This window comes from Carcharodon carcharias, chromosome 9 (genome assembly GCF_017639515.1).
Source record: "Carcharodon carcharias isolate sCarCar2 chromosome 9, sCarCar2.pri, whole genome shotgun sequence".
Classification (NCBI taxonomy): Eukaryota; Metazoa; Chordata; class Chondrichthyes; order Lamniformes; family Lamnidae; genus Carcharodon; species Carcharodon carcharias.
This window is the reverse complement of record NC_054475.1, coordinates 143,624,285-143,763,627: the sequence shown is the minus strand read 5'-3', so window position 1 is coordinate 143,763,627 and position 139,343 is coordinate 143,624,285. Positions and strand designations below refer to the sequence as shown.

Here is a 139,343-nt window from a genome sequence, read left to right as displayed (position 1 = left end):
CACTATGCAGAGCTTCAAGTTCAGTTCAAGGAATAGGCTTCTAGGGGTGACAATAACTGACTATGTGGCCATTTTAAAGGCATTAACTGAACATTGCGCATTTGGACCGTCCATTAGTGATATTTGAGGGACCAACTGATATGCGGGAATGGAGATGATGCTATTCAAAGGCATTTGTTAGGCGGAGCTAATCTAGACTTTGATAAGGCATTAGAATTATCCACAGCCATGGAGAGTGCCATTAGAAATTCGAAAACTATAAGAGATACACAAAGTGGTGCCATCCGTCTGGTAGGGTGGGGCAGACTGGCAACAAGAGGTGCAAAAATATCGGATCCCACAGAAAGGTGGTAAACACCCACTATGTACAGGTCAGTAAAAAAAAGAGCAATACTAAAGTGAAAACCCACAAACTGAATGAGAGAAATGCATCCAGGTATCCAGTGGGTGATAGACAATTCATGCATGCCGAATGCTTTTTATGCCACCGTAATGGTCACATAATGCGGCATTGCAGAGATAGGCTGAGACATTTTAAAGACAAAGGAAGAAATCATCAAATGCATCTCATGGAAGAACCAGAAGAAATAGAATCAGACATCCATTCATTATATAACCTGAAGGTGCATAGAACCAAGCCAATAAGTAGTCATTATAGTCAATGGACAACCCATTAAGATGCAAGTTGATACTGGAGCATCAATGTCCGTCATTGGAGAACATACATTCAGATACTTGAATAAAGGAACCCATCCTTTAATATTAGAAGCTTTCGACACCACAAAGTTCAATCAGGTCCCAATTTGTGCTACTGAAAAGGTAAGAAAAGGAAGAGTTAAACCTGTCTCTGGCCAAGTCAAGGAACAAATTAGCTGAGAAGGGGCAACGATATGAAATTTTCCAGGAAACTATTAATGAGAATAGGAAACTGCAGCTGTGTATGAGCCCTGAATTTTTAAAACTAGAAGGCCATGAGTTCTCAGAAGAGCTGTCGGAAAACCTAATTATTTTTACATTCTGCCTGAGTCTAGTCCAGCCAATATCAAAATTAAAGAAAAGACCAAGATATGGATCAGTGCTACCAAGAAAAGGGCACGCAGGAAAAAAAAAGAGGAATTATTGGCAATCCTTGAAAAGAAAACCATTTTTTTTCCCCTTTTCCTCTTTCTTCCTCCTTCACACCTCATGCAGCTCATCACTGTGTTGCTTTGTGCTTGTTGCCCTTTATCTGTTTCAGCTTGGATTGGAGGGGCAGGGGTGAACATGACTGCACCTGGAAGATGGTGAAATCATCCACCGAAGAACTGAATGGACAACCGTCCCCTGAAAAGGAGGTTGCGGAAAAACCAGCTGAGGTTGTTGAACTGGGACGCTTAACTCATCCAAGAAAGCCTGAGAGACCTGATTTGTAAATAGTTATTAGAGTAAATAGTTCACGTTATTAAGTTTGTCAACTGTATTTTTTAAGCAAAGGGGGAGGGGTGTGGTAAAATAGAGTACCATGTACCTTTAAGAGAATGAAAATGGACTAACCATGTGACGACTGTACAGCTCAGGCTACTGGTTAAGTCTAGAGCTGGAGGTAGTTGTGGGAGCCTTCTGTTGCAATAAACAATCACAGTTTGCTCTTATGTTGGTCTCTCTCCATTACTGACAGTGAGTATCAACTAATAAGTGGAAATGAAGGCGTGCAATTCAAGTTTACTTGACTAGTGAACTCATAGACTCAAATCAAAAAACTCAGGATGATCCAAGTTGATCAATTTAATGCGTAATACCCTTCATGAATCTCTTCATATTGTATGGTAAATACATCAACATGTTTATCCTCTCATTTGGAAAACTATTAAACATTTGAAATTCCTTAATATTGTATGTTAACAAGCTGGTATTTTAAAGTGACAATTTTAAGTGTTGAGCTTTGAAACTGATAATTGGGACAATTGTTTATAATGTACTGAAACTACATGTTCAGAACAGAATTCCATTTGAATAAGCTATTAGTTTAGTTTGTATTTTCAGGTATTGTGAAACAATGTTTACTTTCTTTAAAAAAAATAACTTTGGGAAGTGACAATCATACTTCAACATCCAAGGGTTATTGCGGAACAGATTCTGCCTGACTCTTTCCCAAATCGCGCTGCTCAGATTAATCAGGATAAAAGCGTTTGCCTCGGCAGCAAATCCAACATCTGCACAATGAGACAGGTCAGCAGCGGAAGAGATTTATTGCTGGGAGCTCAGCCTTCTCTACATCAAGATCATGTTTCAAATTTAATGCGATAGAAACAGGGAGAGCCTTAGGCCACTCCATCACCTAGAAAATAAATCTCATTAAAATGTGACCAAAAGGCTTGTCTAAACTGACTTAAATTATATGGCAGCGTGTGTATAATTTCAAGGGAATCAATATTAAGAGCCCTCCCCCCTACTCTACAGCAGACAAGAGAAAGCCTAGGGAGACTTTAAGACTTATACACGGCGCCCATAGTACGTACTGCCTTTTGTTTCCAGCAGTGGATATCGTGTTGTCTGTGGTGGGGCAGGGACACTTAATTAATATTCAAATGACGTTCCCAAAGTGCAATTGCGAGCACAGTTTAAAATTCAAGCTGCAGCTGTACATGTTTTCCTGGAGACTGAAACCTGGCAAAATAAGGGTTAAGTGCCTTTTCCAGCACTCCCCTTGTGGACGCCTTCCTGTCGATTGCAGCCCCTCTCTCACCCCCGCCAAGATGGTCAACGTTCCCTGCCCACCCTGATTCTCAAGGATTGTCCTCAATGGCGGCCTCCTGCTGCTGATTCCTTCTCGCTGCCACTGGCCTGGTGATCAATCTGGCCGGCTGCCAGGTTGAAAACACATCCAAAACAAAAATTGATCATTTTGCCAGGTCCTACAGCTGTTCTCAGCCTCCCTGTAAATATCGTCAAGATCTTTCTCACTTTAATATAAAGATTTTGTTTTTAAATTAAGCATGCAGGGAAGTTTAGAGGGTTCCTTCTGAACTATGCAACCCAGAAAAAAATCCAGGTTGGATCATCCATTCATGGTGATTTTTGCTGGGGCTGCAATGTAAGAGTAGGCCACAGCAGCCTTTTCCTAGGGAAGGTGTGGAGGGAAAAAAAACATTCAACATGGTCCAGATTTTTTGGGAGTGGGTCATCACACGGCATGTCCTGTTCATTAGACTTGTTCCTCACCCATCAGTTCAAAAGTTTTCGACCCTGCACGCTATCCAAAGTGCACGTTAACTACAGCGCAGGGGCACCTGGAATCTTGGGGAACAGTGGGACAAATAGTCCATCTCCTTAACCAATTATATTTAAGGATTGAGAAAGAAACAGGAACAATAGAGGAGGTGGTTTAATAACGGTCATATCAGATACAAAGAGATCGAGAGAGCGAAAGAAATTTTGGATAAGGAGAGAAAGAATAAAAAAAGAGAGAAAGATAAGCTGGAGAAGCTGAGTGGCGTTAAAAAGGTTCAGCAATTTCAGGTAGCACATGAAGCTCGAGGGTAAGCTGCCACTTACAGAAGGCTAATGTGGGAGTGGTTCAAATCATTCTGTGATGTGTGGAGATTCGCAACACAGCATATTTCTTTCTTGTCCCAAGTTGCTGGACAACTGGCCCATTAATAATTGTGAGCACTATTAAACCTACCATGGCTTTGACAGCAAAGTCTATGCCTTTGTTTCTGCTCATGATCTTTCTCCAGTGACATCGCCTCCACCGGATACCCTCAACAGTTTAATAGCCTGTTGGCATTCATCACGTAGGTGCATAGGTAAAGAATGAGCATTTGTATTGGACGGTAGCCCTCACCTCTAATACGACTGCGATGGAGTAACCTAATGTCTTCAGGAGAAGACGGCTGATGTTTTAAAAAAAAACACCTGTACATGTTGAACTAAAATGGCCTTATACATTACAAAACCCTACAGGGAAGAGATTACATTTTTTGATCCCCCCCAGTAACTTGGCACAATCAGGTATGAAGAGTTGGGGATGTGAAAATAGGGCCAGATTTGTTGTGCAATTGTTGTTGTTAGGCAGAAATGTAGTCCATGGGCTTGTATTAGTTGAGCCAAGTTGTTCTAGTAGTTTGGCAATAGTAGCCATTAAGAAATTCTGCTTTCATTTGAGGGGCTGGAGTCTTAACACATTCTAAAATAATTTTGGAGACAGGGTTTTGAGGAAGGACAAGATTCTTAATAGGTTCTTCCCTCAACAATTGCTTCTATGCTACTTTCAGCACTGGTGTGTCTAATGTCAATTTTTTTGGGTATAAATTCAGATGGGAGTTCTCTTGGAATGAATAACATTGTTGATGGTATAAACAGATTTTTTCAATTTATCATGCCTGCCACTCCCATCAGTTAGGAAGGGTTTGGCAAAAGTGACAGATATTCATAAAACTTAATTTGAAAGTGATTAACCTAAAAGACTTGCCAACAAGTTTTGAAACTTACTGCAGAGCAAACAAATCGATAACATTTCCTGGAATTTTCACAAGGTTAAGTTAGTACTGCACACACAAGTGCCAAGGTTAACCCACTGTTTAATACTGCACTGGAATCATTGTCTCTTAATTACCAATGGTAATGAAGAACAGGCAAACAAAAACTGCCCTTATATTGGGTTTAATTGGTTACCAGGGCTGCAGGCTCCTAATGTCAGTTTTACACAGCCAATGATAACATGCCAGATCCACTAAGACCAATAGCCAGAAAGATTGTACTTTTTTTAAAAACTGAACAATGGGAGCCAAATGGTCTTGACACTCCAATAAACCCAATATAAAAACAGCTTGCACCTTCTAGTATATTCCAAGATCTTAGCATGTTGTTATGCTGCCCTCACAGCTGTCCTCTCTGTTGGGGAGGTGTAAATAAAGTTAGTTCAGTAATGGCTGCCTGCTGTGAGTCCACATGTTAATCTTTTCTCAATGCTATGCAGAACAAAAAGATGAAGACGATGACAGGGTAGAATTCTTTTTCACATTTCATTTGAGAAATTAAGGACTGAAGAACATTGTGACAGAGAGGGGGAGAGAGAAAGAGACACACACACACACAGAGACAGTCAATCTAATGGAATTGGAAGGAGATACCTGGACAGGAGAAAAAAGCCAGATGGGTTAGCTGAAGGTACGAAGAGAAGAAAAAGAAATCATTTGTTTTTTCTGTTACTTTTTGGCAAATGGTATTTTTGTTAAAACATATTCCGATGCTAAGCAAAAACTTCTTCTTAAAACATGTAAATTACTCTGGAAGTAGTGGTCATGTGTGTTTTGGCTCCAATTCCAGTAGAAACAAATAAAGCAAATAAAACAAACAAAACAACCAGTTAAATTTTCAGGCATTGGTGATGTTGATTTATTCATATTGTATTCAGGGAAATTATTTATGTGTACCATTTTATATTTTAGTGGACAAGTTTTTTTTAAAGTGGCGAGAGTGTAGTATGAGCATTTTGTTACATTTGCCTCTATGCTGCCCTCTCTGTTGAGGAGGTGTAAATGAAGTTAGTTTAATAATAGCTGCCTGCTGTGACTACATGTTAATCTTTTCTTGGTGCAATACACAACACACTTCATCTCTTACTATTCTGCATTCATACTGATTCTATAAAGAGTAAGACTAATTAGATTGCTCTTTCAGAGAGCACGATGGGCCAAAAGGCCTCCTTCTGTGCTCTAAGATTCTATGATATTGTAGCACTTCCTAATTGACAGTTCTGCAATACCAGCTGCCGATACTAAAGATATTGCAATATTTATATGGCAGCTTGTTTCTAGCCAATGTCCAAAGTTTTCAATCAGCATCTATTTTCACTACCCAGATAATTAGGGTATTTTTGAACCATTCCTTATTCATCCAGAAATTACCTTGCATTCATTTAGTTAGGATTTCAGAGCTGTTAATTGTTGAGAATTATTGGAGGAGATGGCTCATGTTTGAAATGGAATCAACCTAAGTAGAGATGCTAATTTAATTATATTATTTAGGTGTGTTTTCTTTTAATTCATTTTTATGTGTTGTGGGCATTGCTGGCTAGGCCAGCATTTATTGCCCATCCCTAATTGCCCTTGAGAAAGTGGTGGTGAGGTGCCTTCTTGAACTGCTGCAGTCCCTATGATATAGGTATTAGGGAGGGAGTTTCAGGATTTTGACACAGCGACAGTGAAGGAATGACAATATATTTCCAAGTCATGATGGTGAGTAGCTTGAAGGGGAACTTGTAGGTGGTGGTGTTCCCATGTGTCTGCTGCACTTGCCTCCTAGATGGCAGCATGGTGGGTTCGGAATGTGCTAAGGAACCAGTTGCTGCAGTGCATCTTGTAGATGGTACACACTGCTACCAAAGTGCATCAGTGGTGAAGGGAGTGAATGTTTGTGGATGTGCTGCCAGTCAAGCAGGTTGCTTTGTCTTGATGGTGTCAAGCTTCTTCAGTGTTGTGGAAATTGCGCTCAACCATAATGGTGAGGCAAATTTTACATAGGAAACTCAGTTCTTTAATGACTAATTACTAATAATTCTTAATGAAATGGGAGAAAGAGAAGTAATGGGACCATAGACAAGTTGAGCTCAGGTTACTCTAATCAGATAAGTAGCAGGAGCAATATTTACAGTATTTTCAAATAGAAGCTACAGTTTGCAACAGTTTTATTCCTACTAGCAGTGGTGTTATCCATGGTACATCAAAGGTTGTTTGAGAGTGCAACTTCCAAAGTGCAACAGCAAAAATGTGATGGGGAGCTATGTCTAACACGTACAGGAAATGTATGCTATACGCAACATATTTAATATAAGTTAAGCTCAACAATATACCTGCATGGTAAAGAAATAAAATTAAAGCTTCCTTCTTAGTATTACCCCTTGAGTTCTGTGGTTGAGACAAATTAGGAAATCCCACAAAATTCCACCACAACAAAAATGCAAATAATCTTTTAAGATTTTTTTGCCGCCCAGCATGAGACAGTTTTGCAAGATCATTAGCACCCTCTGCTGGTTAAACAGTAGTTTTGTTGAACTCTATCAACAGTATGTATATAAAGCAAACAGTGAATCCTAATAATATTAAGCTTCCTTTTCCAGTTAATTTTTTAAAATGGCATTACAATAACTTCTGTAATAAAGATTTGGTGCTGGATATTGAAGACTGAAAAAAACAATCCAAACTCCTATAGCTCACTGGGTAATTACAACATATGGCTTGGGACTGAGCTACACAAACCAGGAAGGTCCCAGGTTCAAGATCATTGAAGCCTCGCTACTGATTGCTATTGACTGAATCCTGTTGGAAAGCCTGCATGTGCAGGCAAATAGACTGCAGCCACTGCCTAGGGACATATATGAAAAACAGACATGCTGCTGGAAATGTAATCGTGCACATGGAATGCACTACAAATGGGAATCAATAAAAGCAGGAAGCAATTACAAGATTCCAAATTAAGAGAGTGGTTTACAAATCTCAGGAGCAAGGCTTTAACCGCATAAAGCCTTGGTGCTCATTTGAAGTGAACACAGCAAAATAGTGCTCTATCCGAGTTACGCAGTCTTCACTTAACAACACCAAATTCCAATCTGCATAGTGGCCTCTCCAAATATCTAAAGTAGATGTCACCTGAACAAATCTGCTTTTAATGACTATCATTCTGTTTAGGGGTATAGTGCAGGGAAGGTACCTACTACAGGTAACCTGTAATTAAGGTAACAGTAGGAGATGGTGGTGTAGTGGTAATGTCACTGGAGTAGTAATCCAGAGGCCCAGCCTCATGCTTTGGGTCATGGGTTCAAATCTCACCATATTGCTTGGTGGAATTTAAATTCAATTAATAAACCTTGAATTGAAAGCATCCATTTTTTGTCATAAAAATCTTGTTCACTAATGTCCTTACCTGGTCTGGCTTACATTTGACACCAGCAACGTGGGACTCTTAACTGCCCTCTGAAATGGCCGAGCAAGCCACTTAGTTCAAGAGCAATTATGGATGAGGAACAAATGCTGACCTTGCCAGCAATGCCCACATCCCAAGAAAGGAAAACAGTATAAGCACTAACTTGGGGCGGTTCATTACCACATCACTTTAGCCAGCTTTGTTAATTGATCGACAGTTCACTGCTGTGCTCAGTGCTCAATGTCAGTTCTTTCAGTAATGCCATCAGCAATAACTGGCAAGCAAAACAAACACAAGAGAAAAACTAAAATATTAAGTCAGTCATGATTCTTTGTCAATATTCTTGGAATCTGCTACCTCATTTCCTTAATCATGTATCAACAGGCCTTTAAAAAAATCAATTACAAAGGCATATCCTAAAATATTGCCATTTTGTTCCCAAGAAAATACAGCATTATTCTATTTAAGGAGTACAAAGTTCCAAAGCACAGAATTTCCCCAGTACCTAAAAATTTCTGTGCATATTGTCAAAAACCAGATCGATTCAATCAGTTGGCCACATTGGAGGGACACCGCTCCATCAGAGATTGCATATTCACATCAATGAAAGCATCTACTCAGCTCATCTCACTGAAAGGATAAAACAGTAACCTATGACGTTTAACAATCAATTTTAACTTTCTTTCAAAATTTTCTTTCACAGGCAGAAAAGAAAATCCCATTATGGAATGCATTATAATACACTTACAATTCTGGCACTTCAATTAGTTTCATAAGAACATAAGAAACAGGAACAGGAATAGACCATTCAGCCTGCTCTGCTATTCAATAAGATCATGGCTGATCTTGTGTTTCGATTTCCACGTTCCCATCTAACCCCGATAGCCTTTGACTCCCTTGCTTAACAAGAATCTATTTACCTCTGCCTTTAAAATATTCAACGATCCTGCCTCCACCAAGTTCTGAGGCAGAGAATCCCAAAGTTGCACAACCCTCAGAAAAAGTTTCTCCTCATCTGTCCTAAAAGGGCGATCCCTAATTTTAAAACAGTGTCCATTAATTCTTGACTCCTGGACAAGAGGAAACATCCTTTCAACGTCTACCTTGTCAAGGCTGTTCAGGATCTTGTATACTTCAATAAAATCACCCCTCACTCTTCTAAACTACTCCAGTGGAAACTACTCCAGTATGTCCAACCTTTCCTCATAAGACAACCCACTCATTCCAGGTATCAATCTAGTAAACTGCCTCCAATTCAGATTCCATATTCCAGCAAAGATCATACAGACCTGGTAGTTTATTTTGTAAGTAAATAAATACACACACTATTTCAAAAATTAAAATGCAAGTGTAATTTAATGATTGATATAATAGAGGAATGCTTTATAAATGTCAAATTTTCTCATTTCCTGTCCTATATGCACAGTTGGTAGCAGCACCAAGCCTTTAACCCAAGTGGGAATACTTTATCACTTAATCCAGGGAGTAAGGACCAGCATTATAGCTAAATCCAATCCTATTTAACTTGATAAAAGCACATGTGCTTTCAAGCAGTATGAATCCTGGAAAGAAGATCCCCCAAGGAAACCTAGGTCCCAACTACTACTCCAGAAACTTCAGAGAGCTGAACACAGGCTAGTTGTCGAACCAAGACCTCCTATTTATGTACATATTACAACAAGTGGAGCTTTCACGCACTAGGCCATTAATAAACCTTATGGGAAGTTCAAATAGTGAGTATTAGAAAGCATAAGATATACAAATTATATGACACACAGAAGTGGAGTGTACTTGATACTAATTGGTGAATTCAGTATTCAGTCTTATGAACTTTACTCAACCAATTGAATATACCATCAGCCACTTCAAATGTGATATGGGTTAGTAATGCCATTAAAAACATTGTGAAATCAGATCACATCCCAGAACTGTATCAAGTGCACTGCAGCACTGATTTCTTCTCTAATAGTATTTTACAAATTAACTACATTTTTTCATCCAAACATACTTCTCTCTCCTTAATGCATTCCCCAGGATAGAAATCCAGAAGTTAACCCACTCTCAGACCACTCCTCGTGAAAAAGGTACCCCAGAATCACTATAAGTGATGCAAATTTATAAACGAGAATGAAATTTTCTGGTGCTGTAGAGATTTTATTCTGGCTTTCCCCCAATGCAAACATAATAGGCCTAGGTTAACATACTGTGTTGTAGCATTCTTCCAGTGCACACAAACATGGGCTTACAAGCAAGATGAAGATGCATGTTATAAAAAACAGTATAGTTTGAGTGGCTGTGTGGTAATTTTGAAAGTAATTTTGGGGGAATTGGAAACCAAATTAGCTCAAGAAAAAGTTAAATGGGAGTTGGTGCTGTACTTGACAGAGGCAGCTGTCTGAAATTTACGGAGGGTGAAGGATGGAGGCTGGCCAAGGAAGCATCGGAATAAACGGGGGACGGAATGAGGGTTCCAGCATCAGATAAGCCAAAGTGGGAGAAGAAACAGGCAATGTTACAGGTGAAGTAGTGGAATAAAGGATAAGATTCAAATGTTTCTTTACAATTCGTTTGAAAATCAGAGAGGTGGCAAGAATGCCTTTCACCAAAATGTATTTATAATTTTGTAATTCTATCTACTGAATGCACTGCAACAACTCGCCAAGGCTGCTATGGCAACACCTCCAAAACCTGCCACCTGGAAAGCTAAGGGCAGTAGGTGATTAGGAACAACATCACCTCCAAGTTATACACCATTCTCACTTGGACACACACTACTGTTCCTTCATTATTAGCTGAAAATCATGGAGCAGATTGCAGATAGATATACCATAAACATATTTTAAAAAATTTATTTAGCGCACGTTCCCAATCATTTTCTGTCTGTACTGTTTAAATTAAACCCGTTCTTTGTCACTAGGTGTCTGGCCAGTAGAGGTGCAATTCCTTGCAAAAAAATTTTAATAGCACTTCTAAATCCACGTTCTAATAAGTATTTTCCCCTTTTTTAAAAAAATAAACTGTTATTGAAATATATCGCATACCTTTCCGTACAATGCTCTGTTTCACTTCCATTCTCAAACGCAGGTGAGAAAACAAACCTCCACTAGTTGCTTTCACCTGATGCAGACCTTCTCCGATTGTCACTACGCCAGCGTTAGAGGCCCCGGTGCAGCTCGGGAGTTGTAGTCATTTGGTTACAGGATTTCCCCTTGTTGTCTGCCCAGGTCCGGCCCGGCTGGACTACAACTTCCAACAGGCTTCCCGCGGCACCTGTAGAGGGTGCTTTTTCGGCGGCTGAAGGAGCGAAGCACACAGGTGACATTGAGGAACAATCAAAGGGCTTTACCCACCCTGAAAAATACGTTGAGACTGTAAAATGTACTTGTATGGTCAATCAACGCATACGAATTATCCCTTAGATTTGATCCAAAAAAATGCAGGTAAGGAGATTACCTTCCACCTGTGAATCTTTTGGATTTCTTCAATCCAGTTGAAAAGGCAGTTGACGTTTTAAAAGTTTTATTCTCATGGTGTCACCACCTAGGCCAACATTTATTGTCCATCTCTGGTTGCCTGGGAAAGATGATAGTGGGACTTCTGTATAACTGCTGCACACCCCGTGTGGTGAAGGTGTTTCCCACTCTGCGATTAGCGTTCCATGATTTTAATCAAATAATGAAGGAACAGCAGTGTATGTCCAAATGAAGATGGTAACTTGGAGGGGAACTTTAGAGATGATGTTGTTCCTATTCGCCTGCTGCCCTTGTCTTTCTAGGTGGCAGAGGTTTTGGATGTGTTGCCAAAGCAGCCTTGGTGAGTTGTGGCAGTGCATTCTGTAGATAGTACATACTGTAGCCAGTATTTGCCAATGATGAAGATGGATGATTAGGCTGGAGGATGATGTTCTGAACAAATGGACTGATCTGTGCTTCATAGTGAGTCAATAGAATTTATTATAGTTACACCAATCCAGGCAATTGGAGAGCCTGACTTGTGCCTGGTAGAAGTATTATGGCATGAAGATGTGAGCCAATCGCTGCAGAATACTCAGTCCCACCCATTTCAAAACAGTTATGTGGCTGGTCTGGTTGAGTTTCTGGGCAATGATGACCGACACAAAGTTGATAGTGGGGTACTCAGTGATGGTAATACTATTGAATAATACCATTGAATGTCAAAGAGTTGATTAGGCTCTCTCGTTGGAAATGGCCATTGGCTGGCACCTGAGGTACAAATGTTACTTGTCACTTATGTGCTCAAGCTCATGTTATCTGAGGAACTGTAAGAGGAGCTGAATACTGTGCAACCATCAGTGAACTTCACCTAGAACAGTACAGCACAGGTCATTCAGTCCACTGACTATGCACCAGCATCTTACCAAATCCCTTACAATATTTCTCCTTCAAGTATTTATCCAATTCCCTTTTGGAAAGCTTTTATTGAATCTACATCCATGGGCTCAACGAGTCAAATGACATACTCCTGCTCCTAATTCATATGTTCTTAAGTCCATCACCCAATTGGACCATACATTCCAAACCTTAACCACTCATTGCATAAAATAGTTTTTCACATTGCCACTCGTTTTTTGCTAAGCATCTTAAATCTGTGCCCTATGGTGATCAACCGTTCAGCTGTTGGAAAATAATTTCTATTTATTTTATCTATCAAAATTCTTTATTATTCCAAACACCTCTATTAAATCTTCTCTTCGCTTTCTCTGCTACAAGGAAAACAACGCCAGCTTCTCCAGTCTCTCCACATGAACTGTAATCCCTCATCCCTAGAACCATTCTAGTAAATCTCTTCCATACTCTCAAAAATGTTCACGTCCTTCCTAAATTGTGCTGCCCAGAATTGCAAACAATGCTCCAACTGGGACCCTCAGAGTGTTTTATATAGGTTTGGCTCAATTTTCTGGCTTTTATACTCTGCCTCTAATTATAAAGCCCAGGATCACATATGCTTTATTGACTGCTTTGTTAACCTGTTGTGCCACCTTCAAAGCTTTGTGCACAGATACCGTCAAGTCTTTATCTTCTTGTATCCTCTTAAAATACCATTTATCTTGTAATATCTTTACTCCTTCATCCAGCTAACATGCGTCATCTCACCATTTTGTGTTGAAATTCAACCCCATGTCACTACATTACACCAACCTGTCTGACCTCTTGAAGTCTAAAATATTACTTTCTTACTCATTTTTTCTACACTTCAAAGTATTGTCATCTGCAAATTTTAGCCTGAAATTGTACCTCAAGTCCAAGTCATTTCACTTCTGCATTAGCTACTATTAACACCATTCTGATGTTATGATTAGCAGATAGTAAATGATGACATTAACTGGAGCCAGGATACTGCGTTGAAGGAATCTTGTAGCAATGTCCTGGGCTAAGCTAACTGGCCTTCAACAACCAACAAGCTGTAGCCTGCAGGAAGGTACCAATGGACTGGTTAGGCAGGCAGAAAAATGGTCAATAGAATTCAGTCTGGAGAACCGTGAAGGGGAGAACAAACAAGAGAATGCACAATTATTTGTAGGATTCTTGAGAAGTGTAGAGGAAGGGAGGGACCTTGGAGTGTACGTTCACAGATCCTTGAAGGTAACAGAACAGGTGGATAAGATATCACATGGGATACTTTCCTTAATTGGCCCTGGCATAGCACAGCAGAAAGATCATACTAGAACTATTGAGAACACTACCACAATACAGGAAGGATGTGATTACTTTTAGAGAAGGTCCTGAGGAGCTTTATAAGGATGTTGAAAGGACCGGAGAATTATGGCCCATGAGAAAAGATTGGATAGGCTGGAAAAAGCAAAATGCTGCAGCTGCTGGAAATCAAATAAAAATAGAAAATACTGGAAATGCTCAACGGTCAGGCAATATTTGTAGAAACAGAACTAATATTTCAGATCGATAGTGCTTCATCAGAACTGAAGATAGAAATGAAATAGGTTTTGAACAAGTGAGAGGGGGAGGAAGAACAAAAGGGAAGGTCTGCAATAGGATGGAGAACAGGAAACGGACACCTCATCTGGATACATCTATTGTTTCTTTACTTAACCCATTGCCACTCCCTTTGGCTTTTATACCACAAAACCTTTAGTCATTTAATTTCTCCTGCTGTATATCTGCGTATCTAACCAGAACCATCTTCCTTCGTGCCAAATATAATTCCAGTCACTGGGGTTCCCTGATCACTGATTGGTTTTACTAGGGGTTTATTAGTACTACACTCCCTCAGATGCTGGCTTGACGTTGGGGCATTCACAATCACCCCACCTGGAATTCAGTTCTTGTTCCAATGTTATAGAACTAAGTGGTTCTGGCACAACTCAAACTGAGCATCAGCAGGTTATTGGCAAGTACTACTCCATAGCACTATTGACAATTCCATTACTGATGATTTGGAGTGAGCTAATGGGGCCATAATTGGCCAGATTAGATTTGTCCTGCTTTTATTGGAGAAGATATAACTGTGAAATTGTATACTCAATTTGTTAGCTTAGTTAAGGTTGTGGCTCATTCTGTATGCAAATCTTTAGCACTAATCCAGGATGTTGCCTGGGCCTGAAGTGTTTACTGTGTTCAATGCACTCAGCCATTTCTTGCTATCACATGGAGTGAACTTATTCAGTTTAAGATGAACATTGGCGATAGTGGGGGCCTTAGGAACAAGCCAAGAAAGATCATCCACCTTGCCCTTCTGGCTGAAAATGGTTGCAAACACTTCAGTTTTTGCATTGACGTAGGCTTAAATATGAAGCATGGCCAATAGGCAATCAACTTATCAAACCGTACTCCAGAATCAAGATTTGTTCAAGAGCTGGGGCTGCAGAGGATACATGATGACTACAAGCATGTCACCAAGTTTAGCCTCATCACTACCAAATGACATTTAAGTTACAAAAGTGCAGTGCTATGCATGTGGACAGACCAAGCGCTGAACACACTTGCACCCTTCACACTAGAAAAACTAGTTAGGGGTGAAAACTAAATGAGCATTTTAAGACATCAATTGCTAAAGGATCATGACCAATGCAGAGATGCTATACCTAAAGTGAATAAGGTGCTAGGGTGCATTTACAGGGCAATTCACTGGAAAACAAAGCACATCCCTACTGTTGTTGTGCAATATGTTGACTTAACCTCAGTTAACATAGAGTTTTGGTTTCCTCACATGATGGGTGATAGAGGCTTTAGAACAGTGCAGTTTAAAAACATATCCAGATATGTTTGAAGAGCTGAACCTCTATTCTTTAGAGAAACATAGACATGAGGGTGATTTGAACGAGGTTTGTAACATGATAAAGTTCCTTCATCATGTTTGTTTCTCTGAACAGTTAGAAGGACGAGCGGTCATCCTTACAAGTTACACATGCGCTGAACAAGGTTGGACATTTGGAAGTGCTTTTCTCAGAGAATAGTGGACTACCTGCTAATGGGGTGAGCAGGTGATCACTGATTTGTCAAATCACTTCAAGCAAGAGTTAGATCTGTTTCAGAGTGAAGCGGAAATCACTTCATAATATTGATCAGGAACAGAATGGTCTCTTGGACAAGTTTAGATAGCTTTGAGGGGTGGCGGGGATGGGGGTGTTAGAGAAAAAAATTCCCAATTCTTTTCCCCTAAATTGGCCTGGGTTTTAAATCTGTTTTTTCTACTTATCACATGGCTCCAGTGGGGTTGAGATGTAAGGTGACGCACTAGATGTCACAGCTGGATGGACCTATCTTATTCTGCCCATCATTTCTTATATGTTTGTGTAAAAAAATCAAGCTGGATTCAGATGTCTGAGGAAGTTAATTGTAAATCAAGCTTTTTCTGCCAATTTTACCCAATCTCCACTGCTAAATAAAAGAACCCAGGGCTTGTGCATGTTTATTTATTCAGCAGTCGTTACAGTCCATCTCCAGTGAAAACTTTGGGACATCCATGTGTTACAGTTCATGAAAGACAACAACTGCTTGGAAAGCTACTTCAACATTATAGCAGACAACTGATTTACAGAAACTGGACAATACTAAAATATTTTAGGACTATATTATATATATTTATAAAACAAAACACAAGCTCATTTTCATCATATACAGTGATCTACAGTATTGAGGCAATTACTTTTTGAATGTTCTAAAGCATAAGAGTGAAACTCCTGAGGCATATTGTGCAGGAGAGCGCAATGTTCTTTTGTCCTTAGATGCTGCTGAGAGCGTCAACTCCAGGAAGAACTTTACCTATGAATGAAAAATAAAAAGGGATGCGAGTAAAGAGAGAGCAGCATATTTTAAAATGTGTACTCAAGTTCTGTAGCACTATGTTCCATTTTTTGAGAAAGAAATAACATTACTAGAGGCATAGGTCTTCCTCAGTTGCCCCAGTTTTGGGGAACTATTCAGGCATCTGAATGAAATATTTTCACATACCTAGTATAAATTAGAATTCACAAAATACCGTAGAAGATTCACAGCTTTTAATATGGGAGTCTGATATAAATCATTTTATGCCGATTTATTAAAGTTCTGTTTGTCGAGCACACCAGGCAGTTGTTGAAAAATTTTTAGCAACGGGGTATGTTTTGGAGACTTGTGCGAATTTTTAACTACAAAGGATTGGCAAAAAAAAAATGCAGCACAGTAATTCCGCTTACTTTGTGTGACTGATAATGTGGACCTTACAAGATCCTTTTGTTGCGGTGCTGAGCAAAGGCCAGATGCTTACCCATAAAGATGGCAGGGAAAAAAAAGTCTCACTGGGCTGCTTTTGCAGTGACCAAACTCAAGACCTTAACTGAGAGATGAGCTCAGTCCATAGCATGGGGATACCAGAATGATTAGTTGCATTTTTTTTATTAAATTACAAAGATTAAAATCAAGTCTGCTTATTTACAAGGTTAAATTGTAACAATGCAAGGGCTAAATCAAAAAGGAAATGTTAACCAACTATAGTCACACAATTAAGAACTTGAGCCAGCACTCATGTTTAGCCACTTCACTCAATATGCAACATAGTTCTCGTCATTTGTTAAACAAAACTTAAAGCAGAAGACACCAAAAACTAAAAATCACCTTCAAGCAGTTCTAAACTGGCTCCACCTCCAGTGCTAACATGACTGACTTTGTCTTCAGTGTTCCACTTGGCACAGCAAGTGGCTGTATCTCCACCACCTACAACATGAAAAAAAATGAATTGAAAACAGGAGACTAGTGATATCTCAGGGATACTGAAACTTATTGAAAAGGGTGATATGAACACCTCGTGACATTTTGTTTTTCCAGTGCTAAAGATACACAAATGTAAAAATATATACTGTGTTTGGTATTTCTATAACCTCTAATTTCTGTTAATACATTCTTCCCACCTTTATTTCAGGTATTTAAGAACAGTACAAAGGTAAAGGTAATTCCAGGTGTTTGTTTATAATAGTTACCTTTTGTAAAACAAATTATGAAAAAAATGAAGCATTTTGTCAAACATTTAGTATGGTATTGGCCTCTTGAATTTTGCCATGGTATATCTCAGATTGGAAAAAAAACAGCTTCACTCAGAAATTATGTCCCAGTTCAACAATACATTGATGTCGCTTCATATGATTGCCTGGCAGTGGTAGTTCACCTGAGGAAAGAACTAAAGCCATGCAATTTAAACATAAAATTGGTGTTCAGATCCAGATTTCTCTGCCTTCTGCTCTCTACTGTGGGTTCCTGTAGTGGCTGTGAAAGGAGGAATTCCACATGTGGTGATTTCCTGTCCCTGCCCTGTTTACATTGGTGACCAGGAAGATTAAATATTTATGCCAAGTTAGCTCAGACACAATAATAGAGGGATTGTAACAATTGGTCTTGGTCCTGCGGAGATAGGTGAGTGGGAAGGGGGCGATTATCCACAGTTCCAATCCTGACTGCTATCCATGATCTCTGTGGATGAGCGTGTATCTGGATACTAAGTGAGGGCAGGAGCAGGCCAGCTGTAATTACAAATTTACCAATTTTAGCACCAGAACTGTACAAAATATTCCCCAACCCTAAAAGCATTACTTGTCATTGAAGGCTATATAAAATAAAACAGGTGATACTTTCCATTGTAACCCTTCACACATACACACTCCAAAGGGCAGGGAAATAAAAATACATTTTGTACCCAGGTTGACTATCATGAACTATTTGAACATTCTTCTGTAATATTTGTTAAACCATGAAGCACATTCAAGAAGAATTATTTTATATTGTTCAGGTTCTTCCAAAACACTTTCCACTATGGACAAAAGGTACTAAATTTTCCCTCAGTTGCAATATACTTTAGAAGGAATTAAGATGTCCAGCTTCACCAGAAAATTATATTTCTAATTGAATAAAGTTTAAACTGCATGACATAAAAACCTGAAAACCAAATGGTAGTTTTAGTTCCATTAGCATTAGTGCAGCCCATCTTAGCCCAAGCAGACTACAAAATAGTAAATCTTTTCTCATCAGGATTAAACAACTTTCCAAGTCCCACTCCATACTTACCAATAATAGAGATAGAACCTTTATGGGTAACTTCCACAACTTTGTCCATAACTCCCTTGGTGCCACTGGCGAATTTGTCCCACTCAAACACACCGACAGGACCATTCCATACAATCAGCTTGGCCCTGCCCACAGCAGCAGCAAACTTCTTAAGACTCTCGGGACCACAATCAAGACCCTTATGCGAAGAAAAATAATTGACACATCAAAACCTGGGTTGTGGAAATGAATTTGCTGCATTTTATTAAATTTGTAATGCGTGGTAAGATATTGATACATTTGTTTCATACCTTCAGGTCAAGGGAATACAAAACATTTGTCATACTCTATCTTACTGTTCTGTATAACCAATATGGCAGACATGAACTAAATGAAGGCCACATATCTCTACTCCAGTTAAGTTGCTCCACATAAGCGTAACTCTGACATGTAAATCCCCCAGTTCTTTCCCTTTTAGTACATTATATTCTTGTTAAAAACAATTTTATTTAAAAACACAGATGAGAAAAATTCTGCACTTTTATCCTCTATACCTACATAACTATATAATTCCTATATATTTTCTATATTTATACAATGAAAACTCGAAAGGTATTAATAGGATACTGCTATCAGCTACCAAACATTTTCTTTGTGTTTTTTTAAGAACACAAATAGAAATGTTGTTCAGTACTGCTGATCATGAGCTAGAGTTTATAATTTTATAAAAATGGAGTGAGAATTTGGAAGTTAGTATTTCTGTAATACTGAAGTCCGTCATCACATAGACAATGAGTTCCAACTCCATTCAAAACTTGAATGTTTTGACAGCATTCGTGACATTCACATACTCTAAACATTTAAATCAACTCTAAGTTTAATAAGTGCTCAAGTCCAAAAGATGATCTGAGTAATTAAAAACCAATGTTTGATATTACACTGGAGTTATGCTTCCAAGCAAAGTGAAATTGACTGATCCAATTTCATACTGTTTCTCACTGCAGTTAGATCTGGGTCAGAACGCCAGAAATATTCAAAAACTTTAAGCCCTGCTGGAAACCAGCGTCCATTTTGACACTTAAAATTGCCAAATCAATGCACCCAAAGAGCACAGCGGAACAGAATCAAACTGTTTTTGTCAAAACCGCTAAGTATAAAAACCTCAAGTTCCAATTGGGCTGGTTATACACAAGGCTTTTGAAAGTTTTTTCGCATACTTGCCCCCTTTTAATTATACATTCAAATTATTTAAACTGAAACAAACATTTTAGTTGTTCCTAATATGTTTCCCCATTCAGCATCACAAGGAGTTTCAAACCTTTTTTCCCCCCCACATTACAATAGTAATAATTTAACACAGTAGATACTAGTACTACTCTAATTGTACACACCTCCCCAATTGATCAAATCACAGTAACATAGGCAAACAACACTGGATACCAAATACACCAGGTCCTCAAATGCTCCAATTCTATTTATATGTACCAAATACAGTTTATTTTAGGTTTCTTTGCAAGAAACTTCAAGACTGACTATCCTTTGCTATTTGAATATGCAGAAGGCCTATGCAAATTAAACTGATGCATTACTTAAGAAATATATACTCAGAAAAACCCGAGTGTCGAGAAATAAACAAATTATTAGCAATTAACCATTAAGATGCTTCTCCAAGTATTAAAAAGAGAAGTTGCCAAAGTCATTAAGAACAAGGCATTATTACAATAGATCATAAAGGTGCATCACATCATTATTTTGGGCCTGTCTACTTCCAGTTGTGTTCTAGTATTATTTATAAGAAACTTGATAAGGCTGCAAAATAGGCAGTTTTCTAGTAATTGTCAATTCTTGCTTAAAAAATTTGAATTGTCTAATAATTTAAATTCAACAATGGAAAATACAGCAAAGTAAAGAATTTGAATTTAGAGGAATTAAGCTGTTTAAAAGTAAAGTAGAAAATTGATGAATTCACATAAACATTTCATACCTAAAATCATAATACAGGAGAAATAGTTTATTCATCTTTGTTGTAAAGTCAGTATCGTTGCATGTTTATTTGCAGTTGTGAAGCAGGCAACAGTCAAAAATGAAAGAATGGCTCATATTTCAGTACAAGAGGAAAGCACACTAAAATACTACACAGCCTGATTACAAATAACCTACAACAAAAAAACAAACTGCAAATGTTAGAAATCTGAAAAAGGAAAATGCTGTGTATTTCCAGCAATTCATCATCTTCAATAGCCACAATGGATTTTTCTATTTTTTACTGAAATTTCTCTGGAAAACTTTTTTTTTTACCCCTAGAACACTGGATTGTGTATTCGGTTAACACTTTCCCATCTCACAATAGACCTGGAATAGTCTCGAAAAATCTGATAGGATAAAGCCTCCTTTTTTCTGTTAACTGCAAGAGTCAGGCACGAACTAAACATTTTCAATCCAGTCATTTGTAACTCTTTCGAGTACAAACCCGTTTCCATCTGTTTATTCAGATGAAGTTACATTGTTTCATAGTTTGCCATTGAGAGATTTGAACTCTTGATCTTGGGGTTACAAACCCAGTACCATAACCACTTGGCTATTTAGGCCAAGCGTTTCCAGTCATTTGTAGGTGCAGGTCGACATTACAAAATGGCTTCTAATTTTAAATTACAGTGATGAACAGGTGCAGGGAATGAAAATGTCACATTGTATAGCCTTAGTACTTTCAGGTTTGATCTAAAGGCCATTATTGGGATGGAGAACAGCATGCTTTGTTCTGCAGCTGGCTATACTATATTTATCCAGAGTGCCTGATGTTGACATTTGGTGCCCAGAATGGGAAAATGTTCCATTCCCTTCACAACACTAGTGTTAATAATCATAAAAGTGACAATCAATAGAGCTAAAGCAGATCACATTTGTTTCCTTTACTTCATTTGCTATTTCTAAGTATTTGCCTTTGGCAAGTTAGCTGCTCGATTTCCCCCATAATAGGGACTGCAGTTCAAAAAGTAATTCATTGGCTCTGAAATGCTTTGGAAGTTCAGGACATGAAATGCATTATTAAAAAAGTGCCAGAGCACTTAACAACCCATACCACTATCTTACCATCCAATTTGCTGGGATTCCTGCAGCCACAGTGGCTGCTCCAACATTGGCATGTTCATCAAATTTATCAGCAGTTACAAAATCTTCAGGCAGCGTAATGATCACCCCATTTTTCTTAGCCTTAGCCATCAGCTCATGTACTATTTTAGACCCTTCTTCATCATAGAGGGAATTGCCAATCTGAAAACAAAAAAGTTATGTAATGTTCAAAAAATATCCAGAGACTGCAATATACCATTCCTTTACAACTGTTGGCATTGAAATCTTTGCTGCAGACCAAACCTAGGTAAAGATCTCCTAATATTTGACACCATTTCAATATTGAGTTATTATCTGTGCCATTGAAGGTAACAGTTTTGCCTGTTAGTCTGGAAACAATATATCTTAAAAACTAAATGGTTGAATTTCAACGAAATTATGGCCCAAGGAAGAACTGAATAGCTTTTGTCCAAGCTACAGAACTGGATTTTTTTTTAAAAGATCTGTTAACAATGGGAAACAGGACAATTTGACCTTTTTTTAAAGAATGTTGTTGGTTATTTTATTTAGAGAATGTTTTTTATTGCTTTAGAATGTTGTGGATTGACTCAGCTGTTGTGGTGAAATTAGTCACAGCTGCCAAAATGTGAGCAGAGCAGGTTGTTGGATGTGAAGCCTGAAGCCTCCTCAGTGAGGTGGAAGCTCTTAATAAAAAGATGTCTTCTTCAGCTTTGTAGTTACAGAGCGTCAAACCAGGCAGGGAAAAGCCTCAAGGAAGAGCTGCATAATTGTAATAACGTTGAGTTAACACAGCATGGCAGAAATACACACTCTGCTGAGTGCCTTCTTCACTTGTTTTATTGCGAAATCCTTCTACTATTCTTCAAAAGACCCAACTAGTGCAATAATAAAACTATATTTAAAACAACTGGTATTAAGGAATGTCATCACACTCTAGGGCAAGTCAGAAAAGGTTGGCATATATCTACACCCTATAATTAAACAAGAGCACAGAAGAAATACATTTCATATTTTAAGTATTCTTCTTACTCCCTCAAAGAGTGCCTGCTCTCACAAAGTATCAAGCTTATAGGGAATCTATAGTGGACACAATTGCATCCAAGATTTAAAATAAACAAAGAATAGCAGCTTTTATAAAAAGGGGCAGAAAGAAAAAGAAAATATAAATTATCTCCTAGAAGATAAGGGTTTATAACCAGTAAAGGGGGAAATACAGTGTAAGCTCTGTTTAGTTGACACCATGTCTTATGTGGATGCATACTTCCTGGTGTTCGAGGGCACCTCCAGACTCATGGGTCTCAGAGTTAGAAAGAACAGGACAAAGACTGGAACTGAGAGAGAGAGACTGTGATGGAAGAGACAAGGGCCCAAACTGGAGAAATCAGCAAAAGTAATGCATAAAAATACATGGTTCATTCAGACACGCCAAAGAAAAATATATACATTACCACAATAGATTCAGTTTAATTGATAGCCAGACAATCTACACCCAAAAATAATAAATAGTGTTGGATGTATTCCTCTACAACCATTCTACAAATGGAATTGTAAAATATGTAGATTATTCCATTTCTGAAGATTTAATAACTCCAAATAGATTGAGCTGCTAGTAAACTGTTAAGGTCTTAAAGAACAGTTTATTTAATAGTGTGATAGAGTAAATCAGGAAAAAAATATTTCCACTGGCCGGAGAGCTAGTATCCAGAGGACACAATAATAAGATAAATGACAGGGGAGATGAGCAGAATTTATATTTTACACAGCAAGTTATAATGATCTGAAATTTATTGTCTGAAGGAACGGTGCAGTAACTTTCAAAAGAGAATTGTACATGTACTTGAAGGGATAAAATTCCAAAGAGGTGCAGGTGCCGATGGACTTGTGGGTACAAATTGTTGAAGGTGACAAGCCAGGTTAAGCAAGTGGTTACATTAAGTATACAGAATCCTGGGCTTCATCAAGAGTGAAGAGTACAAAAGCAAGGAAATTATGATAAACCACTGATCAACCTCAACTGGAGTAGTGTGTTCAATTTTGGGCATTACATTTAAGAAAGGATGTGAAGGCATTAGAGAGGGTGCAGAAAAGATTAGATTTGTGAGCATGTTTCTAACAATCAGAGACTTTACTGCCATGAATAGACTGAAGAAGCTGGGGTTGTACTCACTAAAAGACGGTTGGGAGGAGATTTGATTGAGGTGTTCAAAATCATGAAGGGTCTGGACAGAGTAGAAAAGAAGCAACTGTTCCCCTTGGTGGAAGGAGGAGGCAGAGGATCCCAACTTAAGGTTATTATGGATGCAATGGAAAAACATTTTCACGCAGCGAATGGTTAGGATCTGAAATGCATTGCCATGAACGTGGTGAAGGCACATCATGACTTTCAAAAGGGAATTGCATAATTATCTGAAGAAAGGAAATTGCAGGACTACAGGAACAAGTCAAGAGAGTGTGATTAGCCAAGTGTCCCTTATAGAGAGCCAACACAGACATGGCAGGCCGAATGGCTCCCTTAACCATTCCATGATTCCATGAAAACTTTACAGGGCTATGGGCTCTGAACCAAATGAACTAACTCTATTATAAAATTCTAAGATCCTATCTTCCCTCAGAAAATTATGCACTGTAAAGTGGCTCAGATAAAAAGCCAAATATGCACATAAAAACCCAAATATAAAAAGATCAAGTTATGTTACCAGAGAAGGCAATAAAGTCTGACAAGAGAACACAATCTAAAAGGTGGTGTAGTAACTGCTACTACAAAATTTGCCAATGTTTTTAAACTGAAATTCTATGTAGCAACAGACACATGAAATGTATTGTTTGGCTTAACAAACTGTAAGTTTGATGGTGCAATTCTGTTGACGCACGTACCTCCATATTATTGAGGACCTTCAGAAATGTAAATGCCATGCCTCCTCCGATAATCATTTCATTCACCTTATCGAGCAAGTTACTGATAAGCTGAATCTTGTCCTGGACTTTAGCCCTGTTGAACAGCAACAGAAGCAGGCATTAAAGCTACAATTCCATGTTTAATTAAATTGCTGTACAAATTGAACAAGTGCTGATAATTGTTATCTGCTGCAAGAATGGAGAAAAAAAAACTATCAGGGCAGATTTAATGGATTGGAATCAAGAGTGTATGGTTTAATACATATTAATTTATTTTTAAAAATGGTTGGACTTTTAAAAATATATACTTCTAGGTTTTCCCCTAAAGGAATTGCATCTTGAAATGGTAAGGTCATCCCCATGCAGTTTTATTTTTCACAATATTACGCTGAGCTGACAGCTTTTAAAGACATTGAATAATTGAACATAGTTCAGCTTCTGACAGTAACTCAAATTATTCCCTCAGCAGCAGTGACTTCAGTCAAAATAAGTTGCTATAGAAGCAATTATCTCAGATTATTATAACAGATGAGATAAAGATATATCCCCAGGTACAAATTTCAGTAGTTCTTCTTGGGCTTAATGTAGGTGTACACCAAAGCTAGCACAAGATGCTGTTTTATAAAGTCTTAAGAATTCAAACTTTTAAGCACGTGCCTATTTTATATAGGCTTCCCGTTTCTGTGATACATTGCAATATAAACACACTGCCACCTGGTGGCAATTTCCTTCCCACAGACAACTGTTAACTTTCTCTACTCTCAGCCGTGTCACTCCCACGCAGAAGTATTTTGTTACAACATTAAGATTACATGCTATAGAATGGTTGCATAACCCAAATAAAGATGGTTTTAGAATTTTATAACTTGCTTCCCTTTAAGAGTACTTAATTTGTGTGAACTACATAGCAGAAATGGCAAATATTTTAAACTACAATGAGCCATTCATTATGGTTGTTCATTTTATCAAACAAGGCAAGTCTTCTCTGTCCTGAATAAATTCTGTACTTTTTAAATTCATGACTTACAGTATGCAATATTTTTGTCATTTATGGTGCAGCACAGTGCAAAGGTTTATAATTTTTTTTCAGGAGTACAGTCTTTGCTAATAAAGCACATGAAGCCGGCATACTGGTAGTTTCAAAAGTTCTTACAAACCCAATTAAGGAACAGTTTGAATAATGTGACACTTACCCACCCAGAATGGCAAGGAAGGGTCTTTCAGGGTGTTCTAGAGCTTTGGCAAAATATTCAAGCTCCTTCTTCAACAGAAAACCAGCAGCTTTCTCTGGCAAATTTACACCAACCATGGAACTAAAACAAACGTAAATCAAAACAACGGTATTAATCATATAATGTCAGAGAATCAATTCAAAAAACCTTATTTTTGACCAATAATGACTCAAAACATTTTTCTCTCTCCACAGATGTTGCCAGACTTGCTGAGTTTTTCCAGCCTTTTCTGTTTTTATTTCAAATTTCCAGCATCCATAGTATTTTGCTATGGGAGCCATTTACTTTTTACTGTGCTATTTATATTCATGTTATTCTATTTATAAAACCAAAAATTCTACTGGCTTTTAAAAAAATGTCTTTATCTGTCAACATTTACAGGTAATTTATAATTGAACTTCTAGATAGTTGTGTTATCCACACCCTCAAGTGCCTTTCCATTCAGTGCATGCTCCCATTTCTCCTTTTTGTTAACAAAATTTATTACCTTAGGCTTCGCCACATTAAGTTGCACCTCCCATCTATCAGCCATTCCAACCTGTGCCTTCCTGAAGTCTTTTACAGTCCACTTTAACATTTGCCAAGCCTCCTACTTCTATGTTGTAAGCATGTTGAGCTTCTATGCCAAAGTACAAATTATGTAGATAGACACGTACAATTTTAAAATTCTGAACACTTCTCTAGTCTGGGAATTTACTTAAGTCAAAGAAACAGACCAAACAGCTTACCTGTGAGCTCTGTGAGCTGTTCCAAAAGCATCGTTGACATACACATCACCCAACTTCGACAGTGAGGCTCGGAAACTCTTAACCTTTTCATCATTTGCTTTAACCTGAAGAAAATAATTTATTTATATATCATTTTGAGTAAAGACATCCTAACTCAGTGTATTTTTACCCCTTTCCATCATCTCCAGATCAAATTTGATCAAGCAGGTGAGAAAGTAAACAGCCCCCAAACTAGTGCCAATAATATTATACAACCAAATGTTAAAAGTGCTTCCACTTCCCCATGTTTAACTCCAATGTATTTGTTATTTGAAACATGTTTTACCTCCTAGAAAAGTACCACAGTCTTCTATAAATCCACAAATTCCAATAATGATCAGGAAAAATATGAACTGTAATCCAATGCACATACATTGAATGAACAACACAACCAAGACAAATGTTTAAAAATGTGCAAGTGTTACATATAGTTACATAAAAAGCTAATATTTATTTCAGAAGGAAAGAAAATGTGGAACATTGTACCCTGTTCTCTTGCTGGGGTACCAGTCTATAGGTGCCTCCAGACATTCAATTCCTCGCACATGAAAAATGTTCACATTATCAAGTCCAGAAAATGTTGTGGACTATTTAACTATGGCAGAGCATTGAGGGCAAACTGAAGCCTAATTCACTAAGCATCCACACGTGCACTTTCTAACACAATTGGAAATCTTAGCTGTTTTCTTTTTCTCTCTTAGTTGCACTGACATCAACTATTAACACTGCTATTGTCTTGAAGATTAATCTACACAATCTCGCAAGTAATTCCACAATTTCTAATTACTTTTATATGGTCTGAAGCAAAATCATTTAATTTATAAAGGATGCTGGTAGTGATTGACAAAAACAAAGACTCTTAATGAACAATTATAGCTTAGCCTTGTCTAAAGAATCTTAAATCTAGTCACTGTTTTTCTGGTGAATTATTTGGTTCATTAGAATTAAACCACGATTTTTTAGAAAATAGATTTCACTTTTACCTATAACTCAGTTACTGCAAACTTGAAGCAGGAATGCTGCAATTAATTTCAACATCCTCACAATAATAAAAGGCAAAAGAAAAAAATAGCTTAGCCTGGTCTCATGTTCCTCATCATTATTCAGTGGCTCTTGCTGGAAAGTGCATTTGTGAGATAGGTGAAGACAGAATTGGGCTCGGCTATAAAACTGTTACCTATCTTTACCTTCCCCGGTCAAATATTGGCTAGCCAGTCTCACATATGAAAAATAATATACTGGCGGCCTATCAGCTCATGGAACCATACTTTACAATTGAGGTTTTAGCTGATTCATGTTAACAACTACAAATGCAGTTTAAGTGGCATCAACAGTATTACTTGAAACCATTGCTGGATAAATCAACTGAGTTATCGCTTAATTGAAAGTTTGGTAGAAACCTATGTTCAACTCATTGCAGTCTAACATTATTCTGAAGATCTTAAATGGTAGAATTTTTAAAAAGAATATCCAAGTACACCTCAATACTATTTATACTATGCTGTTCATCCAACATTGCTACTCACTGAAAGCTCCAGTAACTCTTTTTGAATTAAAGCACTGCAAACAGCAAAGATAATTGTGGGATACTTCTATGAACAGTGAAAATGTTGCACACATGTACTCGACCAAGCCTGGGGGGGAAAAAATACTGCTGAGTCTGCAAAAAGATCAACTCCCCCAACTTTATTACAGCTATTCATAGCCAGTATGTGCACTAAATTAAGTTACCACAAAAGTCCAGACGTCTTAGCAACCTATGTAGTCCGAGTTCAGGGAGTCTCCAATGTCAGTCTGTAAAGGTCAGTATGACTGAGAGCAACATAGACATTACTGTATCTGGGGTGACTGCAGTACAAGAAACCAATTAGATTCCGTAGCTCAAGAAAGATACAGCAATCAAAGAGTTAGGATACCAACTGCTTGACCTTATGGAATAAGTCACCACTCCGAGTATCAATGTAATGGTGACTTATGGCACTCAGAGGTAGGTTTAAATTATAACCTAAAAAACTCTAATAAAATAGAACTTCAAATGAATAACCTTCATAATCAGGACATACACAGATTTTTAATAAGGCAGACAGCGGAGTTAATGCATTCTAAGAGCATCCCAGAAGATTTAATCAACCCAACAAAATTGAAGTAATTTTTATCATGCCAAGCACACAAGGACAACAGTCTCAGGGGATTTTTTTGTATTGGTACTAAAATACAATAAAGAAAACACAATGCTGTGAGATACATCACTTAAGCATTCCTCTTAATTCATCACCTTAAACTACTACAACAATGATTAATACAGTTCCTTCTAGTATTTCACCTCAATATTACTAGTTTCAAACTGCTGTTTTTTTAAAAGCACATTTCAAGTTGATGCAGTATGAATATTTAATATGCTCATCATTAAGCTTTACTGAAACCTTAGTGACTGCATTGAACAAGAAAACATACACAAAATTCCTCCTAGTGCTCAGTTCTTATTCTCACTGCCAGGTCCAATCTGCTGTAGACCTCCATGTTGATAATTTAAATGATACTTCAATGGCAAATTTGCCATTATTTCATATGCATTGAGCTCCTGAACCTGTTGTCGTTAAGATAAGCATTTTGCCTCAGATGAGTCATTCATGCATACTTCCTTCTAAGTTGCTTCAAAACAGGATTTCCGCTGAAAGACTAAAGAAGTGATGTGGTGGGGAAGAGGAGAATTTTTTTTTTAAATCTCCTACTTTTCACAACTGTCATCCATTTGGCATTCTGTTGCTATATACTACCTGGCCAACAACCACACAACATGCAGAAAGCACTTAATGAAAGTGAACAAATGACAGTCTCTGGTTTACATGCATTTTCTAGAACTGCAAAACTTCAAGATTAGATGCATTCAACACCAGCAGTTCACTAACCCATCTGAAGGGAGTTTTTTTTTTCCCTCCATCCCATTCCTTTTTGCTTCAGGATTTCTTGGGCATCCTTAATGCCTTTATTACCTATATTACTATCCAACAACGTTTACTCGTGTTAACAATATGAATTCTCACCTTATTCCCAGATGCATCTTTTCCTTTTCCCTCCTCTTCAACATGGAATCGTAGATTTTCCAGGAGAATCACACTTCCATCAGCTGGGTTAGCACATGCCTTCTCAACTTCAGATCCCACGCAATCTTTCAGGAAGATAATATTCCTATTTGTAAAGCAAAAAATCTTTAGGAGGCTTTTGCACAAGGGAGTTACCAATTTTCTACATGGTTATAATACTGACACCACAAAAAATTGCACAAATGGAAATTGAGACTGTCAAAACACCAAAATGCCTTACAAGACTCCTGCTCCATCAGGAACTGCTTTGCAAAAATTAAGAATTAAGTACTGTGGGATTGCGGTGCAAGCGTTAACTATGCAACTTTTAATAGCACATACAAGTTTTCCTTTGTATCCAAAAACCATCGCACTGACTTGAGGTTTCTTATCAACTCCAACTTAGTTCTGCACCCTTTTCTAACAAAAATCCACATCACAAAATCAATTTACACATACAAGTGAATATAATTTAAAAGTTAGCCTGCACTACAGTGCTCAGCAATTTTAGAGGTACAATATTTGTATTTTTAAACATATCTTACAGTTTATGAAGGTCACACGCATTCTCATCTCAACAAACACACAGTTATATCAAGCATCTACTAAGCTCAACTATTAAGGCTGTATAAACTTGCTGAAAGCACTAGTTTACCTCCCTGGAATACTTTTGAATATTTTATTTATAAAAAATAAAGCTGTCTTAAAGCAAGTTATGCAAGCCTGGGCGGTTTAGTTACTCGATTTCTACTTTACCTTCCCATAAGTTTCTTCAATTCCTCTGCAACTGGAGCCAGTGAAAACTTCTCAGGCATGGGAACACCATCAGGCCTTCCCAAGTGGCTCATGAGAACCACCGACTTGGCTCCATGGTTTAAACAGTGCTGAATACTTGGAATTGCAGCTTTAATCCTGTCAAAAAGAAGTTCAATTATTTACAGTGGGTACTTTTACCCCCTTAGTTCACAGACCCACAATTCCCCTACTGTTCCTACAAAATCTTTCTTGTTCAAAAAAATTTCCAAAAAGTACCAGTTTAACTTTAAATCAGACTTTATTATAACATGTTAAAGTACAGCAGAGTTCAAAGAATATCTGATTTCCAGATACAGAACCCAAATGTTTGATAACATATTACTGTATCACCACTTTACTAACCCCAAATGTTGAGTGCCCCAATGTGCCTTGTCTTATGCACTACACTGAACACTGTGCAATACACATCAATACATATGTCAAGATTACAAACTGCAATGTAGCACCTAGTCATACTCCCAAAAAGTATACAGCAAGAAAAGATTAGTGATGAGTGTTAATGGCACCACACCGTCTCGGATAACCTCTGCCTCATCGTCTGTACCTTCATCGTTACACCTTTAGCTACATTACATTTCTTTGCCATACATGTTGATAGCTGGGGGGCCATTGCCAACCTTTTGCCCCCTGCTGCAATGGGTGAACATGTGGATATCAGATGAGGGCAGGATCAGGCACATCCTGGATGACTGTAGTTGTGGAACAGTGTGCCAAAATGTGAATTTTGGACTCGTACATGTAAAAATAGCCACTTGAGTAAGGTTTCAGAGAATGACCACTGCCTTCAGGAGGTGAGAAAAGAGAGAAAAATATATGCACATCGCGTTTCTGATACAGACTTTAATGTAATAACCTAATCGTGTAATTTTGATAATTACACATTGAATCAGAACAACCCAAATAAACTAATGTTAGACTACATTACATACAGAATTAATAGGTAGCTGGTAATCAAAGTGAATGTTACCTTTGGTTGTTGGTGATATGGTGATCCTTCATTGGTACATTGAAGTCCACCCTGTAAGACAGTGATGTTGCAACTCAGTAACAGGATTTCAGTTTCAGTAATATAGCATCACCAAGGGTTCAGTCACTTTTAATACAAGAATATTACTAAGACATTAGGTTTGTAGTAAAGATTGACAGTGAAAAGCTATTTGTATACAGTAGTTGTGTACAGCTACCAAAACTGTATTTTAAATACACTGGAGTATGTCTTTGAACCAAAGCAGTTCAACAATAGCAGTTCTACAAAAACTGGTAACAGCAGTATGAAACCGAACCAGACAAACCAGAAGATCCCAGGTTCTCCTGTGGGTTTCTGTCAGTTAGATGATAGAAGATGGGGTAGCACAAGGGACACTACAGTTACATTAGCACTATTGAGCTAGGGGAGGGTAAATCAGGTAGGATTTATGTTACTGCTTATTATTCATGGCAGTATACGTAGCATCACATTTAGGTTACTGGACCGGTAATCCAGAATAATCCCAAAACACGAATTCAAATTCCATCATGGCAGCTGGGAATTTAACTCTGGTTAATCAAATAAGTCTGGAATTATAAAAAGCTAATATCTGTATTGATGACCATGAAACTATTAGATTGTTGCAAAGAAAAAAGCGGCTGGTCAGAAATTCCCTTCAGATCAGGAAATCTGCTATCCTTACTCAGTCTGGCCTATATGTGACTCCAGACCCACAGCAATGCAGTTGACTCTCTCTCCCCCCCACCGCCCCCCCCCCCCCCCCCCCCCCCCCCCCCCCCCCCACCCTTCATTATTCACTCAGATGTGGGCTTCACTGGTTAGGTCAGCATTTATTGATGATCCTTAAATCCTCTTAGCCGAGTGGCTTGCCAGGCCATTTCAGAGCGCAGTTAAGATTTATTTATTAAATGATGATGATTTTATTCAATGGTCAGCTCCCTGAATTAATGAGGGTTTTTTTTAATTCATTCATGTGATGTGGGCTTTGCTGGCTGGGTCACCATTTATTGCCCATCCCTAGTTGCCCTGGAGAAGGTGGTGGTAAGTTGCCTTCTTGAACTGCTGCACCATGTGGTGAAAGTACACCCACAGTGCTGTCAGGAAGGGAGTTCCAGGATTTTGACCCAGCGACAGTAGAGGAATGGTGATATATTTCCGAGTCAGAATGGTGAGTGGCTTGGAGGGAAACTTCCAGGTGGTGGTGTTCCCATCTATCTTCTGCCCTTGTCCTTCTAGATGGTAGTGATCATGGGTTTGGAAGATGCTGTCTACGGAGCCTTGGTATATTCCTGCAGTGCATTTTGTGAATGGCACACACTGCTGCTACTGTGCATCGGTGGTGGAGGGAGTGAATGCTTGTGCATGTGGTGCCAATCAAGCGGGCTACTTTATTCTGGATGGTGTCAAGCTTCTTGAGTGTTGCGGGAGCTGCACTCATCCAGGCAAGTGGAGAGTATTCCATCATACTCCTGACTTGTGCCTTGTAGATGTGGACAGGCTTTCAGAAATTAGCAGACTTCTGGCTTTCATCGGATTTCTGAATTTGATTGCTTAGTTCATTTACTGCAGTATAGTAAACATATTTTCTGCAATGATAGAGGTGTTTATTTTGCAATATTTTACTAGAAGTTGGGACAAGGGTGTAATGGAGATGTCAATATTTGCCAGGATGCACGGTAGTTTACCACTATTTCGAAGGGGTATCCAGGATCATGTCAGTATTCAGAGGGTGGTAAAATCCTCAAAACAAAGCAGTCAAGATTAGAAACAGAATAAAATTTTAAAGGTGTGTTGAGGAGTTTTCAACTTCAAAACTGACCCAACATAAAGTGAATAATCAGGAGTATACTGCAATAAAAGAGACTTGCAGTTACATAGCACCTTTCACAACCAAACATCTCAAAGAACTTTACAGCCAACGAAGTACTCTGAAGTGTAATCAATGTTGATATAAGAGAAACGCTACAGTCAATTTGCATGCAGCCAGCTCTCACAAACAGCAATGTGATAAAGATGAGATAATCATCTTTTTGTGATGCAGGTTGAGGAATAAATATTGGCCAGGGCTCATCTGCAAACAAGTGCCACAGGATGTTTAACAAACACCGAAGAGGTTGACGGGGCTTCACTTTAATGTCTCTTCCAAGAAACGGTATTTCCGACTATGCAGCACTCCCTCAGTATTGCACTGGAGAGTCAGCCTTGATTTTTATGCTCAAGCTCGAGAATGGAACCCACAACCTTCTGGCTCAGAGGCGAGAGTCTACCAACTGAGCCATGGCTAAGAAATTAATTTAACCTTAATTTCAATGTTAATAATTAAATGTTAATGTAAATTTAATGTTAATTTAGTACATTCATTGCGAAAGAAGTTTTGCTCAGTCTCTAAATCACCTCCATTTTAGGTAATGGTCTTGAACACATTCATCCCGCAAACCTCTCGCAATGTAAAATGTCACTCATTCATTCTCACTTCACATTCCATTACTTAATCATGGCTTTCAGTTTACTCATTTGATAGAATCTCATTCATCCGCATTCTGCTTCTGAATGTACTGCACAATGGAACCAATGAGCAACAGAAATCACTCCAACAGTAGGATTAATACATCTACACGCAACACAGAATGACTATTGCTTTAAAATTTCTTTTGGTGTTAATTATTAAAGCTCTCTGGGACCATTCAATCCACAGTGAAGGAGTTCTATCGATTGTGGGAGTATGATGTAGTAGCAAAGTTACAATATCCTGTATATATCAACAGCTCTAGTCAGAGCATGTGTGTCGGCCTAAATAAGATATCTCATTACCCAACTACACAAATGATCAAGAGAAAGGTCTGACATGTATGAATGGAAACCCACATTGACCTATGTTACTACAACTAAGGTTGACACGAATTCTTGGCTGAGTCACACTAGCAGGTAAATTTCATAGACAAAATATTATTGGTTCAAAGAGTATCTGCAATTCAATTACCCAGTCAGAATATTCCTATCACATTCCCAGGAAGACACTTCAAAAACATAAAATCATGCTTTTCCCCCACCCCCAAAAAAATCTATATGCTTTGATGGCAGTAATCAGACTTTTTACATATTCACTTGACGATTGAGATCTCATTCAGCCAAGAACATATGCTCTGACTGCTGCTGTTGGCACCTGCATGTCACTACTACTACATCCTGCTTAGAACCGCACACTCAGATTCTTTGCATTTAGGGTTAAATGGCAGGGTTTTCAGAATTAACACTAAAAGAAATCTTAGTCATTCTCCCATTAAATTTTGCTAGGACAGCCATCTTGGAATGGGGTCTCAGAAAACCATACCATCATGCAAATGGTGCGGCAGTTAGCAATATTAGCACTTAAAGAAAAGCTAGCCACAAAACTGCTGCAAAATTAAAAAGACCTCACTACTAAAAATGGCAAAGGGAAGATGACTTCAAATTTAAAAATCTGTTAAATCAGAATTACAGCATAGTACTCCTTTACCAGAACACTAAAATAAAACACCATTGATACAAGGAGGGCCTTCGGATAATTCTGATCTGCACTTTCAAACTCATGTATATTTTTGGCTAGTAAAGGCTCTCTGTACCAAAAATAATTAGGGTCATCTGTCTTGGACTATCAAAAGCCACATAAGGGCAACTCATCAAGTACAGAGTTAACAGTAATTCAGCATGCCAGTGCTTTTACTGGGAAGGTTTGGCTCCAAGTGCAGCTCTTTGGCATGTTCCCTCTGTCAGTCTGGAGGGAAAGAGTTCAACTGTAATTATATCACGACAAGAGAGAACATATCAAAGTCAGTGTGCTGCACATCCAGCATTAAGAAAGCCGTAATATTCTTTTTTTAAAATTGGAATATTGGTGCAGGAGAATGGAAATATCACTGTCCAACAAGCACTCCGGAGGACTCAAAAGAAAATCCAATGCAGTCTGGAAGAAGCTTCATCCATTATGTGCTTTAAATCTTTGGAATATTAGAAGCTATCTTTGAGACCACAGATTTTTTTAAAATTATGTAATTTTCCCCCGAACTCCTATGAGCAATAAAGGGGAAAAAAGGACCTTAACCTTCATTTTATTCATATGGAATTCACCTACAACCATTTACTAACGATGCAGAAATACATTAACATCTGTTCTCCGGTATTTAAGATTAAAGGTCACCTAGATAAAGTATTATCCAGCTCATCAGTTAACGAAAGGGTAGTATTAGTGGTATCTTTGGGTTTGCACCATTAAGCCTTATTGCTCTTTCAAAATAAATGCACAGGGAGCATTTTACAAAGTGAACTGAAATTATAATGGTAGGTAAAAGTGAGAATTAAAACACCAATATATCACTAATATAGAAATTAAGACACTGATCTAGGTTAAGGTTAATTTAATTCATAGAAGGAATAAACCCATAACGCATCTGCTTAAAATCAGCTCCCAAAAAGATCCGTTTCATTTTGTTTCCGCCTTAGGACCAACAAAACTAATTGTCGAGCATACTTAGAAAAGCAATAATGATTTAGGGCTTGAATGCAGCTTCGACTGGCAACTAGTCACGATTCCAAGTCTATACGGCACATACAATTTTTTTTTTGCTGTAATTATGGTGGTCTCAGAGCAAACGTGAAGATGCGCAGTTTACCCCTCCCCCCAAAAACGGTTGTGCAATTCTGCATTTAACGTTTCCGCACGCTGTACAGTGGTGAGGCTGCTTGACATCATTCCATCAATAATTTATGGACAAATCCATCAGCCTTTATGCGCGGTAGGACAACTAGGTCTCGTTTAGAAATTCAAACCCTTAACCAATTACACGTTTAACCATTATATTTTTTGCCTATTAATTATTAATGATTTTGACATCTTGCATTTTTTTCATTCAGCCACAAGCTCTAACGAGCACGCTTCAATTTAAAAATTGGCGGATATCCAAATATAAATGATTTTTTTTTGCAAAAAAATATACTTTACTGATAAAATATCTGAAAGAACATGGCAAAACATTTCAAAATGGCCATGACAAAAACTACAATAATACTCAAGTTTCCGACACAGATCCACAATTAGGAATATTAGCCGCACTTTGCAATTGAATTTGGGGCCAAGTGCTAATATAACGAGGCCTTATCCCCCCCCCAACTCACCTCATTATCACTCTCTTCCCCTTCACCTCGACTTTATCCAAGGTCAGTTTGTTAGATAGAGACATCTTTGCTTATGATTGTTAATATTTTCTTCTGGTCTTATATTTTAAATTCTAGATTCCCAGCCCCACCGCCTTCACCTCAATGACCTGCACAGATAAATGGACGACTCTCTGAGCGCTCGCTCGAACCGGCTTACCCGACTCAGAGCCTGCTCCCCCAACTCTCCCAGCTCTGCGCTGATTGGTTGCTGCGGCACGGCAACCGCCCGGATTGACGGGTCGGTACGCCTTCTAATTGGTCGCCCCCACCGCCCATTCTAAGCGGCGCCCGGCCGCCGGCGCACGTGGTCTCCTGTGGCTGCGTCTGAACTGCGGAGTCACGTTCGACACGTAGGCTGTGGGAGGAGGGGGTGGAGTTCCCCTTTCCAACTGTCAATCAATCTCAAGGGCAGAGCTGGGAATGGCTGGAATTAAGATTACATAGCATTTACAGCACAAGAGACAACTAGTCCATGCATGGCCTTTATGTTTGGCAGGAACTTCCTCCTACCCTATTTCTTTTTAGTCAATCTGCCCACCCTTCTATTTCTTCATCAGAAGACTAAAGCAAGGGCAATATGAGAAAACAAAAATACCTGGAAAAACTCAGCAGGTCTGACAGCATCTGCGCAGAGGGATACAGTTGACGTTTCGAGTCCGTTTGACCCTTCATCAGAACTAAAAAATATAGAAATGAGATGAAATATAAGCTGGTAGAGGTGGTGGGGGGGGGGACAAGTAGAGCTCGACGGGGGGGCCAGTGATAGGTGGAGGCCAAGAAGAGACTGCCAAAGATGTCATAGACAAAAGGACAAAGGGGTGTTGACGGTGGTGATATTATCTAAAGGATGTGCTAATGGGGACATTAAGGGTAGAAAGCAGGACAATCTAGTGGCAGATGGCCCTAGTGGGGGTGGGGTGGGGGGAAGGGATCGAAATGGGCTAAAAGATGGAGATGAAACAATAGATCAAAATACATTTAAAAATAAGTGGGAAAAGAAAAATATATATGTAAAAAAATTTAAATTATTGGAAAAAGGGGGATTGGAAAGGGGTAGGGATGGAAGAGAGAGTTCATGATCTGAAATTGTTGAACTCGATATTAAGTCCGGAAGTCCATAAAGTGCCTAGTCAGAAGATGAGGTGCTATTCCTCTAGTTTGCGTTGAGCTTCACTGGAACATTGTAGCAGGCCAAGGACGGACATGTGGGCAAAATCCACAAACAGGACTGACCTGGCAGAATGATCGTGTCAGCCTGTTCCTGCCCCACGGAACTCAATTCTTGCTATCATGTCTCCATCCTCTCTCCCCTTGTCCAGTCTCTTCCCACCCACATCCACAACTCCGCTGACGTCCTACATCACATCAACAATTTCCAGTTCCCTGGCCCCAACCGCCTCATCTTTACCATGGACGTCCAATCCGTCTACACCTCCATCCCCCACCGGGATGGTCTGAGGGCTCTCCGTTTCTTCCTCGAACAGAGGCCCAAATAATCCCCATCCACCACTACTCTCCGTCTGGCTGAACTTGTTGTCTCACTGGACAATTACTCCTTAAACTCGTCTCACTTCCTCCAAATAAAAGGTGCGGCTATGGGTACCTGCATGGGCTCCAGTTATGCCTGTCACTTCATGGGGTATGTGGAACATTCCTTGTTCCAGTCCTACTCAGGCCCCCTCCCACAACTCTTTCTCCGGTACATCGATGACTGCTTCGGTGCTGCTTCATGCTCTCATCTGGATCTGGAAAAATTTATTAATTTTGTTTCCAATTTCCATACCTCCATCATTTTCACATGGTCCATCATTGACACTTCCCTTCCCTTCCTTGACCTCTCAGTCTCAATTTCTGGTGATAGCATTCATTACAAGCCTACTGACTCCCACAGCTATCTTGACTACAGCTCCTCACACCCCGCTTCCTATAAGGACTCCATCCCATTCTCTCAGTTCCTTCGCCTCTGTCACATCTGTTCTGATGATGCCACTTTCCAAAACAGTTCCTCTGACATGTCTCCCTTCTTCCTTAACCAAGGTTTTCCACCCACGGTGGTTGACAGGGCCCTCAACCGTGTCCAGCCCATCTCCCGCACATCCGCCCTCACACCTTCCTCTCCCTTCCAAAACCATGTCCTCACTTATCACCCCACCAGCCTCCGCATTCAAAGGATCATCCTCTGCCATTTCCGCCAATTCCAGCATGATGCCACCACCAAACACATCTTCCCTTCACCCACCACGCCACCCCCCCCCCCGCCCCCCCCTCGGCGGCATTACGCAGGAATTGTTCCCTCTAGGACACCCTGGTCCACCCCTCCATCACCCCATACTCCTCAACCCCCTCCCACAGCACCTTCCCATGCAACTGCAGAAGGTGCAATACCTGCACCTTTACTTCCCCCCTCCTCACTGTCCAAGGGCCCAAACACTCCTTTCAAGTGAAGCAGCATTTCACTTGCACTTCCCTCAATTTAGTCTACTGTATTTGCTGCTCCCAATGCTCCTCTTCATTGGAGAGGCCAAACGCAGACTGGGTGACCGCTTTGCGGAACACCTTCAGTCTGTCTGCAAGCATGACTCAGACCTCCCTGTCGCTTGCCATTTCAACACACCACCCTGCTCTCATGCCCACATGTCCGTCCTTGGTCTGCTAAAATGTTCCAGTGAAGCTCAACGCAAACTGGAGGAACAGCACCTCATCTTCTGACTAGGCACTTTACAGTCTTCTGGACTTAATATTGAGTTCAACAATTTCAGATCATGAACTCTCTCCTCCATCCCTACCCCCTTTCTGATCCCCCTTTTTCCAATAATTAAAATTTTTTTTTTACATATATATTTTTCTTTTCCCACCTATTTTTAAATGTATTTCGATCTATTGTTTCATCTCCACCTTTTAGCCCATTTTAATCCCTTCCCCCCACCCCACCCCCACTAGGGCCATCTGCCACTAGCTTGTCCTGCTTGCTACCCTTAATGTCCCCATTAGCACATCCTTTAGATAATATCACCACCATCAACACCCCTTTGCCTATGTCATCTTTGGCAGTTTCTTCTTGGCCTCCACCTATCACTGGCCCCCTATCGAGCTCTACTTGTCCCCGCTCCCCCCCATCTCTACCAGCTTATATTTCATCTCATTTCTATATTTTTTGGTTCTGATGAAGGGCCATACAGACTCAACGTCAATTGTACCCCTCTCTGCAGATGCTGTCAGACCTGCTGAGCTTTTCCAGGTATTTTTGTTTTTCTTTTAGATTTCCAGCATCCGCAGTATTTTGCTTTTGGCAATATGATAAACACTGGTTCGAGCTTAAATGGACACCACGCTTTGGGAAGGGTGTGAAGGCATTAGAGAGGGAGCAGAAAAGATTCACAGGAATGGTTCCAGGGATGAAAAACCTCAACATGTGGATAGGTTGGAGAAGTTGGGACTGTTCTTCTTGGAGAAATGAGGATTAAAAGAAGATTTGATATGTGTTCAAGATCATGAGAGGTCTGGACAGAGTAGATAGAGAGAAACTGAACCCATTGGCAGGAGGGTCAAGAATCAGAAGACACCAATTTAAGGTGAGAAGCAATGGCAACAGGAGGATTTTCTTATATGCAGTGAATATTCCCACTTATGATGGAGAGAAGGTTGTGAATAAAGCATCTGAAGATGGTTGGACCTCAGACCTTATCCTGAGGAATTCCTGCAGCCATGTCCTTGGCTGAGATGATTGACCTCCAATGACCACAGGTATCTTCTTTTGTGCCAGGCTTGATTCCAGGTACTAGAGAGTGCTCTGCCAAACCCAATTTTCTCACCTCCTTCACTGAAGGTGCTGATTAATGTTGGATTACAGTTGAGCCAGTATTGCTGAAACTAATCTGATAACACACACACAGATGGTTGGCAATTTCCCTCTATTTTAAAGATAATTACTTATCAATGTCTTCATTTTACAATTACTATATCCATTTATTTTATACTACAGCATTACTACATCTTTTCAGGAACAATAAATGTAATTTTGTTGAGGAACCACTAGATGGTGATCAGGAGCTAGAAAGCAGGCTGATTTTTCTCCAAGACGAAAGCAAAATACTGCAAATGCTGGAAATCTGAAATGAGAGCAGAAAATGTTCAAAACACTGAGAGCAGGTCAGGAATCAATTGTGGAGAAAGGAAAAGCATGAAATTTCCGTTCTATGAGCTTTCATCAGAAATCCTGAAATAGGTATTGAGTCTAACCTGACAGTAGAACAAAGAAGAGTAAGACACTAAGGAGGAAAATATCCCTTCCCCCCCACCCCACCCCCACTAGGGCTATCTGTACCTTGCTCATCCTGCTTTCTACCCCTAATGTCACCGATTATCACATTCATAGATAATATCACCACCTTCAACACCTCTTTGTCCTTTGTCTATGACATCTTTTGGCAATCTCCTCCTATCACTGGCCCTCTATCCAGCTCTACTTGTCCCACACCCCACCCCCCCCAAACCAGCTTATATTTCACCTCTTTTCTATTTTTCCTTAGTTCTGTTGAAAAGTCATACGGACTCGAAACGTTAACTGTGTTCCTTCCCGCAGATGCTGTCAGACCTGCTGAGTTTTTCCAGGTATTTTTGTTTTTGTTGAGGAAAATATCTAATTTTACTTGGCTTTGGAAACATTTCAAATCTTCACACACTATTTACACTGCAAACTTGTGCAACCTAAATGCACCTTTTGAAAGCTTTGGCTAGTTTAGTGTTGCAGACGGGGGAGGGGGGGTCAATTTAAACAGCCTTGATTTCTCTTCTCACCACCCATTCGTAAACAGAAAGATGTTTTGATTTGCTACCCTCTTTCCAAATGGTGGTATGCTTCCCAATTTCTCAGTTTTGGTGTGATCCAATTTTCTATTAATAGCCCCAGGAAACTTATGATGAGATGAACTCAGAGGGTTAGTTTATTTGCAAACACTTAAACTCAGGAGAAGGGTAGCAACATCGCCTCTTTTTCAATCATACGGTAAAAAAGAGATAGAGAAAAGAAAGATTACAGGGCAAAGACCACAGAGAAAAGAATTATTGTTTCATGTGTGTCCAGAGTCCAGAATCCAATGGTGTATTCCTTCGCAGACCGGCAGGCTGAACTGATGCTGGATAATTATTATTCCAGTAGAGTTGACTTCCACGATGAGATAGGCACACAAAGATAAATAAGCCTTGTAAGCAATGTTACAAAAGGTCTAATAGAAATAGGGTAGATGGGACCAGGTATTCAGCCTGGCAGAGCCCCTTTGTGTTGCTGACAGTTAAATGGAAAATGGCAGACCTGAGATTTATAGCACAGCAAGATAGTATAACTGGTTCTCCCAGCTAGAGGTTCATGTCACAGGACTCCCATCTATCCACACCACCTTTGACAAAGGACATGTATTCCTCATCTGAGTCTCCATGCTTGCTAATTGTCCTAGCCATTAAGAATCGAGGAATGTTGCAGGGCTCTTTGTCCCCACAGAGTAGTAGACTCTGGTTGGTCAGCCTGGGTTCTGAAATACAGATGGCCTTTGTATAGTTCCCTTTGAATTTGCCTTCTGCAGCCCACAGGGGGACGTTAGGGTCTCTTCAGATTTAACGAGGTGCCAATTTCTTCGATACTGCCAAATAGCCCTTTTTGTTCAGGGTCATAGGCAAACATAGCTTCAGCTATTTTAAAACGTAATTGTCCAGTTTTTTAAATTTTAGAAATTAGCTAAGAGAATATATATATATATATTATAAATATCTATAGTGTGAGGTCTTAGCCCCAATATATTAGTTAAAGAATGAAATAATCCAGTCCATTTTACTGATTCTGCTGATAGCAGTACTAATAATGGTTGCATTCCCACCCTCATCCCCTTTTTCTCTTCCCCTCTGTCTCTGGGAATTACTGCTGTTAAAATTATAATGCACTAGCAATTAATTGTTCAAATGAGTGCTAGCACTTTGTGAAAAGCACAAGATCATTAATAGAACATTAAGTGCATGATAAGGTTGTCAAGCTACCCAGAATAATTTCTGATTCATCTCTGTAATGGAGTGCAGTTTTATTTTGATGCTGTTTGGGTTTTCCTGCCTTACTACTTTCTTATCTATTGATGCCAAGTTAGTCAGACAAGCAAATCAATTCTAAATCGCTACCAATGGGACACATAGCTGGTCACCAGGAAAAACATGATCGTAGCCTGGTAAAGACCAGAATATGATTTTCTACCATCCTTTCACTTCCATTTCTGGGAAGTGAAAAACATATTTTGCCTCCATAGAAAAAGAGGAAAATTGACCTGTATTTCCCCCCCTCCCCAACTTTGTGAGACCTCGCATTGGACAGCAAGGTATGTCAAGGTAAAATTTTGAAGCACTGGAAGATATAGGGTCCTGGGGAGAGAGAGCAAGGCCATGAGATTAGTTTTGGATTGCTGAGAAAAAAAAAATCATAATCCAAATGGTCCTTCAATACTATAAACTTTTATAGTTCCTCTTCAGTTCGACTATCTTGCTGGACACCACAATTTTGATTGTACTCGCACTTATTCAGCTACATTTAATTGCATGTTGCTCTCATCCACTGTTTTTTGCCTCAAAGCATTTTCAAGTCTTGCCCAAAACAATTGTCTTTCACTTGGGTCCTCAGGCCAAGTGATATAGGTCTGTTTCTTCACGAGCTTTCTCACTTTGTGATAGTTAGAGAGTCTATAGTCTGGAATCCTCTCCAGAAATATCAGAATGAGAACATCTTGATAATCAACAAAAAGCCTCATGCTAGCCAATTGGACATCTAACCTGCACCATTCACTCCTGAGATATTCATTACTTATCACACACAGAGTCTTCCTGCTGCTGCTGATTGCACTCTGAATGTTGTCAATGATGTCCACCCCCAGCTCAAAGTCACGGTGGTGAAGGCACAGCTTTATTGGTGGTTGCATATTTTCTTCCAAATTGGGCACCAGCTCTTCAAAGATCCATTTTTCATCATTTGAGTTGTAGGATACAAATGCATCTTAAGTGTACAGCTTTTGGACTTTCTGAAACTTGTTACTTAGCTCAGCTTTAGCAATATAGATGGTGTACCGAAACAACCATGTCAGTGTGACAGTCACTAAAGAACAGATCAGAGTAATCGAAATCACCACATAGGTCGAAACAAAAAGGACTTTTCCAATGTCACTGTTGCAGATGCTATCATCAAAATCAATGAATAGAGTCTTTGGATCTGGGCCAGCACAAAGATAACTGCCCAGGTACGGGATCTGCACAGTGGAACTGTGGACAGACCAGTTTCTGAACCAAGCATTATTATATAAGCAGTCAAGTGAATTATTAAACATATCAAAATAATTCAATGACTTCAAACCCTGAACAAATTCTTTACTAATATTTTTGATGTAATTAAAGTGAAGAGAGAAGATCTGCAATGACTCCAAGCTAGAGACCAGTTCTATAGGAATGGTTTCCATGTAGTTATTCTCCAGTCGTAGAATTTGCAGTCTCTTCAATTTCTTCAATAGAGATATGTTTAAATTCAGAACTCTGTATCCCACTCCTGATATGTCTAAAACAGTTAGATTTGTCAGTGGATCCAGTGACTGAGTGTCAAAGAAAACCATTTGGTTTTTCCCTATATATAGCATTTGTAGATTAGCTAATCCCTCAAAAAAGTTGACTGGGATGACCTGTATTCCTTGAGGGATCTGATTTTCTAGATTCAGATGTCTGAGAAATTTAAGGTGCGAAAACGGAAGATCTTTCAGTTTCCTGGTGGTTTCAAAACTGATTTTATTGGACCGAAGATCTAAATGTTCAAGTGATTGCAATCCCTTAAATATATCATGATGCACAGCATGCAGAGTGTTAAAAGCTAAATCAAGATACTTGAGATAGGTAAGCCCCTCAAAGGCGTCATCACTTATTTCTAAAATCCTGTTCCTTGACAAAGTAAGAATGGTAAGATTTTTCAATTGACTAAAAGTGTATTTACTAATTTTATGAAGATTATTTTCCTCAAACGTTAAATTTAAAATAGATGCCAAATTTGTGAAAGAGGATGGATGTAACGTGCTGATCCAGCAAGCCCTCAAATCAGGGTATTTTAGCCTGTTCAGACCATAAAAAGCTAAACTATTAAACTTTAACAATGGATTCCAAGAAAGCTCCAAATACTGCAGGCCCTTCAATGGTGTGAAGACGTAATCCTGAAGACTTTTAATGTTGTTGTGCTTTAAATGTAAATGTGTTAGGTGCTTCAGAATTGACCAAGAATTATTACTGATGATGTTGAGGTTGCACTGCTCCAAATTTCGATGGCTCAGATTCTGGAAGTGTTGAAATTCATTATCCATGAGTTGGTGTATTCTGTTTCCAAGCAGATCAAGAGACAAGAGATGAGACTGGTTTCCAAATTGCTTGAGATCCTTAGGCTCCATCTTATTCCTCTGAATGACCAAGGATACCAGCTTTGGCAAGCTTTGCAAAAGATCACTGATTACATCCAAACTGCTGTGAACAGTGGTCAGATTAGACAAGTCCAGGTCAGTGATACTCTTCAAGTGGTCACTGTGTAGCTGCGCAATGTCAATGAAATTGCCGCCAAGATTTAAGATAGCCAGACAAGGCAGATTCTGAAAAGATAACATGTTAATGTGTTTTAACCTGTTGTTGGTTAAATCAAGTTTTGCCAAGTTGGGGAGAGTCAAATTTGAAAAGTCCAGTGTCTGAATGTGGTTTCCTTGTAAGCTCAATGATTGTAGTGAATGGAGTATGTAAGGACGCAGGCTTAATTTTGTAATGCTGTTATTTGTGAGATCAAGAGTTAAGAGTTGCTTTAGACCATGAATTGCATCTATAATATTTTGAAAATCTGACATAGGGTTTCGAGCAAAGCTTAGGTTCTGTAAATTTATAAGTGGTGCAAATGCTTCTTTGTCAATCCACAAGATCTTATTTTTATTCAGTAACAATGTATGCAGGTTTACAAGACCTTCAAAAGTTGACTTGTTGAGACTTCCAATGTGATTTTCTATCAGGTTTAAGAGCGTGAGATTTCCTAGTCATTGAAAAGCATGTTTTTCAATGTACTTGATTCTGTTCCACTCCAGCCTCAGGTCAACAAGGGAAGGAAGGTGGGCAAAACTCCTGGCAAACAATCTCTGAATTCGGTTGTGAGTTAGATTCAGATGGGTTGTACTTGGAGGTAGTTTGCCAATGACTTCTGTCAAGTTTACTATGTGCTTGTTGATGCAGATTATGTGGCTGTGGTTAAGTTCATACTGGGCACATTTACTAAATCCATAAGCCTCACTGAGAGATGAAAAGCCAAAAAATATGATCAAAAAAGTCAGCAACCACCCACTCCAGAAAGTTCTCATTATTATTTCCAAACCGTTGAATATTCCAAATGATTGACATTTAGACATTTGATCCAAATCTCATTCCATGGCAGTTTCACTTTTGCTGTAAATAATCCTCGTTTTTGGACCATAGCCTTGTTTTGGGGAAAAGAAAAAAGACTAAGTAAGCTCTTTTAACTCAGATTGTCCACGTGACAGTTTTAAACAATTTTTGTGCTTATCAAATTGAGGCATGTTAATGCAGCAGTGGAATAATTCCGCATTCCAGGCACTTGGATTCAGCATCAAACGTGGCAAGGCTAACTATAGCACAGCCAGATGCAGAGTAAAGCTACTTACCCTCTGCTCCTAGTCCTAATGACAGGAACACAGCCGACCAGTGAAATGTTTGTTTCCTGTGCTAGCCTGAACAATGGGATGACATATTGCACATTGCAAACCTATCATTATTTGAAAAAGAGCCCTTTCTCGGTTCTTAATTTTTCCCCACAGATCATCTCGCTGTTTACATAACCAGTGCACAAGGGTAGGGAGAGCCTTACTAAATCACCGTCAGCCCAGTTACTAGTTGGGGTGTAAATGTGATACTGGTTGCCTATTAATTTGATTCGCTGCAAAATTTTAAAAATTCTTTTCTTGGGATGTGAGTGTTGCTGGGAAGGACAGCATTTGTTGCCCATCCCTAATTGCCTTTGAGAAGGCGGTGGTGAGCCACCTTCTTGAACCTCTACAGTTCATGTGGTGTAAGTACACCCACAGTGCTGTTAGGAAGGGAAAAGATAACTAAGGTCCTGGCAATGACTGGCAAACAAACACTTGGGCAGGATTCTGGCCCTGATGCCAGTGAAAGTCAACGGCTCTCCAAATTTTCCCATTTTGCCCGTGACGATGCCCGCCAGTGTCAGAGCCAGAAAATCCTGCCCTCAGTTTTGAATGCTTTGAGAAGAATTGAGGCTAAAGACAACTGTTAATATAAACATATTATTCCTATGCAACTCAATGGTAAATATGTTTTGATATGTGCCAAAAACTGTTTTGGTTGCACTGGTAAATGTCAAACATTTTAGCAACTTTGCATCAGTGAATAGGTCACCATGTGTAAGATTGTTGGTGAGCCACTGGATTTTACAGAACTTGAATAAAGGAAAAAATATCAATTTAAACACATATTAAATGGGACTAAACTGATAATTCACAGCACCAGGAGTAGGAAAACAGAGAAACAAGTCAACGGTGCAATCATTGAGTGAACCAGGTTTATCTTTGTACTTAACAGTCACAGTGGCGAGATAATTTTAAAATATATTCTTAGAATTCTGAGGGAGGCAAGGAAAGAAATCTGGGTATCATTAGCCATCATTAAAAAACAAGAATGTTTCAGTCTGTTTAGTGTGGGCCACCAGTGGACGCATTGCTTGAAGCAACATTGCCTCTAACAAAATGCCCTGATCCTGAACTATGCAATGCTGTAGTGACAATCTGCATAATTATTAAAAGAGCTATTGGTCCCTATCTTTACAGTGACTAGGGGAGGGGAGAGGAGGAGGGGGTACGGGGAAGGGAATGAGGATGTGCTGTTTACTACCTAAAGTATGGCATTCCCCAGACTCCGCTGAATTTAACAGCCAGACTTGATTACCATTTCCCAGCTTTCGCCAACCAGTTTGGAAGCTGATTGAAAGATCTCTGGCTGTTGGGTGGGTAGCCCTGGAGCACCAGACCACAATTGGGGAAGTTAAAGAAGGAAGTGTGGAGGGGGGAGGTGCAACCACTGTTGTGGGGTTCTTCAAATAGTATGGGTTGAATTTTAACCCTGTTGCGGGGGGGGGGGAACATGATGGAATTAGAAGATTGTCACTAATAAATGCAACTGTGAAACCTTTTTTGCCCAGAGAATGGTTAGAATGTGGAACTTGCTATCACATGGAGAGGTTGAGAAAAATAGTACATAAGGGACTGAAGCAGTTCAAGATGGCAGCTCACCACCACCTTCTCAAGGACAATTAGGGACAGCAATAAATGCTGACCCAGCCAGCAATGCCCACATCCCATGAATGAATACATTAAAAAAAGGGAAAAAGCAATAGAAGAATATGCTGATAGGGTGAAATGAGGTAGAGTGTGAGGAGGCTCTTGTGGCGTGTAAACACCAGCAGGGACCAGTTGGGCCAAATAACCTGTTTCTGTGCTGTAAATTCTAAATGTGAACCATAATCTGGAAGGGATTTTTGAGTATTGCTTATGTTCTACAGGGCTGACAGAAAGCAAACATTGAACCAGTACTTAAAAAGGATGACAAATATCTCCCAAGTTGTGGAAGTACGTGAACCCCAGTAGTTTAATAAGCAAGAATCAGCATGGATTTGATGGGGGATTTCTGTGTAACACATCCCCTTGACCTTGTTGAGGACGTTACACAAAGTATGTAAAGTTAAATTCCCTATGGTAAATCGGGTAGATTTATTTCACTTTGAGAAATCTTTACACAAAGATTTGCATAAATGATTTATAATGATATTAAAATCCACAAGATACCAATACATAAGACTTGGATAAGAATTTGATTAAAAATACATCAGTGAGCGAACTTATGAAAGGTGTAGTGCCTTAGAGTGGGTGCTTGGAGAGCAGGGCTGAGGTGTTTAATGCCTCTGTCATCAATGATGGAAAACAGCTATCAGTAAGGAATGCACAAAGAAACAGAGTTGAAGGAGGGCACAAAAGGGCAAATAATGTCAGCAGAATTTGCAAAGGTGGAATGGTTGAGACAGCAGGGGGTGTGAACATGAGGGTGAAGATGTTTAAATTAAATTAATTATGGAATAGGGAGCCAATATAGATCAGAAACAACAAAGTCAATGGGCATACAGGTCTTACTGCAAGACAGGACACAGATAGCTGGGTCATGGCAAAACTGGCCTTTATGAAGAAGGCTGACAGTGAAGATGTTGGAGAACTGAATCTAGAGATAACAGTGTTAGGGGGAATACAGTAAGAGTTTATTGAAAGGGAATTACTTAGAATGTCCAAGTAGTCAGTGCCATCAAATACATTAACAGTTAAGGGTTACCAGATGAGCTTTGCACACCCTTAGAGCCTGCAATCACCAGAAAGACCCCGGGAACTAGACTGGAGATGGAGGATGGAAACAATATAGATTAGGGGTCCTGGAATTAGACTGGAGACAAAGATTGAAAATAATATAGACTAAGTGTGCTCTTCAGCAGATAAGGAAAGGCCAGATGGCTCCAGCTTAGATTGGGGGAGAAAGCTTTGCCTGGGTGTAGGGGGAATGTGTACCTATATGTTGACAAGATTGGTATCTGAACAATGTTCTTGTACGTGACCAATAATGTGTAAATATGCTGAATACTTGTAATTTAGCAGAGTGCTACCTCAAGCTGCTTGAGGTGGCTCTGTCCTTGCAATTGCTCAAAAAAACGATCGTAACCTGTACCTGCGTCTTCTGTGGTCTGTTTGTCAAAGCTGCCACAACAGCAGAAGCTTAGATTAGGGTTCTGGTGACTGTCCAAGCTAATGGAGGTGAAGACTTGGTGATGGCCAGAACATGGGGTTTGATTCATCCTCAGCAAGTAAAGAGGGAAGGGAATTGAGTCCATGGAAAGTGGAACAGCTTATGGTGGGGTCCAAGTGAAGTCAAGTCTTCCTGATGTTCATTTTCAAAAACTTTAAGCCACCCATGAGTAATGTCAGAACAGCAGTCTGACAGCACAGATGCAATCATGGGGTTCATGGAAGTGATGGAGAGATAGAGCTTTGTCTGGAAACTGACAATTTGCCTGGAGTGATGTAACCAAGGGTCAAAATCCTGGAACTCCCTCCCTAACAGCACTGCGGGTAAACAACACTGTTCAAGATTGCAGCTTCTCAAGGGCAATTAGAAATGGACATTAATTGCTGGCCTAGCCAGTGACTCCCACATCCTATGAAAATAATTTTTAAAAGGTGCAGCATTGTTAGGAACAGTGAAGGAACAGCAATATAGTTCCAGATCAAGATGGTATGTGCCTTGGAGCTGGTGCTTCCATGTGTCTCCTGCCCTTGTCCTTCCAGGCTGTAGAGATTGTGGGTTTGGAAGGAGCAGTTAAAGGAGCTTTGGTGAGTTGCTGCGGTGCGTCTTGTAGAATGTACACCCTGCTCCGCTGCACGTGGGTCGGTGAAGGGAGTAAATGTTTAAGGTGGTGGATAGATGCTGATTAAGCAAGCTGCTTTGCCCTATACTATCGCAATGTGGCAGAAAATGAAATATACATTTTCAGTGGTTAGACTGCCCTCAAGCCATTCAAGGGAAAAGGTCTTAGAGAAAATTAGAAATAGAACACTTACCATCTCATTGAAATCAGCTACTTCAGCCGACAGAGAATGGAATCTGGAACTGCCTAGTCTGCATTGTTAATCATTGAATAAACATCACAGAGGCTGTTTGGAATCTCACGTGTTATTGTGTCATTTCCTGAGTACGACTCTCCCAAATAGAGCATACTGACTTTCAATACAATGGCGCTAACATATTGCACCACTTAAATTGATTTTTCTTATTCAACGGGAAGTGTTTCACATATATTATTTATTATTAGAGAACTTGTTTAACTATTTCAGTACCATATCTTCTGGTAAAAATATTTGAGCTATTGTTTCAGCAGTGAATATGCATAGAGAGACCAGCAGCAAATTCAGACTGAAAGCAATAAAAATTACCTGTGGTTACATAGCACCTTATTATCTTGAAAAAGCTCGTATTGATATATTTTGATACAAAAACAATTTTACTTCATAAACTTCAGTCAATTCCAGAATAATTTTCTTCATTGGAAAGCATGTAATAAAAACAGAAAATGCTGGAAAAACTCAGTAGGCCTGGAGTGGAGAGAGAATGCCAGACCTGCTGAGATTTTCCAGCATTTTCTGTTTTTATTTCAGATTTCCAGCATCTGCAGTACTTTATTTTTATTTAAGTGAGTGGATGTACAGTTTGGTATGGTAACAAACTATGGAGGTAGAAAGATCATAGGTTCAATCTCTGGTGTATATTGATAGGCAATTTCAGTTAGCATGATGATGAGGTTGCTATAAATGGCATCAACAGCATTGGGTTTGGAACTGGAGAATTGGGAAAACCATCCACATTTCCCACTGCTGTTTGCTCTTCCAGGACCTTTGTGATAAAGTATATTTGTGGTGTAGCAAAGGATCATAATTGGCTGAATAGCCTGCCAATAGTTAAGTATGAAGAGAGGCTACTTTATTGAGTTACTAGAAGGTAGCCACCAGTCAGTTTTTTTTTCAGTATTACATTGTAGGATACTGCTGAACTGTGCAATTTGGACTGTTGGCCCACTTATGTGTGAATCACAATGCCTGGCTATGTGCTATGACTTAGCTTTTTCAATCTCTCTACACACACACTTAAGAACATAAGCAGGAGCATCAGTAGGCCACATGCCCTCCTTGAGCCTGCTGATCATCTACATTAACTTCGCTTTCCCATTCTATGCCTCACACCCCTTGAGATCCCTTCATCCGTATGACGTATCCACAGAAAGAACCCCTGCCCTGTATTTTAAAGCACTCACTATCCACAGAAAATATGTGGAGTGTTATTAATAATGATTAAGAGTATATAAATTGCCACCCAGACTGGAGAACAAGAAGTGAGCCCAAGAGCAAACAGTTCAATTTCCTGTGTACGTTCCTGGAAACCACAGGCTGAATTTTCGCACCTTAGTTTTTTTACTGGTCCACAAGATCATTTTTGGTTCGCAAACCCGATTGTTGCAGCAGCGAGACTGCCAGTATAATCTTCTGGGTTGGAAATTCAATCAGGGATGTGGGAAGAGGTTGACTCAGTGCGTGCAATTACAATGGCTGTTGGCAGGCAGCCTTCACTGTGTCTACAGTGAGCCTGCTGTTGAGAAGAAAGAGACGAGAAGGGCAATGCCAGGGGTGTAGCACTGTCACAGCACTGCTCCGGCACCTCCAACCAGAGGCCGGAACATTAATGCGCAGATGGTGCAAACGCGGGGATCCAGGGGCTAGACTGCGGCAGACACAGGGTCTGAAATTAAAACAAAAAAACTGCGGATGCTGGAAATTCAAAACAAAAACAGAATTACCTGGAAAAACTCAGCAGGTCTGGCAGCATCGGCGGAGAAGAAAAGAGTTGACGTTTCGAGTCCTCATGACCCTTCGACAGAACTTGAGTTCGAGTCCAAGAAAGAGTTGAAATATAAGCTGGTTTAAGGCTCTTCCCCACCCCCCTCCCCCCACCGCCCCCCCCGCCCGCCCACACACCTTAAACCAGCTTATATTTCAACTCTTTCTTGGACTCAAACTCAAGTTCTGTCGAAGGGTCATGAGGACTCGAAACGTCAACTCTTTTCTTCTCCGCAGATGCTGCCAGACCTGCTGAGTTTTTCCAGGTAATTCTGAAATTAAAACCTTGTCCTTATACAAGCAAGGTCAGCCAAAGGCAAGGGGTGGTGGCGTTCCCTCGGGACAAGAGCCACCTGGCCTCTTCAAAACAGCAAAAAAAAACCCAAAAGCAGCGAGAAGAAAAAGATACTGAGGATCATGTCAACCGTTCACTTTTTAAAAAAAATGCTAACTTCCTGGAACTGATGTCCACTGTTTATTCTAAACTGATGAACTATCTTTCTTCTGTCTCAGTGCATTTGATTTATTTACAAAATGTAACTTAATTTTCTCTTATGATATGCGTAACAAAAGTTAGGTGCACTCTTCATGTGCAGTTGTCTGTAACACTTCAACACTTCTGTGTCTCAACTCTGAGCTGATGTAAATGGAGATTAGAATATAGTAATAGCTGTGGTGCAGTAGATAGTATTTCTTCTAGAAATATTTCATGCATTAGTTCTATTCTTGGCCGGATTGAAAACTTTTAATTAATTAACTGCTACACCAGTAAAATAAAGAACTGTTTTAATTAACTACACTTCAAAACGATATTCTTCAACTATATTTAAGAAAAAAATCTGTAAAATATAATGAATAAAATCAATTTATTTGTTTCTGGATATTAAGAAATTATGTAGCAATGTTAACCATTTTTAGAGACAGGTTGGAATGGGCGAACGAAGCTCTTTCACCACAAACCTCTCTAGAGCTGGCTGAATTAGTGTAGCTTTTGGGGTTGAAAATTTGAGCAGCAGTGGGTACAGGCTGCCTGGGAGCTCGGGGTTTATCCAGGTCACTCATTGGGAAACCTGCTGGTCCAGTGGCTTTTCTGGGGCGGGCTCTTCCTCACTCACTCCCTCTGTCGCCATTTGGTAAACTCGTCTTTGGCCAGGGTTTTCCAGTCATCAGGCAGGCTCAGCAGGAGTGGGCAGGAGCGGCCTCGAAGCCGATCAGCTCCGCACCGCAATTTCACGGGGGGGCAGGCCAATTAAGGCCCATCCTGCATGGATCGTGAGCGACCTGTGCGGGCGGGGAGGTGGAAGGGAGAGTCGGGTCCAGCGCTCTTTTGGAAAGAGCCTTTCAATCTCCCCGAGGCAGCTCCATGCCTCAGGGAAATTGAAGCGCTTTTTAAAATAATATATAAAGGACATTACAAGTTTAATGAAACATCTCCCCTCATGTGACTGTGTCACACGAGATGGGACATGTCTTTATTTTCAAAATAAAGTTTTTATTTCATCAGTATTAGCTTTCGGAAATCTCATCCCGCTCATGGATGAGTTTTCCTAAAAAACATAAAGGTTGCTTGGCCTATTCGCCTGACGGTTGGCAGGTCATTGTAAAATTCAACGTAATTACCTAGATAATGGCCTAAATAGGCCTTTCATTTATCAGTGAGCAGTCAGCCAGCTCTGGCACACATCTGCTGAACGAAATATTGCGCAACTTCGCGATGATGCACACCCAATGTCATCGCATATCATTGTATGTTCCGGTGTGTCGTGCGTGCGCCCACACACCGAATGTAAAATTCTGCCCTCAATCTCCTCTCAGGGTTTCTTCTCGGTCGCCCTCAGCAGAATCATGGTAAGACATGTTTAAACCTGCCTGCGTTGAAGTGAACTGACCTCCGTGTTTTCAAACATTGCACGAGTGAGAGTATTGTGACCGAGTCCAACTGGGGCTGGAATGCGGCATGCCTCTCCCTCCCTCGGTTTTATCGCCATACAGAGGTTGGTGAAAAAGTAAAAAGTTGTATTTCTATCAGCGCTGTTTACAATCTCAGAACATCCCAAAGCACTCGACACCCAATTGAGTTTGTTTAGAGTACGGTCACTGTTGTTGTAAATGTAGGTAATAGATTGGAGATCTCACATTAACAAATTTTAGACTGAAGATTGGAAGTATATGGTTTGGCGGTGGGGATAGGTGACTCTGGAGTGGGGAGGGAAGTTCTAAGTGGAGGTGTTGGAAGGGGTGGGGAGGGAGGTTGGGGGCATTCTCAGTGGAATCCACTCCATTAATTGTCTGAGCAGATTTTCAATCTGTAAGATTGGCATTGATTTTAATCTTCACTGCCTCCAATATTGAAGCTACTCATTTCCAGGAGTAACACATGCAGGGGGATTTGGCTCATTGATGACAGCAACCAGAACTGGATGGAAATCTTCTCGCAATCATGTAGGGCTGCGTCACTTGTGACGCAGAGGCAGCCAGTGCAGGGACCACTTCGAGTGAATTCTACCTTCGTTATTATGCAGGGCACAAGGGCAAGCTTGCCACAAGTTCCTGGAGTTTGAGTTCAGACTGGATGGTAAGAGTTGCTGGAATGTCCACAGCTCGTGATGTGGCTGTGAATCCAGAGCTTGGAGTGGTTAAGAGATGGCAGAGGGGAGGCCGGGCCCAGGGTCCCGGGCCTCAAGCTGCTGCTGGATGTCTCTGAGTCAATGTGCAGCGGCAGCAACAGCAATACCCCTCCTGTACAGCTCCCTGACTGTAAAAAAAAATACAGATCCCAGAATTCTCTGGACTCAGCTTTCTCATAAACAACCATTTCAGGGTCTTTGAAGCTCAAGGCTCCTGGGATCTGAAGCAGCACCAATATCCCCATACACCCTGCTGTGTTGCCTACCGAACATTAATTCCTTGGTTGTGATGGCCTGAGGATCTAAAACACAGTATGGCATTTGTATTCCCTGCTGGCAGCTTTACCTGAATTTACAGCACAGAAAGAGGCCACTTGGCCCACTTTATCTATGTTGGTTTTTATGTTCCACACAAGCCTCCTCCCACCCTTCTTGATCACACTAGCAGGGTAACCTTCAGCTTCTTTCTTCCTCGTGTGTTTATAAAGCTCCTTGAGTGTGTCTATACTAGAATCATAGAATGGTTACAGTACAGAAGGAGGAGACTGTCCTTCTGTCAGTTCACTGCAACAGCAACTGAGCTAATCCCACTCCTCCACCTTTTCCCTGTAGCCCTGTAAAATATTTTCTCTTCAGATAATTATTCAGTTCCCTTTTGAAAACTGTAGCAGGAAGAGATCGAGTGCTCACATCAGTGCAGGCGCAGGGGAGCGTGCAATGAAAGCTCTCTGAAGGCAGAGCACTGCCTCAGGGAGCTGAAGAATTTTAAACCCAAAAATAAAGATGATGAAATTCCAAAAAAAATTGCCACCCATAAGAATCACTCACCTAAATATATTGATGACTATTCCCCAAACATTTTTATTTTAAATCAATATTGGAAATCTCATCCTGCCCTTGGATGAGGTTTCCTCAAAAATCCAAAGGCCGCCTGACCGATTCACCCGCCAACCGTAATGTTGGACAGGCAGTGAAAAGTCAATTAATTGCTACGTTATTGGCCTTAATGGGCCGCTTAATTGTCGGCAGGCATGCTGCTGACTCTCGCGTGTGCCCGCCGACCAAAATATCTCAAGTGCGCAATGAGTGTGGGACGCTCAGCCGACGTCAATCACTCACTATTTTACACCTGACCTGGTCGGGCACATGCCTGCCCATGGGACCTAAAATTCTGCTCCATGTTTTTAATAGGCTTGAATTAAATGTTGCGTAATGAAAATCAAACTGAAGAAAAAAAAATTAAGTGTCACATGTGACAGCGTCACATGAGCTGAGATATGTCAATGAACTTTAATTAAAACTTTCATTCAATTCAGAAACACTTCATGAATCTTCATCCCGCCTGTGGATGAGGTTTCATGATAAATGCGAAGGCCGCCTGGACTCTTCGCCTTCCCACCAACATTAATGTTGGACAGCAGCTCCGTTAGGTATTTCAATTACTATTTAAATGGCCCTAATAAGCCTTTGACAGTTCGGCGGGTGTGCACCAGATTCAGCTGCACGCCCACCAAACTGAAAATCTGAATGATGTACAATGACATCAGGACGCACACCTGATGTCGGCGAGTGGGCCATAGTTTTACTGACATTTGGGAACGCAACTGATTAATACATAGGATAACAATGCAATAGTAGATTTAAAAATGATATCGCCAACACATTTTATTTGAGCTCCTGCACCTCAAAATTTGCCACGACACCACTGGGCGAGACGAAATGGAGGAGTGAAACATCAGTAGCACTATCCAGGGCATCGGTCTCCGGGAGATAATCATCCAATTGGCACCTTTACTGTGCAGATTGCATATATTTTCATCCCATTACGACCCCCATTGTGAGCTGATGAGCCGCCAATAAAATTCCATTGGCCTTGGAAAAATGAGAGTTTCTTTCATTAACAATCTCAGTTGGCTTCTTGCCACTGCCAGGTGGGCTGCTGTCAGCACACAGACACTCGTTTTAGAAAGGTGGGGAGGAGATAGGAGTGCACTGGCATTCCTTTTCAATGTCATTTTTGCCTTGTGCATCCCTATCCAAGGACTTGGTAAAATACCTCACACCCATTTGTTGGGGCACATCACTTTATCTAATACAATTGCAGTTTATAATCTTATTTTCAGTAGAAGAAAATTAACTTGATCACAAATTCAGGAGAATATCGACAGTAATAGTAGATGATCATTTAAGTTGTTTAGTTGATATTCCTCTGTCCAGAATTTTCACAAAAGGTGTAATAAGCCCATAAAATATTTAAAATATATTAAACCCTTCCAGGCTGCATGAAATTATTTTTGATTTGAAAGATGGAATTATAGTGAACCTCAAAATTATAGTAAAAGACGAGTCAAAAAGTCATCCTCAGATCCTCCCAAGAAAATAAATTTCTCAAGGCAGTGCACTTTCTCCATTAGTAAAACATTCAACAATGTTGAAAACTACACTTTTAATTACTTTAGGAAGCTCCCAAAGTTATGTGATCACATGCCTGTTTAAAGTTATCAACTTTCCAAACCTCCCCCCATCTTTACAGAAGATATGCATTGAGAGCTGTTTCTTAGCTGTCAGCTCACGAAGCCTCCTAAGTTGACATCCGTGATGGAATCATACCCATGTCCACTCATAGGCTGAAAAATAAGCAATGAAGCTTGCAACAAAAAATTTATTTAGGGACAACTAAGGAGACTATGATAAACTGGATGAAATTATTTTGGCTATAACCTTTCTGGCAAGTGATGAATATTCCATGACACTCATTGTAGATGGTGGCCAGAGGTGGAGATGTCAGGATGAAAACCACATATCACAGATCAATCTCTGAACGGCTCTTGAAGGCGATGGTGACCTCCAAGATGTCAGTTATTTTCCTTGCATTTCTCATTCTATTGGTGTCAGCCACTATCGTGTACATTACTTAACTAGTTATGATCCTCAAATTCGACAAAAATTAGCATGACTACCCAATTCAATAGAATCCTCACCAAATCCTCTTAACAGTGGTTTGGAAACTGCATGTTTGAGGAATCAAGGGTAGAAACCATGATTTTGCCTCTTGTGCAATCAAGGGCACAAAGCTAATTGCATTGCCCTTCTGGTACTACTCACCACAGACCTTAGATTGAACTTAGCACCTTCCTTGCCATATTATTCAGTAGTGGATGTCAGGAAGATATAATAATTCTCAATATTACTGGAATTTACTGTAGAGTAATAGTGGTGTGTGTGACTTAATTGAATTAAAGGCAGCTAGTCCGAAGGCTTTGATGTAACAGAAGATAAGATAGGTTTGAAATGTTAAGTCGGTAAACATAGGTGTAAAGGGAACATTTGCATTTTTAAATAAGCCAGACTAGATTGATTCCAAAGGAGGGGTGAAATGTTTCACCTAGCTAGGATAAGTTAAGAAACAGCATGTTTATTTTCCCCAAAGATTACTGGCAAAATTGATAGAGAGATTTTTATTATTAGAGAGGTAAAGTCCAAAGATATAGTGAAACAATGGGAATTTGCATTCAAAGGGGAGAATATGGATAAAGGAGAGAAGGCTGTTTGCAAGGGAAGGAATTCTAACATCTAACAAGTGTGAAAAGCCACCAGCATCTAAGCCTCAAGCTGTTGTCTACAAAGAACTGAAGTTAAGAAAACTCATTTTGAATTGGATTGTTCATGGTACCGTGTTTCTTTGCCTAGGCCTTTTAAAATATGTGTCTCTTACTATTGCCTTAGCGAAAGTGTAACTGGAAGTTAGATTAACTAGGGAAGTTAGAAGTTATCATAGTAGTAATTTGCAGATATATGTACTTAAAATCATGTCTTCTATTAATAAAAGTTTAATTTAGTTTTGTAAGAAACCTATAAGCCTCGGTGGTCTTATTACTACTGAGTTCAAATTGAAAATTTGTTTCTTTCTCTGTTGTTGATTTCATACCCCAGCACGTTGTATCTTACGCTTATCCCAGGGGCTCCCAAGCAGTGGGTGGGAACCCTGGTAGGGTTGTGGGATCAGATTTTAGGGTTGCAAGCTCCAAGGTTGTAATGGCAACCATGGAGTGAAGAATGTTGTGACCAGTTCTGAGGCCCAATGATATGTGACCCTGATTTATTTTTTCTGGCTTGCAATTTATTGGGAAGGGAGGAGAGTGCAGAGATTGATCTGTGATATGTGGTTTTCATCCTGACATCTCCACCTCTGGCCACCATCTACAAGGAGTGTCATGGAATATTCATCACTTGCCAGAAAGGTTACAGCCAAAATAATTTCATCCAGTTTATCATAGTCTCCTTAGTTGTCCCTAAATAAATTTTTTGTTGCAATCTTCATTGCTTACACACCCAAATTACTTAACTTTTTGATTTTCAAATATACAAATTGCAAAACAAGTTGTACCAGTTGTTTCAAGTTTCCCTCTGGAATTTGCGCAGCTCAGCATTTACAATCGGCTGTGCTATAACATGGACCACATGGTGCATTCAGTCACTGCAGTATCTGAGATGCCTACACATACTGTGAGAAGACTATTTTGCCTTGGTTCCCACTGATTTTATCTTTCATTATTGCAGTGTTGTTAGTCCTTATAATACATATTAAATTTCAATATATTAATAGTTAGCTCCCATGATCATAACACATTTAGAATAAGCCATTGCTGCCCAGACATTTGCCCTGATGTGACCCCATTTTAATACCTCAGGCCTTGTGCGACTCCAGAGTGATTTTTTTTGGGGGGACAGTGGGGGCAGTGGGGAGGGTACAAGTTTTGTTACAGCATGACCTTCCCCCTCACTTTCTGATCTTCCAATTGGGATTCCCATTGATAGAGGTGACCCTGTCATGCATGGGGTCACTTGAAGACTAACTCCCTCCCAATGAACTGAGAGCCAGAAAAATAAAAATCAAGTGTGTTCACAGCAGACATTGAGGCTGCCTGTGTGAAGCTTGCTCACTCTCCTCCCTTCCCAATAAATTGCAAGCCAGAAAAAATATATCAGGGTCACATATCATGGGGCCTCAGAACTGGTCACAACATTCTTCACTCCATGGTTGCCATTACAACCTTGGAGCTTGCAACCCTAAAATCTGATCCCACAAGCCTACCAGGGTCCCCACCCACTGCTTGGGAACCCCTGGGATAAGCGTAAGATACAACGTGCTGGGGTATTAAATCAACAACAGAGAAAGAAACAAATTAATCCCTATAGCTAGCATAACTTACATGTAGGTGAGCAAAGGCATGTTGGTGCCCAGATCCATAAATCCTGAAAAGGTGGCATGAAAAGTTTATATGTACAATCATATTTACAAGCAGTGTTGAATACACCCAAATTACTTAACTTTTTGATTTTCAATAACATGCCAAAAATGAAAATAAATAACCTAAGTGAACTCCTAATTTTTCATACATTATGCCATTGGTAGAATGTATGTTTGGATAAATTGTAAGATAAATTATCTCCAACATGTCTTCAAAGTATAATTTGTTTGTACCATGTATTAAAAATGGAGTACTATATCTTTCTTTAAAGCTTGGGTCAGTATAGGTTGTGGCAGTGCAAGCCTAACTATTTATCTTTTTGCAACGAGTTTACAAAGTTTGTATTTTTAACCTTTCTTTCAAAAAGGAAAATAACCTCATTCAGACACATATGGTCAGTAATCTTGTATATAGTCTATTATAAGAAATATATCTGTCACTAAATTTATGGTACACAGCAATGTTTTTATTTTTTGTTTTGTTTTTATTTACTGAATCAATGTGTGAAGAGGGAATTTTTAAAGCACAATTTGGAAAAACCAAGATAATTTGCCATTTAAAGGACATGGGCTTCAACACAGCATTGTCTCTCATCAATACCAAGCCCTGCAAAGATGTTCAGGGTCCTGAATTGACCGCCAAACTCACCTGTAACCTTTGTCTCATATTTAAAATCACTTGAACTTTATCTGATCTTCTGTTCTCCTATAGCTCTTTGGTTCACCAGCTCTTTGAAAATCCAAGCTTGGAGTGAACGGTCAACTACTTCTCGATTTATCCTAAATTATCTTATCTACCTTTTAACTGCATTAAGGACTTTTACCAATGACTTAAGTGCTTCAAAATAAGGTTGCCAAGGAAGTTCAAAATTGTTAAGAGGAAAAGGAACGTTTGAAGTTGGGATATAGATACAGGTGGTCTTTGCATCTATTCCTCATCATGTACATTAATTTTCTCTAAACCAGAAAGCTCAGTTTATCAAACTAACTAAGGAAGGATCTAACAATTCAACAGCATCAGTAGTGCTAGCTGAGGACATGCACCTACAACCAGCATGGCAAGCACTAAACTACAAGAACAGTATGCTAAGACTAGATGAGAAGAAATGAGCTGACTCCCCTTTCTTTCAACCCCCTTGGCTTAAAATCCTCCACCTCCACCCCCACTCCCCAATGGATACCCTTTTCCAGTCCAAATGTGTTTACTTTTAAACAAGGAGCCAATCAAACCAGGTTTTGAGTCAAAGAGTATGTTTATTAGTCACTAAAGCTGGAGGAAAAATAATAGACGCAACACACATGCACACAGATTAAAAAAGGAAGTTAAGGGTTCAAATAAAAATTAAAAAGAATATACAAATAATTCTTTGGCTTGTCTGTGAGGCATAGATGGTGGTACGTTGTGGCTGTTAGGTGATTTCAGTAGAATGCTGGAGCTGACTTTGGCAGTTTTGCAGCCTGTTGGAGACATTTGTTGGCTCGTCCCCACAGAGAGATGGCCTGCTCAACTCTGCAGGAGTGACCGAGGAGGCTGTCCTGTTTCTTCCCGCTTGCCATCCATCTCTGCTAAATTACACTTGTCTCTAGAGAGAGAGAGATCCTGCTATTCACCAGCAGTATTCTTAGAAGACTGGTGTGTTTCTTCTTGCTTCTCTCACTTTGTCTTAAAGACACTTGTTTTCAGCAAGAGTGAGAAAGACACACACATACAGAAAAGTGTTCTTCTTGTTTCTTTGTCATTGTTCTTCTGCTCTGCCTAATACTGGTTGATAGAACCAGTTTTAAACTCATTTCTCTGCATAGTCCCGGTTTGGGGTGGTGGTGGTGGGGGGGGGGTGCATGTCTTGCATCCAAAGTCCATTTAGCTTTCATCTCAGAAACCTTTTGACACATTCTGAGATATAAGTCAACAGGAGATGGTTTTTGGATGTCTGAAGGGATGTTGCTGGCTGGGTGGGAAGGGGACAGTTTCTCTTGTCTTCATGGAAACAGTGAATTAAAAGTCTGGCCTTTTGCATTTCATATACCTTCCCTTCAAGTATCTCTGTTTGAAGTGGGCCTTGACACCTCTTGAGGTGTGAAACTCCATGCAACCTCTTAGGACAAGTCTGCCAATACAATCCATGTAGGAATTTTCCAGAAGGGGTCCCTTTACCGTATTAGCCATCTTTTGATAGCATCCTGTCTTGTATTTTTTTTAAAATATCTTCTTCAAGCAGTTCAATTTGTCCATGGTGAAGTTGTAGGCTGTGGTCGCTCTCACACCGACATAATGTCCACTATCGTGACAAATCGGATCTCATAAATCAAAATAAGTGTGATCCAAAATTCAAGGCAAATACACAGAATTTATTTTTTTAAAAAAGCTACCCCAAAAAGACCACATAAAATACTTATTGTTTCTGCATCAACATTAGGCACGGAGCAAATTATAATTTTTTTTGCTTCTAATTCTGTTGAAACAGCTATTTCCCTCCATGGAGTAATGTTCCATTCATGCCAGACACGTTGTCCGTGTGTTCTTTACTCTTACTTAAGCCTCAGCTACTTCCACACCAGCTAGCTTACAAATAACATTGACTCAGTTTACTCCAAAAGAGAATATAAATCATCAATTAATACACTAAAATCCATGTCTCAAAGGCAGCACAAGGCATTTTTAATTGTTCAAGTGGTAGCCCACCACAACTTTAGGCAACACAATCCAATTCTTTGAGTAACTTTTCCAAAACATACATATTCTCTACAATGCTGTACAAGTTCATAATGGAATAGTCTAGCTACCTGGAAATCAAATTCCAAAATGGCAGGGGTGGTAATGGAGTACGTTATGAAACAAGGAAAGTTTTTTTTTTGAAGTACTTCTCTTATAAATCCATTAAGAAAAACACTCAAAACATACCTTATATTTAAGGCACACATTTTTTCCCCCAGAGTTAGCAGTAGCTTTATTATTTAAGTACATAAATAAATTCAACAGTAATAATATTAATTGAATTGCACAATAATTAGATATTTTTAAAAATCATTTTAGGACAAAGGCTTTACAACTTAGGAACTACTCAGGAACAGGATAACCCATCTTCAAATAATTGATTTGTGACTATTCGTTCCCATCTCGACTTAATGTGATCAATTTTCTCATATCAGTGGGAGAGCATTTAGGGGAGTTTGGATTGCATTGTGACAAAAGAACACATTAAACAAAAGAATTGTAAGTTTGGTAAAAAAAAATTCAAATCAATCCTGTTACATTCACATTTGTGCAAACTTCACCCTAAAATTGCTGAGGGAGTGTGATTGGTTTGTTAGTACATTGAACCTTAGTGAAAAACTATATAAAGTATTAAGTTACAAAAATTCAGTCAGAACTTGCCCAGTAGACAGTCCGTTGGCTCAGCACTGACTTCTGCAAGCAAACAACTTAAAGATTCCCTTTTATGTCAATGTATACATGAACACTGTTTTGAGGGTGCTGCTCTCTTTAGTCTTGAGACAAAGCTGCAGTGGAATAAGTAAATGCCATGGAAAAGAAGCCCAGAGCTCACATTGAGGTATGTCTTAAAAGAAGAAGGGGCACAGAGGTATGTCTTAAAAGAAGAAGGGGCACAAGTTCAAAGTGATGGGAGACAAATTTAGAACCAATATCAGGAAGTCCTTCTTCATACAAGATATGAGTGCATGGAAAGCTCTTTTGAGTAGGATACTGGAAAGAAAATTCCTGCAGTCATTTCAGAGACAGTTGGATGTTGTGATGAGTCACAGTAGTTTTTTTCCTAATTAGGTCAGTTATGTTTGGCAGCACGACCTTCCACATCTGCTCTTAGCTTGTGACCAGGGATACACAGTAAAACAGGCTGGAAATTTTAGCACCAAAGTAACGTGATGTAGCTGAAAATATTTTCCTACTAGATTAATAGGTAAAATCTTCCATGTTCATGAGAGCAGCTTGGAGGTGGGGCCTTTGCCAAGGTATTGCATGTTATACTATAACAGAGGCAGATGTAATGATTTTATGAAACTGCCTTTGATATATTTAAGTATTAATGGCAGATAACCTAATGTTCACTTGAGGAATAAGAAACCGAGCCAAGGTTTCAGCTCCAATTGCTTAAAAAGACAAAAGCAAATAGATATATGAACTTTGATAGAGTCAACAATAGGACAACAATAGTGTTAGTATAGCAACTCCTCAATAGAACATTATCTGCTGCATTGCAATCTTGGATACATCATTGATGATTCCTACATTAAAACTGAAAACTATAGCAATAAAGGCTCTCTAATTTTGACCAAAGCATGTTCCTAATGAAGCATTATCAGGAAATGCCAACATTAACACCAACATTTTCTTCTTTGCAATTTTCTAATTTAGTTTCAATAATTTCAGCAAGAAAAAAAAATCACAAATATAAAACTATTAATTTCATTTGCGATTATTTTCTAAAGCAATTTTAACCTGCTTCATTGTTGGAGATTCACGTTTTTCTTTTCGGAATCTCTCCCTCTTACCTAATTATTTCCCCATTGTGAATGGAGAGGATGAAAAACAAAGTGGATTCCCCAAAGTCTGCTGAAATTCCTAAAGCAAAGCATCTGTCACCATTTTAAATCCAAAATGTCCATTCTTACTGACTTTATAGATGCAATCTCAAATGTGATGCAAACATATTAAATGACTAGAACTGAGTGTAACATTATAAATAAATTTGTGGACTTAAATATATATTTTCTGCATTCTACTAGAAAAATAATTAACTGTTGTTGCTTTAGTATTAGTTACAAGTTGCCATTTATCATATATTCCTAAAGAATTATCAATTGTCACAATGTCACCAACATGAAGGTTTTAAAAAACAAAATCATTATAGTCTATAGCTTATTGAAAAGACAAAGAATACTGAACATCTGGTGGTACTTTTGGGACAGTAATACCCAGCATCTGCTGAAGTTAATAATCTCTTGCATTAAGTTGCAGCCTATTATCAACATTTCTGCACTGGTAACCCGATGGATAAATTTACTTTCAAGCGCGAGTTCGAGACATCACTTAGATCTTGGGTCCAATCTTGGTCTGTGATGCATTAGATCATGTTATTTAGAGTTGTATAGAAATGGCCCTAGCATTTTTGGCTTGAGCAGGGGACATAGGGCAGAAAGTCAGTAAGGATTGTTTCCCCTCAACATTATCTAATGGTCCTTGCTGCAAAACGTGTATGTAGATATTATATCATGGTAGGACTGGGCTTCAACTGGTATGGCCCTGGCACACAACGTTTAGGGTCACATCTTAGGATTAAGCACGTAGATGAGGTACCAAAGAGCTGCCAGTTCGATATCCCAGTACAATGTCAGTACACTTAGAAATGGAGAAATACTGGAAAAGAAATGTTTTCTCTTCACAATGGTAAGATAACAACTGGTTGAACAGTATGAGTTGAAATGAATGCTAGGTGGATAGGTGTCCAAATATCAATGTATGCAAAGTATAATAGGGAGAACAAAGTGTGGATGACAGCGATACACTTGATATGGTAAAAAAAAGTCAATGAACAAATACTGAAGTGAAACAATTGCATATCTTAGGAGTCCATGAATTGAATAGATTGAGAGAACAAAATAGATGTGTCGTTTATAACAGACATCTTGCATTTGCACAATGAGAGCTCACCAGGTTACAACATGTAAACGCCCAAGAGGAATTAACTGAATTATTAATTAATTCTATTGTCATAGAATCTTGTGTACAGTTTGCATTTTCACACTGACCTAAGGCTTTGTAGTGAGGCCAAAGCATCAATGAGGTGAAAAATACAATGGTAGTTTGATCCTACAATCTAGCTGGCATAAAAATCATGCAGATCTAACTGTGATTTTCTAGAAGTCCCACTATCAATGACATCTTCACTCACATCATTTTATATACAAATTTGGAGTGACCTGATTTTTAAACAGGGAGACACATTCATTTTACAACAACATTTAACTTACAAGATTTTTAACGTTACAGCCTTATTGATTAGCTGAAGTAGTTCATTCCCTTGGGAAGAAACTGTTAAGTTTTTCATTTTTCTGCAAAACTAGAGATAATGTACTTCATTGTGATACAACAAACACTTCAACATTGCACCTGTAGTCCATGATACACTTATAGTACTAGGTGTGCACAAAACAAATTGAAGTAAAAAAAAAAAACCATTTCCCTTAATGACAAGTACCCTTCCAAACTTTGGATTTTTCTCTAGAATTAAACTGTCATTTCTACTCTGCTGCTAAAATGAGTCAGGAAACAGCTGGGGAGGGGCTGAGCAACTAATCCAATTCTTTTAATAGCAGATGAGGAAAATATGGTAGAATGATTCTTCTCTGTAAGAATCTAGCCAACACAGATTGGCTGGTTCCTCATTTAAAAGCAAATAAAAACAATTCCAGGCATCAGTACGAAAGTTTTAAAAAAAAGATGGGGGTAGGATGTTGGGCAGAAGGACGATGCTGTGAAGGATCGTCTGCTGTGTCTAGCACCAACTGTATTCAGCATTCATTTAAACACAAATGATGGAGCTATACACAGCTCCAAGTAAGATACAATGAAAAACGCTAACCAGCATTTTTAAAGTTGTTGAGTAAAGTTTCTTTCACATAAGAGTTTGGAAAATAGATCCAACATTTTTAATGTCCTTCAATTTGGAACCTCAATATTCAGGTGCCATTTAAAATCACAGCAAGAGTATAATCTTGCCAGAACAAACAGAACTCACTGCACAGCTTTTGTTGAAAAGCATCTCCATCATGTTGTGTGTCTGCTATGTTTGGTTAATTACACCACGTACCCGTTTATCAGATTCAGCCATTACTACAGAATCTGGGATTTCTGAGGTCACTTTGGCTTGTCCTACATATTGCATTACCCTTTAATTAATAGAAAAATATAAGGACATGGAATAGTTAGTGATCAGCTCAAAGGATGAATTTGGTCCTTGCTAGATAGGAAAGAGTGCCATAGGCACCATTCCAAATCACTAAAGTGGCTCAATGTGCTTCACACAACTGAAGTCGTTAGGAATTCAGTCCAGTCATTCAAAACCTCCAGCCCGCAATGGTACAAATTAAAGGTGTGGGCTTCTAGATGGAGATGGAGTTCTGTGTGAAAGCAAGAAAAACTGACATTCAACATGTCTATCTGAATTCTGCTGGTTGATCATGGAGGGTAGGGATTCATGATTCATGCACAAGAGAAAAATCAGGAGACTGTTATTCAAAACATCTTTTCCCTCCTGGGTACAAAAGGAGATTACCAGGAGCCTGAAACACAGAAAAGATTAAAAAAATAAAGTTTGAAAAAAGAGATAAATTACAATTATACAGTAGTGTATCAAGTATACTAGCTCACAGCAAAACACAAATCTGCCCCATCCTTCGCTTGTCCCCGAGAGTCCAATCCTTGTGAGACGTAGAGGCTGAGAAGGTACTGTGTTTGGGAGAACAGATCTTGCAAATCTCCTGCATACAACCGGGGCTTTGCTCAGACTGCCTCATCCTCATCTCTCCCCAAAAGGAGATTATTTTTGTCTGGATCATGTAGAGGGATGTTGGTCATGGATCGCCTTTCAGACCTGAGAGAATTAATGGAGGCTCGGCTGTAGTGTACCACTCGGTCCAATAGGCTTAGCTTTGGCGACTCCCGCCTAGCCTCACCCATACCAATGTGCACGCTGATGTCAGACAGAGACTTCTGCTTCATGTGATTCCGAGCTCTGTTTTCTAACCTGGCAGGATCGGGTTTCTTGTAACTGAAAAGGTAAAAGAAAAGATGATTATATTGCTATAAAAGTGAATCTCAAAAACAATAGCTTCAAGAAAAAAGGTATAACTAGCGAAATTTAAAAAAAAACATAATTCAACCATAAAATGCATCAAAATTTCTTGTGAGGTTTCCCCTATGTAAGCCCTTACTGTGCATGGATACAGTCCTACTAGCCACCATTCAAATTATCATTCTTCATATGACACACTGATGTTGCCCACATTCAACACCTACACACTTTCCATTAGGAGTTTTCTGCCCCTTCCCTAAGTCAGTGGCCCTCAGGCCAATTACCCACTAGATTAAAGCCCCGATTAAAGAAGCAAATACTTACAGCTTTAATAATAGAGAAGAAAGCACCACAGAAACAGATGACGCTGCCATTGCAGCAGATCCCATCCACGGTTGTAATATCAGTCCCACAGGTAAGAAGACACCTGAAAGCAAAGAATGTAGTCACTCTATCAGAGAAAGGGCAGAATTCAATTATCTTCATATTTGCCCTGAAATACATTATTTATCAGGTGAAGTTGACAAGTTGTTACCTTTCCACACAAGTGTAATTGTTCAAAATGATAGGGGCTTGCTGGAACACTATGGGTAATTTTCTGATTTCAAATGCTTAGGAAAGTGTTCATGAGGTTTGGCATATCCCCATATGTGTTAAAAAAAATTCCATGGTTGGCAGTGGCCAGCTAAAAACTTGTGGCCCAGCCAAGAAACAAACGGAGGAAAAATTAACACTAACAATAAGAGATACTCAGAAATTATTATTGAGTGTAACTGTTTCATTCATGGGCCAAAATTTGGCAGACGGAGTTTAACGTGGATAAGTGTGAGGTTATCCATTTTGGTCGGAAGAATGAAAAGGCGACTTATTATTTAAATGGAGAAAAACTTCAGAATGCTTCAGTGCAGAAGGATCTGGGTGTCCTCGTGCAGGAATCATTGAAAGCTAGTATGCAGGTACAACAGGTAATAAGGAAGGCAAATAGAATTTTGGCATTTATCGCTAAAGGAATAGAGTATAAAAATAGGGAAGTGTTGTTGCAACTGTACAAGGCATTGGTGAGATCGCACCTGGAGTACTGTGCACAGTTTTGGTCCTCTTACTTGAGGAAGGATGTAGTTGCATTGGAGGTGGTTCAGAGGAAGTTCACTAGATTAATTTCAGAGATGCGGGACTTGTTTTATGAGGAGAGATTGAGCAGTTTAGGCCTATACTCGCTAGAGTTTAGAAGGATGACAGGAGATCTAATTGAGGTATATCAGATGCTAAAGGGGATAGACAAAATAGATGTGGAGCAGATGTTTCCCCTTGTGGGGCATTCTTAAATGAGAGGCCATAGTTTTAGGCTAAGGGGTGGTAGATTTAAATCAGAGATGAGGAGGAATTACTTTTCTCAAAAGGGTCGTGAATCTGTGGAATTCACTACTTCAGAGTGCAGTGGATGCCGGGGCGCTAAGTAAATTTAAGGAGGAGATAGACAGATTTTTAATTAGTAATGGGTTGAAAGGTTATGGGGAGAAGGTGGGAAATTGGAGTTGAAGCCGAAATGAGATCAGCCACGATTGTGTTGAGTGGCAGGCCAGGCTCGAGGGGCTGAATTGCTTACTCCTGCTCCTAGTTCTTATTCAGGTGTTCACATGAGGAGGTTTGCAAGTAGTTTGTAATTGTCAAATAGACCAAAGGGCATTAATGTGACACGTGTGGGGAGGGGGTGCTCACATGGGAATACACAAATTTGGACTCAGGCAGCCAATATCTTAAAAAGAGAATTTGACAGGAGTTGCATCTGGGCTGATCAGTGATAAGGAAAGTTTATTACAGGTGAATTCAAGGTCATGCAATTCAAAAGAAAGAATCAAAGGCATGTGCACTTCATGGTCAGACAGTGCTTGCCAAAGAAGATATTGAGATTGTGGTGTGAGTTGACTTGTCTAAATAGTGTGAGGGAGCAATAAACAGAACAAATAGGATGCTGGATTATTGCTGGAAAAAAAATGACATTTTTGTCAAAGCTTTTTGTCTTAAACTCATCAGGATAATTCGCAAGAAAATACCAGTGTCAGGGGAAACAACATATTTATACTGAATGAGAAGAGAGTGCTGATTGGATGGCAAGTGGACTTTGATTAGTAGATGCATTGCCATGATAAATGCACCAGTTGATGGTGACTGATAATTAACTGCCAAGCATTGTTTGAAATTTAAATCAGGCAGCTTTATTGTGATTGGTCAAGACTATTGTGCTGGGGAATGAACTAGCGAATGGATATCACTTCTTTGTTTAACTGAAACAGGTGCAATGTGTGTACATGTTCTTTCTGTCTGCAAAGAACAGGATCCTGTGTATTAACATATGCAGCTTCTTGTACACATAAATGCGCCTCACTGCAAGCCCGACTGACAATCTTCAATTGGTCGTCAGTGTAATTCTTAGCACTGAGGATTATTTAGAAATGTTCTTTAGCAGATGGTACATTCTCCATGGCAACACCTCTACCAATCCAAGTCCACTTGCCAACCAATCAGCACTCTCTCCTCAAAGTATAAATATGTTGTTTCCCTTGACATTGATACTTTCTTGCAAATTGCCCTGATGAGTGCAAGATGGCAAAAAAGGTCCTTTTTTCCCAGCAGTACTCAAGTTCTGTACCACCAAAGGACTTATATTGCTGGATTATATTGCTAAATCATGAACCTAAAAGGCCAGAAGCCATACTCAAGCTGCAGGGTGCCCTGATCAGCCTGAAACTTGGGTACAGATCAAGTTACTATGATATAAAGGGGGAGGGGGCTGGGTAATTCACTTGCTAAAGTAATTAATTAATCTCCAGGGCCAGACATCATAGTTACAAGGAATAACTGATAGTGGAAATAAGTCAATGATTGTAATGCCAATGATTGTAATATTCATTGTTTGTACTGATACACCTTATGATTCATGTTGTATAAGTTGAACCTGATTGTATTTTTGTGATGGTGATTTTGAAATGGTTCAAAATGTTGTTGAAGATTTATGAATAAAGCATATTTTTGCAAAAAAAAAAGTGGAAATAAGTCTGAAACAGTTGGCCTGTAACTTCTGAGCTCCAAGGCATTGTAACAGGGTGGGGGTACCCCAAAGCCCAAAGATGCATTGGGGAACCCTGACAACCTCCGGATGTCCCCTGGTAAGGATTGCATGGCAATCACCTGGGAAGTTCAAACTCCCATTGGGCAACTACCCTACAATTGGAACCATCCGCAAGTATGCTATAAAGCGCAAACATCGCATGGTTCTGACTGTCTTACCAGAATAGTTAGCCAGGAAAAGTTAGAAGAATTAAAACCACTTCTACCTCCTGGATAACTATAGTACTGTCTGCACCGCCCCCCCACCCCCAAATCCCACGCCCCTCCCCACAGTATTCTGACTCTGATTGCCACTCCATGGAAGATTAGGGCCAACAATTCTAGATAAGCCATCGCAGTACACTTTGGGTCCATTTAAAATAAATATTACATACAGAAATCTCCCACTGCAACCAGGAAGTTGTTGAATCCCGATACACTCTTGGAACAAAGTTTGTTAAAAAAAGAACTTAACCATTGCAAATCCTCCACTTCTCAGACAAAAAGGCTTAAAATTATGTGTATTTTTGTACACTCAGGACATTTCCATTTGTTTTTATTTTGTGCACACACTAAACAGAAAAGTTTAAAAAAAATTGAACACAGAGATCACACTTACCAGCAGCAATGGGAATGCCAACAATATTATATATTAAAGCAAACACAAAATTTATCCGAATTCGCTGGACGGTCTTTTTAGATAAGTGAATACTTCCCACTACATCAAGGAGGTCATTCTGTGGAGCACAGAAGAGTGGAGAAAGAAAATATTACCATAGTGTGCTTGCCATACTTGAGAGTTGTGTGTTATGTATATGGTAAAACCTCATGTTCTGTTTGGCTCTACAGTGGCCAATTTTCAAATGTGTGCCACAACAGCAAGTCTTTGCAGGCTATCGATCAATGGATGAAATCACTGTCAAGCCCTGTGCTGTTCTCAACCAACAAAAGCATAATTGTACAGGAGGAGGAGTGCGGAGGTTCACTTCATTTTGTTATTAAAATTTATTCTTGAGATATGGGAATTGTTGTCCATCCCAAACTGCTCCAAGAAGTGGTGAGATTTCTGTTGTGGTTTGATGCAACTGAGTGCCTTACTAGGCCACATCCAAGGGCAGTTAAGAGTTAAAGACATTGGTGTCAGACTGGAATCACAATCAGTCATATTAGGTAAAGACAGCAGGTTCCCTTTTCAAAATGGCAATCATCAACCAGTAGGTTTTTAATGACAATATAATAGCATCATAGTCACGTCTATTGATTCCAGCTTTTCCTTAATTTCCAGCTTTTTATTTAAAAGTAAACAAATTTGTAAGTTGCCACAGTGACAGTTAAATTGATAGGCTCTGGATTACTAGTTCAATTACATTATTACATTACCATGCCTTGATCTTAGGCTACTTGATCACACAATACCATAATTTAATACTCGTGATGAGAATTATAATTAAAGCAATTCTGATGAAAGGTCTGATGATAAAGATCTGAAACTTTAGCTCTTTCTATGCATGCTATCTTTAAGATATTACTTTTGAGAAAAGTGCAAGTACATACAGGGATTCTACCCGGTCACTGGTACAAAATGACCAGTGCCTATCCATAAGTATTCTTTGCAAGGGAAAATTCTTTTCAGAGTTCAAATCTTTCAATCAAACTCTGATTTACCAAAGCATCATCACTCATTTCCATTTCTGCCGACAATCTGTCACATTCACGTTTGCCTTCTCTGATGCACTTTTTTTTTTTTACTGGTCTCCCATGGTTGACCCTACATAAACCCAATTCATTTTCCCTTACTAAGTTCCACTCTTCTATCAATCCTGCATTTGTCAACTACCATTCGCTCACTGTTCCTTAAAATAATTAGTTCGAACAAAATCCTACATTTGCACCCTGTATCAGTGCATATCCTCAATCTTAAAACATTGCCTACCTTTCCATTTTGACTCCATTCACTCCACCTGAAGTGGCAGTGCCTTTAGCCATCTTGGTCTTACGCTCTGGAACTTCCTTGCTAACTCACTTCCTAATATCGAATACCTTCTCAAAAAAGCTATTTTTTTCAAACATGCCTTCAGTCATCTCTCCAAATTTCTCTCATTGGTCTCCAGCACTATTAATGCTCACTATTTTGAGAGCATGAGACAGCCAGAAGGCAAAGCTGAAGAAGGCAGGAATAAATAAAAGACAAACCTTGCACCTCTGTTATGTACAGATCTTGCCTACTGCAAAGCTCCCTTAGGATGTCCAGCTGTTGATGGCAACACTTTCTTTTATTTCAGTGGTTCAGTTGGACTGTGCATTAACATAGGAATATATTGTATTCACTGTGTTAATATACATGACTCAATGTATGCAACTGAAGGAAGGCATTTTTCATTCTTCCTTGTTCTCTGCCTGCCAGTACTAGTCTACTCTCAAGCATTTCCAATGGTACTCTGAAATTGGTTTTCCCCTTGGGAAATGTGTGGTTTCTGTCCAGCACTACTCCTTGGAAGTAAAGCAGTGTCAGTTTAAAACAGTCACCTCAACAGTGAAGTGAGGCGACAGTTTTTTCCTTTCATCACCAAAAGGTATGAACTCAGACAGTGCACTACATATAGTTCATAATCGCTACGAATCTGAAGTACTACTGGTTACTGTGCAATCTTTCCTAATGTATCAACAAATATTTATTAGTAATTAACAGTGATTGACAAACAATTGTAAGTAAACAGTTCAGGTGAAATTGGTCACGGCATAAATAGTCACCTGAACTCCAAAACATGTAAAACAATCTCAAGAAAATCCAGTGTTCAGATGAAAAAAGCCAAGAAACAATCATAAACATTGATTGAAGTGCTCACTCTTACCCGAATCAAAACAACATCAGCTGCTTCAATGGCTACATCTGTGCCTGTGCCAATGGCAATTCCGACATCAGCCATTGCCAATGCTGGGGAGTCATTCACACCATCGCCCACCATTGCCACAATCTTCCCTTGTTTCTGCAGCTGTTCCACTTTCGCTACTTTGTGTGAGGGTAGGACTTCAGCAAACACCTTGGTGATGCCAACCTGACAATGCAGCCAATAAATAAAGTTATAGCAATCATCTTTCACACAAGCCATAAAATAAGCACACCATCCCATTCACACAATATTGTAATTTTTTCCACTCTTCTCCCCCTCATAAACCATACAAAGCACCATGCTAATGAATATCTTTGTCAATGCCACTCAATAATCAGTTGCTTGAAGGGGAAGATGACTTATTCACTGAATTTCCTTTCCTGTGGACCACAACTAGTTTCACCAGCAAAATTGACTGCCATTCTCTTAACTGGCTGAGCAATTGATCATGGCTGTGTAGCTATTAGATATGGCAAATAGAAGTTAGACATTATGCTGATCTCAAAAATATGGGTTAATCAGTTAATTTGTCAGAGAAGGGCAGAATTGGGCTAGTCAATGATGTTCCCAAGGTTAACTAGCATGCTAATGCCAATTCTCAAAGCTTGCATTTAAATAGTCATTAGGGCAAGGTACTAAAGGGCTATCAACCCTTATCAGCACCACTTGAGGAAAAAAAGTGAAAATTAAAAATATTTGACTTCAACTCACTTGAGCAGCAATGGCCCTGGCTGTTTTACTGTTGTCTCCAGTCATAAGAACGACTTCCAGCCCCATACTGTTTAGTGTGTAGACAGCTAAATCTGCTTCTGGCTTCACAGCGTCTGCAATTGCTATCAATCCACACAGTACCCCTGTTTTTTCAAAAAATAAAAATAAACAGAATAGTTAAATAAACCGTGGTGGGCTTCGGAGGAGTGGGGAAGTGGGGTGATAAAGAGTTCATTTTAGTTTTAGAGCCTGATGTTACAATAGTAAATATATTGCGCTTGACTTCAGACTTAGCTCACTGTGCCTGTCCAGTATTCCTAATCAGTTATCTGTTTTCAGAAAACCCTTGGCTGTCAGTTACATTGCATTCTTCAACAATCATTCCAGTCTGTCCGAGCTCTTCCAGGTGTCATCAACAGCAAGGTACACCTTGACAAATCCCCTTTTCCCTCAGGTCAAGACACTTCTGACAATTCAGAATTTCAGAGATTCCTGTAACCGGCTCCTTTAAACAGTTTAGTCGGCCTTGATAAAACTTTTTCCCCCTCCATAGAGAATTTCACTTCTGCTCTCCATCATTTCCTACAGAACAGAGAAGGCCTCTTCCTGGGAGAGTTCCAATTCTCTTCTGTCTGCTTCTCAGCAGCAGCCTTTTGCTTCTGTTCTGCCAGCTTCTGAGAGAGGTGCTTCAAACTGCAACTAGCATCTCAATGGGTTTCTATTTGTCTTTCTATCCCTTCTCAACTCTCATCCCCATGGCAACCTGAAGTCACATGGGTACTCCTCCAAACTGAGGCATTAACCAGGAATTCACCACCCCCTTTTCAGAACTAACTATCTATTTTACTTTGACTTAAGGGACATTTTAAAACAATCGTTTGGTCAAGTTCAGTGTTCATGGCACCTCGTACACCTCTGTAAAGAACCTGGGGCATTTTTCTACTTTAAAGGCATTATCTAAATGCATGGGTACACATATCAGGGAAGAATAACAGGCTGGGTCTCTTTTCTCTTGAAAAAAGATGGCGCAGGCATGACCTAATAGGAGTCTTTAAAAGTTATGAAAGGTTTTGATAGAGTTGATATGGAGAGAATGTTTCCTCTTGTAGGGAAGAGCATAACTAGAGGCCATCAAAAAAGATAGTCACCAAGGAGTCCAAAAGGAAATTCAGAAGAAACATCTTTAACCAAAGTGTGGTAAGAATATGGAATTCTCTACCACAGGGAGTGGTTGAAGCAAATAGTGTAGATGCATTTAAGGAGAAATTAGACAAGTACTTGAGGGAGAAGGGAGTAGATGATTACGATGGTAGATTTAGATGAGAAACAATGGGAGGAGGCTTGAGTACAGCATAAACACTGGCATAGACTGGTTGGGCCAAATGGTCTATTTCTGTGCCAGATATCCTGTATGATCCCATAATTTCAAGTTCAGAGCTGATCAAAGTGCCATTTTAACACCAGGGCAGCAAGTTGAAAATTTACCCCAAGATCTGCTGGGGACATATTTCAGCAGAGCTCTATTACCTTGCCCAAGTTGGGTTTAGTCCTATGTAAGTCTAAAAAGCAGAAGCAAGCTAATTGACCACCTACAGTATCACAGTCAACCACAACCCTTTCCTCACGAATGTTCCACACGCATGCACCTTCCTGTTTCCATACCAGGGTAGGCTACTCTGATTGAAATGGGAAACTGCTCAAGTTCTTACCATCCACAGAGACCAGTATCGCTGTGTGTCCCTGGCTTTCATGTTCTATCATGTAACTGTCCACATCATTACCAACATGTAGACCGTTCCTCTTCATCCATTCACGATTTCCAATCAGTACCGAAAAGATCTGCGATTTCCCTGAACCTGTGTCAGAGCACATTGAAACACTAAACTGATCCACAAAAATATAAGTAATGAACTGAGTACCCATTTATCCTCGCTGTCATTGCTGCACAACAATGTTTCCAGAATGTTTGAATTCGTTATTTCAAAGAATTCAATTACAGAAAACAGAGAAAATAGTGAGGTGACAAATCAAAACACATTTTTCCACAAGAACAGAAATAGAGCAAGAAGCTATTCTGTACAGTGCAATCCTCAATACACCAATAATTTCAATGCTTGAGACATAACTTAAACCATGTTCATTTTATCTAGGTCAGTAATAACCAATATCAGAGCACAAGGACTAGGCACTAATGTAACAGAGATGACATGTGCACCACAAAATATCAAAGTTTTGAATGTAGCCCTACAATTCCAATTTTAACTATAATTAGCTAAGGCCACCCACACTCAGGCCACACACTTGAGCAGTCTTCAGCGAGCTGCTAGCAGGTGTTCGAGGCAAAGTACAAGTGCCCATTTACTGTCTTTCTCAGAAGGGCTGCTTGACCTCTGCCTAACATTTCCCACAATAATATGCAAACAAATAAGTAGTCACCTGTTTGAGAAAGGGAGGAATCAACATCTCATCACTTGTCCTGCTCTGTAGCACTAGAACGGACAAGAAAAATTACTTACTTTCCGATTGGGGCTCTTTGATTAAAGGGTGCGATGAGCCATCACCACTGCTTTTCTCATTGATCTGTATCAGCACTGTGTTCTGCTCAACCTCAAGATTCTTTTGGCTTAGTAGTGAGTCAATGTTGGAGACTTTGCACATGATGCCACAGCCAGCAACTGCTTGAAAATCCGAACATGAGCCAAGCACATCTGAACCTAGTTCCTGAATTGGGGGAAAACCAGTTTTCTTAACTTTGTGAGAAACCATCACCACCACTTTACTTCTTTGTTATCACCTTTTTACATTTTCCCCTCTTCCTCCTGTAATAAGTGTGTGAAACATGGAGAAACCCACAGTAATCAGTCATCCAAAGATTTGGAAAACGATGCACTGGGCACAGTTTTTAAAGAAGCTTGCATGGCTAGCAAGGGTGACCAGGATACCCTTCAACAGTTTCCTGAATCTCTTGGTTGCTTTTAGAATCAGTTCTGTATAGAATTTGTGCAATTGCTGTATATTTTCAGAAAACATCACTTTGATATGTCATTAGTAATTTACATCATCAATAAATGACAGTTTTGTATTTCCAAATAATGCCCTGGAAAATTGGGGTAAGAACACAAAATTGCAGATGTATCAAGATACACTGTGGCCATAATCTGCTAATGGCTATAATTATATAATAAAAGTGCTTTCACACACCGGCTACATCGTTGTATTGACTACAATGAACCCTATAAAATTCTGAAGGGGCTTGAAAAGGGAGATACAGATCGTTTCCACTGGTCAGGGAATCTAAAATACAGGGGCACAGTCTCAGGATAAGGGGCCGATCATTTGCAACTGAGATGAGGAGAAATTACTTCACTCAAAGTGAATCTTTGGAATTCTCTACACCAGAATCTTGTGGATGCTCCAGCACTGAATAAGTTTTGGGGTGGATAGACAGATTTTTGGTGTCTCAGAGAATTACAGGATATGGGGGGCGGGCAAGATCAGCCACGATTGTCTTGAATAGCAGAGCAGGCTCGATGGGTTGTATAGTTAAATTTCTGCTCCTATCTCTTGTGTTCCTGTAAGCCTTTATATCTGTGATAGTTCTAGACAGTAAGAATTCATATTCTCATGCTTGTTACAATGAACACAACTGCATTTTTATACTGGCACTGATAAAGGACTAGTTACTGGGTTAAACCTTTGGGCACCATATCTGTTCTGCAAAATATTCAAGTGAAAAATGGTGTGAGTTTTGCTTATTTTTCTAACCACATTCCATAATAGTTTTCAGATACTCTTTTCTGCACTCTTACTGTTGTGACATATGCATACGCCATGCAAATGTAACAGGATAACTGGCTTTAGAAAACCCATGGAGTTAAGACCATAAGACATAGGAGCAGAAGTAGGCCATTCGGCCCATCGAGTTTGCTTCGCCATTCAATGAGATAGTGACTGATCTGATAATCCTCAACTCCACTTTCCTACCTTTTCCTCATAACCCTTGATTCCCTTACTGATTAAAAATGCCTATTTCAGCTTTAAATATACTTAACAACCCGCCTCTACAGTCCTCTGCAGTAAACAATTCCACAGATGCACTACCCTCAGAGAAGAAATTACTCCTCATCTCCTGACTTAAATGGGCGACCCCTTACTCTGAGATTATGCCCTCTGGTCCTAGGCTCTCCCACAAGGGGAAACAACCTCTCAGCATCTACCCTGTCAAGCCCCCTAAAAATCTTATATGTTTCAATAAGGTCACCTCTCATTCTTCTAAACTCCAATGAGTACAGGCCCAAACTATGCAACCTCTTCTCAGAAGAAAATCCCTCCATACCCAGGCTCAACCCAGTGAACCTTCTCTGGGCTGCCTCCAATGCCAATATATCTTTCCTTAGATAAGGCAACAAAAACTGTTTACAATATTCTAGGTGTGGTCTAACTGGTGCGTTGTATAATTTTAGCAAGTCTTCTCTATTTTTATACTCCATTCCCTTTGAAATAAAGGCCAACATTCCATTTGCCTTCCCTATTATCTGCTGAATTTGTATGCTAGCTTTTAGCAATTCATGTATGAGGACCCCCAAATCCCTCTGTGCTGCTGCTGCAGCTTTCTGCAGTCTTTCTCCATTTAAATAATAGTCAGCTCCTCCATTCTTCCTGCCAAAGTGCATAACCTCACATTTTCCCACATTATATTCCATATGCTAAGTTTTAGCCCACTCACTTAACCTGTCTATATTCCTCTGTAGATTCTGTGTGTCATCCGCAAACTTGGAGATGGTACGTTCACTTCCCTCATCCAAGTCATTAATATATATTGTAAATAATTGTGGCCCCCAGCACTGATCACTGTGACACTCCACTAGTTACAGAGTGCCATCCTGAAAATGCCCCCCCTTATCCCAACTCTCTGCCTTCTATTAGTTAGCCTATCCTCTATCCTATGCTAATATACTACCCCCAAGGCCTTTTGGAAATCCAAATATATTACGTCTACGGATTCCTCTTTATCTATCCTGCTTGTTACCTCCACAAAGAACTCTAATAAATCTGTCAGGCATGATTTCCCCTTCATGAAGCCGTGCTGAGTCTGCTTGATTATATTATGCATTTCTAAATGCTCTGCTATTACATCCTTTATAATAGACTCTAACATTTTCCCAATGCCAGATGTTAAGCTAACTGACCTATAGTTACCTGTTTTTTGTCTCCCTCCCTTTTTGAATAAGGGTATTACATTGGCAGTTTTCCAATCCTCTGGGACTTTTCCAGAATCTAAGGATTCTTGGAAGATTACTCCCAGTATACCTCTGTAGCTACTTCCTTTAATATCTTAGGATGCAACCCATCTGGGGACTTATCAGCCTTTAGCCCCATTAGTTTCCCTAGTACTTTTTCTCTAGTGATAGTTATTGTATTTACCCCCCCCTTTTCCCCTTGATTATTTAGCATTTTTAGAATGCTATTAGTGTTTTCTAACAAGGAGACTGATGCAAAGTATTTATCCAACTCCTCTACCATTTCCTGGTTCCCCATTATTTCCCCAGCCTCATTCTATAAGGGGCCAATGTTCACTTTTGCCTCTCTCTCCTCTTTTATATAATTAAAGAAGCTCTTACTGTCCATTTTTATATTACTTTCTAGTTTACCCTCAAAGTTTATTTTCTCCCTCTTGATTATTTTTTGGTTATCTTTTGTTGGTTTTTAAAATTTTCCCAATCCTCTGGTTTACCACTAATCTTTGTTACATTGTATGTTTTTTCTTTCAACTTGTTGCTATCCTTAGCTTCTTTGGTTAACCATGGTTGGTTTATCCCTTCCTAGAATCCTTCTTCCTCACATGGATATATCTCTGTTGTGAGTCATGCCAATTGTTTTGCAGATTGATTTCTGATTTTAAAAAACACACTGATGGCAAACATCAATGTCAGTACAATATAGTCCAATCCACTGCTTAACTGTATTAAACTTCAGAGCACCCTGTCTAAGAAACACTCTGATGGCAAATTTACTCATGATGAATTGACAATAATAAAAAAGAGGATCATACCTGTTTACAGTACTTGGTTACTGCTACACCCAATGGATGCTCACTGTTTGTTTCTGCAGTGCCAACAATGGCCAACAGCTTCATCTGAGATATGTAATTATTCTCTGACAGCATCTTCAGGTTCATCACTCTGGGTGTTCCATGAGTGATTGTTCCAGTTTTATCAAAAACGACTGTATTAATCTGAATAAGACAGGAACCGTATTATTCTACTGAAACATCAATGCTTAGCTGTATTAAACTTCAGAACACTATGTGTAAGAAACCAATTTTGCTTTGGCAAAAAAATAAATGAGTTGACATGGTTACAATTTTAATCAGAATACCAAGCCCAGAGGAGGCTGTAAATTTGCTACAGTAGACAATGAAAGCAGAGGACTGGCATGATGAAGTCAATGAAAAAGTTTTCGTTAGGCTAATTGGAAAGGAAAAGAAGTAATCTCTATTTCCACCTTCCCACTTTTCGTCCAAGTCATGTACCATTGTGGTTAAAATGGATTTAATCTGTTCCCAGGCTTCTGCCTATGTTGCTCTAGAAAGGCTAATGGGAGTGGGCTAGATAGGCTGGAGGTAATATATGTAACTAATTACAGAGTATTATAAGCATTTTCAATTTTACACAGCTATAATAGTACTGCACAGCAATTGGTTTCACCTCAGATTCATCTTATGCTCAGATTTTGTGGGGTTCTTGAAATAGCAACGTTAAAAATATTGCAAAGCCACCACAGTGGAGCTCAATAATCCAAACTGAAACTGGACCATCTTTGTCTAATTTAAATGCAGTGAACAGCTCCTTTACGCAGGCAATCTTAATCAATTAACCGAGAAACAGCTACCCTCCGTAAACATGAGGGCATCCAAACGTTCTGCTGCCCAAATCCTTATCATTCTACGTCCTGTTCAACACCCTTGTGCTCGTTGACCTATACTGGACCCTGGACAAGCAATGCCATAATTTTAAAATTTTCTTCTTTGTTTGCACATCACCCCACCCCCCCTCCCCGGGAATTCCCCCGCTAATCCTCCCCATCTCACTGCCTTGCTTTGACCAAACTTTTGGTCATCTGCCCAAACAGCACCTGCGTCAAATTTTGCTTTACAATCTACCAGTTAAGAGCCTTAGGATGGTTTATTATGTTAAAGGTGCTATACAAATATAAGTTGTTGCTACATTCCTGATATATGTGGTAGCGTCATAAACACGACACATCAGGGATGCACTGCATCAGTGTTGTGATAAGTTCTGTTCTGACTCCATTGAATTATGGAGGAAAAATATTTGTACAGATCTAATTGACTCTAATATAAAAGCAAAATACTGCGGATGCTGGAAATCTGAAACAAAAACAAAAATAGTTGGAAAAACTCAGCAGGTCTGACGGCATCTGCAGAGAGGAATACAGTTAACGTTTCGAGTCCGTATGACTCTTCATCAGAACTAAGGAAATATAGAAATGAAGTGAAATATAAGCTGGTTGAGGGGGGTGGGACAGGTAGAGCTGGATAGAGGGCCAGTGATAGGTGGAGGCGAAGAAGAGATTGCCAAAGATGTCAGAGACAAAAGGACAAAGGGGTATTGACGGAGGTGATATTATCTAAGGACTGTGCTAATGGTGATATTAAGGGTAGAAAGCAGGACAAGCAAGTGACAGATAGCCCAAGGGGGGGGGGGGGGGGGGGGGGGGGGGGGGGGAGGGACTGAAATGGGCCAAAAGGTGGAGATAAAATGATAGATCAAAATATATTTAAAAATAGGTGGGAAAATAAAAATATATTTTAAAAATTATAAATTATTGGAAAAAGGGGGATCAGAAAGGGGGTGGGGATGGAGGAGAGAGTGCATGATCTGAAGTTGTTGAACTCAATATTAAGTCCGGAAGGCTGTAAAGTGCCTAGTCGGAAGATGAGGTGCTGTTCCTCCAGTTTGCGTTGAGCTTCACTGGAACATTGCAGCAGGCCAAGGACGGACATGTGGGCATGACAGCAGGGTGGTGTGTTGAAATGGCAAGCGACAGGGAGGTCTGAGTCATGCTTGCGGACAGACCGAAGGCATTCCGCAAAGCGGTCACCCAGTCTGTGTTTCGTCTCTCCAATGTAGAGGAAACCGCACTGGGAGCAGCGAATGATGTAGAATAAATTGAGGGAAGTGCAAGTAAAATGCTGCTTCACTTGAAAGGAGTGTTTGGGCCCTTGGACAGTAAGGAGGGGGGAAGTAAAGGGGCAGGCGCTGCACCTTCTGCAGTTGCATGGGAAGGTGCCTTGGGAGGAGGCTGAGGTGTAGGGGGTGATGGAGGAGTGGACTAGGGTGTCCCGGAGGGAACCATCCTGCGGGAAGCCGCCAAGGGGAGTGAAGGGAAGATGTGTTTGGTTACTGCTACACCCAAGGGATGCTCACTGTTTGTTTCTGCAGTGCTGGCCAACAGCTTCATCTGAGATATGTAATTACTCTTTGACAGCATCTTCAGGTTCATCACTCTGGGTGTTCCATGAGTGATTGTTCCAGTTTTATCAAAAACAACTGTATTTATCTCAATAAGACATCATGGTGGCATCATGCTGGAGTTGGTGGAAATGGCGGAGTATGGCCCTTTGAATGCAGAGGCTAGGGGGGGGTGATAACAGAAGAGAAGGGGGACCCTATCATGGTTCTGGGAGGGAGAGGAAGGTTTGAGGGTGGATGTGCGGGAGATGGGCCGGACACGGTTGAGGGCCCTGTCAACCACCGTGGGTGGAAAACCTCAGTTAAGGAAGAAGGAAGACATGTCAGAGCAACTGTCTTGGAAAGTGGCATCATCAGAACAGATGCGACAGAGGCGAAAGAACTGAGAGAATGGGATGGAGTCCTTACAGGAAGCAGGGTGTGAGAAGCTGTAGTCGAGGTAGCTGTGGGTGTTGGTAGGCTTGTAATGAATGTTGGTGGACAGTCTATCACCAGAAATTGAGACTGAGAGGTCAAGGAAAGGAAGGGAAGTGTCAGTGATGGACCACGTGAAAAGGATGGAGTGGTGGAAATTGGAAACAAAATTAATACATTTTTCCAGATCCAGACAACAGCATGAAGTGGCACCGAAGCTGTCATCAATGTACCAGAGAAAGAGTTGTGGGAGGGGGCCTGAGTAGGACTAGAACAAGGAATGTTCCACATACCCCATAAAGAGACAGGTATAACTGGGACCTTGCAGGTACCCATAGCCACACCTTTTATTTGGAGGAAGTGAGAGGAGTTAAAGGAGAAATTGTTCAGTGAGAGAACAAGTTCAGCCAGATGGAGGAAAGTAGTGGTGGATGGGGATTGTTCGGGCCTCTGTTCGAGGAAGAAATGGAGAGCCCTCAGACCATCCCGGTGGGAGATGGAGGTGTAGAGGGATTGGACGTCCATGGTGAAGAGGGGACAGTTGGGGCCAGGGAACTGGAAATTGTTGATATGATGTTGGGCGTCAGAGGAATCGCTGATGTGGGTGTAAAGAGACTGGACAAGGGGAGAGAGAATGGAGTCAAGATAGCAAGAAATTAGTTCCGTGGGGCAGGAACAGGCTGACACGATCGGTCTGCCGGGACAATCTTGTTTGTGGATTTTGGGTAGGAGGTAGAATCGGGTGGTCTGAGGTTGGGAGACTATGAGGTTGGCAGCTGTGGAGGGAAGATCTCCAGAGGAGATGAGGTCAGTGACAGTCCTGGAAACAATGGCTTGATGTAATTGATTCTGATAATTATTTCAAAACTTCCCGTTTGAAAAAAGTTCCTTTCTTCACTGCTTTATTTCAGTTCCTGTCTTTCAGCTGAAGTTTATATGTACAGAAGAAATTTATAGGATACTTGCATTCCATTTTTGGAAAAATAAATGCCGGTTGCAGATGTCGTAATAAACAGCAGTTGACAAAACGCTCCAGCAGGAAAATTCACATGATTTAACAATTGATATTAGTTTATATATACAATTATACAGCATTTGTTCTAACTTACAAGGACTTTATAGCTTCTCACTGTACCTACCTTGTGTGCCATCTCCAGTGGTTCCCCTCCTTTAATTAGGATACCATTCTGTGCACCTACTCCAGTTCCCACCATTACTGCGGTAGGCGTTGCTAATCCCAATGCACAGGGGCACGCAATGCAAAGGACAGTGATAGAGGCTTGGAATGCAAAGCGCACAATCACCTCAGGCTGTGACAAGCTTTTGTTGTAACCCTAAGTAAAAACAGGCAAGTCAGTCTCAATTGGCAGGTGTAACTTCAAGAAACAAGCTATGATCTGAGAGGAAAGTGCTGCAAAGGTAAATTATTGCTACTTTGGCGCAAGGCTGCTAATAAAAGAAAAAAACCCCTAAATTTTGGTGATTATTGACCTATAACCTCCAGTGGAGTAGCAATTGAGTCGGATTGCCAGTCTGCTCCTAGTTTCTTACCCTAAAATAAAGCCGCTCCTATCTCACCCAACCTTCCAACTCTGGCCGGGTGAGATCACTCCAGCACAGCAGGTTCCTGAGGCCTACAGTCAAGGACAACTCAGTCAAAGGTAAATAAGCCACGCACCTTTTTTTAAGGCACGAGCTGCCATAAACCAAATAAGCTTAAAGGTACAGCCACTTTGACAAGCCAGGGAGAAGCTAAGTGTATAAGGTAAATGGGTAGGATTTGGAGGGTGGGGGGGGTCTGGTCAGGCTTCAAACTTCCCAAAGGAAGTTTGAACTTCCCAGGCATTTGCTGTGCAATCCTTACCTGGGAACTTCCTGGGGTGGGGTGTCCCCAGCGCATCTTTGGGGTACCCCCCCACCCCCCCTCTTCCCCCCACAGTCCCAGAGCTCAGAAGTTACAGGCCATTTTTTTTTAATTAAAAAGAACAGTTTGAGGCATTTCTGTTCCATGTCTAACCTTCCAGCTTTGAATTAACCACTAAGATAATACTTGCTGCTGCCTTTGGATGTGGTGCACTGTTCTTCTGCATTAAACTTGTACTGGAAACCTCCCACTACATTGCACGCTGTTCACACTGCGACCTCAAATTCCCTCAGTGCATAAAACACTGTATGGGTACAATGATCAGGCAGCTAAAATGACCTCAGGATCGTAGCTAATGACCATCATAAGCAGGAATCATTCACTTTGAGAATGGTTTATGAGGTACCTACAAATGAGGAAAGCTACTTGTCTATTGAAAAAATCTCACAGACCCCATCACCACAGTATCCATCTGTTTCTTCCAAGGTGTTTCCTTCACTACCCTAATTAAAAGTTCATTTACTGTATTGATGTGTACTTGTGTAAATCAGTTTCCTGGTCCTACTGTCACCGTTTAATTTGTGGTAGTATTGTATAGAAAAGATAGATCTGGAATGTTTTCTCCTACAGAGCTCAAATGGGTCACCCAAAGGTTGTCTCTCCTCAAGGTTGAAAAATCCATGTTGCCCCAGTCTTTCCAATGTGGATCAGTCATGTGCTGTTTTCTGAAGTGCCACAATGACTTGACTGGTTCTTTGCACCTCAGTTAACAGAACTGGACACAATAATGAGGTGGTGCTTACTTCTTCTGACATACACTCATCAGTTCTGCCTATTTAGCTCGACATTACATTACTCATTAGGATTAACGTTGCTGTGGAGCCACAAAGTAGATTAAAACTCTTTCAATATTGTCATTAACTATCTTTACGCCATTTGTGGACTACTCGTATTGTCTATTTTTGCTTCAGAGGTGCAGTACTCCACATTTTACTCAAAATTCATCCACTATTGTTCCATCAATTTACAGCTGTGGCTCCTACGGCCTTCAGCTGCCCCTCCTAGTTTGGTATCAGCTGTGAATCTGACTAGTTTGCATCAATGCCATGAATCAGAGGTGCTGCAGAAATTAGAAACAGTACAGGTTCTAACACAGATCCCTTGGGTGCCCCACTCAGTATTTTCTCCTTCATCCTGACAAAAAGCCCCTAAAAATACCCACCCCTTCTGACCAACCAGACCATTTTATATCCATTTCCAACTTAAATTTGAATCCCCAACCCTCCTGTTCTGCTGACCACCCTTTTATCATATTCATATATTTATCTCAAGAGACCCATTCATTATTACTCCTGCAGCTTGTTTTTGGGCCTAACTTCATTAATTATTTCATCTATTTGCAGTCATGCATATCCATGCTGGTTAAGATCTCTCTCTTTAAATGCCAAGATGCACCAAATTAAATGCCACACTTGAACCTGCAAATCTTGGAGGAATGTGGGTGAGGTCACATGAAATGCATGGCTTGGCCATCGGACTGTGGATCTGAGATGCCCCCTACATCTGGTGATGCAGCTGGAAAGTCTGGCAGAAAGATCAGAGCATGAAGAAGGCCTTCTTTCTGGAATGAGGGGCTCTTGCACCTCTCATATATGGGGTTGGGGTTGAAGCCACATTTTATTTAAAAAAAAAACGTTTTTGAAAGATCTTTAAGAGTCCAAACAACAACCTCCCACATGGGATTCACTTCTCCAATTAGTTTGACCAATACCCTTAATCTCATTAGCTATAACAGTGACAATCAAAGGAGGCATCCCAGAATAGGCAAGGAGATCAAGAACTCAGACATTTGTCATCCCTCTTCATTTCCCAGCACCCTCCCAACACATTATGACGACCACCTTGTAAATGGGGTGGCCTCACCAAGGCTGTCGAGGAAGCCTAGGCACAAAGTTGGGACCCAGTTTTTTGGGGTGACATCAGACGAGGCTATATTGGGAACCTGTTGGAAGAGCCACACAGATTTCTGGCACTCATATCTTATTTAGCCAGAGCGAACCAAACCTGAAATGTTCTGATGTGCATGTCTCCATTATACTTTGACATTACCTGCCAACCATCAGGAATAACAGCACATGTCTATCTTAAAAGATTTCCACATTATCTATTTGAACTCAAAAGTGCACCTGTGCAACAATGCCCAGAGCCAATACTGATATACATCACTAAATGAAGAATCGGCAACGTTCTAGTCTTAACAACTACATTTCAGATTTCAAACCGAGCAATCTCAATTTATCACCTTTCCAGACATGTCATTCTACTTAAATGTTAATACTTACAGGGAAATATTCTTCCACAAGGTTAAAATTAAAAAATCCTATGATAATCCAGGCAATCAGAGTAGCAACAGAAACCCCAACGATGAATGGGACAAAGTATCCACTCAGTTTATCTGCAAACTGTTGAATGGGGGCCTGAAAAATAAACACAGCAAATTGTGAAGTTTGTATGAAATTCCAACAGGGAGTCTAAAGAAATGAATATCCTTTAAACTAGTGCAATTTGGGTGGGTGGGAAGGGGAAGTCAGGGAGGAGGCTATTCTTCCAGCTTTTGTCACCAATTCAAAGATTTTCTGAAGGGACATTGGATGTGTAAATCTGCTCAAATATGGCAGAAGGTGTCAAGATGCTTACATCAGTATTACATCACATGATGTATTTTCCATCACTTGTGCCTTACCAATGAACCAGTAAATTCAACTTGCAAAAAAAAACTTCAGTTGGCACTGACATCACGCTATGCTATTGCAAGACACCATAGAAATATCCCTCCCTCACTCCACCAGATGTGGCTAACTTGCAGGGGATGTAAACAGCTCCTGCATCCGCCAAAGTTATGACAATGAGCAGAATCCCACGAGATTGCCGGGGTCAGGGACATATGATGGGTGGAAGTCCCATCCTAACACAACTGCCGCCATTGCGGCAGACAGAAAAATGGGTACTAAAAAATTCAGCTGCTAGTACACAAGTCTGATCACAAACAAAAGAATGTTCTCCCTTTACAAGGGAACACCCAGAGTATTTGTTCTTGAAATAACTACTGGGAGATGTAGGAGTAACACTGTCAGCTTCCACTTCTTGAGAAGCAACTAGATTCTACTAGCACCTCCTCCGACTGAGATAACTATCATAAGGAAGGGAATGGCCGTCAGCATGTAGGGATAAACTTGAAACCTAACACTCATACCTGCAACTGTACACTTCAGGGCTCAATGCTTTTGAGTATCACAGTCAGCCAGTCAGTGGACCACTTACAACAAACATTTTCTGCAATTGCAATTAAGTTTCTAAGAAACAGATCAAAGTTTTATAAATTTTGCTGCCTCAGTCATAAAAACCAAACTATAAATAGATGGAAACTAAAGAGCTGCTCTCCCATTTTTGCGGTGGTTTTTATTTACCTGGAAAGGGCAGGAGAAAGTCTATTTGTTTTCCAAGTAGCTTTTGAAAAATAATTTAATTTACCATTTCTGGAAAGATCTCTCTCAACAGTGTTCACTGGAGAAGAGCACCTTTCCTTCAGTTCCACATACCACCAGCAATGTTATTTATGATGTGCTGATGTCTAATAAATCATGCTTCATTTCTTGCCTGTCAAAAGGCTGCAATGCTATTATTTACAGAAGGTGGTCTAGAGAAATTATACTCTTTTCATTACAGGAAGAAGGAATTTATTTCAAAACACGTCGATGACATTTTTTTCCAAAATTACCCCCATTGGCCACACTCGGAAGGAGAAATAAACAGCCAGGGATTTAAATAAAAAGAAAACATAGATAACAAATTAATGAAAGAATTTGAAAAGCAAAACCTAAAAAGGGACTCCAGATAATATTTAGCAAGTCCTCTTTTCAGATCTACTTTCAATAAAAAAAAATCACCATAACTGAACCACCAACGCCAGGAAAAATGAACACAAAGATGGTACCTTAGAGGTTTGAGCTTCTTCTACAAGTTTCACAATCTGGGAGAGGGTGGTTTCAGAACCAACATGAGTAGCTTCAATCAATAAAGCTCCGTGCTGATTAATGGAACCTGCGATCACACTGCTCCCCAGTTTTTTAGTGACTGGCATTGCTTCACCTACAAACAATGCATGACACAAAAGAGATTAAGTTATATGCAACAAATAGATCCAATAGTCCAATACTTATTCCTCCATGTAACATAAATTCCAACATGTTTTCATTGAGAACATTGTGTATAGCAACATAGAGGAGGACAGAGCACATGAAATAAGATAAAAGCAGAAAGTGCTGGAAAAATTCAGCATGTCTGGCAGCATCTGTGGGGAGAGAAACAGAGGTAACATTTCAAGTCCAACATGACTCTGCTTTGGAACCATAATTTTCAACTCGAAACATAAACTCAATTTCTCCACAGATACTGCCAGACTGGAGTATTTCCAGCACTTTGTTTTTATTTCAGATTTTCTTTTATTTTAGAGCACATTATTTATCTTTCAGTGAGTTACAGGTCAGTAGCCCAGTTGAGTAGTTTACATTTATCAGAATTCAATGGGGGTAGACCACAGAGGTGTTGTATACATACATCCATTTGTTTCTCAACTGTTCATTACAAAAGACTGACGAACAGGAATTATTTATCTTCTCCACTTTCCTTTAATCATCCTCTTCATGCCGAAAAGGAAGGAGGGCTGATGGCCCACAACAAGCTCTCCATCAGCTGTGAAAAGGTGCAAGATAGCACACAAGATAGCTTTTGCTTTAGTTTTCCCTCCTATTCTCCTTATGGAACAGCACCTAGCCTTCTTGAGAACCTCCTCCAGAAGGCATAACTAAAATTGAGCATGTAATATTGCAGGATAAATGAGAAGAGGTTCCATTATTTCATATATTGGTAAAACGCAGTATATTTCTGTTTATAAATATTAGAGACTTTTGCTCAAATTTACAGATGTCATACGCAGTCAGGAAAGTTTAGTATAAACTCCAGTCAATACATTAAAGGTTGCAGTTACAATGCCCGTTTTACATCACTTATCCCAAAGGCAGCATGGAAAATAACCTGTGAAGTCATTTCTGAAAAATGCTTAGGAGTCGCCTGGACCTCCTAGGCAATTTACAAACTAAAACAGCAGAGTAAAAAAATGTTTTGAGTGCATTTTGAATCTGCGCTCCCTGAAGACTCAAAGGATACAATGTTCCTCTATGAATTATTGACACGGAATGCTATTGTCTCCTTACCAGTAATCAGAGATTCATCAGCCATTGAATGCCCTTCAATAACTCTGCCATCGACAGGGAATTTTCCACCTGGAACCACCTTTACAATATCCCCACGTTGTACCAACTCTACGTCGATTTGCTCTTCACTAAGGAGACATCATGCAAAAAAGAAAATGGCAGTCAGTCACAATTTATCCAAATAATGCAAATTAATAAATTAACGAGCATTATACGTGTTAAACATTTTTTTTTGAAAAACACCCACCTTAAAATGGAATGGCTCTCACTTATCTTCACTATAGTTGCCTCAGTTGCCTGCAATGACATCAGCTTTGCAAGTGCTTCCGATGTCTTACCCTGCAACAATAAGTTTTATAATCTAGTTTTAAAAAGTACATATTTAGAAAAGTTGCAATGATATAAAAAAAAATCAACTATCCCTTCAATCACAAGGCAGCAGCATAGCCAAAACCAGGCCAACTTCACACAGTGAAAGTAGAAGTCCTGATCCAATTAAAATTCCACTAGCATTGTGATCAGATTGCTGAATAACACATGGCCTTCAAAGGTCCTTATCAATACATTTCTTTCAAACTTCAGAAGGAGTTCAATTGTTAAATATCTAAAATTCAACTTGCTTTGCCATTCTAATTTGCATATTCATAATTATGCAATGGCAAAATAATTCTATGTAACTGAGGCCTGCAACTATTATGAAATACATTTCTCACTTTTTTTTCTTTACAGCAAATGTATTTAAAAGATCAAAACATAAGATAATTTACTCTCTGGATTTTCCTCCAAGGTGGCATTAGCACTCTTTGCATGCCTGAACTTCCTAACTTCAGCAAAAGTCCTGGCAAAGCAGTATAAGCAGCTGTTTGTGCTACTTCTCAGGGGTTCTGCTAATCTACCGCCAAAGAACCCCTGTGCAAATTCCAAGCGATAATTACTGAATCTGTAAGTGATACCTAACTAAAAGTAGATGTGTATAAATATAAATTCAAATATAAATTCATTATAATTGCACTCTCTTTCATTGGCCATTTTGGTAGATTTCAATAGTGAGCAGGGAATATACATTAAAAACAAAAGAATTTTATGGATAGGTGACAGAGCAACAGTACTACTGTTATTTCAACTATAGGCTGCCAAGCACAACTAAGTACTTTCCATAAACGGCATTCGTCCCCAGGAATACCTGCAGGAGATCAATCTGAGCCACATGTTGGGATGCATGTGAGCATGGCCAAGGTTCTACTGACTGTGAAGCCAAGAACGCATCCTTGATGGGCTGGGGAATTGAACAACACAGACTAAAAGGTCACAAATTTAATTCCACATCTGAGCTTAGCATGGTATTGACAAAAGTACTGCAATTTGTCTCAGTGCCCTGAAGAAAAAATAAACATTCATTAGGCTTTGCCATCCTGAAGTCATCAGCAGACTTTGCTACAGATGTGCATGTGATTTTTGGGTGATGACAGCTTCAGGCTCAGCCACAACATCACCCATCAGCCCCATTCAAAGAGTTTGTCTACACTCTTGGTCAAAAGTTCACTTATCAATACTGGTCAAACTGAAAGAGATTCTAGTATTGAACCATTCTATATAAATGTCCAAGCTAGTATCTTCACCTTCAGGAGAGAAGGGAAAGGAAGAAAATGAACAATTAGTAGAAAAAGAAATTGAAGTCACAATACTATTAAAGTTAATCTTTTCTTTCCTCACCTTAGCTATATGCTCAAGCCACCGCCCCAAGCCAATGAAGACAAACAGCATTGGAGGTGTATCGAAGAAAGTTATAGGGTTTACTTTGGCCTTTTCTATCATAGCAATGGCCAGAATGACACAGGAGTACAAGAAAGCAATAGTTGTAGCCAGAACTATCAGCACATCCATGTTGGCAGTTTTGTGTTTCAGTGCCTTGTACGCTTGGATATAGAAGTACCATCCACCTACAAACTGAAAGAACTACTGGTTAAAAACCTAAATCCAGAAGATTTTGTTGCTTTGCATCCTCAAATATGTAAAATTCTTAGCAATCAACTAGCTTTGCCTCTTCCCATTTAGTAACAGCTCTGCAATTCAAAGGAAGGTTGCATTGATATAATGCCTTTTACAACCTCAGGGTGCCCCACTCTACAGTCAACTAAGTGCTTTTGAAATGTAGACACTGCTGTGATAAGAGCATAAGAAATAAAAGGAGTAGGTCCTTCGAGCCTGTTCTGCCATTCAACAAGATCATGACTGATCATCTACCTCAACTCCATCATCCTGCTCTACACCTTAATTCCCTTAGTACCCAAAAATCTAATTGACTTCTGTTTTGAATATACTCAATGACTGAGCATCCACGGCTCTTAGAAAATACCGAAGGCTCACAACCTCTTGAGTGAAGAAATTTCTTCTCATCTCAGTTCTAAATGGCTGACCCGTTTTGAGACTGTCACCCTATGTTCTAGATTCCCCAGCTAGAAGCAACTACCTGGTCAAGCCTCTCAATCTTTTAAACTCCAGAGAATATAAGCCTAGTCTATTCAATCTCATCCCAGGAACCAGTCCAGCCTGAGTTGCGTTCCTTCTAAGGCAAGTATGTCCTTCGTTAGGTAAGGAAACCAAAACTGCACACACTGCTCCAGGTGTGGTCACATCAGTGCCTTATGTAATTGAAGAAAGACTCATTTACTCATACACCAATCTCTTTATAACAAAAGCCAACACCCTATTTGCCTTTCTAATTGCTTGCTGTACCTGTATGTTAACTTTCTTTGATAGGTGTACAAGGACACCCATGTCCCTCTGAATGCAAACATTTCGCAGTCTCTCACATTCAAAAATTGCTCTGCTGTTTTATTTTTCCTACCGAAGTAGACAACTTCACACTACGCCACATTGTATTCCATCTGCCATGTTCTTGTTCACTCAACTAGTATGACTATAAATCTATGTAGCTTCTTTGTGTCCTCACAGCTTACTTTTCGACCTATGCATCATTAGCAAATTGGGATATGTTACAATCAGTCTCATCATCTCCGTCATTAATACAGAAAGTAAAAATAGCCGAGGGCCACGAACCCCTAGCCTTGCAATTCTATGCTAGTGACAGTTTGCAAACACTAAAATGTCCCATTTATCCCGACTCTCTGTTCTGTCCATTAACCAAGCCACAATCCATGCCATGGGTCCTAATTTTGTGTATTAACCTTTTGTGTGGTATCTTACAGAATGCTTTTTCAAAGTTCCAATACACGACATCCACTGATTCTCCAATTTCCATCATACAAGTTACATCCTCAATAACCTATCAGATTTGGTGAACACGATTTCCCTTTCATAAATTTGTTGACTCTGCTTAATCATATTATGATTTTCTAAGTGCCCTGTTATCACAACCCTATATTAGATTCTATCATTTTGCCTACTACTGATGTTAGGCTAACTGGCCTAACTTTCCCTTTTTCTCCCATCCTCCTTTCCTATGGTTATGTTTGCTCCCTTCCAATCCTTGGGAATGGTTCTAGAATTCAATGTAGAAGATGCAGCAGCTAATTGGTGCATAGCAAAGTCCCACAAATAGCAATGAGATAATGGTCAGATGATCTGTTTCTGTTATGTTGATTGAGGATAAATGTGACTAGGACACCAAGGAGAACTCTCCTCTTTTTCAAAATAGTACCATAGTATCTTATGCACATTATAGAAGGCAGCAAGTTCCAGGTCCCCACCACCCTCTCGGTGAAAGAAATTCCTGTCAAATCCCCTCTAAACCTCCTATCTCTTCCCCTAAGTCTATGTCCCTGGGTTATGGACCCCTCAACTAAAGAGAATAGGGTCTTGCTACTCACTCTATCTAGACCCCTCATAATTTTTTACACTCAAACCTTAGCCTCTTCTATTTCAAAGACGGCAACACTAGCCTATCCAATCTTTCCTTATAACTAGAAGTCCAGACAACAACCTCATAAATCCTCTTTGCACCCTCTCTAGTACAATCACATCTTTCCTATCATGCAGTGACTAGAACAGCACGCCTTACTCCAGCTGTGGATTACCATTGTTTTATACAATTCCAGCATAGCTTTCCAGCTCTAATATTCTATGCCTCAGTTAAAAAAGGCAAGTATCTTGTATACTTTCTTGACCACCTTATCAACCTGTCCAGCCAGCTTCATGGATCTTTGGACATGTACTCCAAGGTTCCTCTATACTTCAGTATCCCACTATTTATTGTCCATTCTCTTGCCTTGTTAGCCTTCCCAAAAGCATTAACTCACATTTCTCCAGATTGAATTCCATTTCCCCATATTCCGCCTAGTTGACAACTCCATTGATGTCTTCCTGCAGCCACACAAGTCAATTTTTGTCTCATCTACAACTTCCTAATCATGTTCCATACATTCTACATACAGACCACAAAAAGTAAGGGACCTAGCACTGAGCTCAGCAGAACCCCACTTCCAATCACAAAAACACCTATCGCCCATTACCCTATGCTTTCTACCTCTGAGCCAATTTTGTGACCCAACTTGCCACTTTGCCTTGGATCACAAGGGCTTTTACTTTTGTGATCAGACCTGCTTATATCCATATAGACTAAAATCAACACACCACTCTCGTCGACACTCCTCAAAAATTCGATGTTAGACAGACATGATCTTCCCTTAATAAATTTGTGCTGTCTTTGATTAATGTGTCTAAATGAAGATTTATCCTGTCCCTCAGAATATTTTCCAATAGTTTTTCTACCACCAAGGTTAGGCTGACTAGCCTGTAATTACTCAGTCTATCCGTTTCTCCCTTTTAATTTTACAACGTGGAACAGTGTTAGGGGGATATACAATGGGCCTCAGATCCCTGGACTGAGAAAAAGGTTCAGGGAAAAAAAAATCAGCCAAAGTGATAGGAAGTTTTGGACCTGAAAACACTTTTATGCAAATATATGTTTTAACTGGCTAACAGCTAATGGTTGAATCACAATATCACAGCATTTCGGATTTAGGCCACATTACATGTTTGAACATCCAGATACAGATTAAAAATTAGGTTCAACAAACCCATATCAGACAACGATACATACCTGAACTGGAATACAGAGAATGAAGGACAGCAAATTCATAATGGATAACCCAGGAAGGAGCTGTCGCTCCAGAAACATGGAAGCATGGTGTTTTTCAAGCTCGTTAGTACTCGAGCTATTCTGATGGCTCTTGTAGAAAGCATGGTCTGCAACTATCATGTAAATCATCATGATCATCACAGGAATGCAAAAAAATAGACTGATCAAGAAGGATCTCCTCCACCTAAGAGAAACAAGTCACAATAAAAACCTTTTAATTATTACCAGAACTTAATAGGTCAAAATAGATGCAGTTTTCAAAAAAATACAAAACGCAGTAGTGCTGAAATGGATGACATTGTCCTTTCAACTTTGTGGCAAAGTATGCACAAAAGTTTGCAGTGAGCTTGGTTGGTTTCAATCCAGTACTCATAGTACTTACTCTCCATTGATTCTCACTCTATTGGTTCTCATTCTGGAAAGTCAGAAGAATGACAGATGTGCATTAAGGAACCAGCACACTTCAGCAGCATTGATGTAAAATGCAAGCTTTCTGCTGCATCTAATTTGTGCTATACATAACCTATACACAATTGTTGCAGAACTCGGTGCAGTGGAAAGACATTTCAGCATAGATATTCTTTCTTGTTACAATGTGTAAAATTTCTCTCTCAAAACAGAACAAACATTCAATTTTAATAATTTCAACAGCAAACCTGCTTCTCTCCCAACCACCCACCCCAACACATATAAAGGAAGCTTTTTGTTCCCATTGTTTGTACAGAAAAAAACTGGGCGCACAAGTGTCCGCAGCCATTATACTAAAAAGCAGGCAAGTCTTCATTCCAGTTAGATCAAACCATGTAATTGCTCAGATGAGTGCTACTTTACAATACTGATTTAAGGTCATCAGTGAATAATTAAACTATAATTTTCAAAATCACTAGGTGATGCATCAACACAACAAACTCATATTGGCACAAGGACACAAATTCAGGTCTACTATTCCATCAATGTGGAGTTCCTAATTCCATCAGGTGGCAGGTACCACTTTAATGTGCTGCATTTCTCTATAGGAAAAGAGCAAGGGATAATTTTTTGAATGTATACAAAAACAAAATTAAGCCTCTGGACTCCAATAAGACTTCCTAACAGCACCACTTCCATCTTCCAAGGTATGCCTCTGTACTTAACCACCACATTATCAATTTTCCTGCTCCTATTTGGTTACAGTACCTTTACTTTAATCCTAGAAAAACAAATCCATCCTAACATTATCCCTGTTTCTTTTCTATCAGCATATGGATGCATTTATTTCTGACACACAAGCCCACTCCAAAATCAGCACAATACCCTCTCCCCTTCCTCCGTCACCTTTCCACACAAGTGTAGGAGATGTAACATCTGCCCTTTTACCTCCCCCCTTATATCTGTCCAGGGCTCTAAACTTTTCTTCCAAATGAAACAGCAATTTACTTGTGCCTCTTCTAATTTAGTCTATTGCATTCATTGTTCATAGTTCAGTCTCCTCTACATTCGGGAGACCAAATGCAGTTTGAGTGACCCCTTTGTGGGGCACCTCCGATTCAGATGCCATGTTCCCAAGCTCCCTTTGAAATTTGGCATTCTTGCGTCTGTTCTGATGAATGCATGATGAAAAGCTTCTTTCAGCATGTCTCTTTCTTTGCAATACCTTCGCTTTTGTTCTTTTTCCCAACCATCCCCCTTACATTTGTTTAAAACCTGTTAATTCTCTAACTTTTCCCAGTTCCGATGAAAGGCCAATGACCTGAAACGTTAACTCTTTCTCCCTCCACAGACCTGTTGAGTAGTTCCAGTAGTTTTTGTTTTTTTTTTGTTCATAGATATCTGCTTTCCTTTCTATTTGCTTGATTGTATACGAGTTCACTGCTCATCCTCTGACTTTGTTTCTATTAAGTCATGGATTCCCCAAGGCTTTGGCCTCTAGCCAACACTGTTCCTTAAATTGCCTCCTCATTCATTACACACTATTTTCCCGATGATTCTGCTCCACATATATCAACCTCTTCAGATTGCAGATCCACAATTGTTTACAATCTCTGATCCAATGGGTGAAAATGAATTGGCAACATCTTGACCTCTTCCCTATCCTTCAGTGGACACTGAAAATCAATATGCTGAGCTGTCCAGAAAGCTTCTCACCCAAGTCTAACAGCTACCATTGCTTATATTTAACAGCTACATCTTTAAGTTTTTTTCACACCTTAACATTACTGACCCATTGCCTCTGACCTCAAAACCAACTATCTGCTAGGGTGTGCTAGATAAAGCTCAGTTTCCTCTTTCACATCAAACAATTCTCAAGTCTCCACGAAACTTTAAATCTTTGTTGAATGGTGAATACAACAATAACAGTCTTCATCAGGGTGGGAAATGCGTTATGAAGATAAACTTGGGGTGGCTGTCAGAGCACAGAGAGCTATGGGAAGACTTAGTAGAGGGTTTTAAAATTACGAAGAGTTTTGATAGACTGAATAGAGAAAGACTATTTTCTCTAGTTAGGAAATCAAGGAGAAAATCAAGGTCTTCACCAAGAATGAAAGCCACCAGCAGTGAGTGAGTAGTAGAAGTTAGAGGAAATTACACAATGGGTTGTAGGAGGATGGAATGCTTTGTCACTGAGTAATTGAAGTAGAGACATTACGTCTTTCAAAGGAGAACTAGAGAAGTATTTGAAAAAAAGAAATATATGGGGTTATGAACATAACCGGAGGCAGTGAGATTAGTTTCAGATTGCTCTGGCAAAGAGCTGGCACAAATACAACGAGCTGAATGCCTTCCTTTTGTGTTGCACATTTTATTGTTTTATGAAATGTTATGGCAGCAGAGCAGATCCAATAGTTACAACATTTAGAAGCTATAGGATTCCCTGAATCATTCAGTAAAATAAAATTTTGATATGATTTTGAGCCTAATCATGGTACTGTGCACCATGACACAATGAGATTTGTAACAAAACGAACAAGAAAAAAAGGTAGCAAATCTGCATTCAACTTCAAGGGATAGCAGTATGTATCAAATTCTATTGCCTTATATGTTACTTGTTCAGTCTTTCAAATTGGTTTCAACATTTTATAAATAATTTTTAATAATTTGAAGGTTAACTTCATATGTGGAACTTACCGACGGATTTCTTCTCTGTGATCCAGGTGACTTGCAGAGCGATCTCTTTTGACTAAGGAAGCTTCAAAGCCTAGATCCTGCACAAACAAACCAAGATTCAGAGCTCCTACATGATGGGTTTTGTCCCTTTCACTGCCTTGACAAAATCATTCAATTGCATTGCACAGTGTCTTATGCTTAACTGTGTAAAGAACCTTAATTCATTCACTTTATTCACATGCTTGCCATCAGTAGGGTTAGCATTTATTGCTGATCTCCAATTGCTCGAGAAGGCGTGAGCCTCCTTCTTGAACCGTTGCAGTCTGTATGGTGAAGGTGCTCCCCCAGTGTTTTAAGTTAGAGATTTCAAGAACTTTACCTAGCAACGATGAAGGAAAAATGATATTTTCCAAGTTAGGATAACATGTAAAATAAAGGGGAACTTGGCAGTTAGTTTTTCCATATCTGCTGCGTTTGCCCATCTAGGTGGTGGAGCTCATAGGTTTGGGAAGTGCTGTTGAATAAACTTTGGCGAGTTGCTGCAGTGCAGAGCAGTACACATTGCAGACATAGCGGTGGAGGGTGCAAATGTTTAAGGTGTCCATAATATCTACAATATTACACAGAAAATACAAGTATCTGTTTGATATCGTGTTTATCAGATAACATAAATATACTTAAGCCAGCTAAGTCTGTCCCATATGCAGTCAAGTCAAATGCAATCATCATAACCCTGTTCTTGGGCAATACCAGGGGTAAATCGATGCAGAAAATCGCAAGATATTCGAGAAATAACATAGTATATGACAAAAACTAGAATATATTTATAAAGCACCTTCAAATTGTCAGCTTATAACACAAAAGATTAAAGTAATCAAAACTTACCTCAATGCATTTGATGACATCACGAGGGCCAATGCACTCTGGGTCAAATCTGATGTGAGCCTTATTGGTTGCAAGAGCAACTGACGTATAGAGTATACCTTTGGTTTTCATAAGTGTTGATTCAATATTATGAACACATGAGGCACAAGTCATCCCTCGCACCTAGGTAAAAATCAAAGAACTTGATGGAGTTTTTTTTTTGATGAGGTTGCAAAGTGAGTTGACAAGAGTGAGGCTGCTGATGTTATGTATACAAATTTCCAAAAGGCGTTTCATAAAGTGCCACATAACAGGCTTGCCAGCAAAGTTAAAACCCCAAAGAATGAAATGAACATTGTCAGTATGAATACAAAGTTGGTTTAGTGACAGGAAACAGTAGCAGTGAACAGTTGTTTTTCAGACTGAAGGAAGGTATACAGCAGGGTTCCCCAGAGGTCGGTAGTAAGACACTGCTTTTCTTGATCTAAACTTGGTGTACAAGGTGCTCGGTCAAATTTGCAGAGGACACAGAACTTGGAAGTAATGTGAACTGTGAGGATGATAGAGCACATAGACTGATGGACTGGGTGGACGTTGGCAGATGAAATTTAATGCAAAGAAGCATGAAGTGATTCATTTTGGTAGGAAGGATAAGGAAAGGTAAAATAAAATAAAGGATACAATTAACAAGGGAATTCAGGAGCAGAGGGGCCTGGGGTTATGTGAGAACAAATCATTTAAGGCAGCAGTGCAATTTGAGAAAGTGGTTAATAAGGAATATAGGCTCCTGTACTTTATATAAAAGGGGCACAGGGTACAAAAGCAAGGAAATTGAAATGAACCTGTGTAAAACACTGGTTCAGCATCAACTGGAGTATTGTGGGTACCACATTTGGAAGGATGTGTAGGCTTTAGAGGCAGTTCAGATAAGAATTATGAGAATGGTTCCACTGATAAGAGACTTCAATTACGAGGACAGTTTGGAGAAGCTGGTGCTAATCTCCTTAGAGAAGAGGAAGTTGAGAGAAGATTTGATGGAGGTTTTCAAAATCATGAGTGGTTTGGACAAAGCAGATGGGGAGAAACTGTTCCCATTGGTGGAAGAATAGAGAACAAGAAGACAGCAATTTGAGGAGAATCGACATAGAATCAAAGGTGAGATGAGGAAAAAAGCTTTTTTATGCAGCGTGTGGTTAGATTCTGGGAATGCACTGCCTGAAAATTTGATGGCGGCAGATTCAATTATGGGATTCAAAAGGGAATTGGTTAATTATTTGAAAGGAAAAAGGTTGAAGGCTACCTGAAAGTACAGGAGAGTGGAACCAGCTGAGTTGCTCTTGCAGAGAGCTGGCATGGACCTGATGGGCCGATTGGCCTCCTGTGCTATAATCATCCTATGATTCTATGAAATATTTCTTCAAAACCATTAAGTTGTGAAAGTTAAAGTGAGCTTTCTTCATTCTAGATGGGAACTCATCTGCAGCTGAGTGCCAGTGGCTGACTGCAATCAGACACGATAAGAGTTAGCATGTTCCTTCAGGGAAGATGGGGATGGGGAGTAGTAGCACCCTAACTATGCTGGCAGACTGAACATCACTAATCAGCAGAAAAGTGCAACAGCTGACCTCTTAAATTTCTCCAGAACGTAGTCAACATTTGGCCCATTGATTGCTTGCAAGTTCAATTGCTCAAGAGTGGCATAATGTAATGGTTGTCTCAGCCTCAAGGCTTTACCATCACGAAAATGTAATAATTCTCATAATATTAGTGATTTATTGTAAAAGCGGGTTTACAGTGGGGTTTGGATAGTTTCTCTGTGTACATGTGTGTGAGGGGGATTTAATTGAATTGGAGACAGCTGGTCTGGTGGCTTTGAGATGCTAAATATGTAAACATGGCTGAAGTTTTAGAATGTGTGGTGTGAGGAAAATTTGTATTTATAGATAAATTTGGGTAATTTGAATTTCAAAGAAATGGTGGGATGTTACGTCTAGCTAGAGGAAGCTAAGCAAAAGTATGTTTATTTTTCCCCAAAGATTACTAATAATATGCACACTATGAGGTAAGTTCCAAAGACATATCAGAACAATGGAATTTGCATTAAAAAGGGAAAACACGTATAAACGTGTATAAAGGAGAGAAGGCTATGTGTAAGAGGGAAAGGAATTCTAAGACAAAACAAAAACAGAATTACCTGGAAAAACTCAACAGGTCTGGCAGCATCGGCGGAGAAGAAAAGAGTTGACGTTTCGAGTCCTCATGACCCTTCGACAGAACTTGAGTACGAGTCCAAGAAAGAGTTGAAATATAAGCTGGTTTAAGGTGTGTGGGAGGGTGCGGAGAGAGAGAGAGAGAGAAGTGGAGGGGGTTGGTGTGGTAGTAGGGACAAACAAGCAGTGATAGAAGCAGATCATCAAAAGATGTCACCAACAATAGAACAAAAGAACATATAGGTGTTAAAGTTGGTGATATTATCTAAACGAATGTGCTAATTAAGACTGGATGGTAGGGCACTCAAGGTATAGCTCTAGTGGGGGTGGGGAGAGCATAAAAGATTTTAAAATATTTAAAAATAATCGAATTAGGTGGGAAAAGAAAAATCTATATAATTTATTGGAAAAAAAAAAGGAAGGGGGAAGCAGAAAGGGGGTGGGGATGGGGGAGGGAGCTCAAGACCTAAAGTTGTTGAATTCAATATTCAGTCCGGAAGGCTGTAAAGTGCCTAGTCGGAAGATGAGGTGTTGTTCCTCCAGTTTGCGTTGGGCTTCACTGGAACAATGTAGCAAGCCAAGGACAGACATGTGGGCAAGAGAGCAGGGTGGAGTGTTAAAATGGCAAGCGACAGGGAGGATTGGGTCATTCTTGCGGACAGACCGCAGATGTTCTGCAAAGCGGTCGCCCAGTTTACGTTTGGTCTCTCCAATGTAGAGGAGACCACATTGGGAGCAACGAATGCAGTAGACTAAGTTGGGGGAAATGCAAGTGAAATGCTGCTTCACTTGAAAGGAGTGTTTGGGCCCTTGGACGGTGAGGAGAGAGGAAGTGAAGGGGCAGGTGTTGCATCTTTTGCGTGGGCATGGGGTGGTGCCATAGGAGGGAGTTGAGGAGTAGGGGGTGATGGAGGAGTGGACCAGGGTGTCCCGGAGGGAGCGATCCCTACGGAATGCCGATAGGGGAGGTGAAGGGAAGATGTGTTTGGTGGTGGCATCATGCTGGAGTTGGCGGAAATGGCGGAGGATGATCCTTTGAATGCGGAGGCTGGTGGGGTGATAAGTGAGGACAAGGGGGACCCTATCATGTTTCTGGGAGGGAGGAGAAGGCGTGAGGGCGGATGTGCGGGAGATGGGCCGGACACGGTTGAGGGCCCTGTCAACGACCGTCGGTGGAAAACCTCGGTTAAGGAAGAAGGAGGACATGTCAGAGGAACCGTTTTTGAAGGTAGCATCATTGGAACAGATGCGATGGAGGTAAAGGAACTGAGAGAATGGGATGGAGTCCTTACAGGAAGTGGGGTGTGAGGAGCTGTAGTCGAGGTAGCTGTGGGAGTCGGTGGGTTTGTAATGGATATTGGTGGACAGTCTATCACCAGAGATTGAGACAGAGAGGTCAAGGAATTCTAAGATCTAACACAAGTGTGAAAAGCCGCCAGCCTTTGTGCACCAAGTTGCTGTCTACAGGAACCGAAGCCGAGAAAACTCACTTTGAATTCTCTTATCCAGGGTAGCATAGGAGAATAGGATAGACAGAGTGCGCTGCTTTCCCTGGATCTGTTTAACTCTATTTGTTTTTACTGTTGCCTTAACGGAGACATAACTGGGAGCCAGATTAATGAGGGGTTTTAGAAGTTATTATAGTAGTAATTTGTAGGCCTATGTATGTGCTTGAAATCTTTTCTTTTGTTAATAAATGTTTAATTTAGCTTTCTAAAAACCTCTGAAGTTGTGGTAGTCTTATCAATTCTGAATTCAGGGCATGCATCTTGAAATAAAATACAAATTGCAAAACAGCTGTGACTGCGTGATCAAGTATCCCTCATGGATTTGATCTGATGGACACACATCATCTGCCGGGCACACATCATCTGTCATGCCATAACATTACCAAGGACCCTCCTGGTCATGAAAAGTATTTCTAAACATCTGGCAAATCAGGGTTGGCAGTAGCTATGTGTATCATGATGAAATTTTTGGGTGGTTGGGATTCCTGCACTTGATACTCTGAACAATTTAGCAATATTTGAACTGAATACTCACAACAAGTTCCAATTGACCATCTGATCCATCATAGTCCTCCAGCACAGAAGCTCCAAAGCCCAGTTCCTTTATCAACTCAGCAATGTCTGGGGGCTTTACGATCCTTGGGTTATACCTCACTTCTGCCTTTCCAGCCATTAGGGCGACCAATACAGAATATATTCCTTGGCAGAACCAAAAGTGCAAAATTCACAGTCAGCTAAAATGCTGCATTGTGACTCCTGCTTTTAACACTGAAAACAATTTCAGGATTTGTGGTACAGGTACCATCAATACCCACATACTGCTAACATTTTGTAGTTGCTGAACAAGTTAAAAGTAGTAAGAGGCAAGAGGTTAAATAGTAGCACCTTAGTTAGGTTATTTACTGCTTGAACCCTGACTGATGAATTTTGGCTGAAAATGCATTTTGTGCATTTAGAAAAGAACTCAGTAGGAGAAAGTGAAAGTACCAAGGCGAATTTTAATTCAAAGTTCTAAAAACAGATATCTAACGCTATGTTAGTCATGGCAAGAATTAGGGTATAATAAGTGAGCCACACTGCATGCTAGAAGCTACATGTTTATCAAAATCCATCTGGTATAAATATTGAAATGAAGTCATTAATACACAGAGCCCTGTCCTTTGCAGACAGAAGAAGCACGTCCGCTCATTGCGCCTTTGTCAACTAAACAAAAGCTTGGGGACAGGCATTCCCCATGGTAATGCCTTGATCCAGCAAAGTCAACCTGCCTGGTTTGAATTTAAACAAAAGCTTGGCAGTTAATTGTTCCCTTGTGCATTCTCCATGGCAACATTTCTACCAATCAGAACCCATTTGCTAACCAGTCAGCACTCTCTTGACATGCAGTATAAATTGTTGCTCCCATTACAATTGGCATTCTTGTGAATCTGACCTAATGAGGGCAAGACAAAAAGCTTCAACAGCATGTCTCTTTTTTTTCAGCAATACTCGAATATATTTAATGCCCAGCACAGGAATTGAAAATGTGATCTTGGCTTATCAGCAACATGTGTAAAGCAAATGCCACATTCAAATACATAAATAGATAAATCTGTACACTTAAAGTGCTGTAGATACATAAATGTGGTGTCGCTCTCCCTTCAAGCTAAGAGAAATAAAACATTGTGCCTCAATCATCATAATTAAACTAGAAGAGCTTGAGAAAAATATGAAATTTTCAATACAAAAAATACACAGAAGACAGTTATTATTTATGCAATTGCATAAATATGAATTTTTTAAAATCAAACTTAAATATCTTAAGTGGACTAATAGAATGGGTTGGACTGCAGGCTTTGGCCAGAGCCAAGGCTACAATGTGGCAGCAGATTAAAATAGGGCCGTGCTGAACAAAATATTAGCGATGGGGGGTGGGGGGGTGGCAGGCAGCGGGCTAGAGAGTTGGGGGGGTGCAGGCCAGAGAGTGAGGGAGAGAGAGGCTAAAAAAAGTGGCTAGAAAATCATTGGTCTATGGCGTGGAACAGTGCAAGCTGGAAATGAGGCTTATATTTAGACAGTGTCATAGGATTTGTGCAGTGTGGACGGTTGGTACAGTGCAAACAGGCTTACATGAGACCATGCTTTAATGTCAAATTAAGATTATCTTAATTAGTGACAGATGGGGGATTGTGGGGGGGGGGGCGGAATGTGGGTGGTGGCGGGGAGGGGTGGGGGGCGGTGGATAGAGAGGCAGGGAAGACAATTGGGCCGCAAATAGGCAAAGGAGAAAAGAGTCTCCCAGCTGCGACATGCCATGATGCAGCACCTTAGGTGACACACACACACAAAACTTTTATGAAAATGATGCACAAATGCAAAAATTGAAGCACAGAGCTCCTTTAACACCAGAAACATTAATAATGCTTTCTGTGGAGGCCTGTAAAGGATATCATTTGGAAAACAGGTATCTGAATTTTGCTTTATAAATTTAATTCATAGAGTTTCAAATCAGTTTAAAATCAAAATCTACAAAATTATCTTACATGCATACAATACTAACAGAAATTAAAAGGAAGGTTTAAATGTCTAAGAAGGCTATAATTTAATTAAGTGGTTCAGAAGAAAGCCAAGGATGACTGGAGTGACTAATGGATGTCATCTGAAAGCCAAAATTACATTATAATCCCTTATTGATTCACAAACATTTTTCTCCTCACACTTAATACGTATTAAAGCAGAACTAAATTTAATTAAGCTGTCAAGTTTGATTGACTCTGGTCAGACTGGGAACACACTGAGCCCTTCAGGGATATTTTTATCGCAGGACTTTCAAGATTGGAATTTTTGAAGCGTGTTGGTTGCAGGAGGCACAGAAAATACAAGGTTAGTCACTGCAGTTTTAAGGTTCCGATAAGGAATGAGTGAGAGCTGAAAACTGTGTGACGGGTCTCAACTTCAGCAAAGCGGGTGCTGCACTGGATGCTACAGACGAGTCCAAAGGGGAATCTTACTCCGGCCTCAAACAATCCCTGGTGCAAGTCCCAACGGGTGATAAGCTGATCCTCCTTGGCAACTTCGATTCCAGAGTTGGGAAGGACACGGACCAATGCGGACATGTAATTGGCAGAGACGGAAATCCAACACCAAAGGTACCTTGCTCCTAACAAAATGCCTAGAACGCAGCCTTGTCATAACCAACACCCTGTTCTGTCAAAGAGACAAATACAAGGCCTCATGGTACCACCCTCGCTCCAAGCACTGGCACCTGCTTGATTACATCATTGTCCAAGCGAGGGACAGCAAGGACGTGCATTATTCCTGCACCATGACAGAAGCCGATGACTGCTGGGCGGCCTACCGCCTAATTCACTCTGTCGTCAACATCAATGTAGCCCCAAAGCAGCGACGGCAACAGAAGTAATGCCGCAGGAAAATCAACAGAGGCACTCAAGGACCCTGATAAGACAACCCTATTTAGCCAGCGCATCACTGCCAGCCTGGCGACTCCCCATGACCCAGAGACAGCGTCCACAGCGCCTGGTCTGCCCTCAAGGCCTCCATCATCAACACCTGAAAAGAGACGCTTGGTCACTTGACCAGGAAACACCAAAGCTGGTTCTACGAGAGCAACCAGGAGATGATAAGCCACAAGCACAAGGCACTTCTGAACCCGAAACAGCAACTCAACCCGAGAGCAAGTAAACAGCTCTACAGGCAGCTGAAGGCTGAGGTCCAGCAAAAAACCCACGACCTAAAGAACAGATGGTAGGTGGAGAAGTGCAGGAGATCCAACAGTTAGCCAACAACAATGACATGCGAGGTTTCTTCAGCACAGTCAAGACCACCTACAGCCCAAGCACCCATAGCCCCACTATTGGCCAAGAACGGAGAGGTGCTCATCAAGGACAAAGAGGGAGTCAGCGCCTGCTGGAAGGAGAACTTCAAAGATCTTCTTAACAGAAACTCTGTCTTCAACATGAGTGCCCTCGACTCCATCCTGCAGCATGCTACCCGCCATCTCAGCACAACCCCCAACCTGGCACAACGTAGTAAAAGGCATTCAACAGCTAGAGAGCAACAAGGCATCAGGATTAGATGGAATCCCCGCTGAAGCACTAAAGCATGGCGGAGAAGCATTATTGGCATGAATACATGGCCTCATCTCCCTTAGCTGGAAGGAGAAGAAATTGCCAGGAGATCTCAGAGACGTGACCACCTTTAAAAAAGGTGACAAGTCCGACTGCACTAACTATAGAGGAATCCCCTGCTGTTGGCCAAAGGGAAGGTCATCGCAAGAATCCTCCTCAATCTCCTTCCCCCTGTGGCTGACGAACTCTTCCCAGAGTCGCAATGCAGATCTGTCCACTAAGGGGCACAACAGACTTGATCTTCACCGCACGGCAACTGCGAGAGAAATGCAGGGAACAGCACCAACCCTTGTACATGGCCTTCTTTGAACTCACAAAAGCCTTCGACACCATCAACCATGAAGGATTATGGAGCATTCTCCTCCATTTCGGCTGCCCCAAAAGTTTGTCACTATCCTCCACCTGCTCCACGATGATATGCAAGCCATGATCCTGACCAAAGGATCCACCGCTAACCCAACCCATGTTTGGACCGGGAACAAGCAAGGCTGTGTCATCGCACCGACCCTTTTCTCGATCTTCCTTGCCACAATGCTCCATCTCACCCCCAGCAAGCTCCCCGCTGGAGTGGAGCTAAACCACAGAACAAGTGGGAACCTGTTCAACCTCTGACACCTGTAGGCCAGATCCAAGGGCATCGCATCTGTTTTTGAACTACAGTATGAGGAAAATGCTTGCGCCTGGGCACACTCTAGGCCGAGCTCCAAGCCAACTTCAACACCTTCAGCAAGGTGTACGAGAGCATGGATCTTACACTAAGCATCGGTAAAACAAAAGGTTCTCTCTACCAACCTGTCCCCTCCACAATGCACTGTTCCCCCCACTTATCAAAATTCACAATGAGGCCTTGGACAATGTGGACCAACCACTTTCCATATCTTGGAAGGCTATTGCCAACAAGGCCAGACATCGATGACGAAGTTCAACACTGCCTTCAGTGTGCCAACGCAACCTTCGGCTGCCTGAGGAAGAGAGTGTTTGAAGACCAGGGCCTCAAACCCAGCACCAAGCTCATGGGTTACAGAGCAGTAGCGATACCCACCCTCCTATATGGTTCAGGGACGTATAGGCACCTCAAAACTCTGGAGGAGTGCCACCAGTACCCCCTCCGCAAGAACCTGCACATCTATTGGAAGGAAAGACACATCAACATCAGTGTTCTCAGTCAGGCCAACATTCCCAGCATTGAAGCATTGACCACACTCAATCAGCTCCACTGGGCAGCCTACATCGTCTGCATGCCTGACAAGGGACTCCCGAAACAAGCACTCTACTCGGAGCTTCGACACAGCGTGTGAGCTCCAGGAGGGCAGAGGGAATGCTTCAAGGACACCCTCAAAGCCTCCTTGAAAAAGTGCAACATCCCCACCGACATCTGGAAATGCCTGGCCCAAGATGGCCTGAAACAGAGGGAAAGCATCCAGAAAGGAGCTGAACACCTCGAGTGTCATCGCCAAAGGCTAGTTGAAGCCAAGCGTCGACAGAGAAAGGAGCACATGGCAACCTGAACACCCCACCCACCTGTTCCCCTACCACCATCTGTCCCACCTGTGGCAAAGACTGTGGGTCGCGCATTGGACTCTTCAGTCGCCTGAGAACTCATTTTTTGTGTGGAAGCAAGTCATCCTTGACCCTGAGAGGCTGCCTAAAAGAATAGAAGTTACAAAAAGAAGTTGGAACATATAGGATGGCTTACTTAGTTAGAAGGACAAAAAAAATGTAGCCCCATCTGTAATAATGATGAAATTGAGAAACAAGAAAAATTGCATAAAGGGAGAGAGAAGTTGAAGGCTTGATGTGAGAAAGCCAAGATGTTATTTTTGCAGTCATTTCATTGCACAATTCAGAATCTAATCAGGGAACTATTTTGCAGTTATGATGACAAAAAGGAACAATGCTAGTTGTTTCAACTAAAAATAAAAAGCTGTAATTACACAGGTCAGTTTGCACCCAAACAGAAAAGTGTTTTCCATCAAGCTGAAATGTTAACCTTTCTTCCTCTTTCACACATTGGATTGGTTGATCTCAGCCAAGGTAGCAACTGGTAGCATGAGAGTTGACCTCAGCAATCTTTGCCCAGAAAGATAAACACTGGCTTGGTTCCCATTCTTCATCACAATGGGCTTCAGGTGAGGACGGGAATGAGCAGAGAAATGTTACATTCTCCATGCTCTCATTATACATATGCAAGACATGATCACCATATCACCTAAAGGAAAGCTGCAGACTGCAGATGAACTAGACAGGGCCATTAATTAACAGCTTCAGGTGTTGAAAAAGGAGGAATCACTCTTGTTCACTTTCACACACAACAGAATGTTGCAACTTGAGATTTCAGAGAGAGAATAAACTAAAATTAACAATTTGTAAAAGGTTTGTAGTAAATTAAATCCCATAGAAGGTACAGAACAAATTTTCTTACCATCCTCCTGTTTCAAGTTCCTCTCAATGTTAGCCACACAGGATGCACAGGTCATGCCGGTAATCTGAATAAAACATTTTTCTGGCGCTAGAGCCTCCATGTTCTGTTGGGTGATGCCCGGCTCCTGTGATAGCATCTCCCCTTTCATGTTGGTCATCCCAGTTTCACGTAGCCCATTCCTCAATTTTTTGTCTTTTACAGACACTTTGGGCAAAACTTCTGTGGGTAACACTGCAGGTTCTGTACTTGCTGCAATTATATAATTTGGGTAACATTTTCAGTTATGATAAAAAAGCATTATAAAACTTGTCTGCAAATTCAAAGCCAGCAACTATTCAACTTTCCTCAACTGATGTCAGCAATTAAGTGTTTTCACTCAGATATAAGTCCACCATTTTTATAGAGCCTCTCTACATTGCTCGAATAATATGTCTTCGCCTCAGTCCCAGGAAAGCAGCCTCTTTATGCCTGTGTAATATTTCTATTTCACACACCAACCTCCCAAGCCTTCAAGTAAGATTGCCACTGAATTGCTGCCACTCTGCTTACTAGGAGCCAGGTAAGGTTTGCTAAAACTATACCAGATAGGATCCTTACAACTTACAAAGGAATTTGGCAGTCCATTAGTTTAGATGGGATTTAACCCCAGGTCAGAATGGAAGAAAAATGCCCAGTTCTACTATGCACAGAAATCCTTTCCTAACCAGACTCACGATGGGGTATGGTTCTTAATATCCCACCCAAAATATGGGCCTAAGCAGTGAGCACTTGCAGGCTGCTGACTAAAGCAGGGTGGCATCACAACCAAGCCTGATTCCCTTCTCACATAACACAGTCACCTGTAGCAAAAGCCAATGCATGAAACTTTGGAATGAGAACTCCTACTTGTTTCTTTCCCCCCAAAATTAACCTTACTGACCTTGGATTAAGTGATGCATTCTGGTTAAGGTTATGGCTGTATGGCTCACTCCTATAATCTGCAGTGAATTTAACAACGAAAGTTTGCTCTCTTCACTTATTTAAAAAGATAACTGAGAGCACACTATACTTAATGAGCAGAATACTCAAATTTTCCTTAATATTTAGTTATGATTCTTCTTTTTGCTCCAGTCAAGGGACGCACATACAACCTAAGCAAGTAATGTCAGCATTCCGATATTTTTGCACACCTTAAATTCTCCCTCAACAGTACTGCATCTAAGCAAAGCTCACACCATCCAGAAAACAAAAAAAAAAGGATGGGACTTCTCCACTAGCAGTGTACCAAGAGCGGTAATGATCTGAGAGTCAACCATGCACCTTACCCTTAAGATCAAGTGGCTTAGGGAGGGTGATCAGTAAATGATCAGAAAGGGTGTGCATAATTCCAAATTTTTTTTAAAAATCTAGAAAAGGAAAAGCATACTTAGTTATATTAAAAAGCATTACCAGGAAGAATGGCCTCAAATCCCATGTCATCTATCATGTCCCTCAGTTCCTCGGGGTTGGTAAATAGAGGATCATACTCCACAGTTCCATTCTGCTGTGCTAGAGAAACATGAATTGATATCACTCCACTTTTATTTGAAATGTTTTCTTCGATAGATTTCACACAAGAATTACAAGTCATTCCTTTAATATTAATTACTGTCACACTGCTCAACCAATGCTTCCTTAAATCCAAAGCAGGCGGCTGTGGTGAAGATAGCAAAGGATGCTGAGCAGCACTAAGAGCAGGTTTTTCAGAGTGACATTCATTGGGGAGTGAAACTTTGAAATTTCCTGGCGGCAAGGCCTCAATAGCCTGTTTTAAGGCATTTGGAGTAATCATGGCTGGGTTGTATTGTATGGTAGCACTCTTAGATTCCAAAGAAACCTTGATGTTGTGCACAGCTGGGAGTTCCAATACGTTACTCTCAATGTTCGTTACACAGGAACCGCAGTGCATGCCATCTATTCTGAGGATCAAGTTTGTTTGTCTGTTGGTCACCTCCTGTGGGTCAAGTTTGGTCACCTGAGTTGCATTTATTAGGCGCTCAATGTTAAAGTCAAGCTTCAGAGGTTTGGCCTTGGTTTTGATTGTGGCAATAAATCCAGCACTTTCGATTTGAGTCCTGAGGTCCTCTGGTGTGATGAGGTGGGCTTGGTACACAATCGTGGCTTCCTGACTATTCAAAGAAACTAATATTTAAAAAGAAACATCAAGTTAATTTTAATTAAATTGATTAAAACAGTTTTTAAATTATGTAAACGTAAAACATTACATTTTCAATAACCAAGATCAAAAAACTCTTGCTCTCCCGAATGGACTAAAAGACAAAAACTCTATGAGATGTAGCACTAAGCCACACAAACCTGAAGGTCTTTGGATTAACTCCAAGCTGAGACCAACAAATTCAACAGACTCCGAAACTCCAACTGGAGTCCCTGTCCTTGGGCTAGGGGTGAAAAACCAACAAGGGTTCCAAGTCTTCACTGACTATGGCTAAAGAGTTTACTTGGCGCACATCAGGCCAGGATACAATTAGGCTCGACTGTTAGGTCCTCCACATTCATGCTGACCACGATTTGGCCAATGTTCAACACCTATGCACACATTTGAAGAATGCCTCTTGGTCAAATACCAGAGGGCTTCCAGCCCTTGTGGAATCGCACCTAGCAACAGTCAGTTCCTCAATGAAAGAGGAAAGGACAACAAAAACACAGAAAAAGTACCACAGTTCAACCAACATCTTTATATTTCATGAGTGGTGTTTCATCAAAACAAGGGGATCCCATTTGAAATGTTAATTTATCTTTTCCTTCCTGATGGTCATTCACATCTGTGCACTTCCATTTTTATGTATTTATAATCACTTTACATTTTTTTCTAATACTTTTGCAATACATTACTTTGTTTCAGAGAAAATACATACTTTCAAACCATGACTAAGCAGTATAATCTTGTAATCCTCCCCCACCCAGTTATGTGATGCAAAGCCATGCAGCAAACCTTGACAGTCAGACAAAACTAAAATGGTAAAGCTCATAAATTACAGAATAAATAGAAAACTTGAGAAAATACATAATAAAACATTTTTGTCAGAACTGAGGAGGAGACACATTGCAAATAAGCCCTGAGGTCAATCACAGACCTATTATTCTACTGTTGTTGGATGTTCACCTAGATCAGCAATTGTTTGACTTTTTTTTCTCCCAATATTAGGAAATAACTGGACCAGTTTCTGTGGACTCTCAGTTGTGATGGATATTCAAACATTTTTACAGATCAATATAACGGTACATGCTTTAATTTTTATGAATTGTAGATATGCTTTTCTGTCACCATTTGTATACGGCTAGATAACATTTCCAAACATGTAAATTGGGAAGAAAAAAAGGTTTCCAATCATGTTCATGAGGAATCATCATTCTAGAAAGCATCCTGTGCTCGAGTACAAGCACAGCAATGATCCTTTCTTCTTGCACGGAGCAGGTTTCACTATTATATAAGTAGTAAAATTAGGCAATTCACACATGTAGGCAAACCAACCTGAAGATACATATTTAACAGTTTAAAAATATAAATAAAGTGCTTGCCTGAGACAACTGATTGAATTTAGCACTGTTACTAGGAATAAAGACACAGAATACCCAGCCTTTGACTATGTTTACTTATAACCCAGTAAAACTTTACAAAGCCCATTTTAGTTCATATGTTTGAATAAGCTCTGTTCCCCTGTTGTAGGCAGAATAAATCCATTATGTTTTAATGGATTTTCCTGTTCTGTTAATCTCTTTTTCTCACGCACATAAAAAGAACAATATTGGTAAAGCCATGGGATCAGAGCAAATGTCTGCCTGTCACTTCCAGAAAAGGTACACGGTGCAAAGAAAACAAAGAATATTTTTTCAAAAATGCACCTTTAATGCGCTGGACACCTTGCAGCTTCCCAATCTTGCCTTCAATCGTGCTGCTACAGGAGTGACAAGTCATTCCTTCGACCCTCATCTTCACCACCATTTCACTGCCTTGGTGTGACCGAGTTTCTTCAGGCATCGACAGCTTCTTGTCCACTGGAGGACTGTCCACAGCCAAGTTACTGATTTCCTTGTTGAGACTTCTTGTGGTGGGGACAAAGGCCAAGGTTGCATCATTTTCATCAAGTAACCTTTTTCCCTCACTGTCCTTTATGCTGGGCACTTGGCTTACAGTCTGCTGGCTAGGCTCAGGAGCAAGCCCCCTTTCATTATTGAGAAGGGCTGACTCTGGTGTGACAGACATTGGACTTGCATCCGTCAATGTAGCTTCAAATCCCATGTCATCGATTGCTTCCTGGATTGACTCTGGGGTCTGAAACTCTGGATTGTACACAATAGCAACATTATGATTTTCAAGGGATACCTGGGCAGAAAATAAAATAAAATTACAAATCAAAATGTTTCATAAAGGAAATGCTAAAACCAGAAGGAAAAGAAGTAAAATAATCCCTTACAACCACCAAATATAGTTAGAACAATAAAGATAAAAAATATTTTCTATCCTTCAAGGAAAATAAAACATTGAGCATTCCCAGCTGTGTTCCAGTGGTCAAGCAAAAATAGCTGCTCATCTGACACAATGGCTATTAACTAAGTAAACAAATGTGTGGAAGCATCTGAAACACAGAAAAATACAATGTAAATCAGGTTAGTTTCAATTAGGCCTCACTTCTGCAGGTTTCACTTTTCAAATTTGCACACAGCCAAGTGATTTCTAATATCTTGCATAAAACAGTAAAGGCCAGATTGCTGCGCTTGTACTTAGCAACATTCAGCACAACAAAGCTGTTCTACTGTAGTTTTTATGTACGATCAGCTCCCTTTCAATTGGTAAACATGCTATCTGATGGGATACTGAGCTAAATATCCCAGAAAGTCCTTGATCTCAATTCCTTGCTCGGACTTCCGGATTTTGTCAGGGGCACAACTGATCTCTATGCATGTCAGGGGGTATTAAAAATCAGCTGGAACTTAAACCTGCAACAGGAGTGAAAAACTACTCCCTAATTTACTGCATCGCCTTGTCCACTGTTTAACTCTTTTTAAATGAATCTTTTTTTCCCTCCCATATCACTATCATATCATTTCTCCTACAGAAACCACTTGTGCGCTACTGAAATCATGAGGGAAAGCACTGCAAGTGCATTTGTAAAAGAATAAATACATAAAGTACTTTTTATATAAACAAAATCAACAGAGGCTTGAAGATACACATGGGCTAGTTTGAAAAGAATCTGAAGCAAGCAGTCTTAAGACGATTCCTCCCAATTTGGGAAATTTATCAATCACTGCTTTCGAGCTAAAAAACAAACCACTGTAAACCAAAAATCCAAAATATAAACAGGAAATGCTGGCCATATGCTACAAGTTAGTCAGCATTCCAGGTTTGGCGAGATCTGAAAAGCAAGATATCCAATTCTGATGAAGAGTTTGTGAAACATTAACACATTTTTTCTTCCCAAATGTTGAAGGACATGCCACACATTTTTAGCATTTTCTGGATCTCTGGATTTTGACTTGATATGGAGTAATTTCTCACATACTGAAGAGAATATGTACATTGTTACAGTCAATACTACCACGCCTCCTGTTAAATACAACATTGATCTTTTAAAAATGAAACTAGTGATTTCCTGTTTCTCATACCTAAAATACTGCAATACTTTTTAGACCTCAGGTCAGATAATCTTATGCAACATTACAAACTTGCAATTGCTTGCATAATGTCACAGTTCTTTTTTCTGGAGGAAATTTCAACATGTTAAACTGTTCTGTAGTTTATTTATTTAAATATTACTTTATCTGAAATAATAACCTCAGGGATAGGAATTTCCTCCTTCTGCACTAACATCCGTAATTTATCTAACAACTTGTACGATACAATAAAATCCTTGCCAGTAAGTTGCTTTTCAACATCACCTCTGACCTAATGAGTGCCAGTGAAATTTAAGTGAAAAGTACTGTCCTGATACTTAATGGGTAAAAGCATTGCATGTTGTATAAACCAGAGAGGCAAACAAGTCTCCTGTATGATTCCAGTTCTTTGTCAAATCACTAAATCTCAGTGGGGCACTAAAATTTACCTCAGTAGTTCTGGGGTGAGATGGCTCATATTCCTTACTTCTGATAATCAAGCAATAACCTAATGACAAGTCCATGTGCTTGAAGGACATCAAGGACAGGGTCAGGTTAGATTCCAAAGGCTTCAAGGGGTAGGGGAAGAGAGTAGGAGTATGGCGTTGAGATAGAGGGTCAACCATGATCATACTGAATGGTGGAGCAGGCTCAAAGAGCCAGATTACCTATGCCTGTTTCTATTTTCTACATTTCTAGGTTCTATATCAACACCCCTCAGGTCATGAAGTGCGCCAATGCACTCATACTATTTAGCGGGGCAGTATCAAGTTTGTGTGTTGGGGAGTGAGGTGACATGTAATCAACATGTAACAGCTTGCCTTATATATCAAGTACTTGGGCAAAACACCTGGAATACTGTGCCCAGTTTTTGTCTCCTTACCTAAGGAGGGATAAACTTGCCTTGAGAGATGGTACAGCAACTGTCCACTGGATTTGATTCCTAGAATGAGAGAGTTGCTATATGAGAGGTTCAGCAAAATGAGCCCATACCTTCTGGGTTTTAGAAGTATGAAAGGTGATCTCATTGAGACATACAAGATTCTGAGAGGACCTGACAGGGTAGATGCTGAGAGATTGAGCTCCCCTAGTTGAAGAATCTAGAACTAGGGCACACAGTTTTAAATGATTGATCCCTTAGCCCGAGACTGAGAGAAGGAGAAATTTCTTCACTCTAAAGGTTGTGAATCTTTGGAATTCTCTACCCGAAGCCTGTGAATGCTCGGTTGTCAAGTGTATATGAGGCCACAGCAGATTTTTGGAGTCTAGAGGAATCAGGGGTTATGGAAAACAGACAGGAAACTGGAGTTAAGGCCAAGTTCAGATCAGCCATGATCTTACTGAATGATGGTGCAGCCTACTCCTGCTCTTATTTCCTGTGAAATTGTACTCCAGCATGAAGAAGTTATTTCAGAGGAGGCGGGCAGAAAGTTAGAGGGAAAGGAAAAAAGTTTGAGGGAAACAAAAAATCAGAAATATTTGTTTACATCACAAGTAATACCCCCACCACAAGTGAATTTCAAGGCAATTATGTGATAGTGTGAATACACTTCAACCTTCACTCTTAGTTTATCTCAGTCATTAATACATTGAAAAGTTTAAAGTCAAGTGCTACCCTCAGGTCAACATTAAATAATGCAGTTCCATTGCTTTATTTAAGATCCATTTAGAAAATAACCTAGCTCCCCAATACGAAAAGGGATAAGCATTGCAGAGTTCTGGCTGAACTTGATAACCATATTGTAAGGAACATATCTTTTTATTTCTGTTGGACTGTGGGTTAAAATTACAATGGCTGCAGGTTGAAAAACATGTCCACTGGAACAGGATGAGATATATATACAATGTTGCAGTCCTGGAACAGAGTGTGCCATGAAAGACAGGATGGTGCTGGAAAGGAGTCCTGGACCAAGGGAGCTGCCTGGCAACAACATTTTAATTGGCTCCTGACCAGGTTTTGTGTGAGAAACAGTGCAGCAGATTAGCTCCTAGCTTGAAAGAAAAAATACCTAAAACTCTCTCTCCAGTGTGCAGAATATGCCAGTACTTCCACAATAATAGCTAGCTGGTCTTTTCTTCTCATATCTCTATAACCTGCTCTCTCTCGGAAAACCCCTGTCAAGAGGCAAAAGGGGAAAATCACTGTTACAGACATTGAAAGGCAAGTGCTCAACCAGTGAACTAAATACTGAAAGTGCTAGAAGACCACCTCATGTCATCAACAAGAACCGAAAGAAATTTGGAAGACATCAATCAAAATCAACCCATCGAATCTTGTACTCCAGAACTGATGCTATTGAACTGTTTTATCCCACCCTTATAATCCATGTTTTTGTGTCTTCTATGTGTGTGTGTGTATAGGGATTTAAAAAGGTGTAGAGTTTAAGTTATAGAGTTAGAAATTAGCAGTTCATATTTCTTTCTTTTGCCACTGGTTAACGACAGTTGGTTCAATAAACAGTTATTTACTTATTAAATTTACAAACCTGGTGCTCGTATTTGGTTAACATAAATTAAACAGTTAGGTAGGCTTGGGGCAATCTGGTGGTTTGATCAAACTTTTTCACATTTTGTTGCGGCTCGGGGAACAGTGGGGCTTGATATTATAGTACACTATCCCCACTGGGTCATAACAGTCTGGACAATACAAATTCCTTCTAGTCAATCACTGCTACTGCTAAATGTAAAAATAAATACATCAAAAATAAATATACTTCAAATTTGTATGTTAACTAGTTACTTTATAAAATTAGCAGGTTATCACATTCTCATTAAAACTGATGGTGTAAAAACATTTATTTATCTTACATACCACAAATTCTAACTTGAGAACAGGGAAGGAGGGATAAAAGCAACAAAAAAAAAAATCAGTATGGTTTTCATATCTGATTGTTAACAAGCAGAGCTAACTGGAAGTCCTTGCACTAGTACTCGGGAAGAACAGGGCTGAAACTGGTTTTAATGCTCATTACAGTGCAAAAGTCAATTTTAAGCATATGTCTCCCCTGTTAGTCCTCAACATATACAGACAGAAAAATCCATAGATTTGTAAAGAGAACCTAACATCATTACTGGAGATCTGTTGAACAGACATATTGGATTTCCTTTACGGTCCCTTCTCTGAAGCAGATATCAAACAAATGAGCAAGAGTCAGGCAATGTTATCTCAGCCATAATTTCTCTTTTGAATAATGTATAGGTCAAGAGGTACATAAAATTCAACAAGGTCTAGGATATCAGTTCTTTCATCTTGTTAGAGAGGTTTGCAATGTTGTTCCAATATTTCTTGCTGCTAATTACCACCAAAAATTGGCTGCTGGACTATGGTTCTCCACATAAAGCAGCATATACTTCAATCATCCAACTAATAGTCTAACTTCCAAGATAATTTCAGTCACCCCACTTACCACCAGCTATGCAAGAGATTTAAAAGCAAACAGACTTCAACTGCATGGCAAATGTTGAACTGCTGCTTGTCGATCTGGAAGAAAGTACCGTACCCTCAAGGTCAAACCAGGAAATAGACCTAACCTTTTCATTACATCACCAATGAAAATGCTCCTTGCTATCATCACACAAATTCTCCAATACTGATTACTCTACATGCCTGGCAATGAAAGATGAGACCGCCCTTCAAAGAACAACAAAACACTTTCAGAACAGCCCCCATCGATTCTCAGATTCTACTGCATGATTGAGAATATGCACTGTGCTTTTTTTGCAAGCAATTTAAGCACAGCAGCACACAAGATATTTTTAAAACAAGATTTCAACTTGAATTAACAAATAATTTGAATTAACAAGAATATGCTGTATGCTTGCAAGCAGGTAAGTCATATCAATTGCACTAAGGGAATAGACAGCCTTCGAGTTGTATCACCCAAACATAACTGCCTGTCAAAACAGGCTGGAGGGCTCCATGGAATGCAAAACTCCATAAAAAGCATGAACAGTTTATCTTTTCCTCCTTAATTCACTGGCTAGGAGGCTGCTGTCTCGTAACTAGGTCAGGCAGCTATTCCACTTTGACAGAGATGGCTAGTGAGCCATTTGACTAGGGACAGCATCACAGCTAAGCCTTGCCCTGCCCTCACCATACACCCAAACCATATTTTCCAGCAGAAGTCATTGAATAACAAATGGAAGCAGATTTTTTTCCTCCTTCATTCAAGTGTGCAAAGGTCAATTTCTAGCATCTGTAATGCTACCAAGATATCAGCTATTAAGCAAAACTTTCATTTAAATAGCATCTTTCATTCATATAGCATTTTTCACAACCTTGAGACATCGTAAAGTACTTTAGAGCCAATGAAGTATTTTTGAAGTGTAGTCACAGTTGTAATGTAGGAAACACAGCAGCCAACTTACGCACAGCAAGCTCCCAATAACAGTAATGTGATAATGACTAAACAATCTGTTTTTGTGATGTTAATCAAGGGATAAATATTGGCCTGAATACCAGAGATACAGCTCTTCATCGAAATAGTACCATGGGATCCTTTTTACGCCCACCTGAAGGGCAGATGGTGCCTCGGTTTTACATCTCATCTGAAAATGGAAGGAATTAAGGAATTATATCTGAAATCCCTGGACTTGTATGGATCAGTTCCACACTGAGGTCCCTCACTGCCTCAGAACGCACAAAACGTATTCCAAATTGAGATCTACTGAAAGATACTTGCAAAACCAAACCCCAATTCTCTCACTGGAGAACAACTACATTAATCCCTCTGTGAAACATCCTCATACAGCTGACAAATATATTTACAGTACACAAAAAGCATCCTAATGTAACATTGAGGAGACTTGATACAATTGGGATTTTTGGAAATTCATAATGTTAGAGTAAGAATTGTAAAACAGGAACTCCGAACTCTAAAATGAGTTTGTTTGAAAAATGCAATAGGGTAACCTTGTACCATAACAAAACAAAGATAATTGGTGGTAACAAGTGCAACAACAATTCTAATAAACAATGCCTGTGGATCAAAATTTCTGTGAATTGCAGGTTTAAAAACCAACCAATTTGCAAACTTTTCAGCCACAGCCATATTAAATTATTGCACATGTTGCATTATGCCACCCTTGTACAATTTGGCCTTGAGATAGTATTGGTCTTTTAACCACATGCTGATCAATCTTAAATCATTACTAAATTTAATTTTTAATTAAATAACTATTAAATTACTACTAAAAACTGGGAAATCAACTTTATCCATTGCTATCCCAAATATTCTCACTCAATGGTGTTGTCAGCAGATGTCCATACTAATATGCACTTTCTGGCAGAAACATTTATTTAACATCGTTCACATTACAAACATCCCAAAGTGCAATTTAGGAGCACTGCAGGACACCAAATTGGGGACAAGTTATGAGAGGTAAAAAAATGTAAAGCTAAAGGAGTAAACTTTGAGGAGATTTTTGAACAGAGGAAAACAAGTTGAATTACAGTTCCTAAACACGAGGATGTGATTGCTGAAGGCTCTGCAACAGATGAGTGCAATTATTGCAATTCACTTAGTTACTGGTAAGATTAAGTCCGAATTCTGGACAATTTGGAGTTGTTGGAGAATAGAGCTAAGGCCAGCAGGAACAGTATTTTGAGAAAATTAGCCTCAAGATGGATGCAGCTTTTGGTGCAGCTGGGATGTAATTGGCAATGTTCCAAAAGGGCTAGATATGGGATTTCAAAGTCAGTTCAGGATTCAGCAGGACACCAAGGAGAAAGTTGTTAGGTTCAATCGGAACAAAGCTGGGAAAAAGATGGAATCAGTGCTCGAGATACAAAGTTTCAGACTGGAGTCGAATAGGTTTGCTTCAGTCTTGGTGTTCAGCTGTAAAATGAAAAACAGGGCAAATCACTGTCAATGATCAAAAATGGGAACTAAGATTTTACCACTTTATACCACATGCAAGTCTGATGTAATTCATCAGGAAACGATCCAAACCCAAGGATTTCAAAATAAAATGCAAACCTTCAATTAAAAAAAATGAAAACATAAGCAGTTAGGCAACAAAATGGAAGAATGCAACTGAATGCATTTTTTTTTAATTTAGGCACAAAAATCTGAGTTGGTACTTTTTATGTTGGTGCCTTTAACTACTTGTGGCCATAAGGTGGACCGATCATAAAATCCACACACTCTAATCTGGCACACCACTACAAATGAAGTACTCAAAACTCAAAGTAAAAATTATATTTAAAAAATCAGGTAAATGCACAGATAAGTGTGATAGTGCCATACAGGCCAAGAAGGAAGTTCAATTCTTGTTTTTTCCTGAGTTCGCTGTCCTCAGTCAGGGAACATTTAGACGCTGGGCTGAGGTAAAAATGAAAGGCAAAGGCAAAAAACGAACCCTGATCACCAACCAGCAATATAGGATGGAAGCGCATACATGAGCATGGGACAAAGGCATGACTGAACTCAGTTATGATGCCCCCTGTGGTCAAATAGTTTGATTAAAGTTCTCACATGGAGAGTATCCACTTGGGTGAGGTAGTGAAGGGGTGACTGTGCCTGGGGAAATGCACACCAGCATAAGCCATTATCTTCGGAAGTGTAGGGGTAGGGGAAAAGAAAGAGGATCCACCAAAAGAGGAAAAAGCATCCTGCAAGCTCCATGAAATTTCATGTAGCATAGAAGAGTTTTTTTTATTATTCATTCATGGAATATGAACATCTCTAGCTAGGCCAGCATTTATTGCCCATCCCTATTTGCCCTTAAGATGGTGGTGAAAAGCTGCCTTCTTGAACCGCTGCAGTCCATTTACAAACTCATATTTGGCATGGAGCACCAGAACTGGCTTGAAAAATATCAGAACCGGCTTGAAAAATATCAGAACCATTAGGAAATGCTAATAATGAAAACATAGTTTCACACATTTCAAATTTCAGCCTAACAAGAAAACATTATTCAGAGGGTTTTTACTTTAGAGTCAGTATTCACAAACTGCAATAGAGGAACGACACCATCCCTTCTCATGCCTATTTTGTGCTGTACAGCCCTAATTTACAAAGTAGTAATTCTAAATAGATATTACCAGGTAATACAGCTCTGGCTTCAACATCTCCATGGTAATAACTACGGATAATCGAATCACAATTGATTACAAGCCATACTTTAATTATAATTTATGGGAATAAAATAATTAACCAGGTCAGAATAGTCACAACATTATCTCCTAGCTTTTCCTCAAGCTTAACAAGGCAGGCCTTTATTTGATTTGTCTAGTTATAGAGACTACAAATCTAATTAGCGGACCCAAAGCTAAATGCTACATTTGGTGCTCTCAATATAAATCACTGACTCATGGGGAAAAAAATTAAATTTAGTAATGATTTAAGATTGATCAGCATGTGGTTAAAAGACCAATACTATCCCAAGGCCAAATTGTACAAGGGTAGCATAATGCAACATGTGCAAGATTTGAAATACTAATTTAATACCAGCACCATTCAGAGAGCTCAATATAAAGATACAATCATTGCCGAGAGAAAGTTATTGCAGTGCTCCAGAAACATCCTTCTGAATACAGATCCACAACAAACTCAAATGGACTTTTGAGTAATTGAGATGAGGATACAAATTTATGGAGGGTAAAAGAGGTATAGTTTTGCTGTTGGGGTGCTCGTCAATGGCAGAATTGAAATTTTTGAATAAAATCTAGCTCACATCATACTGAATCTGAGCTGGGAATATCTGATGGAGATAGACAGTGAAGGAAAAGGAATAAAGAAAAGTGATTATTATATGAGCAGCTAATTTGGAAAGGTGGAGGAGGAGTTGTTGGGGGGAGGCATTTCTGAAGTGGTGGGGGAGGCAAGGAGAATTGTACCTGTAACTGCCACGCTGAATCTTTCCCTCACCTAGCATTCACATGGACATTTATAGCAGAGGTATTTGGAGGACAATTAGAAGTTATTTTTCTTCCTCTCCCTAGTCTGAAGATACTGGAGACAGTTATAGTACTTCCACACCAACTTAGCTGAAGTCAGCTAATAGAACAGCCCAGTAACTTGGGGCCTTTTCTGAATTGTAAGCCTCAGTGCCACATCACAAATGCACATAAATATTGAATAAAGCATGGAAGTCAGGATAACCTTTATATAAATGAACTGATCCTTAATACATGAACTCTGGCTAAGATAATTAATGATGTTTCAATCAGGGAATGCTGCAAATAAAGATGTAGCATTTGATTTCTGGTGTTCCTTGGATAAAATGAATCAAAATAATTTGGAGTTATCTCTATTTTAAATGAAACAGCAACCTTTTCGGGTTATAGGTATAAAGTGGAATGTTTATATATTGGAAAGGTACAAAGAAAGTTCTTCTGATTCTTGAGGGAACACTTCAAAAGATGATCTAGATTCAGCTGTATCTCAGATGGCAAACTTGCACAATCACAAACTGGATCACAAAGTCAGGCACAATGCTTGTCAGAGCTAAGGAAAATAATTGAGAGGAAAAAAAGCAAAGATAAACTAAGATAGGAGGAGGGAAATAGGTTCCTTCACCCATACAGTCATAAAACCTGCTGTACTAGCAGCCACAAGCTGCAGAGTCAACCTCTCTTGGGTCAAGCCGAGAGAGAATCAAAATCAGTTTCTCAGCAGTCAGAGATCACGCAAGTGCAAGGTGCATGGCATAGACAGTGGAGAGGGAAGTAAACCTTATTTTACTTTTCATGGAAAATAAATCTTAATAGTCAGAAAAGTGATCAGCTTTAAGTTAAAGCATTTGCAATAGAACCTAAATGTGGAGATTAAAAAGCTTGGATAAGGCAAAACCTTATTTCATTTCCTTTTCTCCCACCCATTTCTTTCATGGGATACAGTTCAACAAGTAGCAGGTTATTCTTCCACCTCATTATTCAGCAGAGAAGGACATTTTTGCAATGAAAAAAATTCTCCTGTACTGTAATCACGTGGCCATTCTTCACATGCAAACCTAACCAGTGACAACTCATTTATTCAGAAAGTGTATCAAGCAAGCCCAATCCTATTCTCAACTAACATCTACAAAATCATTTTCCAGCAGGGAGCACAAAGTTGTCAAAAGCACAAATTCTACCCGAATTTCCCACTCACAAAACCAAGTGCACTAAAGCTGGAGAATAAACCAGGAATTCTCTTGGTTTATAGAAACAGCAGAACACAGGAACAGGTGTAGGCCAGTTAGCCCCTCAAGCTTGCTCTGCCATTCAATGAGATCATGGCTGATCTGCAACCTAACTCCATACACCCAAATTTTTCCATATTCCTTTATGCTTCTGGCTCACAAAAGTCCATCAATCTCAGTTTTAAAGTTAACAATTCTTTTAAGTATTAATTATTATTTACAGAAGAAAGTTCCAAACTTCTACCCATCCTTTGCATGTAGAAGTGTTTCCTAAATTAACTACTGAAAGGTCTGGCTCTTATTTTTTGACTATGCCCCCTAGTCCTCAACTCCAACAACAGAAATAGCTTATCTCGATCTAGTCTGTCTATTTTCATGACTGTGTTACCTCATCCAGGTGGTTAAAGTCACTAAACTTTCAGTGGATGCACAGCTAAGCTAGAGATATACCAATAGGGTAAACAAGAGGAAGCAGCACAAAAATGAACAGGATTTCTAAATAAACAATGCAGGACTTAGCCAAGAATTTATGCTTTCAGGATCTTGAATGCTATTTTGTGTCATTGGTGAAATATGCACCCATATATTGTAAAAAGAACAGGTGAGACATGGGCACTGTCCTGCAACCAGCATGTTGCCAATCTCAGGAAGGTTATTGAGTAAGTGGACAAAGGGGGAACAAAAAATGCCACATGATGGAACTTCTCTGGAGAAGGTGGAGAAAAAAGGCCATCAAGAAACTTACACACCTCTAACTTTTTACTACACAGCACCCTTGGCAGAGACTGGAATCTGGGCCTACAGCAATTCAGTCTAGATAATGATTTGAAAAACACCATCTTTATGCTATATCAATATAAGTAAACCATTGCAACATTAGGAAATGCAATTATAAGAGACATGCCTCTGCTTTTTGAATAGGAAACAGACTTCTGTTACTCTATACCATTAATAATCCACTTAAGTTGGTTATCCACCTCTTACAGTGTTTATTTACTAAACCAGCAGCTACATGTACTGTTTACATATTTATGGAATGACCACCACTTGAACTAATGACTACATTCTTAAAGTATGGCAAGATATACAGAACTTCAAAAAGAAGTTCCATCAACACTGATCTATCAGAGGGATCGGATCTATTGTTAAACATCTCAACATCTGCGACTGATCAGTGTGTCCTATGTTCCCTGTCAAAAATAAGATTCTGCATTAATATTAAATCTCCCCACAGAACTGAAAGGTGTTATGTGATTGTTGAAGTCGGCCTGCAAGCAAAATGTAAAAATGCAACATCTTGGCTATCTCTCAAAAGATCCAGTACATTGACCTATCGCAAATGAACAACCAGATTTTTCTTTTCAAAACTATAGAAGGACATTTTATCTCCACTTCCATTATGGGGGTTATACAAATATATTAAGATAAAGGTAATAAAGCATACATTTGCTTCAGAGAAAAATTCTCCCGCTGGGAATGAGTAGGCACTCTACAGCTAATTTCACCACCTTCCCTTCCCAGCCATTTGCCTGTAGCCAGGTCTGCCATAGATTCGAAAGTACCAAACTCAACTTAAATAACGGCAACTACAGAGGTACGAAGAAAGAGTTGCTTAAAGCGAGCTGGGATAATAACTAAGGGGAAGGTCAGTGGATGAGCAGCGGCAGACATTTAAGCAGATATTTCATAACATTCAGCAAAAGTTTATCCCAGTCAAAAAGAAGGACTCGATGAGAAGGACGAGCCACCCACGGTTTACAAAGGTGGTCAAGGAGAGTATCCAATCAAAAACTAAGGCATACAAAGTGGCAAAAACTAGAGGTAGGCCAGAGGATTGGGATTTTTTTAGGAACCAGCAGCAGATGACTAAAAAGCTAATACAGGGAGAAAATTGATTATGAAAGTAAATTTGGCAAGAAATATAAAAACAAACAGCAAGAGCTTCTACAGGTATATAAAAAGAAAGTAACTAAAGTGAGCGTGGGACCTTTGCAGAATGCGACTGCAGAATTGATAATGGAGAGCAGGGAAATGGCAGATACTTTAAACCAATATTTTTGCATCAGTTTTCACGGTGGAAGGCACTATAAACATCCCAAAGATATCAGATAAGCAAGGGCCTAATGGGAGGAAAGATCTTGTGACAATCTCTATCACAAGGGACAAAGTATTTGACAAACTGATGGGATTAAAGGCAGACAAGTCGCCAGGGCCTAATGGCCTGCAACCAAGGGTTTTAAAGGAAGTGGCTGCAGAGATAGTGGAGGCATTGGTCGAAATATTCCAGAACTCACTGGATTCCGGGAGGGTCCCAGCAGATTGGAAAAGTGCTAATGTGACACCCCTGTTCAAGAAGGGAGGGAGACAATAAGCAGGGAACTATCGGCTAGTCAGCCTAACATCTGTCATCGGGAAAACGCTAGAGTCCATTATTAAGGAAGAAATAGCAGGACATTTATAAGACCTTCACGCAATCAAACAGAGTCAATGTGGTTTTGTGAAAGGGATATCATGTTTGACAAATTTGCTAGAGTTCTTTGAGGATATTACAAGCAAAATTGATAAAGGGGAACCAGTAAATGTATTTGGATTTCCAGAAGGCATTCAACACAGTGCCACACGAAAGGTAATTGCACAAGATAGGAACTCACAATATTGGGGGTAATGTATTAGCATGGATTGAGGATTGGTTAACACACAGAAGACGGAGAGCTGGGGTTAATAGGTCTTTTTCAGGTTGGAAAGATGTAACTAGTGGAGTGCCACAAGGATCAGTCCCAGGGCCTCAATTATTTAGTGTCTATATTAATAACTTGTAGGAGGGGGCAGAGCGTAATGTATCCAAATTTGCTGACGATACAAAAATAGGTGGGAGGGTATGTTGTGATGAGGGCATAAGGAATCTGCAAGGGGATGTAGATAGGTTGAGTGAGTGGGCAAAAAGTGGCAGATGGAGTTTAATGTAAGAAGGTGCGAGGTCATGCACTCTGGTAGGAAGGATCAAAAGGCAAACTATTATTTAAATGGAGAGAGACTCCAAAAAAGTGCAGCACAGAGGGTGTTCTTGTGCATGAAACACAAAAAGTTAGCATGCAGGTGCAGCAAGTAATTAAGAAGGTAAGTGGAATTTTGGCCTGTATTGCTAGGGGGCTGCAGTTTAAAAATGGGGAAGCCTTGTTGCAACTGTACAGAGTGTTGGTGAAACCGCACCTGGAGTACTGTGTACAGTTTTGGTCCCCGTATTTAAGAGAGGATATACTCACATTGGAGACAGTTCAATAAAAATTCACTAGACTGATTCCTGGGGTGAAGGGGTTGACATATCAAGAACAGCTAAACAGGTTAGGCCTTTGTTCATTACAGTTTAGAAGAATGAGGGATGATCTTATTGAAACTTACAAGATTCTGAGGGAGCTTGACAGGGTAGATGTTGTGAAGATGTTTCCACTAGTGGGAGAACCTCAAACTAGGGGACATAGTTACAGAATAAGGGGACACACATTTAAAACTGAGATGCAAAGGAATTTCTTCTCTCAGAAGTTAGTAAATGTCTGGAATTCTCTACCCTAGAGAGTTGTGGAGGCTAGATCACTGAAAGTATTTAAAGAGGAGGTAGATAGATTTTTGAAATATCTTGGACTTGAGGGCTATGAGGAGCTGGCACAAAAGAAGAGTTGAGACTGGGGCAGATCAGCCATGATCTTATTGAATGGCGCGGCAGGATTGAGGGACAGAATGGTCTACTCCTGCACCGATTTCTTATGTTCTTATGATAACAACTATGTCCATCTACCCACCCAGTTAGAGAACTGAGTGCTAGATTAGGGATTCACTCATTACCATTAATCCTGCTGCAGCTTCATCAGCACTTAGCTCTTTGAAGCTGCCAATCTTAATATCAGTACAGAGCTTGCCGGTTTAAAGTACATTATAATGGTTTCTTGTGAATTTTTTAACCAAAGACCACTGAACAACTTTTTTTTTGGCTAGTCCTGATGAAGGGTTATACCTGGAATATTAATATATTTTCTCTTAGATACAGATGAGAGCATTTCAAGGCTTGTGTTTATAATTTTAGATTTCCAGCATATACAGATTCCTCTGTCAGTGACTTAAATAAGTAGTTCAAATGACATGAGAAAGCACAAAAGTGAAACCTGAATTACCTTCTTTGAACCACTATGTTCACAATTCAACTGGCTTCACTGGGTTTTTGGTTAATTTTTAATGCAATAAGTACCAATCAGTGCAGGCTCTTAAGCACAATGATGGGATTGTTGAAGAGGTAATTTGCAGTTGATTACTTAAGAACTTTATTGCCAAAATACAAGTCAAATCAAATTTTCAAATGTCAAGTGTTAAGATCTTATAAGCAATCTTTTAGATTCAGTATTTAAAGAAAACTTGCCATTAATTCTAATGTCACACAGCCCTCAGTTTTAATTCCTCAGGCCTTTGACATAGCTGTCTATGACATTGTTTGAATGCCTAATGCTTCCAATTTCTCCTGTACTGACCTGCCTGATCACAACAGCCTGGACACAAAGCCACTCCAACTAAAAACAACAGATTTCTTTTAAACCGTAACCTTTTGCACTTAGTACACAAGTCAGCAAGGATATTTCCTTTGTTCTCAGAAATCTGAGGGGACTTTGGAATGCCTTTCCTAATAGTGCCCAATTAAAGATAAATACATATGGTGACTTATTACTGTAACAACTGCTCTAAATCACAAGGCTCAAACATCATACAAATTGAAACACTGAGCTGCATGGTTTTCAAAGAAGAGAAAGAAAGGCATAAAATAAATCTCAGCTCATGCATTAACACCAAGGTCACTGTACTCTTCTATAGAATGGTGGTACAACTGAAATCACCTCATCCATCATAGGCACAGAAAGGCAAACAAACATTTAAAATGAACTTCAAAAAAAATCCTAGAAGCATACAAGTTTATAGCATAGACTGCAGTCATTCAGCCCTTCCTAGCTGTACTAGCTCAATGTGGGAGCAATCAAATTGAATCCAAAACTTATCCCATTGCCTCTCCCCGTAGCTCTGTACCTTCCTCTATTTCAAATATTTATCTAATTTTGCTTTGATAGATAGAATGATCTCTGCGACAAAACATTCCATGCTCCTCCATGTGAAGAATTTTTTCCAATCTCTCCTCACTCTCTAATAATGATAAATTGATGATTTTCCCATGACTGATTACCCAGGATAGACTTTCCATATTCTATTAAGCAAAACTTAAACACCTTTAATACGTCTTCTGTGGATCTTCTCTACACCAGTATAAATAATCCTAGTATTTCAAGAATCTCCTCATAATTATAGTTTCTCAAACAAGGTATCATCTTGGTGAATGTACACTGCAGACTCTTCAAGACCCCTTCAAGAAAGTACCCAAAAATCACACACCATATATGTATATTAACCAAGAAACTTATCCTGTCCTTCTTAGTTGTCTGCCCCCATTTTTGCCGTCAGCCTTGTCTCTGTACTAGCAATCTTGCCTTCAGAAAATCATGGGTTCAAGGCTCGTTTCAAAAGATTTGAGCACGTAATTAAAGTTAACGCTGCAATACTGAGGGAGTACTACATTCTCAGAGGTCTTCTAGATAAAATAGTAAACAGATCTAAGTAGGAAACTTAGATGATCATTCTTATAAAATCCAACGTATTGCTCATACTTTCAGGGAATTATGTATGTGAACTCCAAGATGGCTCTGCTCAGCTCCATGATCCTGTAACTTTCCATTGTATGCTACTTTGTGAAAAAGTATTGGCTGTGTTTGCTGAGGCAGTGAGGGTTCAGGAGAGGGGTGGTGAGTGGCGAGGATTTGGGAGAGGAGTGGCAAGCAAGTGGCAACAAGTAGGCAGAGGCAGACAACAGGCACACAACAATGACATCAGTGGTGTGAGAAACCACATATGTGCCGGTCAATGGACTGGGTACTGAGTGAGCATGCGTAACTGTTCCCATGCGACAGCTGGGCTTACACTGAAATATGTATTACCTAACATTTATCCACAGTAAAGTACATTGCCAACCTTTCTGTTCATTCTGCAAACCTGCATATACCATTATAATGGCCTTTTAGCCCTCAAGCTGCGTGCCAAATTTGCTACCCAGTCATCAACAAATTCTAATACCGTGTTCCTGATGCTCAAGATCTTATTGCCTAAAAATACAAAGTGAACAAAAGTGGACCCAATACTGACTCTGTAATGCACCACTTCCAACTCTTCCCCACGTTTCCCAATTGTTAGCCAGCCTTCCATCCATGCGACTACATTTTCACTTACATCAGATGCCGGAATTTTACTACAAGCATTTTGTGAGATAAAATATTCAATTATTTCTGAAAACTCATACAAAGACAGCATTCCCTCCAGTTACATGATCATTCCTTCTAATACAAATTCTTAATTTGTCAAACACAATTGCTTTTAACAAAACCATGCTAGTCGTTCTTGATTGCCCACTGATTTTATTTCAAATACAGATTCCTGAGCAACATCATGTGCTGAATCACTGATTCCAAGAGCATATGGAATTGTAAAAAAAAATTTGTTCAGTCCATTTGCTATATTACAAAGCCATCTCAACAGCTTAAGTCCAAGCCAGCCACTGCTTCTTGTCAATACAGCTTACCCAACACTTCCCAGTAACTTGCAGTGAATGTTGACTCCTCTGAATGTTTTCCAACAAATGAAATCATACAAAAATGGATGTTTCTGTGCACTATGCATTGTATTAAATTAATAAGTGTAACTCAGGTCGTGAGCTGAGAGAATCTCTGTGGCAGACCTGGTTTATTGATGTACCCTATAATGCTCAAGCCCTGGTGCAATTTATTCAGCTACATGTTATGCTACAGCATGAATTCTTCCATCATCCTCCAAAATACTGGGGGAAGAAAATAGTTTGCCCTCAACAAACTGTACAATGGCCACCTTTATTTTGCAGACTCCATGTAATTTTCCAATCTGTTGTTCAATGGTCTGCACACAGGAGTTACAGGTCATTCCCTCCACAGATATGGTGATGGAATTCATTTCGCCTTTCCCGCCCATTCTTCTTTGGTCTTCACATCACTGGAAATGTAAATAGCAAGGTTAAACGGGCAGTCAGACAAGAGAACCACAATTAAAGCTTCTAAATAGCTCCAGGGAAGGCAAGATCTGGAAAATAATGTTTTCTTCCACACTTCATGTCCTCCCAAAAAAATTGAACAAATATCCTAATGATAGCTTTGGTGATAGGTATGGACAAGCAAGCCCACTTAGAACACATATCCAACAACAAGGTTTACTAGACTGGTCCCTGGGATGAGATGGTCATTCTATGATGAGAGGTTGAGTAAATTGGGCCTACCTTCTCTGGAGTTTAGAAGAATGAGGGTTGATCGCATTGAAACATACAATATTCTGAAGGCGCTTAACAAGGTGCACAGAGATGCTGCTTCCCCTGGCTGAGGAATCTAGAACACAGGGGCACAGTGCCAGGATAAGGGTTGATCATTTAGGACTGAGATGAGGAAGCATTTCTTCACATACAATTGTAGCACTCCATTGTTAATTATATTTAAGTCTGGAATAGGCAGTTTGATTTCTCAGGAAATCAAGGGGAGTGGGCAGGAAAAGGGGAGTTGAAACTTAAGATTGGTCATAATTGTATGGAATGACGGAGCAGGCTTGACGGGCTGTATGGTCTACTCCGGCTTCTATCTCTTATGTCATGTGCATAATACTTTTAACGCAGTAAAATGTTCTAAGATACTTCACAGGAGCATTAACAGACAAAATGTGACACTGAGCCACATGGAGAGATATTAAGGCAGGTGGCCAAAAGCTTGATTCAAGAGGTTTGTTTTGCATATCTTCACACTCTTTTCTCTCCTTGGAGAATGGTTTAGAGCGTTGCAAGGATTTTGGAGGCTGATTAACATTTTGCTTTGAGCTGTATGAATGATCAACCTGCAACCAACAAGTCTTGTAGTGGGACTTGAAACCAGGGTCTTCCGGCTCAGAAGTAGGAGTGCTACCAACTAAGTCACTCAAGCTCCTGCTCAAAGAGATAGGTCATAAGGAGAATCTTAAAGAATTACAATTCCGTGATCTATCAGATTGTTATTTGAATGAAAATTAACAATATAATTACTACAATAATATGCCCCTTTATTATAAGTCAGCGACCATAATTATTTCAGTCTCGCTAAAGCAATCTTTTAGTTTTTGTCTACCTTTGAATTTTCTTCCTTCCTGTCTTTCTCACTCTTCCCCCCTTGCCCTCTCCCGAAAGGTGCACAAGCCATCTGAAGAGAAGGTTGGGAAACTTAAGGTCATGGATTAATGATTACCACGAAAATATGGCATAATCAAATAATTCGATCACAAAAATATCACTAACATTCTGATAATGCTTTGTAATAACAGTATTTCACTTATTCAATCAGTATAAAAAAATTGATTATCTACATGCCACAGAGCATGAATCAGCAAAACACCATGAGCAAGAATAAGGAATTATACTAGTATACATATTTTTTAAACTCCTCAATTATACATCAAGCTGCAATTCATTCCTGGGTATATATCATCAGATGTAAATCATCTAAGCCTTACAATTAAATTCTACCCTGATGTAATTCAAGGTAGTTACTTCTCGCCACAACAAGCTGTTATATGCTGCAATTCCTCTATACATAAGTGCTCACTGTAATAAAGTTCTACAAAAATATATTTTCACCACAAAGCCACCTGTGCGGTTTCTTTGCACACAGCAACTATATTATTAAAAACTCACTAAAGCAAAATTCTATAAAATGTCTCACAAAGCCATGTATCCAGTGCTCTGACAAAATGCAAAGACATTATGTCAGCTCAATGCACTTAATTGTCCTATGTCCTTTTGCCTCTGGGTCACTAAGGTGTAGATTCAAGTCCAAGTCCAAAGCTTGAGCATGTAATCTAGGCTGACACTGGAGTGCAGTGCTGAGAGGCTGCACTGTCAGAGGTGTTGCCATTTAGAGGCCTACTGTGGATAGGATCAGTCTCGACAGTGCATTCTTTAATTAGGGAGGGCAGCAAGGATCATCATATCAAGATTCATGAGCAATGGCCAGTAGGAGCAGAAGCATACATGTGAATCTTCAGGAGGGAGAAAAAATAGATTTAAAAATATAAAAGCAGAAAATCATAGGCTTCCCTCTGCTGGACAATGTAGAGAAAATAAAACGAGGTTGTGCTGTAATTGTTATATAATTGTTTGTTTTTGTTTCTCAGTTAGAACCACCCTGTGAAAATAACACCATGCTTCATTTTTTCATTACCAACCATCTTCTTAAAACCCTTTCCCCTGATTGTCCACCCTCACCTTCAACAAGTCATGAAGATTGCCAACTGTCTTTGCATGGTTATCTATCCAGTCATTGTCAAAGAATTTCCTACAATGGCTTTTCTTCACATCATTACATCCAGGGTGTAACAGGGATATATTCCTCAAACAACTGTGGAGAGAAAGGCAGAGTTAATGTTTCAAGTCCATATGACTCTTCTTCAGAATCTGAAGTGTCATATGGACGTGAATCATTAACTCTGTCTTCCTCTACACAGATGCTGTCAGGCCTGCTGACTTTTTCGAGCACATTTTGTTTTTGTTTCAGGTTTCCAGCATCCACTGTATTTTGCATTTATCTTAGGATATATTCCTTATTCTCTCTCCCCTGGAGGAACAGCACCTCATCTTCCCACTAGGCGCTCCACAGCCTTCCGGACTGAATATTGAATTCAACAACTTTAGGTCTTGACCTCCCTCCTCCATCTCCACCCCCTTTCTGTTCCTTCCCCCTTCCTTTTGTTTTTTCCAATAATTTATATAGATTTTTCTTTTCCCACTTATTTCCATTATTTTTAAATCTTTTATGCCCTGCTAGTCTTTCCACCCCACTAGAGCTGTACCTTGAGTGCCCTTACCATCCATTCTTAATTAGCACATTCGTTTAGATAATATCACCAACTTCAACACCTGTGTTCTTTTGTCTGTGACATCTTTTGATTATCTGCTCCTATCATTGCTTGCTTGTCCCTACAACACCCCCCCCCCAACCTTAAACCAGCTTATATTTCACCCCTCTCCTTATACTCACTCAGTTCTGTTGAAGGGTCATGAGGACTCGAAACGTCAACTCTTTTCTTCTCCGCCGACCTGCTGAGTTTTTCCAGCTAATTCTGTTTTTGTACTCTTTAACATTGTCTATTTAAAGCAACTTGGAATGTTGTACTATGTTAAAGGTGCTATATAAATGCAAGTTGTTATTTCCACCTCAAATATCACAATCTCCATCCCTTTTGGTGCCTATTTGCTTCAGAAACCACCATCTATGCTACTATTTCAATCCTCCACCTTTCATAAACTTAAGCTCATCCAAAACTCGGCCTGCACCAAGTCTCATTCATTTATCAGTCCTATGCTCCCAACTTGCATTTGCCCTTTATCCACCACCATTTCAAATTTAAACTTCTGATCCTTGTGTTCAAATCGCTCCATTGTTTACTGCTGCTTGTCTTTGTAATCTCATCCAGTTTTACACCCCTTTAAGAATCCTGTATTCCTTGAACAATGGCCTGTTGGCACTCTACAGCTCCCTCCCCCAAAATCTCATGGCCTCACATTTAGCCAAAAACAGAAATGGCAGCATTGGCGGAAAAGAGCACAATTGACGTTTTGAGTCCTCGTGACCCTTCAACAGAACGTTCTGTTGAAGGGAAGGGTTACGAGGACTCGAAACGTCAACTGTGCTCTTCTCCACCGATGCTGCCAGACCTGCTGAGTTTTTCCAGGTATTTCCATTTCTGTTTTTGTTTTGGATTTCCAGCATCCGCAGTTCTTTGCTTTTATCTCACATTTAGCCATCTGGGCTGTAAGCTTTGAAATTCCCTCCATTATGCACTCCAGTTATTTCCCTCCCTTCTTTTAAGGCCTTTAAAGCCCACCCCTTCCAGCAAGCTTCTAGTCACCCCTCCAATGCCCCTTCTTTACCTCGTATTATTTTTTTGTTAGATTATATTCCTGTGGAGACTTGGGATGTTCTCCTACATTATAACGTCGTTCTTTCAATGTCACTATTAATTAAATAATCCAATTTGCACATAAGCTCTTAAAATACTGGTATTCCCTTAACAATTAATTTAAAAATACGTCATCTGTTTCATTTTTCACTATATATTTATTTCTTACATAAGAATCCTTATTCTATTTAACAGCGTTATTTTTATTTTATTGCCTGTAAATTAATTTCTCTGATGTACTTTTGAATACAATATTTTGGGTTATAACATCCATCCTGATTAACTCCTCTGCTATACGGAGTTTATTTTCATCCTACTCCGTTTAAACCTCCTGTTTATTCCCAGGAATTGGAGCCTACACCCCGCTTCTCCCTCATTCTTACACAAAAAAGCATGTTTTTTTTTAAAAAAGCAAAGCTTTATATTTGCGCGACAGCATCACCAGCTGCTCCTTACCTTAGGCCTCAACCGAGAAGCAGCAGCTCACCTCCTCCTGTCCGCGACACAACGCCTGTGATGACTGTGTTACAGCCGGAACTGATCGACGCGACCAGAGCTCCCCGGGGGGATGAGATTTCGAAGTGGAATTCACTCCGCGCATGCGCATCGATGCCGATCGGTCAGTTGGGGGGGTGAGCAAAGTTATATTGACGTCACTGGACAGGACCTGTCAATCAGAGAATGGGGGCGGGGAGAGGTAGAGCAGTCTATGTTGGGACGCTCTGTTCAGATCGCTGGCCCTCTATACAAAACAAAAACAGAATTACCTGGAAAAACTCAGCAGGTCTGGCAGCATCGGCGGAGAAGAAAAGAGTTGACGTTTCGAGTCCTCATGACCCTTCGACAGAACTTGAGTTCGAGTCCAGGAAAGAGCTGAAATATAAGCTGGTTTAAGGTGTGTGTGTGGGGGGCGGAGAGATAGAGAGACAGAGAGGTGGAGGGGGGGGTGTGGTTGTAGGGACAAACAAGCAGTGATAGAAGCAGATCATCAAAAGATGTCAACTATAATAGAACACATAGGTGTTAAAGTTAAAGTTGGTGATATTATCTAAACGAATGTGCTAATTAAGAATGGATGGTAGGGCACTCAAGGTATAGCTCTAGTGGGTTTTTTTTTTAATAATGGAAATAGGTGGGAAAAGGAAAATCTTTATAATTTATTGGAAAAAAAAGAGAGAAGGGGGAAACAGAAAGGGGGTGGGGATGGGGGGGGAGCTCACGACCTAAAGTTGTTGAATTCAATATTCAGTCCGGAAGGCTGTAAAGTCCCTAGTCGGAAGATGAGGTGTTGTTCCTCCAGTTTGCGTTGGGCTTCACTGGAACAATGCAGCAAGCCAAGGACAGACATGTGGGCAAGAGAGCAGGGTGGAGTGTTAAAATGGCAAGCGACAGGGAGGTTTGGGTCATTCTTGCGGACAGACCGCAGGTGTTCTGCAAAGCGGTCGCCCAGCTTACGTTTGGTCTCTCCAATGTAGAGGAGACCACATTGGGAGCAACGAATGCAGTAGACTAAGTTGGGGGAAATGCAAGTGAAATGCTGCTTCACTTGAAAGGAGTGTTTGGGTCCTTGGACGGTGAGGAGAGAGGAAGTGAAGGGGCAGGTGTTGCATCTTTTGCGTGGGCATGGGGTTGTGCCATAGGAGGGGGTTGAGGAGTAGGGGGTGATGGAGGAGTGGACCAGGGTGTCCCGGAGGGAGCGATCCCTACGGAATGCCGATAAGGGGGGTGAAGGGAAGATGTGTTTGGTGGTGGCATCATGCTGGAGTTGGTGGAAATGGCGGAGGATGATCCTTTGAATGCGGAGGCTGGTGGGGTGATAAGTGAGGACAAGGGGGACCCTATCATGTTTCTGGGAGGGAGGAGAAGGAGTGAGGGCGGATGCGCGGGAGACGGGCCGGACACGGTTGAGGGCCCTGTCAACGACCGTGGGTGGAAAACCTCGGTTAAGGAAGAAGGAGGACATGTCAGAGGAACTGTTTTTGAATGTAGCATCATCGGAACAGATGCGACGGAGGCGAAGGAACTGAGAGAATGGGATGGAGTCCTTACAGGAAGTGGGGTGTGAGGAGCTGTAGTCGAGATAGCTGTGGGAGTCGGTGGGTTTGTAATGGATATTGGTGGACAGTCTATCACCAGAGATTGAGACAGAGAGGTCAAGGAAGGGAAGGGAAGTGTCAGAGATGGACCACGTGAAAATGATGGAGGGGTGGAGATTGGAAGCAAAATTAATAAATTTTTCCAAGTCCTGACGAGAGCATGAAGCGGCACCGAAATAATCATCGATGTACCGGAGAAAGAGTTGTGGAAGGGGGCCGGAGTAGGACTGCAACAAGGAATGTTCCACATACCCCATAAAGAGACAGGCATAGCTGGGGCCCATGTGGGTACCCATAGCCACACCTTTTATTTGGAGGAAGTGAGAGGAGTTGAAGGAGAAATTGTTCAGCGTGAGAACAAGTTCAGCCAGGCGGAGGAGAGTAGTGGTGGATGGGGATTGTTCGGGCCTCTGTTCGAGGAAGAAGCTAAGGGCCCTCAGACCATCCTGGTGGGGGATGGAGGTGTAGAGGGATTGGACGTCCATGGTGAAGAGGAAGCGGTAGGGACCAGGGAACTGGAAATTGTTGATGTGACGTAAGGTGTCAGAGGAATCACGGATGTAGGTGGGAAGGGACTGGACAAGGGGAGAGAGAAGGGAGTCAAGATAACGAGAAATGAGTTCTGTGGGGCAGGAGCAAGCTGAGACGATCGGTCTACCGGGGCAGTTCTGTTTGTGGATTTTGGGTAGGAGATAGAAGCGGGCCGTCCGAGGTTGGGCGACTATCAGGTTGGAAGCTGTGGGAGGGAGATCCCCAGAGGAGATGAGGTCAGTGACAGTCCTGGAAACAGTGGCTTGATGTTCAGTGGTGGGGTCATGGTCCAGGGAGAGGTAGGAGGAAGTGTCTGCGAGTTGACGCTCAGCCTCCGCGAGGTAGAGGTCAGTGTGCCAGACAACAACAGCACCACCCTTTTCAGCGGGTTTGATGACAATGTCAGGGTTGGACCTGAGAGAATGGAGTGCAGTAAGTTCAGAGAGAGACAGGTTAGAATGGGTGAGAGGAGCAGAGAAATTGAGACGACTAATGTCACGCCGACAGTTCTCAATGAAAAGATCGAGAGAAGGTAAGAATCCAGAGGGAGGGGTCCAGGTGGAGGGAGAATATTGGAGATGGGTAAAAGGATCCGTTGAACTGGGAGAGGACTCCTGCCCAAAGAAGTGAGCCCGGAGACGAAGACGGCGGAAGAAGAGTTCAGTATCATGCCGAGCCCGAAACTCATTGAGGTGAGGGCGTAAGGGTATGAAACTAAGTCCTTTGCTGAGCACTGAACGTTCGGCATCGGAGAGGGGAAGGTCAGGGGGTATAGTGAATACACGGCTGGGGTTGGGACTGGAAGAAAGGGTGGGGACGGAGGGACAGGCAGGGGTGGAGGGTCCTAGATGGGTGTTGGTGTCAATGAGTTGTTGGAGCTTGCGTTCCTTAGCACTTGAGAGAAAGAGAAAAAGTTTCTTGTTGAGGCGTCGGATGAGCCGAAGGATAAAATGAAACTGGGGGCACGCGCAGCTTTGAAAAAGGGTACGGCGGTGCTGCTGGAGGGAGAGGTCGAGTGTGTTCATATGGCGGCACATGGCACTGAGAGTGGATTTCAGAATGTGACGGGAACAGCAGTCCGAGAAATGTTTTATGTCCCGGAGATACCT

General features: G+C 40.2%; 3 protein-coding genes across 7 annotated transcripts; all 3 read right to left on the bottom strand.

Moving 5' to 3' along the window:
* Nucleotides 1–15,782: 15,782 nt before the first annotated feature.
* Nucleotides 15,783–36,665, bottom strand: pgk1 (phosphoglycerate kinase 1). Of its 2 annotated transcripts, none has more exons than XM_041195809.1 (11): nucleotides 36,418–36,665; nucleotides 31,246–31,296; nucleotides 30,219–30,374; nucleotides 29,424–29,568; nucleotides 26,341–26,444; nucleotides 25,574–25,693; nucleotides 24,360–24,474; nucleotides 21,486–21,665; nucleotides 18,417–18,594; nucleotides 16,977–17,075; nucleotides 15,783–16,145 (listed from the first exon to the last, which is right to left on the bottom strand). In XM_041195809.1, exons 1-11 carry the CDS (start codon nucleotides 36,480–36,482, stop codon nucleotides 16,105–16,107), a joined length of 1,254 nt encoding a protein of 417 aa, XP_041051743.1. In that variant the 5' UTR covers nucleotides 36,483–36,665; the 3' UTR covers nucleotides 15,783–16,104. The 2 variants fall into 2 exon arrangements, with proteins under 2 accessions (XP_041051743.1, XP_041051744.1); XM_041195810.1 differs by having other exon boundaries at nucleotides 36,617–36,635.
* A 6,263-nt stretch (nucleotides 36,666–42,928) lies between these two features.
* On the bottom strand, nucleotides 42,929–45,785 carry LOC121282183 (toll-like receptor 13). The gene is given in 1 exon segment (XM_041195743.1): nucleotides 42,929–45,785. A coding segment is annotated over 1 exon segment (2,337 nt). The 5' UTR covers nucleotides 45,348–45,785; the 3' UTR covers nucleotides 42,929–43,010.
* Nucleotides 45,786–61,116: 15,331 nt separating this feature from the next.
* LOC121281843 (copper-transporting ATPase 1-like) lies at nucleotides 61,117–136,142 on the bottom strand. Of its 4 annotated transcripts, XM_041194895.1 has the most exons (26): nucleotides 136,064–136,136; nucleotides 132,781–132,852; nucleotides 131,913–132,018; nucleotides 131,492–131,632; nucleotides 113,651–114,131; nucleotides 111,762–111,928; nucleotides 111,197–111,287; nucleotides 109,769–110,017; nucleotides 103,755–103,918; nucleotides 99,523–99,684; nucleotides 98,659–98,735; nucleotides 95,515–95,737; nucleotides 92,166–92,399; nucleotides 90,700–90,791; nucleotides 90,453–90,580; nucleotides 89,174–89,328; nucleotides 87,522–87,656; nucleotides 84,455–84,649; nucleotides 80,459–80,641; nucleotides 76,923–77,127; nucleotides 76,116–76,262; nucleotides 74,407–74,549; nucleotides 73,657–73,860; nucleotides 71,424–71,541; nucleotides 68,021–68,123; nucleotides 61,117–67,672 (listed from the first exon to the last, which is right to left on the bottom strand). In XM_041194895.1, exons 4-26 carry the CDS (start codon nucleotides 131,609–131,611, stop codon nucleotides 67,405–67,407), a joined length of 4,044 nt encoding a protein of 1,347 aa, XP_041050829.1. In that variant the 5' UTR covers nucleotides 131,612–131,632; nucleotides 131,913–132,018; nucleotides 132,781–132,852; nucleotides 136,064–136,136; the 3' UTR covers nucleotides 61,117–67,404. The 4 variants fall into 4 exon arrangements, with proteins under 4 accessions (XP_041050829.1, XP_041050826.1, XP_041050827.1 ...); XM_041194892.1 differs by having other exon boundaries at nucleotides 111,197–111,928; XM_041194893.1 differs by lacking the exon at nucleotides 131,913–132,018 and having other exon boundaries at nucleotides 111,197–111,928.
* Nucleotides 136,143–139,343: the final 3,201 nt, after the last annotated feature.

Excerpts from the sequence above, each read along its gene's own strand:
- pgk1 (XM_041195809.1), bottom strand. The coding sequence starts at position 36,482 with ATGTCTCTATCTAACAAACTGACCTTGGATAAAGTCGAGGTGAAGGGG. Across the intron at positions 18,595-21,485 it reads GAATCCCAGCAAATTGGATG|GGTCTTGATTGTGGTCCCGA; the intron begins GTAAGATAGTGG and ends TCTTCGCATAAG. Across the intron at positions 17,076-18,416 it reads AGGTTCTATCTCTATTATTG|GTGGTGGAGATACAGCCACT; the intron begins GTAAGTATGGAG and ends TTCATGTTGTAG.
- LOC121281843 (XM_041194894.1), bottom strand. The coding sequence starts at position 131,611 with ATGGGCGGGAAAGGCGAAATGAATTCCATCACCATATCTGTGGAGGGA. Across the intron at positions 99,685-103,754 it reads ATGGTCAATTGGAACTTGTT|GTGCGAGGGATGACTTGTGC; the intron begins GTGAGTATTCAG and ends ATTTTTACCTAG. Across the intron at positions 68,124-71,423 it reads TGGCATTCCCATTGCTGCTG|GTGTCTTCTTACCTGTGGGA; the intron begins GTAAGTGTGATC and ends CTTTGCTTTCAG.